General features: G+C 40.6%; 3 protein-coding genes across 6 annotated transcripts; all 3 read right to left on the reverse strand.

Annotated features, from left to right (window-relative positions):
• Window positions 1-838: 838 nt before the first annotated feature.
• CYBB (cytochrome b-245 beta chain) lies at window positions 839-38,403 on the reverse strand. Of its 4 annotated transcripts, none has more exons than XM_080612721.1 (13): window positions 20,939-20,988; window positions 18,087-18,182; window positions 16,516-16,626; window positions 12,690-12,774; window positions 11,574-11,686; window positions 10,566-10,756; window positions 7,266-7,395; window positions 6,353-6,445; window positions 5,514-5,767; window positions 5,067-5,229; window positions 4,067-4,213; window positions 2,725-2,849; window positions 839-2,021 (listed from the first exon to the last, which is right to left on the reverse strand). In XM_080612721.1, the coding sequence occupies exons 1-13, from the start codon at window positions 20,981-20,983 to the stop codon at window positions 1,895-1,897; spliced, it is 1,680 nt and encodes a 559-aa protein (XP_080468847.1). In that variant the 5' UTR covers window positions 20,984-20,988; the 3' UTR covers window positions 839-1,894. The 4 variants fall into 4 exon arrangements, with proteins under 4 accessions (XP_080468847.1, XP_080468846.1, XP_080468849.1 ...); XM_080612720.1 differs by having other exon boundaries at window positions 11,574-11,719; XM_080612723.1 differs by lacking the exons at window positions 16,516-16,626; window positions 18,087-18,182; window positions 20,939-20,988 and adding an exon at window positions 38,322-38,403 and having other exon boundaries at window positions 11,574-11,719.
• XK (X-linked Kx blood group antigen, Kell and VPS13A binding protein) lies at window positions 29,919-47,815 on the reverse strand. Its single transcript, XM_080612724.1, has 3 exons — window positions 47,514-47,815; window positions 38,322-38,584; window positions 29,919-31,789 (listed from the first exon to the last, which is right to left on the reverse strand). The coding sequence occupies exons 1-3, from the start codon at window positions 47,756-47,758 to the stop codon at window positions 30,963-30,965; spliced, it is 1,335 nt and encodes a 444-aa protein (XP_080468850.1). The 5' UTR covers window positions 47,759-47,815; the 3' UTR covers window positions 29,919-30,962.
• A 7,865-nt stretch (window positions 47,816-55,680) lies between these two features.
• On the reverse strand, window positions 55,681-86,688 carry LANCL3 (LanC like family member 3; the record flags this gene model as incomplete). Its single annotated transcript, XM_080612766.1, has 5 exons — window positions 55,681-56,309; window positions 57,395-57,602; window positions 59,598-59,795; window positions 60,866-60,989; window positions 86,143-86,688. The coding sequence occupies 5 exons, from the start codon at window positions 86,686-86,688 to the stop codon at window positions 56,150-56,152; spliced, it is 1,236 nt and encodes a 411-aa protein (XP_080468892.1). The 3' UTR covers window positions 55,681-56,149.
• Between the last annotated feature and the right edge of the window lie 16,066 nt (window positions 86,689-102,754).

The following is a 102,754-nucleotide window of genomic DNA, read 5'->3' on the forward strand; positions in this document are numbered from 1 at the left end:
ATTTATTAACAAGCATAGAATTCCTTTTTCTGACTTCAAAGTGACAAACAACCCCCAGTACCAGTGTGCAGCATGTCAGGGAGTGTCATTACAACTGGCTGAGTAAATAAAGATCCCTGGAGTTTTAAGAATAAACATGGCAATGTGTAGGGTGAATTAAAATACACTCCTTCAAGACTCTTCACATGATAAATATACTGTCCCCATTAGACCCCTTGCAATTCTCCTTTGCCCACTTTTTAGCTGTATAAAAGCCTGAACATGTTTCCATTAAAATCAAAGGCAGATATTTCAATGCTCTCTGCACAGGATGAGAGCCTTATTATGTTTCAGTAGCAATACTTTTATTCCATGGAAGCTTCTTTAATTCTGTTTATCACAGAATCACAGAATTGTTAGGGTTGGAAAGGTCCTCTGAGATCATCTAGTCCAACCCCTATTCTGATTTAATAGGTGTGCTTCAAACACAATTTTGTGGATTTAAATATGACCCTTCCGAGCAAAAGAACTGAAAAATTCCCCATCATGAGTTGATCTTTGCAAGCATTCACTAGAAACTGATCTTGTTAAACAGGAACTGGTAAGCTGTCCTTCTGAAGTAGCATGGAGTGCTTGGATAATATTTAAATATGGCAAGCAAGGTCTTATTCTGTGTAGGAGCTATTGCAGGTCTTGCCTGTGGAGTTTGAAAGTCATTAAGCTGAGCAGGAGACAGGCTATACTAATGTGTGTCTTTTTCAAGGTTTTTTGCACTTGTTTTTTTTCATTTATTTCTATGATGCTGGTTTTAGTGCCTCCTCCCCCCCTCCCCACCCCCCCATTTTTGTTTTCTCCTTTGCTGCTGGCATTAAAAGTTTCAGTTCCTTTTTCTTTAAGAACCTGTTACCTGTCATGTACATACAGGAGTACTGTGCTGTGTATGGGTGTCTTGTACACATCAGAAACTTTATTTATAGCTATTCCAGCTACTGCCCACGTGATCATTGCTTTCTCAAACCTTTTTTCCCCATCAAAGAGGAACAACTAAACAATAGAATGCTTCAGAAAATACCCATTAAATCATGTAGCAACAAGATTTTTTCAGCCTTGAAAAGCAGAAATTGCAGTAGTTAAAACACAAAGCCTCTTCTTCTTTGGATCACTGCACCATGAATTTGAAGATGTGAAACTGAGTGTTCAAAGCAGCCGCGCAATGGCTCAGATGCCAGGTGTGGGACTTGGTTTGAATCCAGCCTCATCAATCCCCAGGCAGCTGGGGTGGGGGTGGCACTCAGAAATCCAGGTGGTTTCTTTCTGGTGCTCCACTTTCCTAAAGAGGAATGGCTGCTTTTCAGCTGCCTGTGTTATCTCTCGGACAGACTTATAGGCATGCATTTGGAAGCCTGAAAGATGCTGGTGTGCAAAGGAAATTTCCTCTTGTAAGGAATAATCTTTCCCAGTCACTGTTCCTGAACACCCCTCATTCCAGGGCCTGGCTGCATCCAGGATAAGCTGTCTCCTAATAGCAAGCATTATGCTAGATTGCTTTATTGATTAATAGCATTAAGCTTTATCGGTTTGAATTGGGTCCCAAATGCGTACGGCTGTCTAGGCGCTTCAGCAGTCATTATGAATAATATGAGGATAAAGGCAGTTAATTGAGTGGAAATCCCTCACACAAACAAAGGAAATAGATTTATACTAAATTGCAAGCATGCAGAAGGTAGTGCAAACTTGCCTAAGATAAAACTTGACTCTTTTACTCTACCACAGCACCAAAATAATTTCCAAGAAGCAAACAGATCTGCATTAGTGTAGCTGACATTAGAAGCTGGGTTGTCCTTCCCAGACTCCAAATACAAAAACAGATCCAGTCTTTAGCTGTTGCATTGAATGCCTCCCATGTGCTTGGGAGTTAGAAATTTTCCTTGTTAAAAATGAAGTGTACTCCTCTTGGGTCAGCTTCTGAGTTGCTGATGCTCTGCTTGTTGAGTGTGTCAGCTAGGCCCTCAGGTCCACACAGAAAAACGCCTATTCTGGAGCTGTTAAGAGAATGGAAATATGGTCAAGAACTAGGTAGCTGTTCTGGGGCAGCTGGATGTTCTTCATGTGAATCAGTCTTACATTCTATAGGTGCAAGTTTCTTTTCTCAGTTATAGGAACTAAAGCTGAACTGGATGTCTGTTCCTTGAAACTTATAACCCCTTAAAACTTGAAAGGTACTGCTGCTTGTAAAACAAATGGTGGTCTAAATTTCAGCTCAGCACAAGTCAGTAAAGACAGGTTAGTTGATGTCAGTGGAATCAAGGAAATAAAGCTTCAATAGCTTACAGTACAAATTCATGAAAGGGACTGTTCTGAGGGTTTTTTTTTTTCCATAAAAAAATTGGGTGCCCAGCTAGAGGTCATCCATATTCAGGTTTTGTTTTTTGAGGTAGGAGGTATTTTTGGAGGTATTTAAATGTCACCTGATATTCCTATTTACTTCAGCCGGAATGATGGGGTATGTTTTTTCTAAAACTTCACTACTAATTGAAAGTCCATGAAGTACCTCACCAAAAAGGGATGATTTTTTAAAACCTGTAGGTAAAACGATTTGGTCAAGACTATAGATCGTATAAAATACCTGGAGATAGTTAGAAAAAAAGTGCTCCTCAGACTTTGTCAGACAAAGGAATAAGATTGCGCTATTATGGCATTTAGATAGAGGAAGTCCATAGACACTCTGAATTTGTGGAGATTTACCCAGGATGCTGCCCCGCAATAGTTTTGAACTCATTTTCCCAGTTAGGTCTTCCATACAAGGTTTTCTGTTTAAGGCCTGTAATCACATCTTTCTCTTCTTCATGATGCATTACGAAGTGAGTAGCCTGTGGGAAATGAAACACAAAGGACAGCGTAAAGACAGAGTTAGATATGGCCGCATTATGTCCTGTTAAAAAAAAATCATAATGTCAATACACACTGAATTATTTCCAAAACGAGAATATGGTGTTCAGAAAGGAAAGCTAACATCGGTAAAATCCTGACTATCAGTGTCTACCTCCTCCCTTTCCCCAGACCAGGTGATCTCAAGAGTTAAAGCTATGAAGCATTGAGGGCAGCAATTAATTACATTTCTTTTGCAGTGAACTGGTTTAGTCTAAGAACTGTAAGATAAAGCTGTAATTTAAAACAAAACTTTCCCTTCAGGTACAATTATAAAAACTCCTAGACCTTAATGAAGTTCTGCCAGCTTGATCTCTGAAAGGATTGATCCATATGAGGAGGTTTTGTCCACTCTCCCTATGTAACTTGCACCTTTACTTAGCTAAGCTAAGCTAAGCCAGGAAGAGAAGATGTGGTTAAGAGCATAAATTCAGGACTTGAGAAATTCTGCATCACTTTTACATGAGAAAAAGTTACAGGTAACTTTCTCCCCAGGCAAAAATAGTGGGACTTTTCTCCTTCCTGTTTTTTTCCACTTCATGTGTGATTAACTTCCTACCTTGCTCCTGCCCCTCCATGTGTGCCTAGCTGAGCTACAGCACTTTAGGCACATGGTGAATTTTGCAATGGTGAGATGTAGGCAAAATAAAACATTACTAAAAGTAACAGACTGAGCACCTTTCCTGACTCAATCACATGTTTTCAAGTGGCTCATGGAAGAGCTGTTCCCTTGTACCCCCCAGTGACCTAGCAACATACATGCATGGGACTAGACAGAGATCTCAGGAAAGTCCTGAAACGAATATGCTGTGCTGTCATCACTCGAACTTTGTGCCATTAGCCTCTCCTGTCCCAAATGCCATTAACTGTTTTAAGCAGTATTAGCTGTCTTAAGAGATATTTGCATGGTCAGCTGAGGTTGCTGCCATGGGGAAAGACTGCTTCCCAGAGCGCACGGCCAAAGTAAATGAGAAAGGATTAGCACATTAGCAGCTGATCCCATGTAACTTCTGGTGGACAATACCTGTCTGCATTTAAAACCTCTATGACCAGATGGAGGCCAAGGATATAGACTATTTGAACATTTATCAAAACATAACAGACTTGCTAACATCAACCTCAGTGCATATGGAAGCAATATTTTCCACCGTGTAGTTACCTGAGATTCATCCCAGCCTGTCAGGTAGATGTTATAGCTCAGAAAGTCTGCATTATTCCTCTCCTGCATTTGAGCCTCCAGAGATTGCAAGAGGTCAGCAAACCATTCAAAGGCATGAGTGTCCCTGCAAAGCCAGTAAAAATAAATCTGGAAGAGACAAGAGTGAGCTGTCAGGGGACACAGGCATTTATGGTTTCTGGTTTTATGTCACTGACAGAATGAGGATTGTAGAGATCTTGTAGAAAATTGCTCTGACCATTTCAGCAAATGGAGATGGAGGCTGGAATCAAAGCTATTCAGGAGATTTGACACTGGGAGGGTTGTGAAGCAGATTAAGTGACTGCAAGAACAAGGAAATATCTTCCTATTTCTTTTCCACCAGCAGGTTACCTTTTTAGTTCATGATGTTTCCCCACTTACATCCTTGTAAAACAGTTTGTTAGGACATAAATAAATGATTTAGAGGTAGACTCTATCACCCTGTCTGCTGACAGGAAAGGTAAATCAAAGTAGGTTACAAAACCAGTTCTGTTCCCTGAATATGACCATAACTGCAAAGTGTGACCCCACACCTCTACACAGGGAGTTTCCAGGGGCAGGAGGGGAGAGGAGGATAGTGGCAGTGCTCTTCCACTAACATAAAAGTTGCTCTTCCTGTGCTTAGGGAAGTAATGCAATATTTGCACAGGCAGTATTAATGCCTTGGACATTCTGTTTCTCACACAGATTGAATAGTATCTCCACTGCAAGTGGAAATCCCCAGGGGCACAGTCAGCATTTGCGTGTATAATTTTGCTCATATAATTTTGCTATTTTTCCTTTCATTACGTTTTTGCTTTTGACCCCCCTGCTTCCCTGTCTTCCAGCCTTGTGAGGTAATTGAGCTCCTCTTGTAGGACTCACACATGTCTGGAGCCAGATCACCTTTGCTGGGCCTGTTTTGATTTGGGCTGTTGGCCCTTGAACAATTTACATGGGTTCCGGGAAAGAGGACATATACCTTCTTGAGTTTTAGGTTGGTCGCATCATGGCAGTATTTGTACCAAACAGACTTGAGTACAGATGCAAAAGGGGTGACCCCTATTCCAGCTCCAACAAGCATAACAGTTTCATAACTGAATACGTCCTCACTCGCTGTTCCAAAAGGGCCATCCACAGCTATCCTGAAATTGAAAGTACACATAGTAAATTAGTACTGAATATTTATTAACAGCATTTAAAATGATGAAATTGTTTTGTCTGCTACAATGCACATTTGGGCTTCAGCCAAATGTCAGCAAAAGAAGAGGTGGTGTTGATAGGAAGAAACTGCAAAGAGACTTTTAAGGCCCATGTATGTGATGGAAGTAGTTAAGGATTGTATCATGGGTACCACCAAACTGGTTGAGCAAAATTTAAACTCTCATAGGTTTTGGTTGAGTTTACCATGGAGAATCTTTGTACATACTTGGGTAATTTCCATGCCTCCTGGAATTCTTGCTTATCACATCCGCAGGCATTGAACAAGCCCTCTGTCCAGTCTCCTACAATACGAACGTGAATGCTGAAGTAATCTTCTTCTGGAGCAGAGGTTAATGTGAATGGATGCCACTCCAGTTTAGACACTGCTGGACATTTGACAAAGATGTACTGCCCGACCTCCATCTTGAAGCCCTTCTTCATCATCTGGAGCTCAATCGTCTTGAAGGGGTGAATGACCACCTACAGTAAGAGGAAAAAGGGCAAAGCAGGGAAAAGAAAAAGGCTGTCTTCACTGTTCACTGGATCCTCCATCACTAACTTTGTCCTCTGCTATGAGAGCAAGGAGAGCAGGTGAAACTTTGTTCCCAACAGAACTGAGAGTGAGGAACGGCACCTAACAGCCAGATGAAAGACTGCAGAGGATGCAGAATTTGTGGATGAAGTATTTTTTCACACCATGCTTGCAGTCACTCCAAAACGGACAGGTCAGACTGGCACATCTTTAAACACATCACCAGATCTATGTTTGCACAGTTAATTCCAGATGAACCTTGCACAGTGGCACAGAGCACAGTGCTAATGGATCTGACTGTATATACAGGAGCAGAAACACAGGGCTACAATAAGATAGGGAATGCGGTAGATAGTACCACTGGAAACTTTCAGTGGCAGGCTACATTTAGATGTTAGAGGTTAGCATCATGGTAGCACCCAGAACATTCCTTTCAGTGCTAACACTGTTGTGTAGAAGCTGCTGGCTTTGCTGCACCATTTGGAAAAATTTGTAATGTTTTGCCCATTGTTCAATGTAATGTCAACACATACCTTTGTGATAACAACCTTCTGCTGTGACCGCCAGAACCGCACCAATCTCTCACACAGGTACAAAAACATGGGACCTACTACCCACTTCCACGTCTGTAAACAGAATAAAGTAAGTCAGATGAGGAGGATGGCAACTTAGATTAAACTGAGTCCTGGAAATGCTGTGAGCAGATGTGAAATTCAAGTAATCTAGGTTCTTTATTAACCAGAGTAGGGAACACTTAAGGGATATGACACCTTCAAAATTACTTCTGGTCAGAGAGGTAATTTATTTCTCTGTTGGGAGTCAAAACCGGCTTTTCAGTTGCTACTAGAGTTAGAGCAAGGTACTTTCCTATAAGTGATTTTGCCTTTGTCTGAAAATTAAGGTAACTAAGTGAAACGTGAAGTTAAGCTCTGAATGTATTATTGATTCAGGTCTGTACTGCTGCAGAAAAAGATGTGGTTTCTGTTAACAGATCAGTCTGAAATGTGAAAGGAAAAACAACCTGGTTAGTCAATAAAAGCTGAAGTTTCAGTGTCAGAGGCATTACTTTTCTGTTAATGATCATTAGTCCATAATAATGTGATACTATTTATTATCTGGATTACAGCACTTTCTAGAAATCCCCACAAGTCACAAAAGACATTTTGGGTAAACAGTTCTCAGATACAATTTGCTTTTTCACTTTGCCTGTTAATTTTGCTCATTTTATGGTACACTGGAAGTGTTTGTCTGTCAGTAGTCCATTTCTGCATATAATCCATTGTGTTGAAATCTATGGCTTTATGTAATGAAATAGCACTTTCTTCCACTGAAGAGCACATGCGGTTACACAGCTGCTTTTCTACAGCAAGTGCTTAAGTTATTTAACAAAAAGAGAAAACTGTAAACATTTTAGATTGGATTTGCAATCAAGACAACTGCTCTTACCATAGGAGGATTCCCTGAAAACTGGGGGATTGGGCAAGACCCCTTCTTCCCCCAGTCAGTGAAGTTCTTGTAACAAAGCTCTGGATTATGTTCAGCCAGACTCTCAGCTGTCTGCCCCCGTACAATACGCCTGAGGAAAAGATAAAAATCATTAAGGCAATTAAATGAAAATGAAGGTATCTGTCCCTTATTGTTCTACTTAGGTACTACCCAATTTAAGTGGAGTTGTAGACTTCCGCAGTGCTACACCTTTGATACAGCTTTACTGCTCTAATCAACCCACAAAATTGCTGTTAAAGTGATAAAAATGGGGAGGAAAGTTTGTGGGGGAAAATACTGACTACAACATTAGGTGAGGAACTGAGAGATATATCCATAACCCTTTCCAGGATGTGGTCACAATAGGAAAACTTCATTCTTTTCAGAGTTATCCTACTTTTTTCTTCAATAAAAACAAAACTTGGAATGGACAAAGTAAACAATTTCCTTGTGACCAGTACAGAAATTACTTCTGTTTGTTATCTTAGAAATTTGGAGAGCCCTTTCCTTTGACCCTTCCTCTCCCTCTGAAGATAGCAGTTCAGTTGGTGTGAATGATGAACACAGATGTTTCTGATGTAAAGCAGCTATGCCAGCTATACCAGCTTGTGTCATCTGGCGATCTGGCCTCTATATTCTTACTTAGTTAGGATTTTCTGTTACTGTTTGCTTTATTGTAGAGAAGCCTGAGTGCTCCAGACCAGCTGTATTTCCAGTGGCAGAGAGAGTGCTGAAAGTTTTTGTTTTGAGGGGGAAAAATATATTCGGATCTTGTTCACTATTTCCTGCCCCTGTCTGGAGTTCCGCCAATCTCAGGAGCATGTGAGAGTCCCCAGAGTGATGGCAATTAGTAGGATGAGGTTCATAGCAGAGAAATTCACATTGACATCTGCTGATTTTCCTTAGAAACGGCCAATACAATGCTGTTGGTATCTTCTTCCCATGACCCGTAACTTCTCTTTCTGCTTTTCTAACTCTGGTTTCTGTGAACTAGACTGTTTCTGATGTTTCAAAAAATCGTGGTATCTAAGTCATATGTATGCCTAGCTCTAAGTGACAGAATTCTCAAGGGATTATTGAAAACCATGTGCCCAATCTTGAAAGTTAAAAGATTACACTGCTCATAAATATTACTAATGAACTTCTTCCTCATTAAAGGATTGATTAACATCCTGCCTGAAAAATAAAGGGAAGGCACGACACTGCCCCAGGAGCATCACGAGTTGCAATTTGCAGGAACATCATCAGTTGCAGCTTACTTCCCCACTAATGACAATGGGTTCAGCTGAGCTGCTATCTGGTATGAATTAAGGGAAGAGAAGGAGCCCATTTCCTGTCACTGCTCTCTCCATTGCTTAATGGAGAGTGGGCCTGAGGGTTTTTGCCTCACCCTATGCTTCGTTCAAGGTCTGAAAATGTCAGTACTCTGTACAACAGAAACAAGAGACTTACTTTCCTTTATTACTCAGTGTAGATGGTGTTCCAGTACTGTAATTAAGCTTTCAGTGGTATAGCCTTAAAAGACTTCTTTTTCAGCTTAAAGTTTTACTTTAGCTTCCAAGGCAGGGTGGTCTGCATCTCTGTGTTCTCCCTTCTTTACATTCACTATGATATGAAGTTTGGGACACTTGCCTTTAACACATAGTTCGTGCACAAAACCAATCAGTGCTACAAAATGCTGTAACAGCTTATAATGGACAAGAATGTGCCCCTTCAATTCTATTATCTTTGGTTCAGCTTTCTGAATATACATATATGTATGCATACATACATCAGTATGCCACACAGCCTTCTGTCTCTCACTGACATCTATATACACCTCTCTCTCTAACATGCTACTTTGAGACTGTTAGATCATACTTACTCCATAGCATTCATCTTTGCACACCTAAGATGCCTTCCTTGAGTGTAAAAGGCCTGCCCAATAATTTTTGGTGTACTAGCACTTTCTCTAAACTCAGAATGTCATTCGTGACTTTAAGGCCAAATAAGTGAGGCCACTGAGTTCACAGCTAGAAAGCAGCCTTCCCTCTACAGATAATAATATTCCTGTGTTTGTCTCTTTCCAAAGGATCACTGAACTTCTCTGACAACCCCATTTCTGGCCAAATGCTTGTCTTTTCAATACAGTGCAATTGAAATGGTGAAGTCAGATTTTATGAAATAAATGCTCCTCACTGACCTCCAGAAAGGTCTGATAGCATTATGTAGTAACTACTGGCAAGTTTGGACATTTTGTCAATATTTGCTATATATATACAATATACGATGTTTGCTGCAGGAAACATGAAACTTTTTCCTTTCTTTCAACAGATTTTGCTCAATCCTTCTTGTTTTGGAAGTTGGAATGGACAAATATGCTGGTGGCAATTCTCTTTTTGCTCTTCCTGTTGCACTTTCATTTCTGTCTTTTCTGGCACTACTGGACTGAGAGGAAGTGTCTTTGAAAGTCATTTTTGCTGGGCAGTTTTAAAGCACACTTTCTACTGAACCTAAAATTTCTTTTAAATGGTCAATATAGTGTAATTATGAACTGTGAAATGTGGCTTGGATACTTTAGACTCTTTTTTTTTTATGCACAGTTCTGTTGTTTTATAAAGTGGAACTAAAATTATTTTTTCTAAGTGCTCAAACTGTGTTTGATAGAGCAAAAATTGTTTCATTAGACTTGTCAGCTATTTCAGAAGTAGGTATGGAATGAGCTAGAAGTGGAAAAAGATGTTTGGCATTTGGAAGTTACAGAAACTTATAGTTGCCTATATTCAAGCTGCAACAGCTAAAAATCTATTCTGAAATGCTGCTGATATTAAAAGTTCATCCAAACCTGAAAGATAAATCTGTGTTATTACAGTTTGCATTTACCAAACAAAATCCAAGACTCTATATCATAGAGGTCTCCTTACACACGTGTGTGACGCAATTCCTTTTAGCAAAGAAAGACAAATTAACAATTAGAAACAGGCACCTTGGAAAAGAGCTTACCAATTAAAATCTCAGAAGTTGAGTATCAATGAGCTTAAGTATGCCAGAGTCTCATAATGCCTCATGCATGTCTATAGCTTGTTGCACATATCAGTGTTGCACATATCAGCTGCACATATCTGAGAGCCTATTGGCTCTCTGAGAGCCTATATTGGACCATCATTACAATCAAAATTAACTGCTGCTTAGTGACTCAAGTCCCCGTATTTATGTGTGCAGAGGGCTTTACATTCAGATACAGTAGTTATTATGTATTTTGTGAGAAGTGTGAATACTCACCCAGCACCATGGATAACAAGACCAATGAAGAAGATGACAAAGAGATGATGGGTGTACCAAAATACTTCAAAATATGATCTTCGGATGGTTTTGGTGGACGATGTGATGATTAGAATGAGAGCCAATGTGATTATGACTCCAGTGAGACCAGCCAAGTACGTGAAAGCTACATATAGACCTCCCACAGGATTCTGTGAAATAATTGCACATGTTGGTGTAAGGAAGCAGTTGCATCCAAGCAGAGCCAGCTGAATTATCAGTCAGTCTCACTCACCAAATCCTTTACATTGTTGTAAGTCTTTAAGTCATCAGCCTTTGAGAATTTGAATTTGTAAGCTAATAATGCCAAAATCCTACTGCATTTTTGTTGTACTGCAGATTTACCTTTACCAAAGTAAGTGGAAGTAGGAGAAAGGGTTTTCCACCAATTCACAACACTGAATATTGTCTCTTAATCTGCCACTACTCATCAGTATGGGCTTGGGAAAGGTGAACACATTTGCACAGGTCTGTTGTTAAGAGCTGGAGTCCTACCTCCAGCTTTAGACAGCTGAATGGAAGCTGTCCTTTCCAGTAGCATCGTGCAGCTGTGGATCTCATAGCTGATACAGACATTGGATGCTCAGTGCTTCTGAGGAATGGGGAAGTTCCTTATTTTGTTGTTTAAATTTGTTTCATTTTTAAACCACAAGCAGCCCAAATTCAAAACTTTTGCCTTGATTTCTGAGTTCCATGTCTACTTTAGTCAGAAGACTGCTTTATAGGCCATTTGTTTTTACATGATGTTTTAAAAATACTTCGAAATCCCCAGGTGAAAATGTTTGAAGGACTACCAAAATTCAACAACAATATTACTAACAGATAAGAAAAATGAAACATACAAAGTTTTGCTACAGGACGGCCCGAGCCCAGGTTGCGCACACCAGGAACAGTCTGTCTGCTCAAATAGTCTCATATGATTATCTAAACAAATGTAATAATGACTCTTCGCAGCCTGAAGTCACTTACCCCAATAGTTTTTCTATAAAAGTTGATATAGGTTTCTTCTGGGCCATCACCAAGGCTAGAAAGCGCAGCTGCCAGGGTTTCCTTCTCTTCAACACGTGCTTGCACACTCCACTCTACATTGAATAAGTGTGCGATGGTGTGAATTGCTGGGAGTGACAGGAAAGAAAAAATAGCGTGAAGCACAAATACTCCGTGGTTTTGGGTAACATCTGAAACTATGTAACATCTGTCACTGACAGCTTAAGGCCTGTGCCACTCTCACCATCTTTGTCACAAGTTCTCACATTCCTGATGTGTTTTATTGTTGAAGCTTTACTATCTGAAGTTTATATGGTTTTAGATAGGGGAAGGAAAGAAATAAAAGGAAGTTTCCAGTATGTCTGTGTTCAACAAAGGCTTCCAAGAGTTCAAGTAGTAGTACCCTAATACATGGGAAACTGAAGCATGGGATGCCTTAAATTATTTGTCAGGATCATCCAGGATTTCTGTGGAAGAGCCAGGAAGTTAACCTGGATCTCTTTGGTATGTCACATTTGCTAGTGCTACCTTTTTTCTGCTGTATTGCTTATAATCACTAACTAATAAATAACTATAATAGCTAAGTGTTCTTGCTGAGCTGATGTGTCCATAAACCTAGTACAGCTGAGGTGTTTCACACTACTCCCACTGCACGTTACTGCAGGGGTGAGCCATACAAAGCTTTTTGAAATGTTTCCCCTTTCAGATCACCAGATACTTATTAACCTTCAAAACAGGGTCTGATGAGCGCAGATCTAATAGCCCCAAACAATCTATCTCTGCTGAAGACCTCCTCTGTGGCCTTATGTTAACCACACCACTGGTGGTGCGATTACACCCACAGCTCAGAGAGGGAACCTGCTCAGCTCAGGTAATCTATTGATATTAAGACTGTTCTAGGGTATATGATTAGTAAGGTACTTGCATTGAAAAGTGACAAATCTGGTGAAAGAAAACATAGAAAACCCTTAGTTTTGGAAATGAGGGATAAAATATGAAAACATTTCCATGTCCTTATCCTTAAGAACTTAAATCCCATCTGGATTCTGTGTAAAATGCACAAGAAAGAAATAAACAAAGGAACATTTGAGTACCAACCAGTATGAAGGGCGATCATCCAAGCCACCATTTTGTGAAAGGTGAGGTTCCTGTCCAGCTGTCTTCTGACACGAGTAGAGCAGCACTTTTGGTTTGAAGAAAAAAGTATTTGAAGACTATTTCTGATGTCTATGCATACTTATTTAAATGGACAAAACAAGAGGTGCTGAGCACAATAATTGGTGGCATTACTAATAAAAATTTCAGATTTCTAAATACAGACAAAAATATTTTCCCTCATACTTCAGAATACAGGAATAACAGATAATGTTTTAACATGGCCCATTGAAACAAAGTATTTGGTAATGAGAAAAAAACATCCAGTATGACAAAAGTATATATCTTATCTGTGTTGAATCACACGTTATAAACAGAAAGAGGGATCACAGTCTGCCATGGCAGGGTGACTGCTTTGGTAGTGTCTCAGGTTGCCACCTAGCATCAGGACCTGGCTGTGGTTCACACTGTAGAAATGATCTGTAAAGTTTGGCTATAACTGTCTCAGGGAGCTCCCACCCCTCATGTGCTAGGCACTTATGGTCTGTAATATGAAATTATTCCTTCCCCCAGATATGGGGTGTACTTGCTGGGCATTGACTTACAACTTGTTTCTGGAGTAACCCAAAGAGAAACAGGAAATAAAAATCTCTGCTGATACAAACTGAAGAAGCTGGTTCTTAAGAAAAACAGAATTATATTTTCATCGAGAATAATGACAGGTTCCTAACAGACCCCATCTGAATTGTGCTGCAGTTAGTGTGAGTTTTCCTATAACTTTAAGTTCTTGTAAAACTAGCACTTTCTGTCTTCACACAGTGGGTAATATCTTTATACTGCTTTTCCTGACTGGCAAACAGAAGAAAACACTATGCAAACTACAGAGACATTTCCTCACAAGAACCATGTAGATGTTTCACACAACAAATTTAGAGAGAACAAAATATTCTCCCATGTGACATTAACATTATAGATGGCAGTGTAAGGTAACGTACATTCCCAGCTGATAGGGTAGAGCTGATCATCCCAACCATCCAGGAGTATGACAGAAGATGGGATGGTGAAAAACCCAAACAATTTCATTTCTGATTTGTTCTTTACTTAGTGGAGATATACCAGCAGTAGTCTTACTCTTCCATACCAGTCCATTTCTAAACATCCCATGAGTATTAACCTTACAGACAAACAGATGAGCAGGAAACAGTTCTCTCCTTGGTTTATTTTCCAAGTGGGACATTGACTAAAGGCAAACTTCAACACTCTGGGCCTACTGCAATGACTTCAGTAGACTATAACAACAGCCAGGAGAAGTTTGGTCTTCTCTGTATCATGTATCTTGGGACACAATTCAAAAGGTTACAGAACAAACTGTAGCATACTGAGGAAATGCCAACTCTGCTTGACTGTTTTGCAAAAACCACTTGATCTTTCTGTTTAAGGAGAAGGCAAAGCAATGGCAAAATGCTATAGCTAGATTCAGAAGTGAAGATCATTAACAGCAGTGATGAATACAGCATGCAAAGACAACACAGCTGTTCTTTCAATTAATAATAAATAACTTTGTAGTGTATAATTGCTAGGTGGCAGGATGTAAAGGGCAAGAGTTTCCAGCACATTCCTATTGAACAGTGGATTTGAACAGTTCTCCCCTCTCCATAACCGCAATGACATTGCTGTTGGAAAGGTCACTATCCTTTCAGTAAGTTATTTGACATTTTAAAATCAGGATTTTTCTTAAGAGATCCTCCTGTGAGGATCTGTATGTTACTTTCAGAGCACTGTTAATTAGAGACAACAGCAGAACAGGCATAAGCAGTTGTACCTCTCCACCTCAGTCCTGGCACTACCATTGGCACACTGGGCTCTGTGTGTTTTGCTTAAGATATAAAATTACCTCCTTCCTGAAGTATAGCTTTATTGCAGAAAGCAACTGAAGTTAAACACCAGCAGTCTAACAGTCCTATTTTATGCTCTTCCCTCCTCTTCTTGTTCATCCTCAGAGTGCTTCCTCATAGTCTACCACTGTCAGCAGCATAGCTGGCTGCAGGCAGGAAGCCGAAATGGAGCTGTAGCTCCCTGCACGGTTCTCACTTGCAAACTGGGTGTAGTCTGAGTGACTACCACAGTGCCCAAGGCAGAAGGACTTACTCTGCAGCTCGAATACTGGAGGGACAGCTTCATCAAGACCCTGGTTAGAAAAGCTAAACTATAAATGTTAGAAGTAGAACAATTCAAGACAAGTAGTGTAAAGTCCTGAGTGGAGTACAATTATCCACCATTGGAACCAGTTTTTGTCTTCCAGTAATGCCTCCAAAAGTGCCTTGAGCTATTCTATTGCTTTGACCTCAGAATACCTCTGCCCAACCTGCTTTCAGCTCAACCCCACTGGAATCTATTTCAAACCTCGTGAGGGCCTTATATGATCCTCATCAATAGTTTCAAGTTGCATTCATCCAATATCAACAGTATTTTTTACTAAATTTATGTTTATTATTGACTTCTGCATCCTGGGGAGTCAGCTGTGGATTTTGGCAGATACTAGCTGATCTTTCTCAGGTCAGGGAAGATTAGCTGTAACCCTACAGATTTTTTTACTACTCTTTTTCTCTCTACGTACATGAAGGGTGTAACTGTCTGCTTTTGTAGCATCTCAGAATCAGAAGGTGTATATCACAAGACTGAAAGCCTGGTCTGCATAGTTCCAACTTTATATTTTGAAGTGTTCTTCCTGGAAAGGACCAGGGCACTGGCTTTACTCCTAAATGTAAGTTAGGAGCATTATGTGGCAGACACATCTCATTTATTCAGCCAGAGCGATTGTCCGGATATAGGTACTGGATGAAGGTATGGAGTGGGTTGTCTCTGATTATTTTCTTATTACTTTGTATCCCATTCTATTCCCCTATGAAGGACTCTTGAACACTGCATGTATTTATTGTTACCTCTTTTGCTCTTCTTTTCAGCCCCTGCAGGCCATCTCATTTGCATGAAAGAATTTATACTAGATTTACAAATTAAAACCAACTTCTGCAAACTGGTTTTGTTGACCATGTGTATATTACGGAGGCTAGAAAGAAAGGAGGAATCATTACATATTTGGAAAGACAGTCCATGACTTAAGGAGAATATTGCTTTTCTGCTGCACCGTGACATGCATTGTGTGCATTACTTCTGTTGCACACAGAAATACTGTCATAGGAAGTATTATCATAGGAAGTTTCTCCAGCTGACACTTAGAGTCAGCTGTCCTTCCCTTAATGGTGGTTCCTCAGTACTGTGTATAACATTTGCATTTGGGACCTAGAGATGTTCAAAAGGCCTGCAAACTGCCTTTCCTGAGGTGGAAATGCAACTCAGACAAGAAAGAATGCAATTTATGAACCAGCTGAAAAAGAATCCCATACTGAAAATCTGTGAAAGACTACATTTACTTTAAGAACGGGACATGCAAAGACAGAAGACATGGACTAATGGCTAATATCTCCCTTATAAATGGGTGTTGCATCAGTGACAAACAAGGCAAATGCATGTAAGCACCACCAAGGGACTTTGCATCCAGGGCAGCATGATGCCCAGAAGGCAAGAGGAAAAGAGAAGACTCAAAGGAGGCTAATTCAAAGCTAAACCTCTCAACAGAGCTCTAGATACACCACTGTTACATACACCTCAGTCTTGCTCACAGCAAAACTCCAGGCTTATTTGCTTTTTAAAAGAGGACATCCCCAAAGTACAGTATATTTGGGGAACTGGGATGAATTTCCCTGGTTTCTTTGCAAGGCTGAGTGGGTTATTATTTTTCATAGATTTTGAAATTGTTTCTTCATCTTACCGCACTTGATCCTCTGAGGAAGGACAGCAAGTTTCGACATACTGGCAACAGAATCAGCATGCAATTGAAATTCAGACAGGCTGCAGGGGCCCTTGCCAGAGCCAAAGCATGCTGTAATTGGAGAGATGCTGTTACTAAATGCATTACCTAAGACATTGTCCAGGACATAGATAGGCACAGAATTCATTTATGTGTTATATCTGTTATAGAAAAGTTATATAACTTTCCATGAGTGTGAGATCTAGAGTTAATTAATAATGTTCACATTCCACAGTAGTCATGCTCCGGCCAAGTTAGAGACACGTATGGAGGCAGAACACATTCCTCCAGATAGACATCTTCTGTTTCCAATTTTGAAACAATATGGTTGCACAAAAAGCTCCCTGTCCCATCTGACAATCAATGGCCAATCACAGGTGCTCGTCTAAGCTATTAGTAGACTTTTCTGTCCCAAGGTTGTCAAGAAAGTCTCACTGCTGCAGTTTCAGTTGGCTGGGGTGTAACAGTATGCAGAAGGACAGCTTATGAGGGAAGCGGTTTTATGTTCTCTGTTGTCAGTAAAGGAAGTGGAGGGAAATATGTTGCCTCATGTTTTAGGAATATGTTCCCTCAATGTTGCTCTTTGTATCCTGAATGATTTCAGACTTTTGAAGAAGACTGTTTGAAAGGAGAGAATAATGATGATAACAATTCAAACACAATAAAGGAAAGGAAAAGATAATGTCTGCTCTCCTTGCATTGATGGGGACACTTTCAGGTTTCAAATCTCAGTTACTGAACTGGGGTTACACTGAGCTCTAGTTATCCAAGAACAGGTCTCTGAGATTTCAAAGGCAACTGCACCGTGATTGCAAAGGACAGAGTTTGATCCATAGACCTGAAGCCCTATGCAAAATGGGATTTCATGCTTTGCAGAATTAAACCGTGGCTTTGCAAACCTTTTACACAGTGCTGTGTTCTGCAATTTGAAGCTTAGATTGATTTTCATGTCTGTGATCAGGCTTCTAAAATATGTAAACAAGTTAATTTTCTCTGTCAATTGGTTATGACCTATAGTAGCTTTGGAAGCAAGTTTGTAGTAGGACACATAATGTTGCATTAGCCAGATGGATTATATTGAATGGCTCAGGGTTCAAGATCACTTCACTACTTCACCACTATACACATGCTCGATGAATACGTGAATGATGATTGCTTTTCAGAACTAAAAGCTTTGCAAACTATTCATGCTATGAAAAATAATCGCAAGGGAAAATGATTGCACAATAGTTCAGTGGCAATATTTTATTCATCTTTTTGTTTAATAAAGCAGCCACAATTCACATTGACTTTAATTACCAGGAGCATAATAGTTACCTGAAAACATCTTTAGAATGGGATCTCTCTGTTTTCATACTACCTTTCTGCTCAGAAGCACAGGACATCCGCATTCATTTGTCTGCTTGAATGTGACTTTTAACTCCTACATGAACCTGCCGCTCCAGTCACTTTATCCTATTTCAATCAAATAACACTACAGAAAAATGCTATGTGTTCTGTCTACGCCACGATAATATATGTTTTATACTTACGCCAAGGAGCACTCTGGTGTAGAAGAATTTTGGTGGGATATCATATGCAAGATAGTACCACCAAAAGAGGAAGACATTTAACCCCAGCCATACAAGCTGAAAGAGAAATGAACAGAAAGCTTTACAGTTTCTTGTTAGGGATCATATATCTGAATTTACACAGTTCAGCTAATAGTCAATTAGCTTATTGTGCTCCTGTTTGTGCAGAGAAGCGTACCTGCAGGGTATATAGGATTCAGGAAGGGCAATAGAATTTTTTCTGGTGTAAATTGGCTCTGATATGTGCATTCAGAGGTACTGGAGTGGCAATAAACAAAAATACAGCAATGGGTAGCTTAAACTTTAGCGTAGCTGGAGGGGTTTAGACATGGTTATATAAGGTTATATTACAGGTGTTTAGCTAAGTCTGTGAGTCTAGTTGAATCTCCAAACACCATTAAAGTTTAGGGCCTCTTCCAAATGGCTGCTCCTCAGACATATTAACCTATGTAAGGTTAATGTAAGAGGAACACTTAGGAGCTGTGCCAAAGAAAAGGAGCTTCTAAATATAAATGGCCCCAAATTACACATAGCGTCTAATTGAATAGGGAGCTCTGAAGGTCTGAAATCAGCCAGCAGGAAATATTCAACCCAGGCACTTGGGCAGTGTTTAGACTATCCAAAGCTGAGCTTCTTCGTTGCTATGCTGCACTATTCTCTCACACTTTTGCATCCTATAGTGCAGGTTTCTTTAGGGAAAGTGAAGTTATTAGCCCTTCTCAAGGCCATTTAAGGCAGCTACAAGCCCATCTGTCTGAACAGATCATAGTGAATCTGGGCATATGCCATCCTGATTCTGGCTGACTGATTCACATGCCATAGTGAAACCAACCTACATCGTGCACCCTCAGTCTAATCAGATTTAGTAGATGGCAAATGAAATCAGAGAAGAGAAAGTCTGAGAACTGAGAGAAAAAACAGTTTCTGGTTATAAGTTAAGGATGCCAGAAACTGTGACATTACAGTCCCTTATCCCTTCTAACTCATATATTTTGCTAGCTCTTTGGCCCAGCTGACACTGTAAAAAACCTTGGGATTAGATTAGATCTGGAAAAGGTCTTACTCTTGTGGAATAAATACAGGGAAATGAAGTGATTTCCTTCAGGGTAAGGCAGCATATAGGAAATCCCCATATCCTTATTAAAAAAACAAAACAAAGCAAAGCAAAACAAAACAACCAACCAACCTCATGTCAGGATTAAATGCTTAGGATATGTATATAAAGTGAAAGTGTGCCATGTACAGTAGCCTGACAGCATGCCTGGCGGACCAAAATTTTTGGTATGATACTTAATGATCTCTCACAGTTCTTCTTGGTGTTAACCCATATGGAACATGAATCCTTTGAAAAAAGCTGTGAGACCCCGTGGCAGCCTGGGTTGAGTTGCAGAGTTCACAGCCATCTGTGCTCTCTAGCTAAGGCCAGCCGAGGCAGCATAGGCTGGGGTTAAGGCTGATGTGCTTTTGTTTTATTGAGCTACATGAATAGTTAACTGTGGCTGTCCTGTTCCCATCAAGCACTGGACAACCCTGTACCTAGTCAGTGTGCAGTAAAGCTGGAGAGGGCAATGCAGAACACTTCGATAAGGCTTCCAGTGAAATATCCTGTTAGCTGATTTCTTTCTCAGGCACTTTGCTAGTTTCTTTCCCTATAAAATGACCTTGTTACAGCTTTGAGTCTCTAAAACCAAACTCATTATTTGAGCAAAATAAAGGGCTCTTACTTAATTCTTTTAAAATTTCAATTCCCATTGGGAAAAAAAAAAAAAAGCAGCCAGAATTTACTTCTTATCAGTTTCAACTCCCTCAAGTCACTGAAGCCGACGGCAAAAAGTTAACCCTTTTGAATGCACTGAAGTGCCAGAGTTACGTTCCTAAACTAGAGCTACACATCTACAATGTAATACGTAAGTATCAATTGCTCATAGCAGAAGAAATACATGCTTGAAAAAAGATGTTCACATTTAAGTCACCACAAATATGTAAGTTCTATGTCATCTTCTTCTTCCTCTCAGTATTTACATCTACTAACCACACTTGGCAACAACACTTTCACTGGTATTACATTTGGTGTTGTATATATGTTTTTATATATTTTTGTATATATACACACACTTATAAAATTGTATATCTATAGCTCTTTTATCACATGTGAAGTGAAAAAAGAAAGTATTAACTTCTAAGTTTTCTCCAAGGAGGACTGCCCTTCTTTCCTCTTCATCACTTTTAAATGTGATTGGGATTTTCAGTACTTTCAAATCTTACTCAGAATTAATTTAACCTGCTTTCAAAGCCACTCTATGCAACCTGGATACAAACTCAATTCAAATACTAGTTGTCTTAATGAAGGATTCCTGAATCTCTGCTAAATTCTGGAATCCAACTCTAATACAAATTTTATACGATCAAGACACTGTGCTTTCAGTTACACCCACTTTTGCTTATGAAAGTGCAAAAAAGGGTGGTTGCTGTAATTGCTTTCTCTTTTGAAGCACATGTAGTTAAGTAAGATGTGATGTTATTTGTTTTTCTTAAGTCACTGTTGCATCCAAAATCCCCAGACATGTAAACATTTCTAACAAGGCTAATGAAAGTTAACATACAGTCAGTTGTCAGCTGACAATAAAGCCTACAGCAATTGAGATACCAGACAGAGCTGCTTAAAAATTATTCCCTTGAAGCATTTCACTGCACCTGATGCCCTAGTTTCAGCATAGTCAGATGCATCATTCACTGGCACAGTGAGAACTGCTTACTGCAGCTTTCTGTAGAACATTTTACTAGACACAAATCACAATAAAAATTGTACTTACAACGACAAAGATGGACAGTCCTTCATTCTCCACCCAGTTACCCATGACTGCCTGAGATCAGCGCGCACAACAGTCCCCGTCTTTCTGGGACAGCAACTATGTCTTCTCTCATAAGGAAGTGAGAGCAGAAGCTTGCAGCAACCTGTTTCATTTCTCATTCATTTAGGAAATCAGTTAAGCATTGAATCATGTTCATAGCTCTGTTTCAAACATGTTTCTACCATCTTTACATACAACTTTTTATAACTCAAATATATATAAACTGTTGGAATAGACTATATTTTCCTTGTGAGACAGAGGATAAAACAAGTAACACAACTGGTCAGGTTTTCTGCTAAAAACTGTATTGCCACCCTATATAACTTTCAATGCTGAAATGTAATACAGAATGCACAGAAGAGTCACCTCTTCTCAGCCTTGTCTTTTTTTATCTCCTCGGGTATGGGTTGCTGTTCCTGCTGATCCTCTTTGATAAATAAGCACTAGAATTTCTGAGAAATAATCATGTGGTAGGTGTGGGTAGAACTGGTACCAAACGCACCCATATGTCACCCCTGTTTTAATTCTGGTGCTGGCACCTTCTGAATGAGCAAGACATCTTTACTATAATCTTACAAAAACTTGCATATTTTGGTCTAATTTGAAAAATACATCTTGTACAAGATGAGGCAACATTGGCAGCTGAGTATTAATTACGTAGGAGTGAGTAAAACTGGAGTGTGGAAAAAACATAAACACTATCTCATTCTGTTTCTAAAATGTCTTTCAAGCTAGGTGATTACATACAGCATTTTTCATCCTTTTTTGCACTGAAAACATCAGTGAACAGGAATACTTTTGCAGCATGACAGTTTTGCAAAAGTCAGGTCTCAGGGTTCTTTGTTTCCTTGCAGTAATTTTACCCCCTTGCTTAGGAATTAATTTAGTTCCTCTCCTGCTCTGTGCAATAGTGTTCTGTGTATTCCTGCACAAATTTAATGCCAGACAGTCGCAATAGGTGTAGGTGTTTCACACCTGCCTCCTAAAAGGGACAATGTAAAATCATGCACAACAGGGACATGAAGAACATAGTGAGACACCCAGCTCCTCCTTCCCATGTAGCAGGAGGAAAGCCAAGGAGAGATCTCAATTAGCCTCTTCTATTTTGTAGACAGATATCTTTATTTTCAATGCTCTGAAATCGTTGTTCATCAGTCTTCCCTTGATTCTACACCAAAGGGGAAGAAGCAGACAAGAGACCTATTAAGCTGTCTTTCCTGAAGGGACTGAGCAACCTGGTCTAGTGGAAGGTGTGTCTGCCCACGGCAGGTGAGTTGGAACTAGATGAGCTCTAAGGTCCCTTTCAACCCAAAACATTCTCTGATTCTATGACTGCCTTCACACACAGCCTGAAGCTGTCACTTGCCTTCACTCAAGTGAATGGCATAGTCTGAATCTTCTGCTCTTTCTATTTTGCTTAAAAAAGAAATTATTCCACGCTAAGACAAGGGCAGAAAAGTAGATAAATGTGAACCAGGAAACAAAATGTCAGTGAGAATCCAGTAAGAACTGGCAGATCCTTCTGTCTTTGCTTTACACTGTAACCCTCACTGTAGCTCCCTGCTCCACTACTTCCTCACAGTGCCTTTGGCAATGAACATGAGAGACCAGGTGCGGTATTCAAAAAGTCCATGTATGATACAGATGCTATTTGCTGTATCAGTCTTGGCTGGAAGCCAAACAGCACTATCACAAACAGGTCAGAATGGGTGCACACTGCTGTGTTACTAGGAGAACCACCAGCAGCGATGTACCCTGTCTGAAATTCTTTACATTAAGCTGCCAGTAGTTTCCAGGTAAAGCTGGAGTAAAGTTAGGATAGCATAACTTCCCATGCATAAAGGCAGAGGCTAAAATAACCTGGCTTCACATGGGACTGAGGGAGGAGCCCAGCTTGCAGTCTTTCAGCAGGGTACTAAGCTTTATGATCTGTCAGTCTGGCTCTGGGACTGCAACACAGCTATTGTGTGTTTGCTTCCCCTTGTGTAGCTAGACTTCTCTTCCTATGGCTTCCGCTCCACCACCTTTATACATGCCTGTGATAGCCCAGGGTAACTCTTCTCTGCGGGAGGGAGGGCAGTTTTCCTCTATGCTCTTACAGTGCATCGCCCAGAAGACTTTCAGCCCAGATAGCGATGGGGACCGCTGGAGGGCTGGGTGCTGCTGCAGGATGGCTCGGCAATGCCACCCACTGGACAGCACTGACCAGCCTAGGCACAGCACCAGGAGCAGGGACCCCACATCACTCATGGAGTATAGATCAGCTCAAGGAGCTGGGGACATGGCCATTCTGTCTCAGACCTTCTCACCTATCCTCTTGTTGCCTGTTCTATCGCACCTCTGGTCAAAATACCTTTTCTATTTTCCCCTCTCTCTTTCAGTGCTGGGCTGTCAAATCCCATTTCTAATTAGCAGCTCACAATCACAGTCTGGGAAAGGACCTTCAGAGATCCATTAGCCCACCTCTGTGCTTCCAAATAGGATTCACTAGAGATACCTGGCAGAGAGGGTCTGTCAAATTGTACTCCTTTTTCAATATTTTTTCCATACAAATACGCTTTTACGCATGCTAAAATTGCATTTAGTTTTCTATCACACTAGAAGTTCTTGTGAATGAGTGATGTGCTTAAGACCATAGACAGTTTTTGGGTTTTCATTTTACATCTCCTGCTAGTTAAGTTACTCTTCTCTTTCGCTTACCAATTTAATTTTTCTTTTCTTGCTTGAAGACACACCTGCTCATTTGCTGTTGTACTCTGGCAAGAACAGTGATGTATGGTTTATTAAGACAGCAGCTCAAACACAAGCCCTTGATTGCTATAGGACAAGTGATTTATAGGTGTTCACTAATGGATTCCTGGTTGGAGCCTTCTAGGGCTTCCATTTCATTTTGTATCAACGGCAAATTATGCTGAAGAGTCAGGTAATTGGCATTTGAGTTGTTTGATAAGTTCATAGTACAACAATCTTTAGCGCTCCCTGAATTTGCCTTACCATCAATCTTTACGGCACAGCATCAACATCATTACTGAGGTCCACATTTCACAGCAACGCAGAAGTAATTTTTCACTTATTGCATTCCTCACCTGTCTCCCCTGCAATGTTTGCACTTTCCTCTTACTCTGAAGTGTTTTGGTTCATTTCTGAACTACACAGCCAAATCACTATGAATAAGGCTTAGCATGTGCAATGTCTTAGGTTTTTCCAATTGATTATATTTTATCTTTCTATAAAGAACGGACACTGATTTTTCAGGGCATAACATCTTGTCAGCTGATGAAGAAAACGTGATCCAAGCAGGAGCCAACCAGCTACCAAATGATGTTAAAAACTCTGATATATTGCATGGGTCATTACTTTTCTTCACACACAAAAGGAAGGTGGAATTGGCTAAGCAAACTGCACATATTGTGTCAGTGGTAATAATTCTGTTCTGCCCAGCATTGAAATTGTCTACTTGTGCTGAAATACAGAATCAAAACTAATATGTGTACTGCAACACAATGTATACAGTTCAGACTACCTGGACTTGTGGAAAGTGTTTGACACTGTCCCACATAACAATCTTGTCTCTAAACTGGAGAAGCATGGATTTGACCGATCATTAGGTGAATAAGGAATTGGCTAGATGGTTGCACTTACACTTGTAGTCATAGCCTTGATGTCTGGGTGAAAACCAGCAACGAGTGGCTTTCCTCAGGGGTCGGTGTAGGGGCTGGTGCTGTTCAAACATCATTGTCGGTGACATGGACGGTGGGATTCAGTGCACTCTCAGCAAGTTTGCCAATGACACCAAGCTGTGTGGCTCGGTTGATACGCTGAAGGGAAGGAATGCCATCCAGAGGGATCTGGACATGCTTGAGAGGTGGGCCAATGCCAACCTCATGAAGTTCAACAAGGCCAAGTGTGAGGTCCTGCATGTGGGTCAGGGCAATCTCAGGCACAGCTACAGGTTGGGTGCAGAATGGATTGAGAACAGCACTCGGAGAAGGACTTGGGGTGTTGGCTGATGAGAAGCTCAACATGAGCTGTGGCTCCCCCATCTCTGGCAGTGTTCAAGGCCAAGTTGGATGGGGCTTTGACCAACCTGGTCTAGTGGAAGGTACCCAGGGGGTTGGAACCAGATGATCTTTAAGGTCCCTTCCAACCCAAAACATTCTGTGATTCTATGACTACGCTGGTATTAAACGAGGCAAACAAAAAAGAAAGATTTTTTATTTTATTTTTTAAATAAACCAGGGCTATGTTTAGACCAAGGAGACCTCAGTTTCTAAGGCTGGGGTACACTGCCTGTCTGTACCTGGACTCCTTACTGGGGGTCGCACCACGCACCTCAGAGAGCACCAGCAGATAATTGTAGGTATACCCTGAATGTTTCTAAGTTGCCCTACACATTTCTGTAGGTTTGCAATAACATTTTACTTCTTCATAAAAATGTTTCTTTTTTCATGTTTGGTCTGTTTTCTCCTTGTTGCTAAAAAAATGAAAGGGGGTGAGGGCAGAAGGGGAAGCCCAAGCTAATCCATAAACACACTGGAAAAAATGTTTAAGAAACACCTAATTACTCTGTGGTTGTAAATCTCCCTTGCTTTCCTTGTAGTTCCAAAGTTGATGCTAAAAGATTTCCTTTCCATTCTAACTTTTTTAAACGACACCTGCATGTTTTTGCATTACTGTACTGCCCACTATTATTAATATTTCCAGTGTGTCAATGAAGAATGGAAGCACTCCATGACTTCAGCCCTTCTCATGGCCATTCAGCTTTGGCTCTAAAAAGCAGCACTACTTAAAAATACAGCTGAGTTTTGCTGTGCCTTGTTTCTCCATTTCTATTTAAAATGACAACCATGAAGCAGCAGAGAGAAAGGAGGAACAGCTAGGACGTATGTTCTAAAGAACATAAATGGTGTTACGAGGGCCATCAACTGCAAAGCTAAAGCAACTGCAAACACCTCTCTTTTCTCTTGGCTGCTGAGTATAGCACACCTTATTTCAGGACAGATTTACAAGAACTGCAAATCCATGCATAAAGACAACAAAATGCAACACTAGTGCCTTGTCTGTAAGGTGATGTGCTACTGGTTTGATAGTTAGCTCTCATGTAGAAGCCAGATATGAATTAATCTTCACCTTGACTACCTGTGGCATTGCTCTCCATCTGAATCCATCTGTGATCATTTTCTTGAAAGTATCTTTGGCTGATTTACCAAAAAAAGTAAAAACTGATCCTTTTTTCCAAGATACAAAATTGTTGTTCATTCAACGGACTTTAACACTCATTCTGAAGCACTTACCTTTCATTTTTACTTTAATTTTAGGGTGAACTCAAGACCTAACAGTTTTATTATACTTATTTTTCTTGGTCATTAAGAAATTACATAACCCTTAACACTTCTTACTTTTCAAGTCTTCTGTCCTTGGTAAATCAAACTTACCATCTCTGCCAAATTACTATATCTTCATGTTCCTGTGATGATTCCTGAGTGAATAGAGGCAGTCACCTCAATTGCATCTTAAAATACAGGATTATAAAAAACCACTATGATATTTGGCCTGCAAGTATCTCCCAAGTTTTCTTTGGTACATAAGCCTCTCAAATAGGAAATGGTTTATTGTTTCAGACTAGATATTATTAGCTGCTATGGAAAAAAATATAGGAATTATTGGGGAATTAAAAATAAAAAATCACTGAGTGATACACAAGTTTATAACACCTAAAGCATGCCAATTGCTTGGCTTGCTAAGTGGTCAGCAAGGTCATGCTGAAACCTTTCTTATCAGGAGGCTGATTTTATCAATTCCCATCTTTCCTCCTGGAAGCTGATAGTCTTCCCAAAGCTTGTATCAAACAGCTTTATTTCCTCAGATATCTACCCTTAGAAAAAATTGGTTTTAATGTGTTCTGTGCGTTTGATATGTACTGGGGAGAACAGGGTTGACAAAGAAACAGTGTAGTCACACAAGCTTTTCTTTAAGAAACCATGTTGAAAACAGAAGTTACCAATGTTATGCCTAAATCTGAAATCTTTCTTATAGGTTTTAATCTACACTTGATTTAAAAAAATACATATGCTGGATACTAATGTAAAAATCATCCCTTGAGACTAAATATAACATCTGTAAGAAAGGATTAATTACTTTCTGTGTGTTAGGAAGCACAGCTCTTACTAGCAGATAGTGGTGTCCACCACCACTAGGACTTCTAAAATCCTTTCTCACTGCTCCTCATTTAAGTGATGGCTATTCCGAAGGTCAGAGACAAACACCTGGTAAATCCGTATGAGCATGAAACAGGTTTGCAGAACAAAAGTTAAAAGATCCTTTATAAGGTAATGATTTCTTTCTGATTCTCAGTGTAAACCAACTAAACATTCTCATCCTGACAATAAATAGCCTATACTGATCTTGTTCAGAATAATACTGGACTCTTAAACTGCCTGACTCCTACAAAATCTGCTAAGACCCCAACCAGCTAAAAAAAACAATGGAAGCATTGCTGGTCAGAGTTAAGGAACTGCCAAATTAATCACAAGTTATTCTTCTGTCAGGTCTGCTTGAAAAGATTTCTTCTGCTGCGTGGTAACAGATGACAGTGTCCTATATCACCTTCACCTTAGATTTCTTAAGACTAAGCAGACTAAGAACTGGTACAAGCACAACTTATGGGAGTGTTTCAACATTTTAATTTGTGTTGCTTTACAAGTATAAAAGAAAACCTGTGTATCAGATCTTGCGTACTCTTATAGACAATCATGACAATCCTTACTGAACAATCCCTTGTGACTCAGGACTACTCAAGTGAGTACAGTTTTTAACAGTAGCCTTATAATCTTCCATTCAACACATATGCCTCTAACATTCATAGAGGACAGTCAATCTGCAGCAAAACATCACTCATTCATACACATACAACCTTTGCAGCTAATATTATCCTCTCAGTGTAGCCACTGGGTGTGCTGGTAGCAACACTATGTAGACTGTCATTAACCTGAAAAAAACCTGCTTCTCCTAGCATTACAGCACACTTTAGAAAAGCGAGCTTGTCCTTTAAAACACAGGTCTTGACAGAGTATCTTTGTCTCTATGACTCGCTCTCATATCTTCTTTCTACCAGCAGTGGCAGCACAGCTAGATCAAAACACATACACAGCAGCAATACTGTTAGTTAATCTGCACTCCATGCTGTGGTGACATGAGGCACTGGAAAAGCAGAGGCCTTCGTGTTGCTGGAGTGTTTAAACTCTTTTTGGTTTGTCTGCACAACTAAGGCAAAACCACACAACAGCAATGTAACTTACACAAATATCTTTTTTAATTTTCCCTCTCATAACAGTGATTTAAATATTCAGTTCCCTATGCATGCACTTCAGGAGATTGGTATAAAAATAGGAAGTGATATGGCACACTTTCTAAAAATATGCATATACAGTAGTCTTCATCATTGGTATTGTGAAGTTAAATGGTACTCGCAATGTAACCACACTGGACTCCTGGCTGCGTAGCTCTCCTACTGATGACTTCACTGTAGCACAAACGTTTCACTGGCTGAGGTTTGTGAAGCTTCCACTGTTTCCAAGTGGCAAAATCAGAACTGCACCATCATTTCATGGTATTGAAAGTCTGCTTCAAGGATTTGAGAGCTCTCGCTTTAGATATAAAGTACTTCTACATATGAAGCCACTTTTTCTTTTTTTCCTCTCCAAAGACTAATGTTTCAGACCAAGGTACATCTGTAGATAGGCAACAGCCATAATTCCCTGATTGTTGATGAGTATCCAACTATAAAGTCAGATGCTCAGTTTTAGCTAAGAACACCTGAAAATTTGTCCCTGTGTGCTGAACTCTGCAGGTCTGGAAGCAAGGGGCTACAGTCTCACTTGCTGCTCTAACTCACTACTGGGGAACTGCCCTCCCCTCCAAAAAAAAAAAAAAAAGAACAAAAACCCCAAACAAAAACCAACCAACCAAACAAAAACCCACAAAAAACCCCAAAAACCCAAAACAAAAAACAAACAAAAAACCCACAAAAAAACTCCTCAAAAATCCCCAAAACAGCAAACCTGAAATATTCTTCTACGTCTAAAAAGGTACAGAGAAATACTAGACTGTACATCTACATACAGAAGTACAGAGAAATACCATAGTGTCTTCAAAGCATCACTTCACTATTCTATGCTCCTTGGAGAGAGAAGTTAGAACTGAGGTGTTCGGTGTTTTCCCCAGATACATGAGGTACATTCCCATGGCAAGCTCAAGCCAAAAATTCCCACTGCCAGCCCTCAATAATTTAATGAGAACTACATACGCATACCACACACAGACACATACTAAGCAAAATAAGAAACACAACTCCATAACAAAACTGAAGTATGAAGACATTCATTTACAGTGCAGTAAAGAATCAAAACATCTTAGTTCTTTGCAGCACTGCACGTGACATATTTCATGGTAAAAGACCTCAGACCTGAACTTGAGACACATCTAGTACGATGATGCTGATGTCATCCCAACTGAAGAACTTCACATCCTCCATGACAACAGGAAGGAGGCTAAGCTTAGGACACTAGTTGATGCTTTTGGTCATAAATTACTTGTTTTCACTAGCAGCCATAATGGATAATATTCAAAAGAAATGCAAGGTGCTAAGCAAACAAAGTGCAAAAAGGTTTCACTCAGTTTTTGAAAATAAAATTAATTTTGTGTATTTCCAATAAACTCTTGGGTATGATCTGCTAAAGCTTTCTGAGCAACTTGAAAAATAAGGGAACACTTTTATTCATGGTGATATAGTGCATAGAAGAAAAAGTCAACAACTTCCATTTCCTCTTCCAGATTTCAAGCCTGTGATACTTCTGAGGTAAAGAAGTCAGAGGGTTTAGGACTACTGATATTAAACTAACCACAACATATAGCCTAAAAAAGGAGCACTCAGTGTCTTCTATCACCACACAAGTCACTGAGTTGCCTGCTTGGTGTACTACCAACCCCCTGACAATCAGTGTAGTGCTTATCTCTTAACTTTAGCCATCTAAAAAAGAGATGGATAATCAAAACTAATTGTCAAGGCATCTAGTTAACACTGAGTAATAGGTCTCCAGAGAATGACTCATATCACTTGCCTTAAGAAGACGTTTCTAAGATGGATTGAATCACTCCTTGGAGATGTGCTCTGGACAGCACCCACATGACTAGTTCACACTATGTGCCCAGCTTTCAGATATTTAAAGTTATATAAAGTGAACACCACCCTAATACTAGCTGATCACAAAGTATTAGACAAATGATAATGTCAGGAAAATTAGCTATTCTAGAACATCCCAATTAATGTGTTAAATTTAATTCCCTTGCTAACAAGCAGCAAATGTGAAGGGTGAAACAGTGCAAAGCCAGTAATGCCTCTGTCCGTTCCCAGTAACAGTCACATTTCAGTATTAGTGCTGGATAATTGGCTGTTTCTTGGCAACCCAGACTACACTGCATTGTAGAAGTCCAATTCTTATACCTCAGAGAGAAGTGATTAGAGTGTAAAAAAGTCTGCAATTTGATCAAAGCAGACCACAGCTACAGTCAGTATATAGTCAAGGTCTATGCTCTGTTTCCATGCTAGGGTTGCATGCCGTAATGATATTTCATCTGAAATAAAATGCATTTCCTTCCATCCTCAGATTTCCTGAGTGAGATGAGCATCAGGCCAGTTCTTGAAGAATGTCTCCTATGATTTCAAAATAAGCATGTGATAATAAACCTATGTGCAAGAAAACCTGAAATAGAATTCTACAATGAAAGATTGCTCTCAGTACACAAACACACAGAGATACACATACTCATACACTACATTTTCCACAAAGGTAAGCTCGTCAGTTGTCATGCAGTACTACACCTGCAAGAAAGTAATCCCATCCACAAGACACAATGTCCAAGATACACAATGTTCCCAGCAGGTGATCTGCCATCCTCCAAAGGCACCTACTTGCTCCCAGATGTACTAGGCATTGGAAGAAATGCTTTGATGAGGATTCCCCTTTTGAGAATCTATTGTCTTGCTACTGCTCCGTACTTCATCGGAATTTTCAGGAGATTTCACCTCTGCCTTGTCTATCAGTATGCTGGATTTGGGAGGCTTGCAAATAAAGCAGAGGAACTTGAAACAGGACAGCAAACCTTCAGAAATGCTGGATGAGAAGAGCTTTTTGCATGGGTGGCAGAACTGGTAGAAGACCAACATGAAGAGGATAGCCATGCAGTAACCTATCAGGAGCTGCAAGACCAACAATGGGGCACAGACATACAGGTAGATATCAGTTTTATAGATGTACCACATCAGCAGGAGGAATGCATTCTCGATGAATCGCAGCATGTAATACACAGTCAGTCGGTACCAATTTTGGGATTTGTTAATTAAGTCAGGATCATTGAGCTTCACCTGCACTGCTGACCAGCAAAACATGTTAATGCCAGCATACAGGAAGGTGAGAAGGCACAAGACAATGGTAGTGCCGACCCTGCTCAATGCCTTCTCTATGTTCTCAGGAAATGGGGACTTGCTTTGCCAGAAGAGAATCCATGGGTAGAAGAAAAAACCAAAGAAATTCACTAGCACAACGGGAAGTATCCAGATTTGAAGGACTGAACTGAAAAGGACCAACACCGTAACCCGTATAGCAATCTCAAAGCTTCTCCACATGAATATGCAGAGGTAGGCGGCTGGTTTCACGCTGACATCATAATCATCATACTTAATCTTAATAGCCAGGATGTTGCAGCGTAAGGCACCATACACAATTGACAGGAGAGAAAGGACCATAAAAATACCTACAAAGAGAAAAGACAGATCAGGACCTTCAGCTTAGCAGAAGTTAAAGACATTGCAGATTAACTGTTTTCACAGCAAAAATCCCCCATTCCTTATATACACATCTGGGTTCTTACTCTAACCCTATCTCCTGTTTTAGACCCCATTTGTTACTTTTCCAAGTAGTTAGAATGTAAAAAGGCACTTAACAGTCAGAAGCATCTCTCCTCCTCCTCCCAAGGGCTGTTTGCACATATACTGTCCTTGGTAATTATATAGCTCGGTCATAAGAGTATCCAACGTGCTCTCAAACTCTCACAGTACTCCAAAATGCAGAGGGGTGCCACTCCCTCCCCATACAGATGGAAAACTGCAAAACAGAAGCTGAAATACTGGAGTAATTTGGGCATGCAGATACCTCAGTGCTTGTGAAGTTCTGTCGCAACTGTCTAAAATTAAAAGCTCTGTGATGGAGCTCAAAATTGAAAGCCAGAGCAATTTAAACCCAGAACCACCTGCCCATTCTCTGCCTGTGCAGACAGAGATCTGCAACTGTGTAAGATTTGCTCACCTGTCTACACTGTGTTTTCCTATACACCTATCTGTATCATGCATTTAAAATCAACATTTTTTAAAAACGCCTTTAAATTCAGATCAACTTTTAGTATCTCCCATCTATCCAGAAACTTCAAGTGAAGGCTTCATGGCTTTTAAATTCTCAGAAAGTGAAGGCAGAGGCCAAGTGTTACCTGGCTTCCCCTCCAGATGCAACAGGGGAAAAGCTTTCTGGCATTCCAGGAAGGAGTCTTGTCTTGCCACGTTAAGAAGGTTCAAATGTACAAGAACCCTGGATGCATAGAATAAACATCCATTGAGAAAGCACCTTGATGTTCAAAGTGCTAACTGCCCACAGTCCTGTTAGCATTTGCATACTTTCTTCACAGTTTTTACTGACATGCCGATTAGCTGCTGATTCAGAGGACTAATTTTAGGCATCCCCCAATCAATACTTCTAGTTTCAATCTAACATTTTGTCCATGCAAGGAACTTTCAATGAAACTAACCAAGCTGTCTGGTCATGCTACAGAACATTATATGCATCAGATATAACAAAACGATCAGAGTTGGGAATTCTTGATTTTGTCAATTACTGCTGCATTGCTTAGCAACCAGTGCTTTCTGCAGCATTCAATTAGTTTATGTGTCAATACCCTACAAATGAACTGGATTCCCTGATTTGCTATACCTCTATAGCCATGATTATTAGGACTTTTTCTAATTAAAGTTATTAATTTATAAGCATGACTTTGAAATAAACAAGCGTATTTCAGCATCTCTAACAACTTTCTACCTGGATTTTCTTTATAATTTTAGTTAACCTCTCTCCCACCCTGATCCTCAAATACCTCTGAATTATTTTGGAAAAGAATTAATCCTTTATATCTAAGTTTCCAATAGCACTAAGCTGAAAAATGTTTGCCATATTATATGGTAATTTTGTATAGGCCAGTTTGGTGATGGATAAATTCTCAGAAAATGGTTATTTATTTGCTTGTTTAACACTTAGATTTTTATTAGATGTTTTTAAATGTCTTTCTTACTCAGTAGTGTACTTGTTCTCAGAATTTGGTTGAAAGCAGAGCAGCAAACAAGTGCAGTCGAGAACACTGCTTCACATCCTGTGGCTCTTCACAAAAATCTTTCCTGCAGTTTTGAGCCAGATCTAGAACTGTGAAAGAACAAATAACTTCCAGCAGCTAATGAAGCAAAAGAATATTCTCAAAGTTAAAGAAACAAAATCCCTACGCACTAGGGACAGGGTGCTGCTGTCCTGGAACTCTGCTTGCTTTCTGCTTTGATAAGCTGGACATGCATCTTATTACCCAGCTTTATTTGGGGGATTTTTTTATTAATCTCAAACCTGTCTTAAAAACTCAAGCCTTTGAAAGAGGCATTTCTCTACTGATAGAAACCAGATCACTCTGACTCTGGTTTAATATAGTAGCTCAGTCCTCTTTTCTCAAAAGCTCAGTACCTCCACCAAACTTTTAGGTCTGTGTAAAAGATGGTTTGAAGCAACCACAAAGGGAAACAGAGGAGTGTGACATTATTGTTGCTTTTACTCATACTAAGCAGGCAAAGAAGTGAAAATTTGAAAGGCCCTGGAACAGTCCCGAATTCCCTAACAGTCCTTATAAAGCTGGCATTTCTTTTTTTCCTTCTTGTTCCCAGGCTGAACTTTTCTTACAAATCAAAGGTGCACACTCAGACAGTCATCCAGGGAGGCACTGGTTTACTTTGGTTTTTTATTACGTGCTAAATCTTTTCAACACCTGGTGCTTCCCACTTCAGAAATTGCTAAAAGAGTGAAATCTGCTCTAGATGAACTACATCACAAATACCTATTACTGAAATCTTATATTCTGCTGAAGAATCATAAGTTATCTATTTATATACTATAGTTTTCTAAACTAATAACCAGAACCATTGAAAAATAAAGGGACTTATTTTTTACTTAGGGCAAGACACCTAGATATGATTTTTTTTTTTTGCCTTAAGATATAATTTCAACACTTAAAAACAACTATTAATACTCAGACTATGTTGTTTAAACAATGAGAAGTCTGTGGTCAGAGCTTAATGAGTTGAGGAGAAGCAACAGTAGAAGCATCTTACAGTTATCTAGTAAGACCACCTACAAAGCCTAGTCATGAACATTAGGAAAGTGACACTGCAAAATTAAAAAAACCAGATAAACCCAAAACTACTATTCTTGAAGATGGCAGTGACTGCTGCAGATTTTCACTTAAAAAGAAGTACCTTCTTCAGCAGAATAATTTTACTTTTAAATGGTAGGAAATCCACCTTCTGAGATTATTTTGTCACTGTAAGCAACACTTGAAAAGATAACTTGACTGCCGTTAATAGCACAAAAACTTTAAGCTTGCAAAAAGATCACTCTTACCAGAAACATATCTTCCACATTCAATACCGCACACTAAGAACTGGCCCTTTTTCAAGGGTAAGAGGCAAAGTCACATAACCCCCACCTCCAGCTTGTGAGTTTTGTAATTAACTTGGGTCTTTTTGGCACCTCCTGGCCCTACACTTCTCCAGGTGGTATTCCCTAAGTGAAGAGGTCTGGGTTACTGCCCAACAGTAAGTGGACCTGAGTCTAATGTCAGGCATCTCTTCAACAAAAAGTAATAGCTGGCTCTAAGGCAACGCCTGATACAGACAGATGCTGAAGCAATTAATACAGGGCAAAGCCCAAACGCACTAGAGAGACCTTAGCTTCTGTTCTGGAGTGGCAATTACAAAGTCACACTGGGCATTTCATACAGTAACAAGTTAGGAACTTCTTCCCAGTTACACTGTAATCAAATAAAGCCTACAACTAGGACTCAGATTAGGCTACTACTGGTGGGTTTCCAATGTGGCATTTAGTTCAACACCACTTCTATACATTTCAGGCTGAACAGTCACTAAAGCTTTATGTCTTTCGCCAGTAACCTAGAGGCTTTGTCCTGCTTTTAGTTCTCTTGATCTTATGTTCTTGACAGTGAAACGACAATTTTGGAGAACACTGGCATGATCATCCAGAAGAAAACATCCAGATAAATTAATGAATGTCATGAAATACACAAAAAAGATGCAGCATGGTTCTTGTTGACAAAGTTCTAGGCAAGGATGCATGCTTTTTTCGAAACTGTTCAATTCAATAGTGGAAGCAGTAATGAGTTTCAAACATATCTGAAAGGGACAAGCCACACTATGTAGCATGATGGTAAGCTGCTTTAGGTTCACAGCTGATACTGATCTCATTACCACTGATGAAGCAGAACTTACACAGAATAACAGACAGGGTAGTGTAGGAATGCAAAAAAAAAAAAAGAGACTCGTGAGGAGACAAGGCAAAAAATGTGGAAATGAAAACACAAGGAGACAGCGATATTTGTAACAAATAAATAAATGGAATAAATAGCGCACTTTGGAGGATCAGTGTCAAAGAACAGGGAAGTTGAAGACATCTAATGTGTGAAAGAGCTTGACTGTTAAATTTCTTTGATGATGTTGCAAGATCAAAATGTTAAAGTCATGTATCCATACATAAGAATCCCCATGTACACACATGCTGTGGTTTAAGCCCAACTGGTAATTCAGAACCACGCAGCCGCTCACTCACTCCTCCCCCTCAAACTTACTCCTACCCCTGACCCGGAGAGATGGGGAAGAGAATCGAAAGAATGTAACTCCCACATAAGAGATAAGAACAGCCCAGTAACTAAGATATAACACAAATCACTACTGCTACCACAAATAATAATAATGATAAGGGAAATAACAACGGAAGAGAATACAACCGTTCACCACCTGCCGACCGATACTCAGCCTGACCCGAGCAGTGATCTAGCCCTTCTAGGTAACTCCCCCCTGTTTATATACTGGGCATGACGTGCTGTGGTATGGAATACCTCTTTGGCTAGTTTGGGTCAGGTGTCCTGTTTCTGCTTCCTCCTGGCTTCCCCTCCTCCCTGGCAGAGCATGAGACTCAGAAAGTCCTTGGTCAGAGTAAACATGACTTAGCAACAACTAAAACCGTTGGTGTTATCAGCACTGTTCCCAGGCTGAAAGTCAAAACCACAGCACTGCCCCAGCTACTAAGAAGGAGAAAAATTACTACTACTGCTGAACCCAGGACAACACAACAAACTACAAGCTGAAACTGTGCTATGTATATTCCCATTTACTCTGGAGGCCGAATAATACTGGTGGATAAAAGGTACTACTGAAGAAATAAAGAAGGTGGCTGAAGAGATTGCAGAAAGTGTAAATATTTCAGAAAGTAAAATATACGCAAGAGGAATATGGTCAGGACTCTTGTTTTTCTGTTGAATGAGCTCTAACAGACATTGCCACTGCTCCCAAAACACTGAGTAAAAAAAAAAAAAAAAGAAAATCACTTTTATATATAAACATATTTTCTTTTCATGTCTATATTTTAGAATTACACTTGCTATGGAGATGGCTCCTGAGAGACACGAGATGACCACTGCATTTGCTGGTGGGTTTACTGAACTCCCTGGTGAGCCAGCTTATCTCTGGTTGTTTAACTACACCCACAGAAGGTCACTTATCAGTCTGTGATTCAGAATTTATCTCAGCAGTGACTGATAAAAGTCAGAATAGGAAGTTACAAAGCATTAAATAAGCAATTCTCTAATCATCTGGAACACAGCACTTCGCCTTGGCAATCATGACCAGTAAGGTCAACACCAGTAATAGAAGAAATACAATAAAAAGGTGACCTTTCTCAAGCAAATGACACCTGCAGCAACATGATTGGAAATTCTGCTAATTGCACCACTCAGCAAAGGATTCACCTGCTTTGCTCTTATCCCATGGCACAGATGCCATGGTTATTCAAAGAGACTACCTTAGCTGTGAAGTAAGGTCAGGAGTAACGTCTTTCAAGTAACTGCTATGACCTTAAACAAATACTTTCGTAAAAAGACCTTAACCTGTTGTAATATCGTTATGCACTGACTCACCCTTTGGAATACTAAAGTTTTCTGTTCCCTGAACTGAGGGGAGAACCCTGACATTATTATACAGGCTTCTCTAAAAATCTTAGTTCCTTACCTTGGTACAGTGCCAACCAAGGCACCAGAACTGAAGAAAGTGTTCAGATTCATAACGTGTTACCCTAGTCTCAGCCACCCTAGCTGCAATGCTGATAAAGATCCCTGGCCTTCCAGGACCTCAGAGATGTAACAAGAGACATACTTCAGTGGAAACACACCTCCAGCTCACGTAGTTGCCAAAGTCCCTTTTTAAGCCAAAAGGCTGGCTGTCCTATGACTCCCTGGGGTAGGTTCTTTATTTAGCAGTGTGCCAGCAAATCAAGACTGATTTTTCAAGGAACTGAAGCACACCATACAGCAAGATGCAGAGTCCCACAGTCCTGGTAAGTCCATGTGGTGCAGCACTGCGTGGTGAAGGCTTAACATCTTGGGTCTAGAGATTAGATAGCCACATTTGCATACCAGCTTAGTGAGTCCTACCTTTAGATACCAAAATCAGAGTCTGGCACAAATAAAGTCTGTTCACTCCCTCAGTCCACATTTGAAACCACATTCCTGAAAGTACACATTCCTTATTGCAGCACGGCAAAACATGCTCTGCACTGTACCCCATGGAATTTTCCAGAAAGAATGCTCAAAACCCAAAATGGAATAGAGGTAATTTTTTGGTTTCTCTCTTCAAGAAGACAGCTCAGTCCCTCCAGCTGACTACCTCACATGCCACAATAGCCACTTTATCAAATTAGTGTTTTTCTTGCAACCCAAGTATGCTACACAAATTGTCATAGTCTAAAATATGACTATATAAAGACAAACTTGAAAGCAACATCACCATCAAAAGTTGTCCGGGAGATGAAACCTAGTCCAGTTAAGTTTGATTCTTGCCCATGACAGCTATATCTGACTGCTGACATTTCTCCTCTCCCTCCCACCAAAATACAGAGGTGAAAACAGTAGCTCTACCTACTTCTGGCAGCTGTGATCTCCTGCTGCAGGACACAGATGTAGAGCTGGAGCGTGAGCTGGGGTGCTGAGCCAAGGAACGCCTGGATCACAGACGCCCTGCTGAATGCAGACCTGTGCGTACACAGCTTGCCTTCGGCCTGTCCCACTTCTTTTTCAATTTCTTCTGAGTACCCATCCTTGGGCATCTGCCTCTTCTTTGTGATGCTGACATAAGGCTCTTCAACTCTCCCAGCATGGAAATAAATGTAAAAGACTTCCACACACCTAGAAGCAAATCAGTAATTAATGTAACAGGAAAATCATGAAAGGAAAGCATAGGTCTTCCCACTCCTAAGTATTTTAAGCCATCATATACTAAGACTTAAGCAATATGTTCATAGAGCAAAGCCTGTATATTTTCTCCTTCTATTAAATTTAGAATATGAAGATTTCACTTTTTAAAAATGTGAACTACATGCAAGTAGAGGGCCAGAATCTGGCAGTGCCCTTTGGGCTGCCTGTAGTACTCAGACATGGGAGGAGGTTTAGTTGTTTCCCATAAGCTGTCCTTGCTCTCTGCTTGTCCTATTAAAGTCCCTAAACTCTTCATCCACAATGTTCATAGGCTGCTAACCCAGAAATCAAGTGGGAAGTTTTTCTTCAGATCCTCATGTTTTTCTCTTCTACTTATCCATACATCTGTCACACGCTAACAGGACACTACAGTAAAACCACTTTTCATCTCTTAAACAAAAAGTCTCAGAATGTTGGAGGAGTTCAGAGTATGAGTGGGTGCACATACTTCATAAACAGCTGGACTCTAACTCTTGCTTTAACAGGCCATAGCAGCAAGAATGAGAACTAGCCTCACAACCCAGGAAATTCACATTTCTTTAAAAAAGACGCAGAAACAGAAGCTTTGCTCCTTACGTTTGCTTACGTTTTCTGCACTGTTTAAGGAATATTAAACAATCTTGCAAAAATATTCAAAATAAGAAGATGCAGTGTTTCCAGTTGCTGCAGGTCTTCATACTTTAAACACAGGGGGAACAAACCCTCTTGCTTATGTAGGTCTAACTTACCACAGACTAACTTCCAAGGAACAAAGGGGTGCTAGCTCATGCACTTATATATATAAATTACATATTGTAATACTTGCTGCCTCTACATATACACAGACAATAATCCAAAAGGGTTGGCAGCAGCAAATGCTGTAGCAACAAGGACAATCTGGCTCCTTGATTATTAAAGATAATAGAGCCTCAGACAGATGCCTGAAAGGAAAGTTTCTGAAACTCCCTTCCAAAAACTAATTTCAGATTGGCAAAAGCTTTGAAAAGCTATTCTAAGAGAGCTGCTTGGACATGAAGGTGTCAAGGTTGGGCTTGGGCATCACACAGGACACAAAACACATAGAGCAATAGTCAGCCTTGTCTGTGAAGTAATAACAAGCAAGGGTCTACTTAGCTACAGATGAAGTCACAAGCTGAGGGAGAAGAGAGCGGAAAGAACCTCTATTTCTATCACATTGCATGGGGTCCTAAAAATACAGGGCAGGCTGTCCATGTACACCAGGACTATAAAGGATAAATGGCATTGACTACTGAAAAATAAACCCCCAGAAGTCCAAACCCAGTGTGGACACAACCTTTTATGCCTGACACTGGTACAGGCTTCAAGAAATAATCCTAGTGTGAGCAAAACTGGTGAGGACTGGCTTCCAACTCAGAGGGAAGCTGTGGGAGGAGATACCCTCACTGAGAGGATGACCTACAGCACCAGCTCTGGTCACATCACATCTTCTATGGCCCAACACACATGGCATCTTCTTTTGCGTAAGCATCATTCTCTGACGAGGACTGAGGTCTTCTTTCCTTCCATAATGCCTGCTGAGGTTTATCTCCTCCACCTCGCTGCCTCTGTAGGTAATACTTGCAGGAATGCAGCACCTCCAAGTCTCTGACAGGTCAGATTTGGCCAATGAGTTTTTGTAATGCACAAATAAGGCTTACCTTCTATTTACAAGTATCACACAATTACAAAGCACAGAGCTATGCTTGTCTGAGAATTCAAACTCTTGTTTCCTCCTCAGCTTGACTTTTTTCAACAACTGCAAGCCAGAGTTTACCACACCCTTTTAGAGGAAAGCTAACAGACCAAACTGGTGAAAATTCAAATAAAAGCATACTGACTTTTATGTTAATAAACTTGACTTATTTTTTCCCCCCTAACAGGACCACTAGCAACTTTCAACTGCTCTAGATGGAAAGCAGTTTTAGGATCCTGTAGTATTATCCTTGATTCCCTAAGCATCAGCTACCATTATCACTAAAGCCATTCAAAGTGCTGGTGTTCCAGAGGCTCCATTCACAGTGGTAACTTTCTATTTTCCCCTTGTTAATCATTTCAGTCCCTGCCAGTCTTGTTCCATGTGAACGACTCCATGCAGCCAAAAATAAAGTGTGAAAAATTAATAAAGCACATCTTATGAAGCCAACAGAGATTCCGAAACAAACACATTGATTTTATTCCAAAATAAAGATCCCAGAACATTTTTGTCTCACTTAGTATTCACAGCCATCTATTCATCCTGAGCTGAGGGCAAGTCTGAAGCTATTACAGAAAATGAAATCTCAGCATCAGCCTCTGAACTCTTGTCGTGTGTCATTAGAAGTGGATACAGTCTACGGACCCATCTAACAAATATGCAGTAATAATCCCATAACACAGATTATAAAATTCATAAGACTACTGACTATAGCAAATATTATAATCAACAAAATGTTGGGGTTTGGAGCAAGCATTTGATTCATATATATTACCTAGGAATTAAGTAGAAGTATACTGTTTTGTGATGGGAAATTTTTACCTGTATAGAAAAGCAAACGCAATGTGAAATGGTCTAATGAACAAACCTTAGAGCCAAAGGGCACTTTTACCAATACAACAGTGCCATAAAAACGGTATGTGCAAGCACTCAGATTACAACAGTGACGACGCTCATTTTTTCCCCAAGGCCTGCCCATCCCATCCCACACAGAAAGTGTCTTGGACGTCATGCTTTCTGAGGCAAATAACAAATGCACTCAAGACTCTAGCTGGAGCCACTGCCCAAGCAACTGCTTCAAACAGAAGCAGACTGTCATCTAATACAGATGAAAGAGCATTGGTTGGTGCTTGAAAGAGCAAGCACCAATCTAAATGTTTTAGTAAGCACTTAAAGAACCATCCAGGTGAGAAGAGTTCAGAACAGTGATGAAGAATCAGTTCAGATAATACACATGTGGTGGGTTACAACTGTGCCGGTGAAGTGCATTCTGAAGGGCTGGGCATCTTGTCTTTAAACAAACTGGCTTGTTCATTTTTAGTATGAAACACAACTAAGAGACAATGCAAGAGAGAGGAGATTTAGATCAGACATTAAGAAGAAATTCTTCACTATGAGGGTTGTGATGCACTGGAACAGGTTGCCCAAAGAAGGTGTGCATGCCCCATCCCTGGAATTGTTCAAGGCCAGTTTGGATGGGGCTTTCAGCAACCTCATCTAGTGGAGGGTGTCTTTGCCCACGGCAGAAGGACTGGAACTAGACAATTTTGAACGTCCCTTCCAACACAGACCTTTCTATGATTCCATGATAAAGCAACTGCTTCCTGCAGTTTTCCTCCGCAGTTACAAATTGCTACAGAATGGGAATTCCCCAGAAGCCCCAGCTGCTCACTGCTCATCCCTACTCCGCTCCAGAGAAACAGCAGTGAGAGATCCCAACTTCTGCACAATCCATCTCCTGCAATGCAGTGATGTTTAGGGTCCTTTTAACACATCCTCCCATGACATCCACAGCAGAAGGCAAGCAGCTGGCCATTTTCACTGCATGTAATGGCAGTCGCAGTACAGGCTCTGAAAGAACGAAAGTTACTCTGAATAAATGTCAGATCTACTCCTTACAGTGCAAATCAATAGCTAAGTAAAAGATGGGGCTGCTTTCTTTCCTGCTGCCAATCTTGACAGAGAGAAGAGGTATACTTTTTCAAGGATCCTGATGGTGTCTTCAAAGGGTGATTCAGCAGCCACACATTCATCTTCTACACAGTCAGTAGGAGGAACAATCCTATACTTACACGCCTGCTGTGAGCAAGCACCTCATTCCCTCTTTTAATCATGGATGCGTGGGATTTAAATGCAGGCAAAATAATGGTGTGAAGAGGGAGCAGGCAATGAAACCAGAACTTCCCACAGCCAACAAGCACTCCAAGAACATATCTCTATTCAAGACCTATCCACACACTCTCACCGCCAATGTACAAACAGATTTCCCTAATGGCTCAATTTTTAGTAATTTCTTTCTTTAGAGAAGTGTACAAAAGACTTATCAGCCCTGCAGATTTACTTACCTGCATCAGGCAAAGATCTGTTCCTCACTCATTGTTCTACCTCCTATCTGCACTATCTGTTCTGTTCATCACACCATGGACACCTAAAACACCTGCTGAAGAGCAAAGGAAAAATAAAAAAGCCTGAAAAGGGTCTAGGCGTATTCTCCCCATCTGGAAAAAGAGAGAGATGCATCAACAGTTGTAAAGTTTAGAGCTTGCAGAATCTCCTACAGCAAGGCCAGCCAAGGCCTACGAGGAAGAGAGGCTTTTAGACCTGTGCTATTCAGAACTACAAAACAGGTCACTAAGAAAGAGAGACTACTCAGTTTCTGCACAATGTGACTGAAGGACTATCTGCACTGTTAAGAGCGTTTTAGATTTCAAACTACAGAACTAAGCACCCAAAACATTAATGCCTCTGATAATTTCAGCCTATAGGTGTTTTGATTCGGTTTTTGTTGGTTTGGGTTCTTTCCACTTCCTGCTTACAGAATCTAACTTTGACTGTAATAGCAGCTCCCCTGGCAGTTTGGTGCAAACATCCTACTGCATCTGCTTTGCTGCTGTCTACACAATACTTAGACACATGTAATTGTTTCTCCTTATGCCTTGAGGAAAAAACCTGACCCCATTAAAAAAAAAAAACAGAAACAAAAAACCACCACCAACAACAAAAAAACCCAACTCTATCGTTGTCTATTGTTTATATCCTCGTCCTGTTAAAATCTGAGGAAAACAGTAATTAGTGTTCTATATAGAGGCCTGTTATCACAGAATCTCAGTTAGGGTTGGAAAGGACCTTAAGATCATCTAGTCCCACCCCCCCTGCCACGGGCAGGGACTTTCAATTTTTTTCTGCAAGAGAAGTTCATCCTTCTGCAGACAGAGACATCTCCTGATTGCATGTTCCTTGTGAGGAAGAGCCTGTATGTCCACATTCAGCTAATAGAGCACTAGGGACTGTAGTTTCAGTGACACCAGCAGTCACTTAGCTTTCTTCTCAGTGGAGCTGGTATCAGAAGGAAGCACTGCCAAGTTCACCCCAGTCCCTAGTGGGTATGTCACTTCAGTACTGTCTGCAGTAAATTAAATCATAGGGAACCATCACATCTAGGTGTTCCTGCTCTGGCAGGGGGATTGGACTAGATGATCTTTTGAGGTCCCTTCCAATCTCTAACATACTGTGATACTGTGATACATCCAGCAGATTTACATTTCAATACCACCAACACCCCCAACTTGGGACTATAAACCCCAACTCCTCAAGTCAGTTTATCGGAGATCACTTCAGCCCCCGACCTACTCACTGCTTCCAGAATAGAAAAGGGCAAGGAAGGGGGCTCGCTGGCACCCTTCATGAAGAGTTATTTGCACTGTGAACAAATCCCTGAGTGCAGGGCATTACACTAGCAAAAATACATCCAGATATTTATTGGAATTGTAGCACAACCTAAAATCTTGAGAATCTCAGTGCTATGAACAGGGAACAAAGAGACAGTTGTTGGCTCAGGAGTAGCTGATAATGAGCCAAAAAGCCCATCATGATCTTTTCTAAAGAAAAGAAAAATGTATTAAATCTCTCGCTGACATTATGACATTGAGTATTATTTAAAGTAATTTTTTGTGTTATAATTTACTTTATGTGGAAAAAAAAATCCAGTTTAAAGAAAAAAGAAGAAGGAAAGAAGGAAAGGAGGGAGGAGGAGTATCCAAATATATTTTCTAAGCATCCAGACAAATCAGTGTGCTCACAAGGAGCGGCACTGACCTGAAATGCTGCAGGAATACCACATGGTGCCTAGAAACCTGCAGTCACTTTGTTCTAGCCAACTCTCTGCACAGTCTAAGGCATGTCTGCATCCTGGGGATCAGAGCCAGGCTACTTAAGGAGGTAGGAATTTTACTCTACAAGTTGCTCTGAATATACAGAGAAGCAGCTCTTAGACAGTAGGAGAAGGAATTAAAACCGGGTGCATCAACACTACTCTCCCAGTACAGCAAAAGTCCTCTCCATAAGAAGGAATGCTTCCTAATTTTAGTGCTTCCAGTGGCAGCAGCAGGACAGCAAGTGCCTCCTGAACAGGTGGAGTGTGGGAGTTTGGGGAAGGTGGTGGTATGCAAGAAGGTTTTATGAGAGAATGTACTTTTTCCCCAGTCACGGAGAGGATTCAAAATAGGCTGGATCATTTGGCTTGCAAAGCTAAATAGCCTCCTTCCCTGCCAAGATATTGCCAAACCATTCCCCAAAATTTAAACTTGACTTTTGAAGGGGAAAATGAAGGGGAGAAAAATGTCTAGCTTTTAAGATGATAAAGGAAACTCACACAACATGCATGGGCTGTCTGTAAAGCAGTGCATTGATATTTGAGTGTGAACAGAGGAATACTGTCCTGTATCATGTCACAAAATCGAGCTGATTAAAAAGTTAGTGTCAGCTTCTTTAAAGCCAGACAAAGCAGAATGCCCTCTGTTGAAGCATAGCCATCTCACACAGCCTAAGGGCTCCTTAACATTTTGTTCTGATAGCGTGGGGTGACTATGTGTCCTACTTGACATAATTTAACCCAGCCATCCCTAAAAGGCCCTGGGCTGTGTCAGTGAGATGTAAGAGAGACCCAACACAGGGGATGGAGTGAGGCTTCATACTGGGTGACTTCAAGCAGATGACTAACAGCAGCAGGACTCTCTGATGCAAATGAGCAGAGGTTTGCCTAAAAGGATGGCAGAAAATGTCTTCAGAGAAAATGGTCTTTTTCAGCTTACAATGGTTAAAGCTACAATGAAGTGATGACACAGCCAAAAAATACTTTGTCTTCTAGCTATCACCTCAGACTTACGTGTATTCCAGTCCACACAGAATAGAAAGCCTCCTGTGCAAAGTAGGGAAAGGAAAGGCATTTCGCATGCTGAAAACACTTCAACTTTTACAGTGCTCATCTACACCTGGCAGGAGGTGATCAGTTTCCTCTTCTGACAGATAAACAATGTTTAGTGGCAGTGGATAGGAAGACAAGGAACTGAGAAAGAGACCCTTAATGTCTGTCGCAGACAGATCACATCACCTTCCCTCAGTTCTGTCCTACAAATAGAAACATTTCTCTGAATCTAAAGAGAGATCGTTTTCTACAAAACTTTTCCTCTTTGATCTGTAGAGCCCTTCATGCTTTTAGCAGAAAATACGTTTTTTCAGGTGGCACTACCCTCTTTTTATCAGTAATTATAATTCCAGTTATTCTGGGTCTAGAGAGAGGTTAACACTCATCACTTTGTACTGCCTAAAGGATGCCATGGGAACTGCAGCACGGGCACACTGCAACACTTTCAGAACATCTTCAAACCTCCTGGAAATGCTCAGTTCATACATCTCTGAGAAAGGCAGAAGTGCAGAGCTGGTGACACACTCATACACTGCAGCATCATGGAGAGGAGAGGGCAGGAGAGAAAAGGGCTGCTGTATACATGCTACTTTTACATCAGCCACTGCAGCTGGGAGCTTGCCAACAGAGCACAGAGTGTGTTCTGCACCAGACGAGACTTGTGTTGCAAACAGATAAACTTCTGTTGAGAAAGGAAAAGTGAAATTGTGCTTGGTGGTTAAGGTCAAAGCAGAAGTCTATGTCTCTTCCCAGTAATTAGAAAGAAAATCCTCTAATTTGTTGATTTTGTTTACATTCTTTGCTTGCTGCTGCACTTCTTGCAGTTTGACATGACATTCTTTCCTTGTCTGATCTCAAGAAACTGATTTAGAATGACAAAAGTCATGAGCACAATTTTTATTCTTGCAGTTGCTTTCCCTTTGGGTCCACTCTTACTTTCCAAAGAACATGGAAGTATTTTGTTCTTAGCTTTTAGAAATACCCAGGCTCTTGGAGAACCTAACTGTTAAGCTATAACTTAAATATCTTGAAAATATTCACAAAGCAAGCAAACAAAAAAATCCAGCCATGGTTATAGAGGAATTCAATGGGAGTTTGAAGTTTAAGACGTTTTGTAACATCCAAACATCATCTTTATTAATGTGAACAAATTGTCCTTTTCCACACTGTCCAGGAATTTCAAAAAGTTGGGGATGCTTTTCCTAGCCTCTACTACAGAGATACTGTATTTATTGCATTTATTTTTAAAGAAAAGAATTGAATGTAAATTCCAAATGAAAGCCCAACAGCAAACACTTCGTCATGGGACTTCTCCCCTTCTGTAACTTTTCATCTATCTATTGGGTTTTTTGCCCTATGGACATTTTCAGTGAGAAGTTGAACTGAAGTTGAAAAATCTCCATGGCAATTTGGGGCAAGAAGCTCACTTTCGGAAAGAGGAGACAGACTACAGCATTACTGGTCTTCCCAAGATGCACAGATGAGATGGGTTCTATCATTGTTTTAAACTACCGACTGAGCAAGCGTTCCTTTTCTCTCTGAGAGGTAACCTCAGTGTAAAGTGTTACGGATGAACCAGCAGCGATCAAAGCCGTTTGCAAAGAGCCACACGGAGAGAAAACGAGCAGGAAGGCCACCCGCGAAAGGGAGCGGCAACTCCGCCTGCCTGCCCCTCCGGAGGGCTTCACCCATCTCCTCCAACGCCAAGCGCTAACCGAGGGCCGCAAAGCACCGCGCCCCCCGCCGCTCTCCTGCCTAAGGACAGAATTCCCTGCGAAGGGAATGATTCCTCCCGCAGTTTGAGAAATAAGGCTGGGAGGGATACGGTCGCGGGTAACACCGGTGTAGAGCAGCAGCGGCAGCTCGGGAGTGGCGCACAGGCCGGAGCGCTCCGGACACCGAGCGAGCCCCGCGGGCTCTCCCCGCCGAGGTGGGATGGACGAGGCGACGTGGGACTCACCGACCTGACGAGGGGCCCGAGCTGCAGGAGGTGCAGCAGCAGCACCAGCGGGCGGTCGCGGCTCACGTCGCGGTGGATGAAGACCAGGCTGAGCTGCACCAGCGCGCAGGGCAGGAGGGCGAAGAGCAGCGTCAGCCACTGCCACATGCGGTCCCCCGCCGCGCGGTACGCCCCGCTCAGGCACAGCGCCGCCACCGTCTCAGCCACGAAGAGGACGAGCGACACGAGGACGGAGCCCGGGAATTTCATCGCCGCCCGCCCCGCACCGCCACAGCCCGCGGGGCGCGATGTCGCCGAGCTGCAGCCGCCCCACGCGCCGGCCCTGCCCGGCCCGCCCAGCCGCCGCTCGCTGAGGCACAGCGCCCACTAGGGGGCGCTCACCGAGAGGGAGCCGCTGGCGCAGCCGCCGCGCCGCGGGCTCCGGCCGGGAGGGGTCAAGGCAAGGCCCGGGTGTCGCCGGGGACCTCAAGTTGACGGCCCCGGTGTGGATGCGCTCGGCGGTGCTGAGGCTTGGTCCTGGTAGCGCCCGGGCTGCGCTGTAAATGGGAAGCGCACTCCCTCCTCGCGTCTCCTTTGGCCATAAGATACATAACTGACCTGTGTGGGGTGGATGGAAAGATGGGGCTTCTCTTCGTGGGGGGGGTTTGGCATGCTGAGGAGGAAGTACCCCTGCCTCCTTTCAGGCTAAAGGCCTGCACCTGGAAGAAAATTACCCTATGAAACATTAAAAGCTGATTAAAAAAGCAAATGCAGAAGAGGTGCTGTGAGTCATAGTGACCCTCTTGTGATGCACCTCCCCTAGTTCAGTGACCTCCTCACCCAGCCAGAGAGCCTGATGGCAGAGCTGCCCTTCTAGGGCTTTCTCAGGTGGATCTTACCCTTGCTTGTCAGGCCTTTGCCTTCAAAGGCTCCCAGGCTCATAAAACCCGAAGTGCTGCTGCAACACCAGCTGCAGCCAGCAGCATTTGCCTGCTGTTCTTGGGCCTTTTCCCCTGCACCAGCAATGGCCAGGCCAACCCGTGCTTTCCTCCCTTGCCACTAGAGCTCTGGAGGCATTCTGGGTATGTGTAAGGTCACCCGTATCAGCAGGCAGCTGATGCAGACCAGAGACCTACCAGCAGCACAACAGGAAGGCAAGATAATGGAGTTTGAGATGCTATTGGTCTATTAATGGGATAACACTAATGGCTATTTCTGCATGTCTGCTACTATTTTTTAATGCATCTTGGGTTGTCAGCAGATTTATACAGAAAATGCCAGTGGCACTTTATTTGGGCCATTTCTTGCACTGCTGCACTGGCAAATCTTAGAGTCTCCCTGCTCACCTGTAATTGAGCTCAGCTCATGATGACAATAAACCTCGTTATAGGCAGGTCTTGGTGAACTTAATGCTGTAGTGCCCTTCATTGGGAACAGAGTGGTCTTTCTGTAAAGAGAAGAGGCTACGTATACTGAGCTTTAAGGAGGCTGAAAATAAACACCTAGGTGAAAAACTTTAATCTACAGGCCAAAAGCAACCTATCTTCTCTCACAAGGGTAGAGATACCACAGAGTAGTTTTACCTAATTGCTATGTGCAGCCTGGATGTTTTATCTGATTCTAAGATGAATGATTTTTACCTTTGATGAAACAGTACCACTGGAAAGCTTTTGGAGCCCTAAGCCCTGACTGCTCAGGAAGGAAAAGTTGCCAGCACTATGGAAAGTAAGTACAGAAATAAGCGATCCGTGCAAAATCATACTGTTCAAGGTTGGGCTTTTATTTAAGGCAAAATATAATCACAGCTTTAAGACTCATAATATGGATATACACAGAGGTTGTTCTGCCACAATGAAGCTTAGTATTATCACGGCTATTAAAAAGCTATAAAATCTAGTTTCTATAATAATTTGAAATACAAAACTAATACAATAAACACATTCGAAAGATCACAGTGTTTAAAACATCAGAAGAGCAGGGGTCCTGCTTTTAAACAATAAGGTGCATTTCTAAGAATCAAATCAATCTTGATTCTAAGGGTCGGTATCATATTATGGCTGTGAATGGCTATTATACTGAGAAACCAGTCTAAGGTGCGGCATATACTCAAGAAATGAACACCATATGTTGGAATATATTGAATAATCAAGTGTCACCAGCACAAGCTAAATGTGAAATAATGCTGTTTAAGTTCCCTGTACTTTTTGTTGGTATTGGCATTCATGTATATTGGAGGAAAATGGGTATAAACCTGCTATCAAATAGGGCCCTGCATGTGCAAACACCTGTGCTTTCCTCTTACTAGACGAACAGCCCTTACTAATTCCATAGGACTCATGTAAAGGGAAGTTTGTAGGCTTAGGGGCCAGAACAATGCAGTTGTGCCCCTATTTCACACATGTGGAAGGACCTATCCTTGCATGCCTGAAATCAAGTGAAGATTCACCACTGGCATCAGCAGGTGCCATATCAGGCCCTTACAATGGGCACAGGAGGCCAAATCAGTGGTGAAAGCAGACTACTGTTAGAAGAAAACTTTTGTGTGTGGTCATGGTAATGAAGACAGAAGCAGAGTTAAATTTGTGGTCATATAGCTTCCTCTTCTGTATGAAGTGAAAATAAATCCTTGAATAGGATTTGTTTTCTCTTCACTATGGGATATAATTGATGTTAGGACTTCTACGTAAAATTTTCCAGGGAGTATGCATGTGCTCATGCAGTGCTGTTGCTGAATATCACTGTATTATAATTTTTATTCAAATACCATTACATCACTAGGCAGAATGAGTTTTTAATTAGTTTTCTGTCATTCTAGTTGGTATTGCTGTACTTGAACTAAATGTCTTCACTGTCTCTTTGAGTCATGCAATGAATGAAGTCAAGGGACTCTCTTGTAAGTATTAAAAAAAATATGGATTTATGTATTTTCAAGCAGATTGCTATTTATAAATTGACTTTTTTTGAGCATGATGTAAAATTTTAAATATACAGGGTACAGGACCAGCAGTGCCATCAGTGACACAACTAACTAGTCAGGAAGTTTAGTAACTACAGGCCTAGGTCAAGAAATTGGTGGATGTTGGCTTCTTGGATCTATTTTTTTTAAACTGCCTAAACATCAATAGAGTGCATCACTTTCATTAAATGACTGGAGTAGGCAGTAGATTCAGCTACAGGCAACTCCTTCACAGGCAGACTCTTTTCAGCATATGATGACTTTGCAATAACGGCAATGAAGCGCTGTTCAAGGCAGCAAAAAAACCTGTGCAGTGCACACTGTACCACTGTCTGTGCAATGAAGTGAACTGTGCTCTTCTCTTGGAAAATGCCTATTCACATCCCTAAATTGCTGTATTGGTTTTTTAGGCCCTGAGCATTTTTCGCTTATGGCTTTGAAGTATGTTCCCTCAGTAGTGTGATTTTTGGTCATTTTCTTATTTCTTTTCTATTTAGCTTTCTGCTTACTTCTTAGTCCAGGACATTTATATAAACTGAAAACCTTTCATAGAGCAATCTACGCTGTGCTCTTCACCAGCAATTGCTCATCAGTGTAGTTCTTCGTAAGAAGATTACTCTTTAAAACCTACAGGGAAATTCTTATTCTGATATACTAATCTTCATACAGATTAGAATATGCACTCCTGCTAGTGAATATTCAAGGTATGTAGATTACCGCACCTAAGATTTACTTAGCAGACCTCAGAGATACACTCTGTCCATGGATCTTACAGGTTTGAGTAACAAGGATATATTCTCAAAATGCATGCATATGCTAAAATAGGTCATTGTTTGCATAAAACATGCAATACATTGGCAGATGCTGTAACTCTATATGCAGATAACAATATAAGAATAAAAATTTGACTGCTTATGAAAGTCTCCATTTGCACATATTACACCTGTATGTTTCTCAATATATCAGATACCTACATTTCGGGGTTTTTTTCCACAGTATTTTAAAAATACTAATCAGTATTCTTATCATACTCTCTACATGTCCATACAATTATTATTAGAACATTAAAGTGGCATTACTTAATTTCACAGAGAGGCAAAAAGGCTAACCACTTTACTTGCATTCATTTGTGCATATTTCCCAGAACTATTTAAATGTGTATTTGGGATGTGTAGCTATTCCACTTGGTTTTGACTGTTTTCATAAAACTGAGATACTAGAGAACTGAACATGTTCCTTGGAAAGTCTATCTTGTATTTAATGATGTAAAACATCAGTAGCAGTTGCTAGATAATATAATGTTTTTTTCCTTGGCAGGTGGGAAATGGCAGAGCCAGTGAGAAGAGACTACCTGGGAGTGTAAAGTAATGTAATGCAAGTAAGTGGAACATCCCTCAAGCAAAATTAATCAATCTTATTTTCAAGAACAAAAGACCTGGGCTGCTGCTTCAGCTTTCTGAAGTTATTTTTACTTGGGAAATAAAGGCAGGGAAACTGAAGGAAACAATAATGCAAACAAAGCAGAAATTGAAAGCAGTGGCACAAAATGAATATGTTATCATACTGAGAAGTTGTAAGTAGCAGGAAAAAATTAAGATACATTTGTTAGAACTGTACTGTTGAAGAAACTTATTGCGTCTGGCTCTATAAATCCTGAAATCACTAAATCTGGACATTACAGATCTAGTTTCCCTCAAAATTATTCCATGACAGTAATGTATGGATGACCTACCAAAAATCATGAATAGTATATAGCTCCTCAAACTGATTTGTAGTCTACAGCTTTACTCACAAACAGCACCACGCAAACACAGGTACATCACAAATAAGCACCAATACCCACAGAATGCATACTCTGCATTAACAGCATAATCAGAAATACTAGTATATCGCTAAAATTCCTATTGCCTACACTTAATAAATTAAACACAGTCAAGAAACTGATGTGCAAATGTGATGTAAGAACTTGTGTTTTACACTTTGAAAGAGGCTTCTCAAGTTTCCGGTAATGCAGTCTTTTGTCACAGCACCATGGCAGAATCTGTACAAGAATACACTTTTTCAGTCTATCAGGGCCCAACTCAGGAGCAGGAGGAGAGAGCATCCTGCTGACAGTGTCTAATAAAGGTTGATCGATTTCTCAGAGCAGTAAAGAGGGAACACAAAGGACCTTATGTTTTTTTATTGCACTGAAAGTTGCTGATGGCTCTGCTTAGGTTGCTTTCCTGTCAATGTCTTAAAGGTTGCAATAGCATGTATGTTACAGCATACACAGTATACAAAGGAAGAAAAGCAGGTAGACAATTAAAAGGAGGAAGAGGATGGAAAAAAACCTGCTCATTTAATGATTGGCATTTTCAGAAGAGCCCTGTGTTCAGCAGCTGTGACTACAGCATGTCTAGTAGCCCCCTTAACCCAGCTAGGTCAGGTGAGAAAAGCCATGAAGCTCAAACTGCATGTCTAATGAAACAGATGAATAATTATGTTCCAAGATTTTTACAAGCTGTTTCCCATGAGACTTGACATTTATGTTACTGTAACTGATCTTAATTATCAGTAAACAAAGTTTGCATGCTGCCCTTGATGAAGTCAGTGCTGAACTTGCATGACTTACAGAGGTGTTTAGGACCTAAATTTTGAAAACTGGGTGGTTGCATGGGTTTTCACATTGCTGAATGGATTAATTCTTACCCAAGTAACTATTTTCTTTCTCAAATGAAGCCAAGCACATGGCTTCATATACGAAGCATGGTTGCAGGTACAGAAGATTTGTTTGGTGTGTGCTGTTGGAACACAACACAGAGCAGATTATAGTCTCATCTGAATGTAAATCAGGACGATTTTTTTCTACAAAGAGACACAGAGGGGAAAGCACTAGAAAACTGACACCGAGTTTTTAATGTATATTTCCTACCATTTATGAAGAATTACATTAAAAGATAAACGGAAACATGGCCATTGGAAGTTAAGCATAATAAAATTGAGTGATTTCATGTACTGTTATGGTAAATTTTAATATATATGTGGTATATGTTACAGTATCAGCATTAATGACTAGGTCAAGATCTAAGTTACTGTGCTGATTTATTGTGCTCTAGGTTTACTGAGGTTTTGGCAAAGATTTTCTTCAAGCACCTCCTGAGAAATAACTAACTAGAAACAATTAAATGTTGTGGCCCACTGATAATTAAAAAGTAGGCACTGGGTACAAAATCAAAAGGTCATGATTACTACTCTGATACATGTAGATTCTGTTAAGGCTTAAGTCTGGAATTCGTTGTGTTTTTTGAGGGTGTAGTTATCAAAATGCTAGATGTTTCTGTTTTATGTTTGTATCTCTAAATAAAAGGATTGGCAATATACGCAGATTGCAGTAGCTTGAGTTTAGATCATGGCAAAAGCTGGTTCTCTGTCTTACAATAAGATAGGATACGGTTACAGTAGCTATTGAAATGCTATAGCACAAATGTTGTTTGTTGCATGTTTTAGCTGAGTGACATTATCCCACAATAAAAATCGAGACCGAAAAGCTATTTAGCACAGGGGAAAAGTGGATAGGCCCAGTTTTACCTTCCTTAAACATTTCTTTAAAAAGATTCCGGTTATGAAATCTATGAGACACATGCATTACAGGAAGCAACTAGATAAAAATCCTAATGGATTTACAATCTCCACTACTGACAACTGACTTTGATCTAACAGGAGCACTTCAGCATGGCTGGGCAGAGCACATGCGCATCTCCATTGACTTTTTGATTTAGCCTCACATGTGAAATTGTCGGGGTTTGGGTAGCTGCTGTACTTGTTGCTGGGGTTGGTGTAGCTCCTGTGTGTACACATCTCACTGCTCAGAGTAACAAAGTGACATTAATGGCTTTCTTAGAAGAACCTTTTATCCCACAAATAAGTAAACACGTAGCAACTCTACACTGAATTTTAACATTTCCATTCACCAAAAAATCCCTAAATTCTTGACAAACTGATACTGAACTGCATTGCTTTATTCACTAATGAAATATGGTTACTTCTATGGCTAACTAATTAGAGCTGCACAGTGCAAGACAAAATAGAAGTAGTAATCTTGCAAGCCATCTCATTAAAATAAGTGGCAAGATTAGGAATGAGATTACTCTATTAAAATGTGGAAGGATTGTCAGACCTGGCTCCAATGCACAGCCTGATCAAGGCCTACCAAAATTAAACGGGAACTTTAATCCACTAGCCATTAAAAATAAAAGGATTGTAATATCCTCCAGCTGAGAATGCAGGAAGAGAGACTGCATTGTTTGGCAGTGCATGCATGATAAATTTTTCACCCTAACTCCACCTTTCGACATTCTGGTCTTCCCAATCTGTCTTTAAAGGCAATTGCATTACATTATTCCCATAAAAATAAATAAATAAATATTAAATATATTTTAAATACGGATATTGATTTTATAGGTTTTAGTACAAATCTAGGTCAGTGTTTTCTTTAGCTTTCAAGTACTATGTCATATATATAATACATATAAAACAGCATATAATTGCAACCTTAAGTGCTAGTGCAACTAGTGTTGAGCAACCCATTTATTTCTATAGCTGCAAATCATTTGAGCACACACATTATTTTGTTAAGCAGGAAAAGAAGAAAATCTTAAATTTATTATCAGGGGGTTTTTAAGACCAGTATGCCACCCAAGGTTTGCATTCAGTTTGCAGGGTTTGTAGTGAACAATTCATCAGGGAAAACAGATTTTCCATTCTCTAAAATATGTATGTTATTGAGATCAGGAATGCTGCTGTAAGTAATTAATTTTTAAAGGAATTTTTTGTACCACTGAACAATACTTATCTAGTAATGTTGTACCATGAAGAAAGCATCTGCCTGCCATATCTTTGCTATAGAACTTTTCAATCCAAGTCTTTTCGATGGCTCCATTCATCTTCCCTGTGACAGGGAAAGTATTGACAAGAAGTGACACAGTTACAGTGAATCAGTTAGGAGACCAGCTCCTCATGATAGACTGAGCTCTGAAAGGAAGGGTCACATTAAGTTCTCATTTACACGCACGAAACCCCACTAGCTGAAATGAACCTGTGAAACTGCAGGCTAAATATATAGCTATCTACATAAACATCATTATATGCACATGAAGACAAAAGAGCTCCAGGATACAGGTATTTCTAATACATGTTACTAGAACTAGTAGACGTGGTTTAGGTAAAAAATCCCAGATTTTGCCTTTGTGCAGTGTAGTGACATGTCTATGACACCCTTTCCAATAAGTGCATTGCTGCATGAAGTTTTCTGCAAGTTTCTTTTTAAAACCTACTGGATGCATCACTGTTTCTTCTTTGCATATCCCTGTAATTCTAGCTTGCCTTTTTTTTTTTTTAAATCCAGCGTAACCACCAAATTAAAAGTTTGAGAATGCCCCCTTCTCTCTCACTTGAGTAATTAGATTTTGCTTCTTATTACAGTGAAATATCTACCACATCAGATTCAGTCAGGTTTTTTTTTCACTGACGTATTTTTTTTGACCACACACTTCCCTCCCAAAGCCCCAGTGTAGTTTCTTTTTCACCTGACTCCCAGCTACGTTAAGGCTAGCATTAGTGGTACCACTGGCTTGTTTTGTAAATAGCCTGTCTTGACAAATAAGTGAAACTGCAGGTGTCCTCTCCCATCCCCACCAGGATGTGGCCCTGGAGAACGTTACTTTCTAGACAAAGACACTGAAGAGAGGAAACTCGGCTTGGTTGGGTTGCAGCAAGTCAGTCAGGAAACACACAGTTCCTGAGAAACCTTCATACAGACTATATACACTTTCTAATGCCCGGGAACCAGCCTTAAATTCTTCTGTAAATAAGAACTCTGCAAACCTAGGAGAAAAAGAAAAAAAAAAAGGTTTGTTATTATTTGATATCCCTCTAAGTCTACTTACTTGTTGCTTGAAAGCATCATTTTAATAACATCCAATGATTAAAAAAATAAAATGCTCATTATTTAATCTTATCTGCAAATTTTGCACTATCCAATTTCCACATGAAACAGATCTAGAAGAGACAAACCTTTGCAATCTGTATGTGTGCTATGCTTAAGAGCTATAAGCTTTTTCTGATTTCTGTAAGACATCCTTAAACACACTTGTAAATAACTTGTATCTCAATTGTTATTTCAGCAGGATGTAAGCAGTGTTTCACATTGATGCACCAAATTCTGTAATGCTGAAATAACTACACAAATAAGATGTTCTCACTTCAAAGCAGACTGCTTAAAATAAGTCAGTCTAATTACTATACTACTTCCGCTCATTAGTCTATGCTGTCAGTAACAAGCATTGAATACTGTAAGCTGCAGAAAGACAATTAAAGATAATTGGAGCACTGTGACAGAATTTTCACTGGACCATACTTGCTTGTATCAGGACAAAATGGAATTAGCCCCACTAGCTAAGCTGAACAGCACAATGTCAAACTGGCTATGGGAATGATAAATTCAAAAACTGTAAAGTAACAGCAAAGCAGTTCCTATACTTACTTTCCACTTATAGTAGTAAGGGATAGCATTAAATGTTCTGAAAATCATAAAAAATCACATTTTGCTCTGCTCCTGGACACAGGTACACAACTTGGCTGCTTTCTGACCTCATGTCAGGATGAGACCTGGATGCACACCACTGCTACCCATCTACCCCAGTTCCCTCCAAAGGAGCACAGGCTCACAGGAAGGGAGGGAGGGAACCCCGGGAGAACCTGATGCTTCTCCTGCCGCAGGCAGCCTGGAGGCAGGACTGCAGGGCTCTCTGCAGAGTGTGCCTGCCCCACAACTCATAAGTAGAATTGAACCTGAGGCTTAAACATTCAGGTTACATCTAAGGGCAGTGATCAAAGACTCTGCACAGCTTTATAAAAGTTCCTGAAACTTTGCAGTATTACCCTGAATCCAAAAAGGCTGGAATTCTAACCTTTGTGCCCTGTATATGTATTTTGAGTTTCCAGTGAGCCTATAGAGCAGCAGGAACACATAAGCACTACCAGCCACTCCATGACATATTCCAGGTCCCTTCTTCAACAGGCCTTTCTGCCAAGTTAGCTCTCCACAGCGGATACAAGTGTCCAGATATTGAGGCTTCTTGGAAACCAGGTAAGCTTTGGCAAACAGGTATGCAATGCCTAGGAAAGTAGCAGTGAGATTGTCTTTTGTAATAAGTAGGCCAAGAGTTTCATAGAACACATAAGAAAATAAAGATTAATACACTTAAAAACTGCAGTCTCATGCTCTGCACTTGTCAATGTTGCATATCTATTTGCTACATATGGAGGGGAGAGTATCTCGTACGCTAAAAAGCATGCAAGCATATGTTAAGATGTACTTATCCAGCCCATGTGACACAACCATCTTCAATATTTTCAATGCATTACTGAATTTCAGGGTTTATTCTAACATTCCCAGTCTCCTAACAATTTAGAACAATAGTTATATTTTTGCCTTTAATACAGTAAACTCTTAGTGCTATCTTCTATTGGTTTCAAATCTCCATACACCTCACCTACTTACACTGACGCAAGGATGGGCGAGATAATTTCTTACATTAGTAACAGATAATTTTTTATCAAATGAGAAAAAGAAACTTGCTTTTTTTTTTTTTAGTGGAGCCCATGCTGCTTTATTCTAGTTATAAATGGTTATACATACTAACTTCTGTTAAAAAAAAAAAAAACAACAAAACAAAGCACCAACCAAACAAACAACTTGGCTTATTTTTACAGGGGATTTGAATAAATTAACTATAATTTTTAACAGAGCACTGCACAGTTCAGTCCATGGTAACCTTCAAAGAATGCATATGACACATAACCAAATCAAGCGCCTAAGGAAATGTTTAGAACAACTTACTTGTGGTCTGAATATAACATACACTGAAGTAGCTGAAAAGTGTTCTTGTAAGCTACATGTGTATTATTACTCAAACCCAGTAATGGGATACAGGATCTTCTGGGGAAGAATTATACTGATTCATGCATTTGCATGTTTCCAAATGTCTCCTCAAGTAACTTCGTTATGTGCTTTGGGATTTTGTCTCTTTGGGCAAGTCTCACTGCATATGTCTCCACTAACAGTTAAACTCAAGTTGAAAACTACTCTTAAGATTGCTGAAACAGAAATATCTTCCCTGCAGCCTCCATCACTAGGCCAGCCATGCTGTAAAAGTAATTTTTTTCCTTTTAAAAGTAAAAAAAGTTTGTTAAACAAAAGCTGGCTTTACTTCATTAGAGTGTGGGAGCAAGAAGTTTGTTCCTTAACCATAACAACAAAAAGATAATGCATCAGCAGAAAGCACATTTAGGGGATGTTAATTATAATGTACTTTTTGTAATTTAAATAGAACACCTTTAAAAGCAATGTATCAGTATTTATGGACGTTCTTTAATAAAAGTAAGGTTTTTTGTAACGTGCAGTTTCATATTACCAAGCCAATATGTCTAGTTAGCAATAAAATTTTGCCTGGGGGTAAAAAAGCTATTTCAATATATAGCATTACTTACCAAAATTGCTAAGGTATAGGATTAGATTCTGAACTGACAGACATAAGCCTTACCTCATGAACCCAAACTAAGGATTGATTATCTCTGAGAAGCATTTTTATACGGGTAACCTTGAGAAAAAAGGCTTTTTTGCTAGTACAAACTCCCCTTCACATTAAAATATTTTGGTCAAATTTATGCTTTATCCATGTAGTAAGTGCAGCTTAAACAAGGGGGGAAAAGATATTCTGAAGGCCTTCCCAGAACTCACTGATGTGTCTGTATCAGTGTTCTTTTGCACACTATTTCTGTGCCTAGTCATACACTGTCAGCTGAATCAGTCTTTGAGATCTGATAATGAAAGGGAGCAAGAGCAGAAAATACACAGTTCAGGATCACCAGAATTCTTTCAGCTGTGATCACCTATGTTTTTAAGGCAGAAAATACACTTATTTTTCCAGCTGCTTCAGCAATAACTGAAACACTCTTTACTGGAGAAAAAGCCTGAATATTTTCCCTGCATACCACAAAACATCAAAATTAGTCAGATTTAACCTGGACTATCTTCTACATGGAATCACTTAACATTGAAAAGCAATGTGATTAGCATTTGGCTATTCATAGCATCAATGGGAAAAGAACCTGGAGCTCCATGACACCAGTGTACAAGCTCATTCTCCCGCTCGATTGTCTCTCCCAGCTCAGGAGGCCAGTTGCTGTTCTGTTCTTGGTCCATAAGAAAATCAACGCTCTGCCACACAAGCTCCTGATCTGATGGCTGCAGGTACTCATAATAGGAAAGTAACATCTGAAGGATTGATGAAAGCCCATGAGCTGCACCTGTAAAGAATAGAAACAGTCAAATTAGAGGGTACGTTTAGATCCTACCTCCACCTCACAGCAACTTTCCCTTGGGGCTGATTTCCTTGTCAAGTGCATGGCTCTTTCATCTTCTTTATGCCTATTACAGTAGTGCTTGGAATAAAAGCTTTCTAGGTGCACGACACTGATTTGTTACTACTTCTTTCATTTCCAGTTCCCCTACCTATTCATAGGTATTAATTTTTTTCTGCTCTCATTCTGATATGACTGAAACTCCATGAACAAAGTTAAATTGAACCTAAACTGAATACTATTTCAAGACATTATTCTTCTTGACAAACTACTGAATCTAGACCATTATTCTGAAGTCTTTGTTGAACTCAAATTGAAACCGGACCATAAATGGTATTCCCAGTTGCTGACAGACAGTATCAGTCAGCTAAAACCTAAATTTCAGTGCAATAATTGTCTGCCAGGTCTGTGGAGCAGCACCACTCATTGACTTCTCCCCTGCCAGAGAACTCACTAAGATCTTAAATCAATCTTACACTTTCTGCAGTGTGATATTGTGCCTTGAGGGCCCCACTAGGGATCTGCTCAGTGATCTTTCACCACTGCTTCAGATGAGCTCCAACTAAGCTGCTTGGGATGCGTAGGAGCTGACCATAAGCTTGAGTTGCACTACTAGAGCCAAAAATGCTCTGCAAGTCCCTGCGTGGCAACAGGAGCTTACAAATAACATCACAGAATCATACACTGAAAGCTCTCTCTGGTAACCTTCTGCACACAGGCATGGTCACCACACCTCTCACTGCCTCCATCTGACAAGGGTATATTTACCTTTAAAATAAGCTGCTGCCTGCTGCTCCCCTGGTGTGGCACAGGTACTCCAGCCTCCCCCAGTGCTAGGCAGCATCAGTACTTCCTTCCAGCTCCTTAGTCCCAGTTAGCAGTTTTAGGAGGTTAGATGGCCCCAAATCAGGAGAAATCCTACACTGTATGTTTTACTTACTTTATTTCTAAAATGTCGACTGGCTCAGCATCTACACACAGCATCAGTTTCAAAGTAATCAGTGTGTTTTACTCACCAAGGTATTCTGTTCCATAGTAGGAATACATGAGTGGGAATGGTTTCCGCTTCTTCACTGCATACTGCTTTCCCGATTCTAGTATGGCCAGGCAAATTGATTTTATTTGCGCTGGGGTCAGCACCTAAACAGAAACATCAAACCAAACATCAAGTCCATTATAATAATTTTATTTTTAGATATTTTTCAGGACTCTGCTTTTTTGCTGGTTCACAAGACAAGGTACTGCCTTTAATCTTATAAGCATGCCATAATGTGTATCATTATTAAGAGTTTCTTATCTAAAACAGTAAATTTACATAATGTTTCTTAAAAACAGAGTTTCATCCTATCTCAGGAAAGCGAATGTCACATCTTTAGCTGTACAGATGAGGTGAAAAGAGGCTCACTAAAAGCTCCTGCCTTTCCTTCCCAGAGATCCATCAGTCTGATGGAAGCTGACAACAAGCAGCAGGCAAGCTACAGAACAACAACCTCCAGACTGGAGGAAGAGACATCAGGAGAAGACAGTGGAAAAGAGATCTAGAGAAGTAAATGTTACAAGCATATTGGGACAGATTTTTCTGCAGACAGAAAATGGGATGTAAGGAAGAGGGTACTAAATTTTTCTGAAAATCATGACTATATATGTGGGTTTAGAAACATCTTAGTAGAACAATCAGGATTTCTTATTTCAAGAAAATGCTAAGAAAAATGAAGTGCAAGACAGGTTTCTATGAAGGCAGGCTAGCTAGGTTTATAAGACTTTATTATCATGAATAGGTCAACACTGCCTTAAATGCAGTCCTAAGAAATGACTAATGCCTTACTCTTAGTGGTGTCAAATATAAGTAAGATTCGCAAATAGTATATTTCACCAGAAAAGAACTTTTCCAAGTTACTGACCTAAAGAATTCAGACAGGAATTGGTTTTACAGGGTTTAACTACAGCTTTAATTATATGCGATTCACTACAATCACTGGCAATTCCCTCTGTGTCAACCACATCTGTACATTACTGACCAATACCTAGGTCATTTAAATAATTTAGTTGAAGTAGTTTTGGCTTTAGGGGAAAGCCTTTCAGCTGTACTTTGCAAAAATCTATTTCAACTTTTGAAAAGAGAACTGAGAAAGGAAAAAAGCAAAATGAAGCAGAAGAAAAAAAAAACACATAGAAATAGGCTTGACAAGATAAATAGTAATCCTAAAACTAACGGGAATATCAAGGTAATGTATTTAAAATGTTTCTGAAAACGTTTGGTTTTGCTATAATTTGTGTTATAATAGGATTTGCAATTACTTCTTCAAGTTTAATAGATTCTGTTAGCATTAAGTATGGAGGCAACATCTGTTATAAACCATATTGTCTCATTTGGCATGTAAAAGATGCTATGGATAATTAGTATCACTTAGAACTTGAGTGACAAGTAATGGCTGAAAAATCTTGTTTGTCTATCTTACTTTGCTCCCTGTTAACAAGACATTTTATTACAGCTGCTTCAAATGCCTATGATATTTGTATAACCTGGAGAACAACCTACTTCTGATCTTGATTACTGATCTTTAATGTTACTGCAGTAGAAGTAAATAAGCCTTTAACATCTGGAGACTTCACTCATTTCCAGTAATTTTTAAATGAATTGTTTCAGCTTCAATGAATTTAAAGAAAGAATTTAATTCCTAAGCAAATGAGAGCAGAGACACAATGAGAGGCGCTGCATTCTCTCCAGAGCTCTTATTTTGCCACCTTGCAGTTTGGAACCTAATCCTCCAAATTCTGTACTTTGCAAAAGGTTTAGTAAGGCAACCCTTTGAAAATAAATGTGAATGATAAGATCTCCTAGCTGTAATTCTGGAAGGCAAAGGCACAATGTTTAGAAAAATCTTAGTCAGTTCAGTTACTTAATAAATGAACTGTCTTTCAATACCATGTTTTGTGAAGCTTATTTTTATGTTCTGGGCATTTAGTTTTTAAATTGAATTAATGGCTATTTTAAAACGCTGATTGTGTATTTTAAATGGATTTAAACTTCTACTCAAATCCAGCCTTGTACAATAAAGAAGTATCAGCTAGCAAAAAATGAATTGTTCATGATTTTTTAATATAAAGTAAGTGTAAAGAGTCAAACACTTAATCACTATGATTACTTAAGTATACACATAGGATACCTTTTTGGCTGGCATAATGAAATATGCTTACAAATATCACCTTTTTTTCAGAATGCAAAGAAAGCCCACATGCTAAGCCAGACAAAAAATGATATTTAAAATCATTATTAGAATGGATGATAAAAACAAACCTACTATGACACACTTCCACATTACCAAAGAAAATGGAAAATAAAGTAACCTGTGTATCTTGAAAGCAACTTTCTCCCTGGCCACTTGGATGGACCTGACTGCTTAAGACAGGTAGGAGATGTGTCCTAACTAATAACTAAATGTGAAAATTTTTGTGCTGACTCCAACTATCTCTTGCCAAGTGCCTCAATCCACAGTCACTGTAGGGCTGCTGCCTGTTTTATACATAAATATGGAGCATTTGTATTTGCTCCTTATTCTAGGAAATGGTTGGCTGCAACAGAAACCCTCACTTACTGTCATTATTTGTGGCCTCCCAAAGGCTGATTGATCAGAAATCACACTTAAGATCCCCACTGGCTTGCTACACTGTATTTCAACCAATTCTGTGTTAAAATCCCCTTAGATTTTTCACCTTGCCAAGAAATAACATCTCTGGCTAGTTTCTGTATGCTACCTCACACTGTCTTTAAAAAAGCAGCTGAAAACTTATGCCCAAAACAACAATAATAGAATACATTAATCATAACTATGGCCGGTTCTACAAAGTTCATTTTAATTTCACTGTAGTAACAATGCCTCTTTGCCCCTGTGAATTACTGAAACAATATGTTTAATTAGGAACAGCAAAGAAATAGTGATCATCCCAAAGGCTTTAAAAGGATAAATCACAAATTGGTATCACATCGTCTAGTGAATGCTGTCAGATGCTTTGATGAAGGATAAAGCCAAAATGAGAATATGCTACCCGGAAATAATTTCATGCTTGAGATAGCTATATATTTCTTTGTTTTTGAGAAATTTCTGGAATGTCATTTAATATGAGCTGGCTACACAGTAGGTAAAATTATTCTTTTGTCAATATGTCAATTCATGTCAATACTTGGCCAAAAGACTACTGACACTAAGAGATGTACTGCTGATGGTTTAATATTTCAGTTAACTCTTTTTGGATTTTTAAAGACACCACAATCTGTCCTATCGCATTAAAAGGGTTCATTAGTCTCCTCACTAGATCAAAGGTTGCAATACATGCATTACACATTTCCCCTGCAATTTCCTTATCAGTTCAGCAGCACTTTAATGCTTAGTATTTGTACTACTGCCTGTGCCTAGAAGCCCTACTTACAGTTAAAAAGCCACTGTGTTTCCAAAGTCTCTCCATTTTTCTCTTGTGCTACTGCAGTCAATATGCCTTCTCCCATTAAGGCACTCCACAAATCTGTGAATTATTTAAAGCAGATGCTTTATTCAGTAAATCCCTGTTAAAAGTCAGGAAGGAAGTGCCATGTCTACAGCAATCATAGAACATCATCCTTTGTTGTTAGCAATCTTACTCAACCTTTAGATTGTTAGAAGTAAATAATTTCACTTCTCCTTTCAATCTCCTAAGAGAGATTTTGTAATATATTGGTTATGACAATGCTAGGCCCTAAATACGTTTCAAAAACTTTAGACAGAAATCATGACCCTGAGGACTACACTGAAAGGAGCAGGACTAGCTCTTCCTTGCTGCCAATTACAGTAAAATTGTCAGCACTTCATCATTCCTTTGAATGCCTGCTACAAGCCCCTTGGCTTATGATTTGCCTTAGGAAAACCACTGCTACATAGAACTGCATACTATATTGAGTATATTTGAGGACTGTAAACTCTTAATTCTTTTAGAAGATTTGTATTTATTTTCTTAGATCTCTTTCCTGTATGTAACAAAAGGCATTACTGAATGCCACGTATCATTATCTTTTTATCAATGCATCAGTACTTTAAGCAGGTAACAGCTACACATACATTATTGTGGAAAAAACCTCCCTCTGTGCATGGAAAAAAAAAATGTATCGAACACATAAAATCTCTCTGCCACACTTCAAAAAAGCCCGTTACATGAATTTGATCATACACTTTCTCTGATGCTGCAGAAAGCGTCAAAATAAGCTGTCAAAATGGGTCAGTCTATAATAACCTAACAGAAGCTTTGCCATTAGTCTTCTATGCTGGAAGCCCAGCAGAGGGAGCTTGTGTGTTAGTTATAATACTAAAAAGTGCTGTAAGAAAAGATACACGATTCTGTGTTCAGCAGGACAGCTGACTCAAGCAAAGATGCTGGAGCCAACTTGGTAATTTAATGATACCTTACTGCACTGTGTGAGACTTAAAGTTCACTCCTTAAACTTGATTTTTCTTTTTTTCTACCAAAGATGGGGCTGAAATTGTTCAGGGACTTTTCCGTGCAGTCATGGACAAGTTTTTTTTTTTTCCTTTCAGACAATGCTAACGCTTGAAGCCATGGAAGACTAGCACGTACAAAGACAGAGGGTTCTGCCTCCCGTTAGACTTATTCCAGTCTGATTGATGTACCTCTCCTGCAGGACACTGAGAAAACCAACTCCAGGTGCACAGCTGTCTGCTTTCCTTACAAGGAGTGCTACGTTCACCCTTCTTTTAAAACGTAAAAAAATAAATATTTTTCTTAAATCTCCTGAAAACTTTGTTCAAGGAATCAGATTAGTTCCTGGAGTACTACTGACATAGTTGCTAATGTAGTATGTTTCATGCTGTAACAGCACTATTAATAGTACTTTCTAGAGAGCATATTTTCCCAAATTTTCCCATTTTAACACAACTACATGGCAATGTGTGTAGGCTCAGCACAACTACTAATATGATTGTGCCAGTTCACTGGAAAATGGGACTGGACTGCAATCTTGAGTAAAACAGATTACCCTATACATCCCATTGTTATTGCTTCTTTTTAATATGTAAATTTGGAGGGTTTTGAGGCTTCTTTCTTTGCCTCAGCAACATGGAAACAGCAATGTCAGTCCTGTCCTGTTACTGGTGAAGAAGACAATACAGCACTTTTTTTATTACTAAGAGAGAACAAAATTCCACAGGTCTCACTTGCCAGGACTGTGTAGCATTAAACCCATCAAATTCTGCTGTTAAACCTGTACTTGAGAAGGAGAAAATTTCAAACATGACTCCAAATTAAGTGTAGCAGAAAAGGATGCAGCACAACTGTTACTGTAGCTAGGAGGCTGCCTGAGAACAGCTGGTGCGGTTACACAGTTGGTCAAATGCAATGAGCATCTCTATTCATTCTGTCTCAACTTAGACACTGGAGAGTCTGAAATAAAACCAGCAACTGACCTTTCTTCAAGCTCCCCCATTCTGGGCCAATGAAGAGAGAGGAAAACATTAGTTTCTCCAGTTACACTCAGGCCCCAACATCCTTCACTCAGCTGCACCAGGGTCCGGTTGGATACAGATACCCAGTTCTAATATAGGGGCTCTCCTAGGTCTTAGGAAGGAAACAAGAGGTCCCCATCACACTCTTTACCTGAAGAAAGTAAAGAAGCACAATCCCTTGCTCTCTGCTGCTAGAGAGCTGAAGCAGGAAGGATGTCAAGGAACAGATCTAAGAGCAGAGCAGTTCAGATAACCAACATGACTGAAGAGGTATCAGCCTGCCTATTGAGAGCCTAAGTGCTGATCAACCTCAAAGACAGCAGGGAATCCCTCAGGAGGACGAGTTCCATCACGGAAGAATTGAGGTACCCAGGGATGCACTCCTGTGTTACTCTTTCAAATGGCAGCTGTCTGCATCTCAGTTGCATGTTTTCTTCTGCCTATTAGAGAGTTAGGGTTACCACAGAGAGCCAACAATTTAATTTCAAACATCTCTCCCTAGAATTTCACCCAAATTCAAGAGAATGAATTGAAAAACATGTTTAAAAATAGCAAAAATATAACACTTGGAAATTAACTGAGAAACAAACCCAACACTGCTTGGAGAGGCTTTTTTCTACATTACAGAATTCAATCCCAGCTTTTTTCAAGAAGCAAGAAAGATTCTTCTTTATTATTATTATTATTATTCATTGGCTGTATAATGCATGGCTCAGCCATTCTGGGGCACAGAGCCTGGGAAGTGGCCAAAATGGATGCATCAGTGATCAACTTTCTGCAATCCAAATCCCTGTTTGGAGCTCCTGTGTGTCAAACCACACATCCACCAAACATTGCAGCAGTTTATGACAGCTGCAAATGAGTCAGAGATTAGTGCTGCATGGATACTGCTCTTCTTCCATCTACACTCCCCACACAAGTAGGTGGAAGATTATTCATGTAAAAACTTCATCAGTGGGAAATCCTTCGACTCTGTTTAGTCTCAGTCAGAAAGTACATCAGTGCAAAACTGCTGTCGTTAGCTTATGCCAAAACTGCAGTGCAGAGCTGTCATCTCCTGGTGGGAGAGCTATCCTTCTGCACTCCAAATACATGTCCCTGACAATTCTGCATTACAATGATAAACATCTTCCAAGCTGAACACCTTGCACTCTTGTTTGGATAACAGGCAGCCCAGTGTGTTGTAGCTGTACTGCCCCAGGATCCCATTCCATTTTTTACACTAGTAAGCATGGAACATCTGCTCTGCCCCTGTGTTCTCTGGATCAGCTCACTTCCCCTTAACAGCAGGTCTGCTGGTTCCTTGGAAGTGAATTCATGTTCTCATCTGTTCCAGATACATATCTGGTTGTAGCAAAGCTGCCCTGTTGTTATAACTGGTTTATGTATGCAACTTATGGAGAGGCATAAGAAGTATTATCCATTCTTTCAGCTCTTGAAGCAGCAGGAATCAGGGTTTATGAAACAGACTTTGCACAATATAAAAAATTTGTAACAAGGTGAGTCTCCCCATACTCTGCAGTAGCCATGTCTTTAGTCTGAACTCGAAAAATCATGAAAGTCCCCTTCAATTGGGCACCACCATTTGCTTCCAGGAACTTAGGCAGATTGCTCCTCAGAAAAATGCATTTATTAGTGTTTATATGTGTCTGCAGGTTAACATGAAATGGTCAGAACTCGATCTTGAGTCAGTCAGTTGTTGTGGTTTAAGCCCCGGCTGTAAAGGCTCATACTTTTCACAGGAAGGCTGACCTAGGCTTAGAGTTCTACAAATGCAAATGGCAACTGTATATAGCAACCGAACAAAGTTGATAACCCATGCTTTAAGATGTCCTGAAGATCTTAGAAAGAACCAGGCACTTCCATTCCTTCAGTCCCTTACTTCCTCTAGAAACAAGAACATTCAGCATCTGACAGGGCACTGATCTAATAAATTGTAATGTGTTTACTTCGGGGTCTCTTAAGATTATGAATTACATTGCTGCCAAGTTCATGAAGACATAGTTAATTTTGAAAGTGCCATTAAACACAGAAGTGAAATCAGGCACTGAAATACACTGTTGCAAGGAGTAAGAGGAAATGAAGACATCACTGATTCATCTCCAAAATTTAAGCTCTGAGAAACTTAAGTCTAGTTTTGTATGGAAAAATGTTAACACCTGTAAAGTTCCTTTAAACTGATGTTTAGTTAAGAAAGACAAAGAGACAAGAGCACCGTGTATCACTTCATGCATGTGAGTTAATGAAACTTCACTGCTGTAGTGATCTCTTCCGGTAGAGACTATGCTGGCTGGATACCTTCATTATTCCGTGTTTGGGCTGGGAAGGACCAGCTGGGTGCTACACTGCAAAAGGTACCACAAAACAGAGATGGGTTGGTGTAATGACCCTAGGAGAGAGGGAAAAGGGGTAAAGAGAGGGGAAGAGAGATAAAAGAGTGAAATTGTTCCTGGGCCCTGTAGGCCATGTTAACTAGCTGCGTCTGAAGAAGATGGTCTACATTTCAGTGGTCTACATAATGGTCTACTACTTCAGTGTAGTACTGACCTAGGGAAAACAGCAGGTTGCATGTAGCACATTTGGATGAGTAAATGTTTTTCTGCCCATCCTTCTACTGCACAGAACCTGTATAGTCACAAAACTTTTTATCTCTTTCCAGCTTGTCAATACAGTTTTCATGCTGCAACTGTATATAACTGTAAAGTTTCCATTGTTTAAACAACAGTAATTATCTTGTTCATGTGAGATCACAAAAAGAGATGAACAGTTTTATTACACTGAAAGCAACTATGCAATACAGCAAATAAGAAGTATAGGATAGGGATAGAGAAATACTGATTTCCAGTTCCTTGAGAATATCTCTAAAGATGTTCATAGTTCAATTCATCTTAAGTGATAACCATCATCTTAATCACTCAGAATGATGGAAAAGGAAAAGAGCCAGTTCAGTTTCATGCAGTATTTTTTTTTTTTTTTTAATTTGTCGATGTCATTTCACCTATTAGATCATCCATACGGCTTTTAATGTCAAAGTCCCCACTGAACTGAATGGGTCCTAACTTGGGGGGGTGTTACTCCTGGCAAATGTTAAATAAGAAATGCTGAAAATTTTACCAGTTGGCATAATACCTAACATAGATACGAAAATAATTCAATGATCCCCAGGAATGGAGCCTAATAATTCATTTAGTAAATAGGGTTTCTATGCCATGTAATTATTCCTATAAATTCTTGTTAGTCCATGTCTTACCAATAACACCATGGGGCTGGCTCACAGTTGAGGCCAATAATGATTTTGTCTGAGGTAGCCTTTAAAGATTGAGAACACAGGAGTAAGGCCTTCTTGCTGACCTTGCTTGCAGACACAGAGTAGAAAAACCTAAGAGAGAGAGCTGAGCAAACATCTAATTCTTCAAGGATTGATCCTACTTGCATTTTAGCCAGTTTGGCGGGAAGTGACAAGCAGATGCATTCTCATTCATTGCTCTACACCAATGTGGAATGCATGACTTACATACAATAAAAAACATTTGGGTTCTTTCATCATTTTTTTACAATTCAAGGCTGTGTATGCTCTATGCCTGTATTGAATAGAACTGCATTTATAAGCTCCTCAAAGAATTTTGCTTCATGTGAACAAATATTCTCAAGCAGATTGTTTCCTATGATGAGCTGGGCAATACACCATCGTCCACATCTAAATGAAAGAGGATTAATAATTTCAGTTGAGGTATGAGACACCACTCCCCTGAAGCTAGAATTCCAAGTAATGGTTTATATTTTGTGTTGAGGCAGAGCTTTACGCTCTTCCTGTAAAGTTTCTTTCCTATTGCAAATACATTGTTTGAAGGACTGAAAACCTAGCAATAAAATGAAAGACCGCAGTTTATACCCCCACCATCAAATTGTACTGGACAGAACTATCCGATCTCACTCGATATTCAGTTTAACAGGAATACATTTGCCTTTCAAGCTGTTACGCTAGGTCATGGTTCACCGATGCAGCTGTGATTGTAGGACATGAGTCAAATTTCCACTGTTTTCCAGGATGATATTTTTTTCTGTCAGGACTACAGGATTGGGCAGGTCTCCAGGTTTGTTCTCTCATCATCAAAATAAAACAAATCAACCAACGACAGCAACATACAAAAAATCAAGCAGAAACAGGTGTTGTAGAAACAAGTAAGACATTCTCCTAAGAAATGAAGCTAAAAAGACTGCTACATTTATTTTCTGGACAGGAGGTAATTAACCACAGAAAGTTGTTTTATCTTGTTACGTAAGAACAAAACGATAGCTTATGAAAAATAGCAAGCTTAAAGACAAAATATCTCTCTGCTCACCCAGGACTCAAGTAAGCTAGGGAATTTATTTCTGCACGAGTCCACTCTCACTGTGGAATTCTAACAAACCAATTGAACCTCTCTATAATTAAGATGAGATTTTTTTTTTTTTTAAGATTTTTGGGTTAACTGCCAGAAGTGCCCCAACACTACAATTAAATTAAATTACAATTCTTCAGAGCCTGTGATCTTTAAATAAATATTTTATCACCTTCCAACTCATCAAAAATCACCATTGAAGAACATTTATTCCTGACAGATGTTGCAAGTCCAAGTCATACAACCAGCTCCCAGAACTCAGCCCATCAATTCTGGAAGAAAGATAAGCCCTTGTGCTTCAGAGCATAAAGCCATTCCTTTAAAAATGCAGGTTAGGCAAGCTACAGACAGCACACTTCAAAACTGCCTTCCACAGACATTTGTGCAGCTACTTTGAGTCATCTAGTACTGGTACAAGATATTAAACCAGATGGAGTATTGGAAACAAATCCTGAAGAAGAAACATTTGTTTGTATACTGCTGTCTCCTGACTGCAAGCAAATGCAAGCAGTCAACTGTTTGGACAAGTTTGAAAACTGCTACTCAAAGCTGTTCTGCTGTTAGTGTGTCTCTGCCACACAGGAACAGTTTCTTACCATGCTTACGCTCTGGGTGACAAAGAAACAGAGTGACTTTGGAGCCCACAGTTTGGAGCACTCCCCTCCAGGCCCTGGTCTGCTGAACAGAATTTGAGTATTTTATATAAGTAATTTCAATCAGAGCTGCAGTAAGAGACTTGCTCTAGCCATCAGCACATGCGGCTTAAAAACATCAGCTTAAATTCTTGCACTTTGTCAGAAAGAGAAGGGTTGTGAATTTAAATTACCAGGTTAGTGATGAAATCTCAAGGTTATTGAATATAAAAAGGAGGAGACTATGACCCCCACTTGGCCTGTAATTTTCTTCGAGCCCAATTTGGTCTTAAAACCTGTACGAGTGACGGGAGGTGAACACATTCTGCCCTTGCTAATGGGAAAAGACATGATGCTTAGTTCACTTTTACTCCACAGCAGGCCAGACCCTGCCTGGGGTTCTGTGAGAAGTGCACTTCCAGCAAACTGGGAGATAGTGCAACAAGGAGAGAGCAGCTAAGCGGGGCATGCTCCCCAGCTGTAGCTTTAGAGCCTCCTTTGGAGGAGGAAAGATGAGCTACAAGGTGAAAAAGGTGAGCAAGCTGCTGCTACTGTGGGAAGGCATCTAGAAGGAGTTGCATAAAAACCATAGATAAAAAAGAGCACTTTTTTTACTAAAAAAGAGCACTTTTTTTACTGAAAAAGTAAATCTGCATCAGAGCTCCATGGATAACGAGTCATACAGCTGTTGGCTCATGAATTTTGGCGTATCTTACGAGCCCCACAATGCAGCACTCTCAAGATTTGCATGCCTATCATAAGATGCCTGCCTACATGATTTCAAGGGCATAAACCAGGCGCCTTGGGCATTTAGGCATACCCAAAATCAGTCACCAGCAGGGAAAAGTTTTGACTGCAAAGCTTTCAGGTCTTGGCATACAGAGTGGCTTTTAGGCAATGGAAAGGCCTGAAGAATCACAGAAAATGAATCTGCAGTATCTCTGTTGGGTGCTACAGCTGTGTAGGCAGTCCAAAATTTCATTGATATTCTGGATGCCATCTTGTGTTAACCTCTATCAGGACTGATTATGACTTTTCATTTATATTAGCTGTTCATTCTCATGCAGGATGAATGCAAAGAAATGTAATGCTAATTTACATTAAAGTAAGCGTAGAACTCGTGTTCATGTTACATCCAGATGTACAAGCAGTGATGCAGCATACGTGCAGATGAAATGCTAACACTCACATGAATTGAGAACACGAGTTACTCAGGCCCTGTCGTGTTAAGCTTACTTGAATCTCAGTTTCTTCCTAGCATATAGAATAAGTATTACAGATAATGCTCCCCAGACACATGGGCTTGTACTGATAAAAATAAACCTTGTTTTAGTTCATTTTTTAATCTCTTGAGCTGTTTTCATACTTTTCCTCTGCCTGTGCATGGTATTTGGCACTTGTATCAGTTTAAAAGCCAAACCAATTCTTATCCAGTGAGCTGCCTCTTCTGGATCACTAATGAAGATAATAAATAAGGCTGGTTCCTAAATCAGTCTCTTATTAGTAGTTACTATTAGCTTTGCTTGTGGTCTTTCAGCCAATTCCAAATCCAAAATGTCCCCATCCAAGCCAGCATGAATTACGTTTTCAAGGAAGATTATCTTCAATGCTGCATCAAAAGCCCCATTCAAATGTAAACAGAGTATTGGCTATTGCTCTTTCATCAGCCATTAATTTTGTAATTCTGTTATTTGCAACAACTGATCTTGCTTGTTTAGCAAGACTTCTTTATTCTTCTAAGTCATGCTGCTTTATATGCATAGTTCTATTACGCCGATATTTATGAGGCATGTGACATCTAGAAGTATGTCTAAATATTTGCTGCTGAGGAACAGTGTGGCAACCTGTGAAATTAGTTAAATGAGGTAAATGACACAACAGCATCATTCACAGGCTAACAGAAGCATAAATTAGTCACTTTAAAGTAGCACCAGCACCGCTTTCAAGTAAAGGTAATTCTGGAGAGCTCCACACTGGCATCATGTCACTTTTACTTTGTGTGATGATCTGCAATTTGTGCCGTGCCAATAAGCCACTGAATAGAAATATCAACTTAAGCTACAAGAAGAATGCTGACAACATAATACAGGAAAACCAGATGAAGGTGATCTAGTCCTCTGAGTCATCTGACTTTTATCCTACTCTTAGACTGTGGTAGCAGTCTGAAGTAGTAAAAATCCTGATGATCTGTAGATGGCTCCTAGATCCTCCCAGGCACATCGACAAAGTTCTGAAGCAAAAAACAGTAACAAAAGAGTTTCCAGTGGCACACAGCGCCATTAACAAAGCCTGGCAATATGCCCACCACTCCAAATACAATTCAAGTTGTACTTCAGACACAGACAGTCACTTATAATTTGATACTGCCACATTTCAGGAGCAGAGTAAGAGTCATGGGATTAATTTGAGGAAATGTGGGATAAAATGTAGCTTACTTGGTAAGTAATGGGATCACCATCTGTACTTTTCTCCTGGTTAAAAGGTTGCCAGTTAATACTATATTACAATTAGGAAAGTGTTATCAATCTTCCCTTTGGCTACTTATTCTCAATTGTGACCATGTATAAACCAAGCATGCTTTGGGAAAAAGAGACTGCTGTTCTAGAAGGTGCAGTTCAGATTACTCCGGAAGAGTTCAAACCTAACATAGAAAGAAGCAAGAGGAGTAAAAGCCATGAGACAAATCATATCACCATCAACAATAATCAACAAACATTAACTGTACTTAGCCATTACCCTGCATTTGAAGATCTCAAAGTCCTGTATAATTAACTAAAAGGAATTACTATTACCTCATGCTACAGACTATTGTGTTGTTGCTGCCCTGGGAGTACTCAATGCCACGCTTCTTTTTTGTTGGATTTGTCATTTTGCATGCTTCTTCTCTGCAGCCCTACAGGAAGAACTGTGCAAAGTGAGACAGAAGGGCCCAGCCAGCTGTTTCAAGACCTACAGATGACATAATGTGTTTTCCAAGTCAAGCTTGTTATGTCAAACTACATGTACTTAAACTCAGCTTTCAGAAAAATGTTTCACCTTCTTCCCTGATGCCTCCTTGGCTCCTCCACATAATGTGGGACAGGGAACTCCCCTCCTTAACTGGCAAGCATAAACCTGAGGTGTTTGATTAACACGAGCACTGAGGAAATAACCTTGCAATAACTCGGGAGGACAGGTACTTTTAGGGTACTTCTTATCTTCCTTTAGCTGTGTGGCATGGTCCACCTCTTACCATCATGTAGACATTTTCACTAACAGATGCTCAATGCTGCAGGGGCGCAAGGCACTCAGAAGCCCCTGGGCTGCAGCACGCTCTAAGACTGCTTTGTTTTTGTTAAAATATCTTTACACTAAAGCCCTTAAAATCCAGAACTTTCCCAATTATCTGCAAGAGCCAGGAACTATTTTGTTTGTCTTAATACTTAGCTACCAGGGAAAGATTTTGCCCTTCCTTGATACAGCGAAGGCTGACAAGAAGGGATGCAACCAGTGTTTAAGGCTCTGTGGCAAAGTGTGGTGCTGAATGGCTCCTTTTGACCCTTCTACACTTCAGACTCTTCCCTGCTTACAACCGCAGGGTAAAAATCCTGCATTCCTTTGCCTGTACAAGGTACTAGAGGAACACAGAGTAGGTGGAATAGCACTGTGAGCCTGCTTTTGGGGAAAGAGATGCATGGAGCAATGACTGCCATTTATGGGAGTCACATTTAATTTTTCTACCCTTCCATGGATATTTCCCATGTATTAACTCAGGGATTGTTCAGCCTCAAAAGAAGGCTCAAGGAAGATTTTTATCAATGTGTATAAACACCTGATGGGAGAAAGCAGAGAAGTCAGAGCCAGGCTCTTCTCAGCAGTGCCCAGTGACAGAAAATTCTACTTAAATATAAAGCTTTCTTATTGTGAGGGTGGCCGAACACAGGGACAGGTTGCCCAGGTAGGTTGTAGTGTGGAGATACTCAAAACCAAGTGGACACAGCCCTGAGCAACCTGCTCTTGTGGACCCTGTTCTGAGCAGGAGGCTGGACCAGAAAATCTCCAGAGGTACCTTCCAGTCTTGGCCATGTTTTGACTCTGCAACTGAGCCAAACCCAAATGTGAGTATGTCAATACACTGTTCAGAGAGATGGTGTGGATTTTACTCCTCTAGAGATCATTAGATTCAGGTCTGAGTTCAATTCATCTTACCTGTGTGTTTTTTAAAATTTATCTCATAATATTTGTTCTACCAAAATAAGCGAGCAGTCCCACAGTGCTCAGAGAACAAAATCTAAACAGGACAAATGCATTCGCACTATAACTCTGCCTACATTTTGCCTCCTGGATGTGTGGCAGTTATATAAGCATTGTTTCCAGGTATTTTTGTTGGCATAATAAAAAATGTGTATGTACGAAAATGGAAGCCTATCATAAGAAAGCTCATGATTGATTCAGCTCTGCAAGACCAAGAACAAACAAATCACTGTTTACTTAAAGAGCCTGAAGAAGTTTGTTTTGCTGTTCTACTATTAAGAATTTTCCCCGAGTTCATATCTGACCAACTTAAGTTTGTTCAAATTTAAACATCTACATGTGGAATGTGTATCTTAGGGTCCATTGCTATTATAACTGTAATTTTGACTAATTAATCACTGGCTTAGCCTCAGAAAACTAAAGCAATAAAGTATAACATTAGCCATTTCATAGATGACAAATAGAAATATCTAGGGATCAGGAGTTAGCTTTACAAAGGGATAAAGAACCTTAGTGAAAATGGCACGCTCAAAGTCCTATGAATGTCCATGGCAAGGTTGATGCTCCCAACCCCTGCCCATAGTATTACTTTATTGCAAGACAATCTTTACTTTTGTTAAGACGGTTCCAGTAAGCCAAAGAACTTATTTGGTGATGTTGTTTGAAACTATAAGAAACTTTTATAAAAATAGAAGAATAGACTTCCATTGACTCATGCTGCTGGTGAATCCAAGAATGGATTCATGGCCCTCACAAATGGCCCTCACTGAAGATGCCAGAACTAGGGAGAGAGACAACACTGAGCTTTATCTTTACATTAGCAACAAAAGCAAATCACAAGAACACTGTAAGCTTAGCCTCCAGACACTTCTTCAAATTTCACTTATTCCTTCATCTGTAATGTGGACAAAATAAATAATTTAATATGATCCTCTCAAACATATTTTTTCAACTATACTTCCACTAACTCTATCACTTCACAGATGCTTCCTGAATATATAATGGCACATGTGGTGTTACAAAGTAGAATAACTTATTCCCAGTTTTATTCAGGGAACAAAGGAAAGGAGACTCTCTACTTGGCATTAATGAAAAAAAGCTCCTTCAGCTGAAGAAGCTTCTCATCTTGTGTACCATAGCACAGCTTCTGCAGTTCAGTGATTCCTTGTCTTTACATGACCCCTACCTATTTCACTAGGTTCATTCCTAATGAATACTTGTCCATGCAGTAGCTGAATAACGGCAGGTCATGAGCTGGATGTGAGTCAGCATCACACCGGTGTGAGATGTAAACACCTTACTGAGCTGTATAAACAAAAACAAGACCTGGAAGAAACACAAAGTTATTCCTTTGCTCAATTAGAAAGGCCCATGCCAGAATCGTGTCCAATTTTTGGCACTCTTCAGGAAAGGCTGGAGGGAGTCTGGCAGAGTGCAATGGGAATGACTTAGAGATGTAGAAAACATGACAGGCATGGGAAGATCAGAAGTATTAGGATTGTTTCTTCAGAAAAGATTAAGGGTAGAATTTATAGAAGTCTTGAAATATACGAAGAGCTTCTGTAAAGAGGAACAGAACTTCTCACTATTTCTCAATGGTCAGGAAAAGGAGTATCAGGTTTAAATTACAGCAAGATTCAGATCAGTCATTAGGCTAGACCTTCTAACAGGGAAGGTAACAAAATAGTGCCTCAGACAGCCATGGCAGACTGCAGATACTCCATCACTGGGCAGTATGAAGAGCATGTTAGAGAAGCTGCTAGGATGACACAGGCACAGGCACACCTGCCTGGGGGCTAGACGGCAGCCTCAATTACCTCTCAAGGTCCATACCAGTTCTTTGATTCTGGTAAGGCTATAATTTGGTTGTCAGGACTGATCAGACAAACTGCAGAACACTGCCAGTATGGAATATGCAATATCCACCATTTTCCAGTTCTGCACTGACTCACCAGTGGAGAGCTGCTTTGTCCTGTGCTGCTTCTAGTCCCAGGCCCAAACACTTTTAAAAGCAACTTCCATTTCCTTGACACCGAAATCTAAATTTGACCAGCACATCCCCAGCTTACAATCCTCAATTACATTATCATTGTACCAATGCCAGAACAGAAGTATTCTCTGAAGAAAAAGATTAGCCACAAAAAATAATTAAATATCTTGGACAGCTAGAAAGTGTATTTATCTGACACAGTTTTTTAATTCCCCCAGATCATTCAGTGCTATCTGACATCCATTCCATCTCACTCATGAACCACTGTTTTTCAACAGGAGATATTAAGCCATTAAAATGAGGAATTCAGGAATGCTGATCTGCTGCAAAAATAGATTTATGGTTTTGCTCTCACAGGTCAAAATATACCAAGCTGAGAAACACCAAACGACTCAGCAACAGCCTGGACTGCTACTAAGATACTTTCTGGTCATGTCTGCCCAAAAGTGAAATAGTTATTTCAATTATTTTGCCTTACTACTCCTAAAAAAATTAATCAGCTTACTAACTATCACTTGAAAATAATCCTACAACATAGATAAGAAATAATTGGTTTTGACGGCTTATTTTCATTGAGCCCTGTTGCAATGGAGTGGACAGGAGGTTACGCAACATCACTCAGTGCTTAATCTCATGCTTGTCAATGGTCAAAGAACTGCATGACAGACACAGACAAAGAGGCATTTTGACAGGCTGTCTTGTCAAAAATGGTGACCTGATTGCATATACTGAATTCTGATTTTTTAAAAAGGGGGTGCAATAGGGGAATTGGCTGACAAACAAAACTCCCATTTCTAGCAATTACACCATTGCTACAGCATTACACCATGCTGTGATGGGATGCTCCTGCAGCAGTAGAGCAGGAGCATGTGACTTACCATTTTAATTGCTTCCCTGATCCTCTCTCCACAGCTCCCTTACTGCCTGGAGGTGAGGCTGAAGACAATGGTTTCCTGGCTGAGTAAACTGCTCTGCAGTCTTTCGCACAGCCTGTCAGTAGGGTGTTAGGTTGATTTTAAGATTGCCTAGCTGAAGTAATAGAGACTAGGGTCTATTGATTTAATGGAGGTGAGAGGAAAGAAGAGGATGTTTTCTATTTTTGGGCCCTGCTAGTTGTGCTGCATAGCTGTGCTGTGATTTACGTACAAGTCTAATGTTCTAACAATGCACATCAAATGACTATAGAGAAACTTAAGGCTTAATTTTATCCCTCCATTTCACTGCTGTAAAGTGCTGAAGATGTTATGATTTCATTGGCAATTGTTGTTAGCCTTGTGCTCTTTCTTTCCTCTCAGGATCAGCTTAGTCTTTCACATTTCTGCTTCTTTAGCCTCATACCAAACTAAGGTTTACTAACAGCATTAATGTTTATGTTATGTACCAATTTGGAGTATTATGTGCATGCAATAGAAAAATGTCAGTGTCAGAAGTAGTACAGCAATGTTCATGAAAATGTCCATATTTGCTTCTAGACATTAAGCAGTTATTTCAGCTTATCTTAGAGAAAGAAAATATAGAATATCAGACATAATACTGTGCTCTGAATATGCAAGCACCAAATGTGATGACAGCTGTTTTTGTAAGTGTATGAGCCTATTCAAAGGGAATACGGTGACAGAACAGTGACAAACAAAAAAACAAGCAGAAAAAAAAAAAGTAATTTTCCTCAAAGAAATGTAGTTTACTCCTCTGCCCGCTCCCTAACCCATTTTCTCCCTGCCTCTACTCTTCTGTTGAACTTTTAGATCGAGTACATTAGCCATCAGATCCACACCAGTTTGCCAGAGAACCTGATTTTAGTTTTAATCTCCCCTGCTTCTTCTGTTGAACTTTTAGATCGAGTACATTAGCCATCAGATCCACACCAGTTTGCCAGAGAACCTGATTTTAGTTTTAATCTCCCCTGCTTCAGGGTCTACATTGTTTCTTGCCTTTTTCCCTTCATCTTTAAATTCTCCTACCCCTCTGCAACTTTCCATTTTTTTTTATTTTCACCAGTAACTTATCCTTTTGATTTTTTTATCATCACTTTTTTATTGGCTCTTTCTTTCCACTCTGCATTCAGCCTGCTGAACATCTTTTCTTCCCCATGCCTGCCTGTTTTTCTGCCTTCACACACTCCACCATATATGCATGTTCTACACATGCATTCTTTCTTTCTGCTATGCCACCCATAGCATATATGCTAACATGCATATGTTAACTGTGAGTTTGTGAGAACCATGACAAAAAAATCACTATTAGCCTTTGCCACAGAGAAAAAAATACATGTCAAACATAGCTATCTGTGGAAAAGCAGTATTGTAATAAAGTTATTTGACATATGTATAAAATACAACATACAAAAATCTGAAAACCTAAAGCAATAGATTAAAGGAACTTCCCACAGTGTGTCACCAAACTGACCACAAGTAACTAATGCTGTGAAAAACAGTAACTTCCACCCAAGCCCTGCACCTATCTGCTGGAGAGATCCCCTCCTTCTCTACTTCAAATGCTCTCATGGATCCAGATGACTCCAGAGATTCAGTCACCTGACGCTCCACAGGTCCAAAGAACTGCTCAGCACTTTTTCCACAAAAATGCCCTCGTTCCAATTCCTGTATTTTGTTCCACAGGGCTCATGTTCCAGCCACAGGCAGCACGCTCTGTTCTGCAGAGGACAAAGACACTGTGTTCAACATCTCTGCTTCTAGCAGGACAAGGAGTGGTGACCCAAAAGTTCTCCCTGGTGATGATGAGGAAGATGGCTGAACTGACACAGTTTCACAGTTAAGTTCCAGTACGTGAAATTCAACAGAGTTAGAAGGATGAGAAAGTAGTGATCTATTTTGGATACAAGAGATACATTTGGATAAACATATTTCTTTTTTGTTAAAAACTGGTATTATAACATTGGTATGACTGCTTGGGCTGTTTTCTTCCAGCAAAAAGATGCTGCTGCATAGGCAAACATTCTTCCAACAGCACAAAGCAGTACAGAGATATGACACTGCTTTTGGACAAAACTGTGTTTCTAGAAGACGGTGGCAGACTAATGACACTCCTCAGCTATAAGCATTTGAAATCTGTATTTCTGCAACAGAATATATAACATATGTAGCTAAACTTGTGTCAATCAAGCCTCCAATCCTGGCAGGGTCTACACCAAACCCTCCGTACTATAGTGCTTTTTTAACTGGCTGTTAAACAATACACTTGAAATTTCACTTTTTCAACCCAAATCTTCTACTTTCAACACTACAACTGGATATTTAGTGTCCCCTCTGTTGAACTGAATCCAAGCAGCCATTATCAAGATGTCCCCATCTCAGAATTTTAAGGCTGTTTAAAATAAAAAAGATTCATGTTGCCCTGCTAAAGAGAAACAGACATTCTGAAATGTAGACCCAAACTATTTCAGAATGCTTTCTAAAAAAATACAGATGCAAATAATTCCCTTTGTTTCACTGTTTACTTTAGAAAACTCCTATTTTCGATTCCTGGTTTAAGTTCACCAATTCAGGCAAATTAATGCAAAATCTATTCCACGTGCGTGGTTTGGGGAAACTATGGCTAGAATAAGGTATATTTAAAAGAGGCAGGCTAGGATCAAAAGCCATTTATCTTTACTGCTATCTTATTTTACTCCTCTGTGGCGAAAAAACCAACATCCTGGCTGTGTAGTGGCCTGTGTAAAATGAAATCATGAAATCAGTACAGCTCCAGCTAGCACCACGATATTTGACATTTCAAACACCACAATGTTTCAGATGGACTGTCTAATTTTTCCACAGGGGGAAACAACTTTACTGGGCACAGAGAAGGAATGAAATCTCACCTCAAAGGACAACCCTTCGCTTTCAGGCACAGGTGAGATTAAAAGCCTAACATGGGGACTATGCGCTACAGCACTCAGAGGTTCATCTCTTCTGTGGATATTTTGCAGATCTCCCTTTCTAAGGTCACTCCATCAAGTGTCTTTCATAAGCACTATGTTCAGCACTAATACATTTACATCCTACTACTATAAATGAACATGTTCTAGGCAGGATTCATGAAGCTCCTTCCTCTCACACTTTCTGAATTCTTTTCTAAGAGATAAAAAAAAAAAAACACAACAAACCCCACACCCCCCTAAAAAAAATATCCCAAAATTTGGAGCAAAGTTACCTACAACAGTCTTTAAAAACATTAGCTGGAGGGATCTAAGGAACAAGCAATATCACCTAGAACTGTATGAGGAGCTGAAAACTAATTTTAATTCATTTACATCCTCTCTCACAGAATATTATGAAATTTACTGGCTGGACCTGTCATTCCCATACAGTGCCCATCAGCCTGTTTCACTGCCTTTTAAAGCCAGTTCTACCTCACATTTCCCTTGCTGTGGCACCGAGATTCCAGACACTACACAGCAGTGCTATTTCTGTTTTCCACGTACCAGGTAAAGTTGATCAGCTTGATTTGCAATCTTGTGAGGTCCAAGAGAAAACAGGCTTTCGTGATAGACAGCATCCAGAGAAAGTATCATTTTTAGCAGGACACTACACTCAGGGGAGTCCTGCTGGAAAGACCACTGCCCTTCCTAGGTATCCCACAATAGACTAACAACAGAATTATGCCCTCTGCAAGACAGTACAACAATCTTGGAAACACACACCAAATCATGACACTGCATCGGTTGGAAAAGGAAATTGAGATGCCCCTTTGCCACAGAGACATAAATCTTAACCACGTAGTAACTGGAAGAGCTTAAGGTCTCTGCAGACACTCAAGACTCATCCCAGTGAGTCAGCCCCAAGGGAACTGTTGTGGCCATGTTGCTGGAAAAGTGTGCTGCTTCAGCTCGTCACCTCTGCAACTGCAGGCCAGGGTTTCTTACGGTGTCCCCAGTGTCTTTCAAAACTACAGTCTCTAATGAAACCACAGTATCAGGCAGTATTGCAAAATGCTGCCCTGCTGCCTATGTGGTAAGCTGCTACCCATCACTGCAACTCGAGGCTAGTGGAAGTCAGTCAACCCCACCGGTTCAGTCAGTTATTAGAAGAAAACCTGAGCTGTGCTAAAAGGCAGTACCATCTCAGCAGATGGTGATGCAAGAATCCACTTGAACTTCTGCACCTTGTCCTCTGTCACCTGACAGCTACACTGCCAGGAGGAAACACAACTACTGAAACATACCATGCTCCATCAACCACAAAATGGGGCAGAAACTTCACTGATTAAAAATGAGGGGAGGATAAAATAACATGGGGGGACTGGACCATCATTTTAATGATGTCTTACTACTGTTTGCACAAGCAAATAAAGACTGAGTAAAAAGAATTAAAAGCAGGACTGAGCAATTTTCATAAGAACACATAATGAACCAACACTACAAGCATCAGAAAAAGAGGTACCCAAAGAAGGCAGAACAGAAACAAAATTTCCCCTTAGCAGTGAAAACATAGCAGTTAAGGGCAGCTAAAATGCATGCACCTTATTCATATGTACTGTAGACAAACAACACATTGCTTCAGCAAAACCAGTATTTTACCCATTTCTGCCTGGGAAGCATTGACTACAGTGTAATGAAAATTAGAGAAATTAAACGATGAAAAGCATCTTTCCTAATGCATAGTGCATCATGAAAGTCAGATCCTGTTAAGCCTTGACTGTTGAAGTAATCCTTATTCATGCAAAACCTCACAATTAATTAATCAGGGAAAAATGCTGTATTAGCCTAAAATTGAACACCAGCTGAATGCAAATTTCTTCTTCACACGAGGTCAGTGTTATTCAACAGACCGGATCCTTCAGGACAGTCCATTAACTTTCCAAAGAACATGCAATGCTTTAAAACACCGAGACTCTTTAGCAAGAAGCTGAAGCATCAGTACACAGCAGCTGAGCTAAATTGGTGTTTACTGAACACCAATTCCTTCCTGCCCTGCTAGGAAAAATAACAAAAACCAAACCCACAACACAAGCTGTAAAAATTGCACAAAAAGCCTTTCTTCAAGGGCAAGCAATTTCTTGTATATAGGTCACCATTTGACTTCTTCAGAGGAAAAAAACAACCATATGGGCAGCAGCGGCTGTGTTTCAGTGTAAGGAATGGATTTCACTTTGTGCTGGAAATGTTTGCACAGCATCCTCAAAAAACAAAATCCCCAAAACCCAAAAGAATGTGGGAAACAAGAAAACATGCTGCAGTGAGCCATGTGAGACTGAGCACAATCAAATTACAGGAGGTAGCATTTTCTAGTGGTTCAAATCACAAGGCATTGCTTCTATTCTGGGATGTACCTGGCTTACCATTTGACCTTGGGTAATAAATGACATGCACTCTCTGGGCATCCCTTTTTTCATTTGTAAAAAGATGCATGGTCGGGTCTGGCAATGTACTAATTAAGATAATTCTATATTAGGATGGGAACATTTATCAAAGGACCCAAATTTTGCTCAAGCATAAGTACATACAGACTAGAAATCAATATAATTTTCCTCATTAAGGAGTAAAATATTTTAATTAAAAGGTTTAATTGTTGTTAAAACAAAAAATCAAAACGGGTTTTAGCAATACTTAACAGTTTAGATTGTTTCTTGCACTATATATTTAAAATTACAATGTGGTGACAGAATAAATAACACTATGGAAGGATGTTAGCTTACCGATTAAAACATCACCAAGGGGACAGAGAATATGTTTTACTGGCAAAATAAACCCCTCTATCATTGTAGTTAACCCACCTGCTAAATGGATACCACAATAAGTGTATACGTGTGCTCATCTGTGGGGCTGTTTAACTCATTACAGCTGCATAAAGTATAATTTTTCCAGAAGCAAACAAGCAGAGAAGAGAGCTTTTTCCTTCCTCACACTGTCAGAGGTGATTGCACCTACTCTCCAACCTGTTCAGCAATTGTTCTCAAGGACGTAAGACATGGATGAAGGAATTGAATGAAGCAATAGAGCCCAGGGTGCCTCCTCATTCAACTGGTACGTCACAACATCTAGCACCCATATGGGCACTAGACATGCTCCCCCAATGCAAACTGAACTAATAGGGACGGCTTATTCCTCTGTGGGGAACCATCCCCTCAGGTTGACGCTGCTGCACTCTGCATGTAGGATGCTGATGCACCTACAAACTTGCCTCTCATAGAAAATGCTGTCAGAATGGAAAGTTTGGTTATGTTATAGTTACAAACAACATAACCATGGTTATGATTATAATTTTCAGACAATCATAGAACCAAAAGAAGTGTTTGGGTTGAAAGTGACCTTAAAGGTCATCTCGTTCCAACCCCCTGCCTTAGGCAGGAACACCTTCCACTATATCAGGTTGCTCAAAGCCCCATCTAACCTGGCATAGATTATAATACAAATAAATAAATAAAAATGCAAATACATACAAATAAAATACAGTCCTATACAAAGAAACAGCACCTATAGTATGCTACTTAAAACACTTAGTGCTGTAAGAATTTTTGTTCAAGGCAATCAAAAACATTCAGCAGTTCCATGGACTCTGACTGCAGTTACTGGTATTGGAGGGGGCAGAGCTGCTTGTTTTTACATCATTTATTTGTAATAGTTGCTTCCTCTCCCAGAAGGAAAGAAAGCCAGAAGCATGTGAACTTGCAAATCAGTGATTAACAGAGGAAACACAGATTGGACCTGACAAGAGGACAGAATAAAAATGTAACAAATGCCTGCTCAGATACTGCACTGACCACATAGTAACAAACACCACAGCAAACAGAATCAGTTGCACTAATTATTATGCTGCAGTCAGTGGAAGCTCTGAATTGTCAGCACTGACAATCACAACTAGGGTAAAGTCCCGGCTGAAACCACCAGCACGTTGAACCATAATCTCATCTCATGCTTCCAGAAAAAAACCCAACCCAGCTCTTATTCGTGAAAAGCACCAAAATACATGGCCAGCTTTCCAAAAGACTACCAGATTCTGTATGCTGAAGTTAATAAAACCAAGTGCCTCTTAAAATCTGTATTCTTGCAAATTGAAGCACAGCACTACTTATTATTGAGATCTCTTACTCTGTTACCCAACACTATTCCTTTTCTCACCCACTTCATTTTACGGAAATTATTCTTGAAAAGCCCTGGGTAGCTCCTGCCAAGTAATTCACCATCTGGCAACCAAGAGCTGATGCTCTCAGCGCTTCCCGGGAAGCGACCTGGAGCGGCATGTAGTGGGATGGAGCGGGATGAAGCGCCCTGTGCCCTGACCGAGCAGCGGGGTCGCGTCCCGCACGCCCGGTGCCCCCCGCTCCCTCTTGCAAAAGATGGCAGTTTTTATTTCAGGGTAGGAGCGCTGCTACTAGAGAAAGCTCCCCCCACCCGCGGCTCTTCCTGAAGCATGCCCCCAAAGTGCACGCTGGAAAACGCGCTTTTCTGCTGGTGTTGCTGTTGAAAGCGCCGGCACAGGTGCATTCCCCTTTACCGCGGAGCAGAGGCGAGATCATACAGGCGGCACCGCGCAGCGGGAGGCCGGCGTCCCAGCTCCTAGGGAATCTACCGCCAGCCCCGACGGCGAGGCCGGTCCCTCCGGGGGGCTTCGCGCCCCGCGCCCTTACCTCCATGCCCAGCCGCTGCTTCAGCACCAGAGCGGCGCACAAGTACCCGGCGCGGCCGACGAAGAGCTCGTCCGAGCCGCACTCGAGGAAGGAGAGCGGGGCGCAGACCTCGCTGAGCTCCCGGAACTTGCCCAGCGGCCGGGCGAAGTCGGGCAGCCCCAGGGCTCTGTAGACGAGTGCCGCCACCGCGTACACCCCGGCGCCCCCCAGCAGGAAGGCGGCGCGGGTGTCAGCGTCGGCCTCGCCGCTGCCCTCCTGGTAGCGCAGGCAGGCGTCCACGACGCGCCGGGCGGCCCGCAGGTAGGCCTCCCGCGACGGCGCGAACAGCGGGCACTGCGCGACGTGGTACAGCATGTAGGCCACGCCGGCCACGCCACCGTACAGCCCGCCCTGGCAGCCGCGGGGGCCGCCCAGGGGCGGCAGCTCCCGCAGGATCCGCTCGATGGTGGCCGTCACTAGCGGCACCGCCGCCTCCTTGTCCGGCGCCGCCTCCGGGCTGCCCGGGTAGTCATCGAAGCGGTTGGCGAAGCAGCGCTGGCTCTCCATAACCCCGCTGGCGCGGCGCTCTGCGCAGCGGGGAGCGGCGGGAGAGAGGCAGGGAAGGAGCCAGCGAGCGGGGAGCTGCCGGAGGAGGGGGCGGGGGAGCGGGGCGGAGGGAGTGCGGCGGGAGAGGCGGAAGGGAGCGGGGAGGCGGGAAACGGGCGCCCCGCCGGCGATGCCCGTGAGGGGCGGCGGGAGGAACGGGCCTGCCGAGCCCCAAGGAGCGGATGTGGGGGAGGCTGGTGGATGCCCCTCGGTGGTGTCGGGGACGGGTCTGCCACAGCACGGCCGCTGCCTCTCCCTCTCCCACCCCGGGGCGGAGCAGCCGCCGCTGCCGCCTCAGCGCCCCACCTGCCCTCAGCGAGCGCCGCTGAAGCGTCGAGGCGGTGGTGGGGCTGATCAGGGTTTCCAGACGGCCAAGCTGAGCCACGGGAGAGGCCGACCCCGGTTCTGGCTCGTGCTGCCCGCATTGAAGGCACTGCAAGCACCTTTGCCCGACCCGTCTGAAGATCCCTCAGGGAAAGGGGTTTATTGGGGTTTTCATTGTCCCCCACCATGGAAAATTTGGGTCAGGGGTGAGTGCAGGGCCTACAGGAGAGAGCCAGGGCCAAGAAGAGTGGCCAGAGGCCTGCTGAGTTATTCCTGGCCGTGGAACAGCCCCTCGAGGGGTGCTATAGCCAGATCTGAAAGATGATGTAGCCAAATCCAAACGAGGGCAGCCCGACACCAGTTTACATGGGAAGCTAGCAAGTCTTCAAAAGACCAGCAATGGCACCAGGCCACCTTTGGCCACTTTCTGTCATGTGGGAGCCAAGCAGAGCCTGTGAGGAGTAGAAAATCTAGGCCACTGAATAAATTCCCACTTAAAAAAAAAAAAAAAAAAAAAAGGAAAACAGACAAAAAAGGACAATCTTGAAGCAGATACTAAGAGCATCTCTTACATGACACAAATAAACAGTTGTCAGATCTTCCCCTTATGATGTGAACTTGTACAGTGTAGGTGGATTTATCAGAGATCCATGACTTGTGGTCACCTGGTGGTCTCTGGTACTTTCTCTGGAGATGCAGCCTCCATAAACAAGGGCCTTCCCAAAGGAAAGTGGGAGCAGCTTGCTGGAGGCTCCAGCCGGTAGCCAGCAGCTGGCCCAGCAGCAGAGCAAGAGCCACAGCTCTGTCCTTTGGACATGGAAGGACCTTTCTAAAGTTGTGGCTGGCTTCTCTCTGCTTTGTGCTGGCTGCTTGTTTCAGTACTCTCCCTGCCTCTTCCTCAAAGTACCTTCCACTCTGCATAGCTCCTCACATGCATGTTCACATCCACTTTTTGTTTCAATTCACCTGTTCTTTTTCTTTCCTTCTTTATTTTTGGGGGGTTTGATATGCTCAGACATTTGCTTCCACCCTCTGTTTTTGCTTTCTACACTTTCCTTGAGTGCATTTTTGCCATGTTTATGTACATTCCAGATACCACCCGCTAGTCTGTGTTTGTACAGTTTTCCTTAAACCCCCATTTTCCTGGCTTGCTCACAACTCTACCATATGTGGCTTCTACCACATGTATCTTGGCAATCTAGAGCACTGAAAATGTGAAAATGCCCTACCAGTGGATAGGACATTTCATTCATACATTATTTTCTGTCATAAGCTGGCTTTTTGTCAGCCCATTGATAAGGTTCAGGGTGTAGCTAAGGATTTTCCAGCATAATTTCTGATGGTTGTAGAGAGCTACTTTTTTCAGTAAAAATTTGGGAGTTTTATTTTTCGTGCAGACACTATTTCTTCCATGTTCTCCATCTTTCCAATCTTTTTTTTTTTTTTTTTTTCCAAATTAAAAGGTCAGGCATTTTCCTGCAATCTTCTGGAATGGGAGTTGACTTGGACATGGTCTTCCAGTTGGTATAAAGGAGCTGTCTTACTGGAGGCACTTGTCTCCCTGCACTGAAAGTAGCTGAGTGAGTAACCTTGGTGCAGGCACCTGTTTTAGAGAACCTCATAAGGGGAAATGGATCTCTGCCAGCTTCAGCAGCAGAGGATTTAAGAAAAATACAGGCTTTGCAGGAGAATCAGTTGGGTTAGCAGCACTCTTCTGTAGGAGGGTCAAATATGACTGCTACAGTATTTTTCAAAAGGGAGCCAGTAATAACATACTGAAAAGGATCACCTTCTGTGCAACGGGGAGTCTTTTGACAAAAGAAGGAGTGCTTAGCTACTGTAGGGTTAGCAGATGTCATACGGCAATTAGGCAAGAAATGAGCATGACAGTTTCTGCTGTACTTTTGTATAAAAGCATTAAACCACCAAAACAAAAAGGAGAGCTGCATTAAAATTACATGTGTGGTTTTTTATAGCTGTAAAAAAAATGTCTCAAACTGTTTGTGTTTTCAGGTCCAAAAGTTTCATACATTTAGACAGGATGTGTTCTGTGTCTTTTTTACTCAACCAAGCACAGATGCAGTCCTGATGCAAAAGGAAGAGAAGCAGGGGTGATTCTCAGATGTAGATCATGTGTCCCTCATCAGATCATGGTTTGAGGTTTGCCCTTGTCTTGGGTCCCAGAGTAAGAGTGGGCCTCCAGAGTATGGCTTCAGCTTGAGAAAAATGTGAATTCCTTCCTCTTACCTCTCTGCACCGCTGCAGCTCCCTGATCTCCCTGGTCTGTGCAACTTGGGCATGTCATGCCTCCTGTTTGGCTCAGCAAATCAGATGCAGCAAGCCAAGGAGTGGGAAACAAATCATGGTTTATACAAGAAAAGGGTATGTTACTGGTGTGGTGGGTGGAGGTAACAGTGGAGGAGGGAGCTGAAGCCTCAAAGCTGTTTCTTCTGTTCTAGTAAATCCATTGTTATAGAACACATATTCTGGAGGTAGGCTTGTTGCATACTGATAACCTGTAGAACCATGCAGTATTCAGGTTAGGAGTGGCCTTAGGAGATCACTGAGTCCAACCTATGCTCAAAGTAGAGCTAACTACTGGTTACTTGTTCATGCATGCTTGTTCACTTGTTTGCTGCATATTCCTTGCCATCTGATATTTCCAACAAAACACAGTAGTTTGCCCTTGGTTGTAGTGTCGGGAGTCGAAGCATCTTTAACAAATGTCTTATGGATTAGTCTAGCATTTATCTTGTATAGTTATTATCAATGTAAAAAAAATCTGTATTCCTTTAGAAGCTGTGGATACTCACATGGTTGCCAGTTTTGCTGTTAGCCAGTGTTTCACATCTCTCCTGAGCTGAAGGTGGAATGCTGAACTCCAGTACACAGGCTGAGCTTCAGTAACAGAAGTGTATTTAATAGTGTGAACACATTAATAGGGTTGTGCTAGACAGTCTTTAGGCTGGTTTGAGCACACAGGCTATTAAGTCCAAAATTAGTTCCCACCTTACTCATTATAATCAGCCATCACTACCCAGTGCTGTTCTTCTCTCCCCAGAGAGCTTTGCTGCCGCAGGTCAGCTTTACAGCTGGCTTCTCTTGCTGCTGCTTTGGGCTTTGTCCTGGGAATCCACACTCACCTCTATCCCTGCCCTGTCATCCGTTCATGTTTGGCAGTCAGCTGGCCCTTCAGCATTTGGGAGAAGGGAATGAATTAGGCAGAGGTGTTTTATGTCTGCATTAGAAAAGAAGTACTTGTGTTCCCTGTATGCCTTTCTTCTACCTTCCCTGCCATGGGTTCTTGGAGGGGAAATTATCACTGTGCACTACAGAGATCATACTAGTTGCCCAAATATCTCAGGTTGAGCTGTCCTGTTCTGTACGGACTCCACTTACAAAGCTACACAAAAGCTTTTGTAGTTTTTGTTCCATGATGATCAGTTGACAGTGAAATGAGGACCTGTTTTGAAAATGAAGTGCTTCCTGGCATTAAACAATGGAATCTCTCTCCCTAAGTCAACCTTTTATTCATTTGCTTGTGTACAGTTGATAATACAAACACAATTCTGTGTGACAGAAGTGATGTAAGTTTTAGTGCTTGTATTGCCATTTAATCGCAGGGAAAATTACACATCAGAAGACAAGGCAAGTTATTTCGCAAAGATTATGCTAAATACGGTGTCAGATATTTAAATTATCCTACTTCATTTGAATTCTAGTAGCCATACAGCTGTTGTGCTTTTATGCCGCAGACCTACACTCTGAGACTTGTATATATTTGTTATTAATAAAGCTGGGCCACAAGCAGTAGAACTAATACTAATAAGGTGTGGTGCCTGACATTGTTTTCTGCTTTCCATTGCCACCATCTTATTCCCAGGCCTGTCACCTTGGTCATTTCTCACCTTGGTCACTGCATCCCAGCCACACTCTTCCTGTTTGGTGGGGAGTGTGTGCCACAAATGGCTGGGGCGACCTGGCAGGTACCTGCAGCTGGTGAGTGGAGTTGGATTACATCTGGCCCATTGCAATGCATTGGATTACTTCTTCCTCCAAAGGCACACTGAATTTCTGTCCACTGCTCAGTTTCATGAAACTTAGAAGTTGAACAGGAGTTTAATTCCTTTGAGACTCTGCCTTTATGACCAAATTTGGTTGAAATATTCCAGCAGATGCAAAGTTATGAGGATAGTGAGGAATACTGATAAGGTGCCTGGACAGCCACATGTGGTCACGCAAACCTTGCTTCCTAAAGAAACAAGGCTAGAACATTTTCAGGTTGTGTTTGGTTTGGTTGGTTGGTTGGTTGGTTTTTTGTGAGAATATTCAGTGAACAACTTAAAGGTTGTTGTAACAAGACACTGAAAGTGTGGGTAGAGGTACTCAGTGCTTACAGAATTGATTCTGCTTACCCAATATCACATTTTCCATTTGGAGAAGCGGGCTAATTTTGGTAACGGTTTCAGCTTTCAGCAGATAAAAACATAGCAGCTGTTATGAAGTCTCTGAAGAGAGTATTACATTTTTCAGTATCTCTATGTAGACTTACTTGCAGTGGGTGAATCACCATTCAGCTGTTGACAAATAACAGAGCTTTCTACAGAACAGGAGGTTTGAAATTCTGAGTTTTGGCTTAATGGCAAATAATCTAACTTCAAAATAGTGTTATCCTGACCCTGTCCTTTCCTTGGCTTGAACTTATAAAGACTAAGAGGATGGTGAAGCGCTTTTCTGTAGACATGTCTGTCACAATCCACAGTTTCTTTGTCCAGCAAATTATGTTCGATTTTTTATGATTAAGGTGATTTATAACAAACCGCAAGTACTCTTATGTGCTTAGAGAGCCATAGTTCATCTGCAGTTCTCAGCGTGGTTCTGACATTGTCTAACTGAATAAGGAAGGAAAAAATCCCAGTCTGCATTCCACTGTGAATATTAAAACAAAATAGCTATTTTTGTCTTGCTGATTAGTCTGCCAGTACAACATATATTGTAAAGTCTAAATTTCCGTAAGTGCATCTTCTCTACAATTGATGTCAGTGTGATATCCAGGATTTTAATTGTAATGTTTTTGTCAGAGCCGGGAATTTGGATGCACTTCAAAGTACAGGAACAAAAATCAATATCTGAAATCAAGTAGTGTTTTAACCTGAAAGCAGCTAACATTTTTATCCATAATGTTTTACTTGAAGTTTCTTCTATGTGCATTTTGCGTTTGTGCTAGCTCATCTCAGTAACTGCTGTGATGGAAATGTTAGGCTTTTATTAACAAACCGTGCTTCTGTTTGCCAGGGCAGGGACCTCATCCAGTGGGCCTGCAGGTAGTGAAGAAAGCTGGGGAAAGTGACTGGACCCAATGCAGCCCTAAATCGGGCACAGGCACTGAGTAATAATGTATGCTGTTGGAATTTCAGGCTGTAAGACTGAGTCTGATAAGAAAATGCCCTGGGGCCTTAAATGCAGGTACTGATTATAATGATAATAATGGGTTTGTGTCCTTGAGGAAAGAGAGCACCTCCAGAAGCAAGTTACTGTTTAATGATCTGCTAGGCAGTTAGATACATGCTAATGCAAGTGGAAGATTTCCAGGTTCTGAATCATCAAAACTAGTGCAGCATTTGACCTTTTGTAAAATTTCCATCTTGGCCATTCATACTGACCTGGTCTAAATCTCTTAGCTTGCCATATCTGAGACATTTACAGGGGCAGGTGATATGCTGTGTGTTACAAGAGAGGTACACATGCATAGAAATACAATATTATTGAGGAACAAAACCTTTTCTGGGTGGTTTATTGTAGTTTGTTTGCTTGTTTATTTGGAGGGAGTTGGTTTTTTTTGCTTGGTTGTTGTTTAATGTTTGGGTGGGTTTTGTTTGGTTTTATTTTTGGTTGGTTGGGTTTTGTGGGGTTTTTTGTGGGATATTTTTTTATTTACTTTGGGGGAGGGGTTGTGGGAGTTTTTTGTGAAACTAGCAAAACCATAAGACAAGGCTGGGTTTACAGAAATTTAAACTTTATTATGAGACTCTTTCTGAGAACTTCCTATCCCAGCTATTTTCAGCACAATCTAAGGAGTAAAGTAGCCTAGGTTAGAGAACACTGAGCCATGAAAAATTGCACGGTCCAGCTTTGTGCAAGTAAGAGCAGCCTGGCCTAGATGTTTTTGTGAATCTGCAGAATACTGACTTCTCTCTATGGGATGCTGATGAATTATCCCTTACAACTGCAGACCTAATGACCTAATATTCTTGGTCTACTAAATTTTAATAGTCCATAAAAGTTTGTTTATGTGGATGTTGCAACCGAGCTGAAAATAGGTCTCAGAAGAGAAAATAGCTAAGGAGGTCAGAGTTTTTAACTCTGAGGCATCCTGAAACAATGAGTGGAGCACTTTTTTTAAACACAGTGATAATGTTTTCTTGGGAAAGTGCCAAGAACATTTCAAAATCAATTTCTGTTCACAGTCATTTACAGCTCTTGCACTTAGTACACCGTCTGTCTTCATTTCACTTCTATATGTTAGTCTGATGGGATGCATAGAAGCTTTGTTAGACTGTGCTAGATGAAGATCCATCTGTAGCCATTTATGATATTTTGCTTTTTCAGTATCCAAGGGGAGGTAACAGAAATGTGAAAAACGTTATACTCTGTTTAGTTTTTTGTTTGGTTTGTTTTTTTAGCAGGAGTAAGCCTTATTAGTGGTTTGAAGTTATAAATTAAAGTAATATGCAGTATTGTTATTGGACTTTGAACAAAAATATTTTGCTTTATTTTTGCACTCTGAAGTGTGCAAGCTGTGATCCAGGAAATGTTTACACCTGGGGTCTATCTTACATGTGTGAATGGTCCCTCACTCCTCTCAGCAAATCTGGTTTGCGAGATCATGGTCTAAGATTGTTTCAGAATGCTGTTAAGCGTTTTTGTTTTTCTAGTCTTCAGTTTGCAAATGCTGTTATTAAAAAAAGCTAGAGGATATATAAAAATAATTCACAGCTTCATGAATTATGCAGGGGAGACATTCTATTTCCCTGTTCATAAGGCAAAATGTTCAGGTACTAAGATATAAAATTGGATGGGATGTTACAAAATTAGACTGTGATTCAGTAAGCCATACAGGTCAGAATTGCCCGCGTGCTTGATATAAAGTCTGTGCTTGAGTGGATCATATACTGCTCTGGCACAGGATTTGCCCCTTCCAGCTTTCTGTGAGTTGAGATTTCAGTGAAGTAGGCAGAAATAAGTCTGTTTAAAGGGCATTTTAAACCACTTAAGGCTTCACAAGGTGACACTAGTGAATGACAGAAAAAAACCCCACAGCCTTTCCACACAAACATGGTTATTATAAGTTTTCCACGTAAGCTGGGTAATTCATGTTCTTTAATGAAAAAGACAATGTAGATAAAGGAAATTATGCAGGAAATAAACATGTGAGTTTAGGAACAGAAGTTTACATGTGTTGTCTGTAAAATTACTAGTTAATTCATTGTAGGTCCCTCTCTCTGCCCTGGCTGAAAGTAAATATTTCTTGAAAAGCCATCTCTGACTCCAGCATCCTGCAGAGAGAAGGCAAGTTCTGTAGATGGTGACTTGCCAAGTGTAGTTTCTTCCATCACCAAAACTTCTCCCTGCCTTGCATTATTAAAGGCTTACCCTCTTTGGTGCTTACCTTGCAGGCCCAGAAAACTCAAGATTTTCTATTCCCAAAGAGTAAGATGCCACACACAGGGCAGGGAGGCACTCCAATCACAGGGCAGAGGAAGAGGTTAATCACAAGAGCCAGGAAAGGGTGCTGTGAAATGATGCTCCCTCACTTAGTCTATTTTCTCCTCCCTTGTCTTGTCAGCTGAAGGAATATGGGATGGCAGCTGGCTGCTTCTGGGAGTTAACTTTCATCTAGTAAGAAAGAAAATGGTAAATCATGGCAAAAAGGTGAGATACAGCGGTAGCCCGAGGAAGTGTGACATAATTCTATGAGTCAAGCATATTAATGTCACTTTCAGTATGTGAGACTTGACAGGTCTGTCATATCAGAGGCACAAGCATCATGTGTGATTTTAGACCCTGTCCTTTAGGGCAGCATAAACAGGATTAAAGACTTGAAATTAAGTCTCTTTAGTTTAAATAAATTCAAAGGATGCTACCTTCTTCCAGCACATTCTGCTCTGTGTAGGTTGGGATTTTATGATGTCAGGAATTAGGAAGAGTAGTATCATTTCCAGCATGTGGGAGAACTGAGATGAGTTTAGAATTCATAAATGCATTTGGAACAAACAACTCCATGTTACTGAAAATAAGATCAGTTATGTGATTAAAATGAATGCAATCAAATTTGAAGCTTCAGGCACTGCAGCTAAACAAACTGATACCTCTAATCAGCAAAGGATGCTCTTTTAAGGAACATTATAATTTAAAATGAAGAAACTACTTTAAAACTCTCTTCTCTAGTGAACAAATGACTATGCAGCAATATTTACGTAGTCATATATAACATCTTTTAAATGGAATTCAGGAAGATTTTCTAATTGGACCTTAACATAAACTTTGCACCTAAGAATTTGATACAAGGGAGACATCTGGTGAGATATCCCCGTAATGCCATGCCTCTGCACTGTCAGGCTCACAGCAAGGGGAGCTGGCCTTGCATTGCTCAGTACAGAATTCCTCAGTGGGTCTCAAATGTATCTGTAGATGAGCATCCTGGTTTTGGCTAGGATAAATTTATTTTCCTTCCTAGTAGGTGGTGCAGTGCTGTGTTTCAGCTTTAGTCTGAGAAAATGCTGGTAACACACCAATGTTTTAGTTGTTGCTAAGTAGCACTTACCCTGAATAAGGACTTTTCAGTCTCATGCTCTGCCAGTGAGGAGGGGCACAAGAAGCCAGGAGGAAGAAGAAACAGGATACCTTACCCAAACTAGCCAAAGGGGTATTCCATACCACAGCACGTCATGCCCAGTATACAAACTGGGGGGAGTTACCTGGAAGGTAACTCGCTGCTCGAGTCGGGCTGGGTATCGCGTTGGTGGGTGGTGAGAAATTGTATTATGCATCACTTGATTTTATGTTTGTTTGCTTGTGGTTTTTTTTTTTTTTCTTCTCTTTTAATTTTATATCTCTCTAGTTGTTATTTCCCTTATTATTATTAGTAGCAGTAGTAGTGGTAATAGTGATAGTAGTAGTATATTGTACTTTAGTTATTAAACTGTTCTTATCTTTCTCCCTTGAGGAGGGGGGTGAGCAAATGGGAAGGGAAAGCAAGGCGATGCAAAGCAAGACAAAGCAAGGCAATGCAAAGGAAGGCAAGGCAAAGCAAGGCAAGGCAAAGCAAAGCAAGGCAAAGAAAGGCAAGGCAATGGAAAGGACAAAGAGAAAAAAAAAAAGAAGAATTTCTGTGTGTTATATTTTATGCTTCTCTTTGACATCTGCACACACAATCAGTTTCTTCTATTTTTCACAAGTCCCCTGCTATTCTTTCCTTTGAGGCATTTAATTCAAATGCCAGTGATGCTATAGGGTAGGAACACTCTCCCAGAATTAAAGGTGAATATTGTATTTAATTTACAGGCTGACATGGCAAATGATCTTGATTATACATACAGACTGTGATCGTCTTGAAATTTGCTGTGTTTAATGGAGACAGAAATGCAAATACGTTTCACTTATTCCGCACTAATGTTTTTTTACTCTAAGTTAATGCTCATGGAATGAGGTAAAACATCCACGTGATTGTGTCAGGCTAATCCTATGAATGAGAACAGCCAGGAACACAGACTACTTCTCAGGCCTGTCCTTTGTTGCACCCTGCTTTTGGAAAGAGTGGTCACGCTGGTGAAATCACTGAACATGACTCCAAAGAATCTGGATCCTGCTCCCAGTCCTTATTTTCATTTGCAGAGTGAACAGAATTGATCCTCTGCAGCTTACCTGTTGGATAAAGCACAGAGAACTGATAGGCCTGTTTTCAGAGGTGACATCTGTGAACATGTCCATGAGACCATGCTCGGGTATCTTGATACATGAGACTGAAAAGTGTAAAACTTTAATAAAGATATGAAAAGATACTTGATTACCATGGCAGTTTAGTCCATAAGCATTTATTTGGAACTGACATTTTTACTACTGTAAAATTCCACCTGTTTTAACATGAGTTGAATATACATCTTTGGCTGTATGCCTCTGTACAAACACAAAGATAGAGTGAAAAAATAAAGCTAATGCTAATTTACTGTGACATTTGTGCGAGAGACTTAGATGACTGGTTTAACTTTTGTTGCATTTTCTATGTTTGAATTGCTAGAAACATTTTTGGTAACCACACATAAGAAATAGTGCAAGCATTATATAAATTTGCACCCACAATTAGAAACTGAGCAACTCGGTAGAAATCCATCAGGATGACTTGTCCTGTGCTGCAGACATATATGTTATGAGATCTGATATCTGTAGTCTGGCCTTTATCAGCAGTACTGTCTAACTGATGAAGTCCCAGTTGACTGGAGTTTAGCAAACGTGATGTCCATCTACAGGAAGGGCTGGAAGGAGGATCTGGGGAACTATCAGTCTGATCTTGGTGCTGGGGTAGGTTATGGAGCAGACCATCTTGAGTGCCATCACACAGCACGTACAGGACAACTGGATAATCAGGCCCAGACAGCATGGGTTTATGAACAGGAGGTTCTGCTTGACTAATATGATCTTCTATGACAAGGTGAGCCACTTATTTGGTGAGGGAAAAGCTGTGGATGTTGTCTGCCTAGACTTTAGTAAAGCCTTTAATGCTGTTTCCCACATCATTCTCCTGGCTGCTTGGGGCTTGGATAGGAGCATGTTCAAAGAAGGGCAACAAAGCTGGTGAAGGGTCTGGAGCACAAGTGTTATGAGGAACAGCTGAAGGAACTGGAGTTGTTTAGCCTGGGGAAAAGGAGGCCCAAGGCAACCTTATTGCTCCCTACAGCTACCTGAAAGAAGGATGCATCGCAAGAGGAGAGGCCTCAAGTTCTGCCAGGGGAAGTTTAGATGGGCTAGTAGGAAAAGTTTCTTCACTGAAAGGGTGGTCAAGCATTGGAACAGGCTGCCAAGGGAAGTGGTGGACTCACCTTTCCTGGAGGTATTTGAAAGATGTGTAGATGTGACACTTAGGGACATGTTTTAGTGGTGGACTTGTCAGTGTTAGGTTAACGGTTGTACTTGATGACCTTAAAGGTGCTTTCCTACCTAAATGATTCTATGATCCTATTGCAGCAGCCTAATGTAATAATTAGGCTCAAGATGAATCCTCACTTGAAGCTCATTTGATAAGTACAGTTGTTTTCCATATTTCTTCCTATGTATAAATCTTAAGTCAGAAAAAAAAAAAAAAAAAAAAAGGAAAAAAACCCCAAAACAAAACCAGCAAAAAAACCCAAGCCCCCTCACATTAAAATGACCTTTATGGTATCTATTTATAGTGCTGTCAGGCCCTGGTTGAGGTCATGCTCAGTTCAGCTGCCCTCCAGATTTCTGTTCTCCCAGGCACCTGAGATACTGCCTGACCTTCACTGGCCTTTCTTTGGAGCTGCACCGCTTGCACTGCTGCTTCACCTGGCTTTTCTGCTCTTCAGAGCTGTGAGCATTCATAAAGCATTTCACTGCCGTTCATATGCATTACATTCATATGCACTACCAAAGGTCCCTGCAATGCTTATAATGCCATACACTAAAAATAACTTAAATTTCCACAAAAGGTGCTGGTTTTGGCAGATAAGGCTGGCCATGATGTTAATACTCTCTTATCTACACAAAAAAAAATATCAGTCAATCAGATCTGTGTGCACTCTTTTCATTGTCGGTGTCTGATAGCCCCTGCTGAACAGAGCCCACAGAGAGCTGCTGGTTAGTATTTCCTGAGTCTCATGTTTAAGACCACTCACTTTAAACAAGACATCAGAAAAAGACTCTAGTTTCATACTATAGTTGAATGATGTTTGCCTTTCCAGTCACTGCTGATTTTGTTGAGACAAGTGTAAAATTGGTACTTGTGGCTCTTGCAGCATATTTGGTACTGAATGGTAGCTTCTGCATGGCCAGTGTTTACTTTGGAAATTGTACATCATCTTCAGTTGTACAAAGAATGGAAAGAAGACTTGAAAGATGTCAAATTCATCTTAAGGCTGTCAAATTGCCAGGATATATGGTAAAGCAATGAAAAATGCCCTCTGAAAAAGTGCAGTACTATGCACTGCTCTTTCATTTTCCATTTTTACCCTGCTCTATTATATTTTTTGTTTGTGTTTTCAGAGTGCCTAATACAGTAGGTTACAGCCCCCTGCTTGTGGCTTCCTAGATTGTAAACAGTGCATGTAATAAAGATTGAGGATTTACTGCTGAATAAAAGTTACCTAATTAGGTGGCTAGGATACAGATTCACAAATCAGAGAAGCTCATCTCAGTTCTTGCCTTAGCTCATGATCTACTGTGTGCCTTCAGTCTCTGTGGCAATTTCTCAGATACAGAGCAGGGAGAGGAGGATGTGTTTTTCATCATAAAGAGAAGAGCTACTCAGGTGAAAAATATTCTCAAATCTTACTGTGATTTTCTTATATTTTAATTTCCCGAGATGAAGAACAATGATATCTCTAAATTAAAAGTGAAATATTGTTAAGACATATAAAAGTCAAACTAGGACTTTTTTGAATGCCTCTGGAATCTGGTATTGAGCCTTTTCAAATAAGATATACCACTTTCAGTTGCATATTTAATGTGCATAACCTCATTGAATAATGACTGAAGCAACCAAAGAATGATATGTCTTAATTATTTGCAAACTATCTTTTATGTGTTTATTGCAAGGAATGCAAACGTTGAGAATTAGAACTATAAATAAAATCATATTTCTCCTGCTTGTCAAATACACATCTGCATGTGCCTTTTTTAATTTCTGGTGTTCCGAATAACCACAAGCAACAGCTCTGAAAATCAGAAAAAGGTAAACATAAGAGCCAAGGTAAAATAATCATCACATCTTTTATAATTATTTAACCACTCCAGAATAATTCCTTTAGACATTGTTCTCTTCATATCCTCAGACAGTGCAACACAGTTTTTCTGCTCACAGGCATAAACCCAACCATCATTGCTCTTTTTATTCTGTATAAAGGAGATGAGTTAGTATTTCTTCCAGATGGAGAATTCTGCATTATATTCAGAAAGTTGTCAAGAATGATCAAATCATAAACCAGTATAAAATATATAACATAACCCACCTGAAAAATAGAGAATCATTTTTGTGCTGTATTCCTCTTTTAATCGAAAGCTAGTTGGGAGTTTCTAACCACCCATGTTTTTCAAATGATTGATTTCTCACTGAAGTGGCTAAACAATGAAAATATTGCAGATCAACCCAACCTCCACAGTATCTTATGCCACTGAAAAATGAGATGTGATTTATATTCAGGCACTTTTCATAAGTTGATTAATAGAGCTGGTTCAAATTCGGATCAATAGTTACTCTCTCTCAAAGAACTGCTTACTCCCCACCTTGGATTGTACAACCTTATGAAGCAAGGGCAAGCATCATCGTTGCTGCCTATTCCTAGGGAAGTAAATCTATTCACCTGTACCACTGGCCAGAATTAGGGACTAAGCACACCTATAGCATGGTCATTGCAGCACTGACCTGCTGACAGAAGAAACGCATTTGTGTCATTGTGTCCTTTAATTTTTTAAGTATTTTGTATAAAATTGGCAGCTTCAGTGAAAGTTTTTGAGGCCAAGTATTGCAGCATACAAGGAAGCACACACACCTACTTCCTTCAATTCTTTTCTGATTCACAGCTAATCCTACAGCTCAAATCAAGGCCAACTGCAAATTATCTGCCATGTGAATTGTGCCACGTGAATCCAAGCTGCCTTTTCAGTAAAAAAAAAAAATACTCATTCAGTCCCACCTGGGACTGCAAAATATGAATGTTTGTTTATAATCACAGAATCACAGAATCCCAAGGGTTGGAAGGGACCTCAAAAGATCATCTAGTCCAACCCCCCTGCAAGAGCAGGGTAACCTAGAGTACATCACACAGGAACTTGTCCAGCCGGGCCTTGAATATCTCCAACGTAGGAGACTCTACAACCCCCCTGGGCAACCTGTTCCAGTGCTCTGTCACTCTCACAGTAAAGAAGTTTTTCCTGATGTTCACATGGAACCTCTTATGCTCCAGTTTACGCCCATTACCCCTTGTCCTATCACTGGACATCACTGAGAAAAGCCTAGCTCCATCATCCTGACACTCACCCTTTACATATTTGTAAACACTGATGAGGTCACCCCTCAGTCTCCTCTTCTCCAAGCTAAAGAGACCCAGCTCCCTCAGCCTCTCCTCATAAGGGAGATGTTCCACTCCCTTAATCATCTTTGTGGCTCTGCGCTGGACTCTTTCAAGGAATTCCCTGTCCTTCTTGAACTGAGGGGCCCAGAACTGGACACAATATTCCAGGTGCGGCCTCACCAAGGCAGAGTACAGGGGAAGGAGAACCTCTTTTGACCTACTAACCACACAACGTTCCCTTTTCTTTCTCTTACATGTATATTAAGCAAATAGCAAACACTCACTCACAAGTACAGCTATATGATAAACTAGAGCTGTAAAAAACAATTCAACTTCTCCATCTCACTCTGCTGGATGCCCATTTAACATTACAATCATCTGTCTAATCTAAGTGATAGCCATTACAAAAGTGTTTCAAATTTTCACTTTGCCATAAGTTCCTACCCTCTCTGTATCCATCTTCCATGTGGGAAATACAAGTTCCTCAACCTTCTCCTGGCATTAGATATTCTATAGTAGACAAATATTTGTGGTCGGATCAATGCAATGCATTTCAGAGCTGAAATGGTAATGGAACACAGAGCTTTGGAGTTTCCCAGAATATATACCCACTCTACCAGCTTAGGTAACTGGAATGAGCTGAGATATACTTTAAACACAGAGAAGCTTAATGCATAGAATAGTATTTTTGAGAAATTTTGGCTGTATTACTCTTAGGTTTTCTCTCTCATTTTGATTTACAGACAAGGATTAATGCAAATCTTTACACTTACGTTAACTATTCACCTCCCCAAACACTATTAGCATAGTCTGAAAAATATTTAAAATATAACTTTTCTGTAGAAAGTACTATACACACATATCTGTCTGTGCTAGGTGTGTTAATATGTGTGTAAATTAGACAGCATCACGACATAATGCAGAGGTTTATTTACAACATGAGGCATGAACATGTCATCTTTACAGAGTTCAAAAAACTGCTAATAAAATGCTCAGAATGCCTCATGCTGAGAAGCCTGAAGAGAGGAGAACTGGGATGAGTTTGCTTCATAGCCCCAGTGCTGTGACATGAGCAAGAATGACACAATGACAGACACAGCAATTTGAGTTGGAACTATACCCATCACTTTTAAAGAGAAAGAACACAGTGTGCACTGTGAGGTGCATAACTTTGCTATTTGGTCTTTATTGGCATCTGGTTTACACAACCTGCCATTTCTCTTTAAATCACAATAAAGTCTCACTCTAGGTGAACCCAGTACTCACCACGTGAGTTATAACAGGTGTAATTACATGCTACTTTAAAAATTGTGTTATATATTCCACAGGTGCTACATTTGGATCATCTCAAATAACTTGCTACTGTAATTATAATATGATCTTTTTGTATTGGATATAAA

This window comes from Psittacula echo (assembly GCF_963264785.1).
Source record: "Psittacula echo genome assembly, chromosome: 3".
NCBI classification, from domain to species: domain Eukaryota; kingdom Metazoa; phylum Chordata; class Aves; order Psittaciformes; family Psittacidae; genus Psittacula; species Psittacula echo.

Excerpts from the sequence above, each read along its gene's own strand:
- CYBB (XM_080612720.1), bottom strand. The coding sequence starts at position 20,983 with ATGGGTAACTGGGTGGAGAATGAAGGACTGTCCATCTTTGTCGTT. Across the intron at positions 5,230-5,513 it reads GAGGCATGGAAATTACCCAA|GATAGCTGTGGATGGCCCTT; the intron begins GTATGTACAAAG and ends TTTCAATTTCAG. Across the intron at positions 2,022-2,724 it reads ATTGCGGGGCAGCATCCTGG|CTCCAGAATAGGCGTTTTTC; the intron begins GTAAATCTCCAC and ends TTCTCTTAACAG.
- XK (XM_080612724.1), bottom strand. The coding sequence starts at position 47,758 with ATGAAATTCCCGGGCTCCGTCCTCGTGTCGCTCGTCCTCTTCGTGGCT. Across the intron at positions 38,585-47,513 it reads CAGCTCGGGCCCCTCGTCAG|GTGTGTGGAAGTCTTTTACA; the intron begins GTCGGTGAGTCC and ends ATTTGCTTCTAG. Across the intron at positions 31,790-38,321 it reads GGAGATCACAGCTGCCAGAA|GTATTTTTATGGTCCTTTCT; the intron begins GTAGGTAGAGCT and ends TTCTCTTTGTAG.